Source organism: Chionomys nivalis, chromosome 23 (genome assembly GCF_950005125.1).
Source record: "Chionomys nivalis chromosome 23, mChiNiv1.1, whole genome shotgun sequence".
NCBI lineage: Eukaryota > Metazoa > Chordata > Mammalia > Rodentia > Cricetidae > Chionomys > Chionomys nivalis.
The window spans coordinates 11,953,124-12,075,019 of NC_080108.1; the positions used below are offsets into that span (position 1 = coordinate 11,953,124).

The following is a 121,896-nucleotide window of genomic DNA, read 5'->3' on the forward strand; positions in this document are numbered from 1 at the left end:
CGTCAAAAAAGCCAAGACCTTTCTCCCTCAGGAGCCAAATGCATCCCAGAGCCTGACCAACCCGTGCAGAACCCATCCTCTGGTGGCTGCCAGGGAATCTGAGGGCAGATACAAGCTGTACTCCTGGTACTTAGAGCCTTGGCTCATGCTTCTCAGCCCAGCTCTTCCTCCTCTCTCTCACCACAAACGATGCCTTCAGGGGTCAGACTCCTTGGAGTCAGGCCCCAGACTGGGCAGACTCTGGCAGAAGATCAGAGTCCTGACTCAGGCAAGGTGTGGGCCTCAGCAAGCCAGAGGGTCCCCGCCACGGCAAGGAAGAGAGGAGGGCATCCCCAGCTCTGTCTTCTGTAAAGCTAGGGCCAAGGCCAACAAAATGTCCCTTGTCACACGTCTGTGGTCTGGATCCGTGGTCCGCCAGCAGCAGTGCACACACGTGAACTCTGCTGCTTCCCTGTTATCGCCGGGGTGGCACTTCTGGTGCCTCACAGGAGTTCCTAAAACCTTGTGTTCTTGGTTGCTGAGCCAGACAGTCCTCAGTTCTGTGTCCTTTTAAGAAAACAAAAAACCAAAAAACCCAATTCAAATAAAGAGGAAAAAAAAGTTCCTTAAGAAAAAAGATAGCCCACTGAAACATTTAAACATGAGCCTGCTATATAAATGAGATCGTTCCTTCCTAAAAATAGAACAAATTAGACTTAGGGTTGTTTTGTTTCCCCTTCACGCCTTGAAAGCCATTTAAATCCACCCTAAGCTCTCCTAGGCAGGCAGAGTGAACGCATAGTGTTCATGCCCTCCCTGCTGATGGACTGGTATTTTCTTTACACCACGACTGGGTAGGAGAGCTGCGTGCACAGGCATCTCTTGTGGTGCAAAGGTTATCCAGTTCTCCATCCTCCAGCAAGGGTCCTGGGGAGGGTTTCCAGCAAGTGGGGTATGGGGAAGACATAGAGGCCTGTCCTTAAGAGAGGCGTGGGGGGTTTCCTCTAAAACCACGCTGTCGGGTGTCTCCATCCCCCAGCAGGCAAGACAGAGTTCTTGTCCTACACCGACTTCTTCTAGGCTCCCATCTGGTTCTTTAACGCCTTGAAACTCTGACATGAGACTCTTGGTGGCCTTTGAGAGGGAGGCAGGATAAAGTGATCATATGGAAACATGCGTGTACAGCTGAGAACATTGATTAAGACTGGGTCCTCCTAGAGTCAGGGAATTTACTTCCCTAAATGCAGCACGGATAAATTCTGCTAGGAACACCTAGGATTCATGGCGCATTGAGTTTTGATGGCTATACCGTTGGACATGTTTGCTGTCGTCCACTTTTCTGTGAACCTCCCGGTTAGTTATATGATCTATATGGATGCTTAATTCACAGTTGAAGAAGCTGTGATATAGGATGAGGCATGCCTTATCGGGACCTGAGCCTCTGGAATTGAGCCAGATCACTTTAACTGGCTGTTGTCTCTGTTCTGGAAGCGAATCTGTTCAAGCAGGGTAGCAGGATGGGAGGGGCAAAGCGGGAGCAGGGCAGAGAGAGGTTGAGCTCTGGGGATCGTAGTAACAACGGGACTGGGCCTGAGCAGGGACCAGGGGGCACAGAAAAGCAGGGAACACTTCATTAGAGGCTGAAGATAAGGGGTGTGGGCTTTGTCACTCAACTGAGGCCCTCAGAGGTAAAGGTGGTGAGCATTTAAAGAGGAAGTGGCTGTGTAGACCCGAGGAGTCTTCAACACAGAGGTAACAGTGTTAGCAACTTCTGATACTAATGGAGCCCAAGCAGATCTCTCTTATCCGAGGCAGTGTCTTGTGCCAAATTCAGGAATCTCCAGTTATGAAGTCTCTTTGGGATGCAGGAAAGACTCCACCAGCGTCAGGAGGACAACAGCCAAGGTGGGGGAATTTTATGGGCTATTCTTCCAAACAGGAAGAGGAAGTGGGACTCTTGCTATCTCCTCTCAACGGAAAGGAAGAGCCAGAGAAGAATGGGCCAGAAAGACCCACCCTGGCTTTTCAGCCTAAGTCCTAGGATGTGTGTGGTTGGCGTGCAGAGGAGTCAGTGGGGGAAAGCTGTAATCGGGTTGGTTCCCCCCCACACAACATACACCGTGTTTAGGGATTAGATTCTGGGTTGCAGCTGCTTGGCATGGAGCCTTTGGCCTTTCTGTAGTGTAACCACCCAGAGCCTAGATAGAGACCGAGAGGTTGGAACAGAGAGAAGGGCCGTGTTAGAACCTCCTCAGTATGGAAGGGATCAGGAGAACCAGAGACCTGCCACAGCCAGGCAGAAGGTGATCCCGCCTGGAAGGCATCCATCAGAGAGCACGCTCACTGTGGTCAGGTAGAAAGCATGTAGGAACAAGGAACAGGGTGAGTTCAAAAGTATTTGGAGAACCTCAAGCCATGCCTTGTTGGTGGCCCCTGGAGCCCCTCAGCTTCCTTCTGCTCAGGTCAGGGAAGCGGAGGCTGATGGGGGCTGGGGGCCTGAACTTGGCTTATGACCTGTAGGAAACGCTGCTTATCACAAAGGGTACAGGTAATTTCCTCCTGGCAGTGCTGACTCATGAATCACTTGTAAGAGACGCATTGTCTGCCTGCACACCTTCCTGCTTTCCTTCTTTCTCCCTGGCACCCCGCATTCCACACGGAGTTCTGGTGCTGCTGCCTGAATGGTCCTGGTATCTCTGCACACAAATAGAATGGTCCCGCCACACTTCTTGCTTTTATAGCTCTCCTCAGTTCCCAGCAGGGCTTCCCCACAAAGGGTGTGGCTAGAACCCTGCTTTAGGAACGGAAGGTGGCTGGATGTGAATCTGAACCTTGCCAGTCACCAGGCAAAGCGTGGGGACAAGGCTTGCTTGTCTGGTCTTAGCAGTCATGCAGCCTGTAGCTCCTGCCTACCCATTTAGAATTTTAAGATTTCAGACGCCACCTCACAAGTCAGGACAGGCCAATGAATATCCGCCTAACTGTGCAAAGACGCGCTGCATTTGCTTATGCTACCTTTGTTGAATTATGTAATAAAGGTGTGTTGCTTTCACTTATTGTCTTGTTTAACTATGTAAAGATGTGTTGCTGTTTCACCTTGCCTGCCCAAGACACCTGATCGGTCTAATAAAAAGCTGAACGGCCAATAGGTAGGCAGGAGAGGGATAGGAGGGGCTGGCAGGCAGAAAGAAAAGGGGAGCCAGCCAGCTGATGGCCAGGGAGCAGCCAGGGGCCAGGCAGGCAGGCAGGCAGGGGCCAGCCAGACACAGAGGAAGCAAAAAGTAGGACATACAGAATAAAAGAAAGGTTTAAAAAAAAATCCTGATGCAAAACATAAATGAAGAGAAACAGGTTACTTAAGTTATAAGAGCTAGTGGGACAAGCATAAGATAAGGTGAGCGTTCATAACTGGTAATAAGTCTCCGTGTCATGATTTGGAGGCTGTCAGCTGAGAAAGCCTGCTGTACAACCGAGACAGATGCTCAGAGGGGTCTTCTTCCCTAGAACAGAAAGAGGGGAGGACAAGCTGAACACGTTGTCCCAACAGTCTGTCTTGGGATCTTTTATCTAGTAGCAGAGTCTGTCTGGGGAGTGGTGATGTTTAACAGGCAGGTCCTGGAGAGAGCTTACAGTGATGTCTAGGACACGGTAGGAACACAAAATAATATTTGTTATGGGCATGACTTGCATTATATGGAAGGAGTGGAGGAGTAAATGAGTTTGACCTGAGTGTGTTCCTGCCCCTGAAGGGGTCTCCAGGATGCTGAACAGCACCAGGGTGCCCTCATCAGCTCTGCTGCCAACACCCTGTGAGAGAATCTCTCTCCTCTATGATCTGTGATCCCCAAAACCCAGCAGGAAAGTGAGCAACCCTCAGTGTATTTGCTGAGTTAATTGGAAGGGTGTGCAGTTTGGGAAGTGCACCTATCACACGGGAGAGGAGCGCCACAGGACACACCCCACTGGAAAGTGGCACCTGTCCCATTGACTCAGCTTGGACATCTAGACCTCTAAAGAAGAAGGGAAAGCTATCCCGAAAAAATTACCAAGCAAAGAAAAATGACCTAATGTACCAATATTCTCTGCAGGGAAAAATCTCACTACTTAAATACCTATATCTCTTTATTTCTCAGAAAAGTTGTAGTCCCAACTCAATTAAAAATCAAAGCTGGCTTTGGAGCTGAAGCATGGCTCTCTCCTTCTCAAAATCCAAACATGTTGTGAGAAGAAAAATTCAGAGTTTCTGTCTTATATCAAAAGAGGCACCTGATGTAGGACAGAAGAAACCCAGAAATCTAGGGACTATTGTTGTCAAAACTCCCCAAAATTCTATTTCTCCCCTTACTTATTTTTGACTCTTTAGTACCTTTCTTTGACTAAATAATATTAATAATGTTTAAGTTTTCCACAGTAAACAAAAAATTTTCCTAACAGCAACCTCTGTAGTCTCTAGAAGGAAGATGGGGCCCCACAGTATCGATTCTACCTGGTTCATAATGATGTTGTGAAGCTGATAGACATCACTCATAGACCCTAGGCTGGGAATATAGCCTAGAAAACAAAAGCCTGGATTGTTACTCATACATATGTGTACAAGGCAGCATTATTTTTCATCACCAAGAGGTAGAAGCAAATTAAGTATGTGATAGACTGACAGGTAAAATAAATCGATGTTAGACAGATGTGACATATACAGTCAGTAGAATATCATTACATTTTAATGTATTTATCTTATTTGTAATTATTTGTAAGTATGTGTATATCTATGTGTCTGCATGTATGACTCTGCCTATGCCTCTCAACAATAACTTTCTGGGGTCCATACCACTGACATCCCCTGCAAGCCATAGGGACAAGCCACTGTGGTGGCCAGGACTATTTTGCCAGAGACTAGGAGAGATCCTCATCTGACCTTAACAGAAGTCCTTTTCCGTATGAACCTTCTCAGTTTTGATGACAAGGGTTTTAGTCTGACCTATAAGCACTGGGCATCTCTGCCAAGGAACACACCCCTGCTCCTGGTGAAATAGAGAGATCTATCTCTCTCTAATGGCAGCTGTCAGCCCCCTGCTACCCTGTGGGTCAGGGTATGCTTGTGTTTTTCCTCAGACTGCTATGACGCCAATATGGGTCCCAGGAAGAGATGTATGCCCAGCCATGGATCAGCCTGCTTTCACCAAGGAGGAATAACCCAGGATGGGTAATGTATATACTTCCTTTTCTTGCTTTCATTGCCCCCGCCCCAAACAAGTTGACTTATTAAGGGCAGAGGTTATGGCCTTTGACTCTTCATTGTTTGAACAAGTTTGGCATACTATAAAAAGGCTAATGATCCCTCCAGGGTGCGTACATATGCATTAATTGGTAGGGTGGTATTGTTAATTCTTATTCTCTTTAAAAGTCTCCTGAAGCAGATCTGACAGCAGCTGGCAGCAACTAAGGCAGCTCTTCAGGTGCTAAAGGCTCTTAGGCACCCTTCTTGCAGTCCTCTGCAGGAGATTATGCATGCCTGGTTATCTGAAATTCAAAAGGCTACTGCCTAGTCCCCCCCCCCCCCCCCCACCAAGGCAGCTCTCCAGCAATGAACACTCTCCAAGTACTGGTAGTCAATGACAGGTTAGAGCTTGTTTGACAGGCCAATCTAAGATAGGCAGAGTCCACTGGCTGAGCCCTCCTGAGGTGAGGGAAACCAAGCCTGAGCAAAGAACTCTGGCTTCTGCAGAGAGTCCATGTAATAAATAAAATAGGGTGGCTGTGTAGGAAGTTAAGGCCTGCCAGGCCAGGAGACCAGCCAACCTGGAGTCTGCCTGGTACTGACAGAGGTCCTGATCGTGCCTAGCCAATGAGGGGTAACCACGCAATGTCAACAGATTGTGATGCCCGGGTGCAGGGAGGGTATATAAAGTTCCGCTGATTCCCTATCCCCCGCTCTTCCCAGGGAGCCATTAGGACCCAGCAACAGGGATGATAGAGTCAAAGGAGTCTTAGGGGACCTTCTCATCACAATGTCAGCTGTCGGATTTCTGATGTGCTCCAGACCCTTAGGGGTCATCCAGTCTCTGCCCAGAGCTCCCGCCTATCCTGGGGCGGGATTTGAGGTTCCTTACTCTCCCCTCTGGCCTCAGCAACATTTTCTTCTACATTAGTCTTTGTAAAGAAAACCTGGGGTGGCTAAAAGCTTGCCTGAGACTATCAGGATGAAGCTAACCATGCTCCCCCATTTCAGAACAAGAAGCGACCCTTTAAGTTTCCATATTACCTGATGGAGATGGCCTATACAGAGACCAGAAAGAAGGATGACAGGTTCTAAGTCCAAGGGTCAAACCCTCTGGGAATCATGGAAAGAAGGAGCTACAGGACATCAGGACAGGTTCCTGGGCGGTTGAACCAAAAATGCGCTTAGGTAGAGGAGGCTGGAAGCCCTGCAGCCGATGTTGAACCCTTCAGGCCAGTGATGCCACAGTTCTTTCTGCAGGTCTCAGTCTAGCGTGCAGGTATAGTCAGTGGATAGACCTTACTAAGCAGCCAGCACTGTCCAGAAACAGTGCTTCAGGACCGTTTCATTATTTCAATTTTATATGATGATTTTTGTCGATTCTCAAAGTAATATACCTTCAGCGTGCAAAAAGGAACACTTCTCAGCAACACCATATAAAAAAGGACAGTGATCCCTTAAGCTTACAGAGCTGGGAACTTCAACAGATTCTTGATGCCTTCAGACGTTCTTAGCATTGCTTACAATGTATACATAAGAATATAACCAAGACAAATTCAACAAAACAGTTGTGTGGCCTGGTTTTTCTATCTGCACACATCTTGGAATTCTGTATAAGCAAACATCTCCAGGTTCTTAAAGGAGCATTGGTGATTTACTACACTGACTGGATGCTCCACCAGTAGACACTAGGACTCTTTCCTTTGGGGCAACTATGTGTAGCCTCGTTGTTGGGGGCTGTGAACCCCCAGACCCTGAATTTCTTGTAAACAACTTGTTATGCTTGCAGCTGCTCTGAGCAAAACAACTTGTTTTCCTGTGTTTGCAGCTGCTCTGAGCACGAGACCTTCAGGAGTCCCTGATGGCAGGAGAGTGGTTTCTGGTGGGTTTGGCTGGGGCATGGCTATCAGTTAAGGATCCCTATATAAGCTACCCCTGAACACAATAAGGGGGGCATTCTTGTTTCAAGGATGACCCATGTCTCCATGTCTGTCTCTGTCTGTCTCTCTGTATCTGTGTGTTTAAATCTCCAAGGCCCCTTTCCCAGCTAGCGAATGGTCCCGTAGTGCATGCACTGCACTACAGGCATAGGACCATAGTACGCGCAATAGTGAGTATGCTACACCTTGTTAGGGCACCTTTGACCCTCCTGTGACCATTTCTGTAGTAGGGAGTGCTAGACAGATTGCTAGGCCAAAGTGTACGGTCATTTTACACTTCCGTACATATTGCTGAACTAGATAGGGCCACAGGCACCTGCACTTCAATGTACATGCCTGCCCACCCATCCTCCTAACCATATATTTATAATTTAAAAATAAAACATTCAAAAAATTAGCAAACCTAAGCACAGAGATCATGGATAAGGCAGTCCATAGGAGACAGAGGGAATCCAGGCCTGTGATGGCTGCAGTCTTCTCGGTAGGGGACAGGCTCCCCCAGTAGGTTCTCTGTTTTGTTCTGCTGTTGCTTTTAGTTCTTGTGGCTGGGTCTGGCCTCCAACTTGTAGGATCCTTCTGTCTCAGCCTCCTAAGTGCTGCGATTACAGGCATGCACCACCACCAGGCCAGGCTTCTCGAAGCTTCTTTCCTGGCCTTTGTCACGTGTAGCACAAATGCATCTATTCCACCACTCACAGGCTGCAGAGCCTGTGGAGAACACACGGTATTTGGACAGGAGCTGACTAGGTGGCTGTCATCACTAAGGGTGCATGTGCACAGGGCAGTGGCTGTCCACCTGGACTGCAATCACCTAGGGACCTTTTACTCTCTTGATGTCCAAGCCACATCTCAAGCTCCTTAAGTCAGAAATTGTAGAGGACTGAAATTGTAGGGACTGAGGAATCGAGGGGATCTAGGATCTAGATCTACATCTGGGTGACTTTCAAAGATGGCAGCAAAATCTCAGGTGTTGGCAGTGCTGTGGCTTAAATGAACAGTGGTAGCTGATGAGGCGCTGAGGTGCAGCTGAGGGTGAAGCAAACAGAAGAGTTGGTACAGTGGGGTTGGTTCTGAGTCTCTTCAGGATTCCCTGAGAGCCCCTGAACACTTGGCTGCAGCAGGAAGCTACTGGACAGGCAGAACTGCTCCACTGGCTCTGAGAAGGCACCTCACATTGACTGCTGCCTGCAGGTCCACATTTTCTGAAGAAGGGAGTAAGTTCTAAAACTGAAACTGGGCCCGTCTGCAGTCTTAGTACTTTTGCCATTTCCTAAAAACCATTTGATCAGGGAGCACATTTTTTTTTTTTTCTGCAGCGAACACCATCCCAGATACCAAATTCAACTGATTTTGAAAGACTGACAGTGGAAAAGCTAAAAGGCCACAGCTTCTGGAAGCAGTGTAATGAATTCACCTGGAACCTGTGTTCTCTGCAGGGAAGTCGCATTCAGAACCACCATCTCGGGTAAGGGCAGCTTATGAAATGCATGCATTCCCAATGACCTCATGGAATACACATAACAGAAAGTCTGAATGCTTTCTGGGTGAAGAAAATGGGGTGTGAGAAGAGCTGGGGGAACGGGGGGGGGGGCGATGGACACAACCAGACACTTCGGAAGGTCATATCTTTTTTGAATTAGGGCAAATAAAAAAGGAAGCATCTAAATCTGACGTTCAAACAACCTTTTCAGTTTGATCCTGTCTTTTTTTAAAAAAAAAAAAAACTACATTTCTAAGTGGCCCAGATCTGTGAGCGAGCTGTGGACACTCCGTTCCTCCCTTTGCTTCTACTGGGCTTGAAAGGCAGGTGAACTCTTTATCCATCTGCCCACACTTTATCCAGAAATTTCTATGGGCGCTCCTTTTCAAATTAATTTTTTTATTGTTGTTGCTTTTGTCCCTTTCACCTTTCATCTGGGAATCCCAATCCTGGAACAACAGCACATATCTGGAAGGCCTAAGAATTTCTGAATCAAGTGTAAAGGGGAAAAACGCCCAAATCGAGTCTAGCTAGATCACTGTCAAGATGTCTGCAGCATGAGGAACGTGTACTTTCCTCTGCAAACCCCGAGGTAGACACCAAATTCAAAATGCATAATGCATGTAGTTTTAAACACACGTGAACTGAAGTCTTCAGTACAATGTCTCTCCAACCTGGGTGTCAGCATTTCCAGGGCCACTTCTTACACAGCTGGCCGGGCTGGCTCTAATTGGGAATTCCAGGAAGGGCTGAAGATCTGCTGCCTTCTTGACCAGCTTTCAGCAGACACCGATGCTGCTGGCCCAGGGCAACTGCTTGAGGACCACTGCCTTGCAATATGTCATGTATCTTCATCTACCGATCTCTGCCTTTCGAGGCAGGGGCCCTCACTAAACTGGATGCCATCCATTTGGCTAGACTAGCTAGCCAGTGAGCTCTCTAGATGGACTTATCTTGGTCTTTCCCCCATGCTGGGGTTGTAGGCCTGGTTAGCCATTCCCAGCTTTTTTCCCCTTCTGTATGTGGTTGCTGGGGATTCAAACTCAGGTCCTTAATCTTGCAGAGCACATGTTTTCACCCACCATGCCACCTCTTAGCTACAGATGCTGGAGAAGAGATAAGGGGGGTGGGGATCAGGGGGAACCGCTGGGCATTTATTGTGCAAGATGACCTCAGGTGTTGGGACTGGTCAGGGTGCTTCGGTGTCTGAAGGAATCTGCCCTAGCCTATGAGATGAGGAGAGGAGAGTCAAAGGCTAGCCCTCCCAGACCAACTCAACAGCCATCTGTGATGTGTCTGTCTTCTCCAAGTGTCCAAAACAGGCCAGGCAGCATCAGCCTAGCTACTGTGCCTTAAGGGTCACCACTATGCCACGTTCCTAGGAGGGTCCAGTCCCTCCCCATCCCTGGGGTACTTGTATGAGATCAATGACCAGACCAGAGTCTTGCTGTGCCTATCCCTGCTGGGCCACCGTAGCTTCAGTTTATTACCTTGGTGTGGACTGCATTCTCCAAGGCCCTCTTGCTCTTACAAAGAGGAGGCAGACCATGGTGGTAGAGTGTTCACAGCTGTCATGGAGGTGTTGGCTGAGCGCTTCCTTGGCTCCTCATCAGGTCCCAATGCTTTCTATCCCTATTTTAATAGCTATGAGGGACAACTGATTATATGCGCCAACACACGAAAGGATCATAGAAGCTTCCTTCCCAGCCCTTTCCTCTTCAGTGTCAAGCACCACCCCCTCAGGGTCCCAGAAGAAGGGCACGCCCCTCTGCTCTGCAGAGGCTATCCCGAAGGAGCAGGCCTTTTCTAGTCTCCCAAGAAGAGCAGAGCTGGGGCTGTGTGCTACTCACTAGTCCTTTCCCAGTGAGTACTAGAGCCCGGTCCCTCCTGCCCCGCTCCTTGTGATCATGACTGGCAGAGAAAATGCAGTGAATTTGGCCCTATGTCTGTCCTGAACAGAGGCAGAGCTGCCTATGACCCATGCCTCCTCGCTGGAACTGTCTCAAAGGTCCTCTTGCAATTTGAAAGGGGAGGCAGGTTCTGCAGCAGCCATGGCAGGCAGGTGAAAGCAGACCTGGTGTTGGGACTGCTCCAGCTAGTTTTCCTTGCTGCTGCTCAGGCCTCTTCAGACATGATGCTGAGAAAGTGGCGCTAACAGAACTACCACATGCACACATGCTAAGAGAACTACCACATGCACACATGCTAAGAGAACTACCACATGCACACATGCTAAGAGAACTACCACATGCATGCATGCTAACAGAACTACCACATGCACACATGCTAAGAGAACTACCACATGCACGCATGCTAACAGAACTACCACATGCACGCATGCTAATAGAACTACCACATGCACGCATGCTAAGAGAACTACCACATGCACGCATGCTAACAGAACCACCACATGCACGCATGCTAAGAGAACTACCACATGCACGCATGCTAACAGAACCACCACATGCACGCATGCTAAGAGAACTACCACATGCACGCATGCTAACAGAACTACCACATGCATACATGCTAAGAGAACTACCACACGCACGCATGCTAACAGAACTACCACATGCATGCATGCTAACAGAACTACCACATGCATGCAAGCTTCTTGCTTTGCTTCCAGTATATTTAACAGGTGGAGACTAGAACCTTGGGATAGCCTGGGATGCACAGTAAGACAGTCTTGTTCTGCAGTCACAAGTGGAGGCCCTACGCATGTTACTACAGCTGGGGAGGTTAGGTGGCAGCTTAACCTTACGCCTGATCAGATCTCTCTGTGGCACTGTCTTGCTCATTAGCGCGTTCCCTAGGTATGGGGAAGGAGAGTGGCCTTTTATCATCCTGACGAAAGTCCCACTCCTGTGCTCAAAGGAACTGCAGAGAGAGCCCCAAATCGCTCTGAGTTAGTCCCTCTCTCATATAGAGATCAAGTGCAGACGTTAAGGAAACACCACGGCACTACCGAATGATGCTATCTACGAATGCTGTCAGTCAGTGAGCTAGCTCTTCTTATCATCAGCGTGTTTAAACACACCAGCATGTGACACTGTGTTCTTCTACATTAATTCAGATACCATTATCTATTAAAGTTAAACAGACAGTGAGCTATCTCCAAATACTTGCTCTAAAGTCTGGGTCAATTAGACATGACCAGCTCTATGCCAAGGCTCCGAAGATTAAAGATAAAATGTTCACAGCCATTATTAAGAGTGACATAGGTTATTAAGAATACCATTAAGGATATTTCAATAACGAAGTTAGACGTGCTAATTTTATGATAAGGAATCCTTCATGTTGCTATAAAACTATTATGCAATATCAGAGTAAGAGAATTGATTTTTGATCAGACTGCATTTGTTCCTTCAAGTGGGGACCATCCTAAATAAGGCAAATGAGACTAAGGAAACAAATTTAAAATAATGGCAGTGACCTCATGCACATTAGCTTCTAGCCCTTTGATGTGCTTAAGAAGGAACAGCAATTACAGACATCCCTTTCCCTTTTTAACAGAAAGGTCAGGGCACAAAGCTCAGGAGCATTAATTCAGGCGGGAGCGGCACACTCTGCTAAGGGGCGTGAGACACAGGCTGGAGTGGAGCTGGCTTTGCTAGCTAGCATGCAGCTGACTGGCAAAAAGGCAGCTGCTCCCTGAGGAAGTGGTCTCTCCGGTGAGGTGATTAAGAACGAACTCAGGAGCTCAGGTGAAATCCACAGGAGGACATCCTCAGATCACGGCACATGACGGAAGTCTGGCCAATGTGAGCTGAGTAGCTGCTCAGGGTGCGGGGTGCAGCCCTCCCCCCTCCCCGCCCATGGGGTCTGCCCAACAGTGCTAGCACCTAGGGCCACCCTGCTCTCAGCACACCTCTCACGGCTGAGGGTGGTGGTAATAACTCTTCACAATGAAGTCACCTTTAACCCTGAACCAGCATCAATTAAAGAAACACTTTTAAAAGTAGTTCTCTGATGCCTTTAAAATATATAGACCAGGTTTATTATTGAAAGTGAACCCACACAGATAATTTATCAAAATGAGATTTTCCCAAATTATACCCTTGATAATACCTGTTAGTTCATTAAAAAGAAAAGGCCCCACCACCAGCCATAGCTACTTCTTTTCAGCTACTTGTTCTTGCTGAGCGTTCTCTGCTTTTCCGCGTGCTCCACAATCTTTTCTTCCACATAGAGGCCCTTCCGCTTCCGCACTGCGTTCATGTACTTCCGGGCCTGGTTCTCAGAATCCGCCTTCTCCCCAAAGTGCAGGTACTCCTCCTCAGTGGTTGGCACCCAGAAGGGGTCACTGGGAATGACCTTAAAGAGAGGAGGAGACAGGATAGGCCAGGTGAGGCAGATGTTAAATTCTGTCAGTCTCTGGCTAAGGAAACAACTTCAGCAAAGGGCATTTCATCTTCCTAGGAATGGAAGCTTAAAAATATGAAGAATCACGGGGGCTGTGAGAGAATGGGGCAGATTCAATAAACTTCTAACATGTTATTCTGACTTCTCACGGAGCCATTTCACAAGACAGAAACGGCTTCATCTTTAATGAAGACGAAGCATTATCCTGACTAGGATGTATCCAAATATGTCTTTATTAATTTTGCCTTTGTCTCTAATGATCATCTTATGTGAACACGGTCTTGCTTTATGTTCCTGGAGCCCGTCATATAGCCCATGATGGATCAGAAATCACTAAGAAGCTGAAGATGACCTCGGATCCCCCTAAGCCCTGTCATGGCGTCTGGATTATGTGGCGTTGAGGACTGGGCCCAGGACTTTATGTATAATGGGTTCCATTTAGCTGGAAGCTCCACCGAAGACACCTGAGGTTGGCTGTTTGTTCCCTAGAGGCTCCTGGGGCTGCTGTCTGTATGCACAGATATCTTCCCTTGGGGACCCCTTTAGGGTCCTGGCTGCAACGCTCCCATGCTGTGTGCTGAGGTCTGACCTGCTCTGGGTCCCTCACATCCATCACTCTTGCACCTGTGAGGACATCCTGACGCTACCGGCATCAAGCTCAACAGAACTCAAACCTAGGAGAGATGGAGTAAGAGCGGTCCAGTCCACTATGGCTGTCCAGTTTGGGACTACAGAAAGACCTCTCTGGACCACAGAGCAGAGACTGAATCAGACTGGGGGGAAGGGTGCTTCTCCCCCACTGGTTCCCAGAGAATCTGACTGCCCAGAGCTCAATCCTCAGATCAATTTTTCCAACTCAACAGAGGTGTTTATTACCTTCTAACAGGAAGGACCCAAGTGAGAGTTATTGCCCAGTCATGACACAGATACAGACACCTAAGTGTGCATGGACATACACACCTATAAGCACACACACACACATGCACACGTGACACACACTCATGAAGATATACATGTAGACACACATATGTGTACACATACATACACACTCACACACACCCCTAGAGGGGAAAGCTTTAGGGGCTATATTTCATTGGGGTTCAGCAGGTGAGAATCAACACATCCAACAGAACCTCATGGGAGCCTTCCTCACCAGCCTGGCCTGGGGTCACCTGGGGATTAAGCGGTGGATCTCGGGGTCAAGCTGACACATGTGTAGTGCGCTGTACATGCCGAGAGCACTTTCCCTGTGTCTGCTATTAGCTCCTTTTCTTCCCCTTCCGCGGAAGGCTAAAACTTAGAAAGAAACTATGAGACTGCTGACTTCAAAGGCTTCCTTGCGGAAAACGCCTGCAATTTATTTTCTGAAGCACTTTCTCTCAAAAGCTCTTGATTGGAAATTATATGGTGTGCTAGAACACAAATGAAAAAAAAAATCCTTGGAGTGAGATCTCAACAGCCATGCTATTTTAAACCGAAATGTGTGTGTGTGTGTGTGTGGGGGGGGGGGGGTTACTAATGTGTGTGTGTGGGGGGGGGTACCAGATCAGTGACATTTAATTACGATGCAGTTTTAAAGACTTGCAGAGATGTGAAGCTTTGGGAAATAGGGCCATGGCAGGTGGTAAGATAAGAACAGAAGGAAGGGATTACAACCACTACGAAAGTTTCCTTGACAAAATTTCTCTAAAATTATTTATTAGGAGCCTTGTTTTTAATAACTGTCTGCAGCTGAGCCAGACACTAGTGCTCTCAAACATTACAAAGAGCCTAAGTTTAATTCACACTCAAAAAGGGAAACCCTCTGAGACGCAAAGATAGTGAGAGTCACCGTGGCTCCTGTGTAAGGAATCTCACCTACTGGTAAACCTTGTTCTTATATGGTGTCCATCCTCTTTCTAGAGTGACAGATAGGGTACATGGCCACATGGGCTTTGGGGGTGCAGGGATACTTTTTTTGTAAGAACTAGACACACCTCAAAATATATTTTATCTTAACTATTTAACTCTTTTTGAAAGCAGCTACAGAAAATACCTGGGTGAGCGGGTTAGGCTATATTCTAATACAATTGTACTTACTCCAACAGACAATGGGCAGCATTTTATGGACTCCTGACCTAGTCAAAGACATTTCCCAGCTTCCTTAGAAGTGGTTATATGGTTGGTTCTGGTGATGGGACTTAGATAAAGTAATACGAGCAAATTCCAATGTGTATTATAGGAAGAGAAGTGGGCCCCTTCCTCAGCCCCAGCCCTATTGGCTGGGATGCAGCTGCGACCATCAAGGAAAGACAGGATGAGCCTGGGCTGTCACTCTGAGCCATATGCCAGCTCTGCACTGCCTTCTCAGACAGGGGGGAGAAATACCCTCTGCCTGCGTGGTCACTGTATTTTGGGATGCTCCTCTGTTAGAGCAGTCTTTTCCCTTTTCTCCACGACATACTTGCCAATGAAAAAAAGAAGGAAAACTTTCTGTGCGTGTGTGTGTTTATGTGTGTGTGTGTGTGCGTGCTTGTGCACATGTGCTGTATGCATTTGGATGTGCAGAGGCATGGCTATGAATGTGCACACAGAAGCCAGAGGAAGATACCTGGTGTCTTCGCTAGGCTGGATGGCCACGAGCCAGACTTTGCCTGTCTTCTCCTCCTAGTCCAGGATTATAGACATTTACAGGCACAAGTGCTTTTTCACACTGGAGCTGGAGGTTTGAGTTCAAGTTCTCATGTTTGCTCAGCAAGCTTTTTTTACCCTGGGAACCTTCTGCCCAGACCCAGTCATAACAATTTAGAGATTCCAAAAAAATCACTTTCAAAGAAAGACTCAGCCGCCCCCGCCCCCAAAAAAGAAAGACTCAGTATGATATTTGGGGGGGGGCAGGCATGGTGGTATAAACAGTAAGTTTATTAACAGAGCAGAGGCGTGGTGCAGGAGGATCAAGGATTCAAGTTAGCTATAGCTACAGAATGAGTTCAAGGCCAACCTGAGAAACTTACTTTGTGTCTCCCTCCTTCCACAAGCTTTTAGAACAAAAATAGAATACATGATGTATCACTCACCTGATGGCAAAGTCAGTGTAACAGCTCCAAACGCTTACTTCAAGCTCTGTTTATAGACAGTCCCAGGCACTATGTGCCTAACATGCTGTGCTCAGATCAGAGACAATAAAAACCCAGTTTTCTGTGCCAGTGTTGGCCAAGGCCACCCTTGTGAGGGTGACAACTGTCGCCTGTGATGTCAGAAGCTTGAGTTACCATCTCACTCCGTTAAAAACAACATTTACCTGTGCTGCCCCGTCTTCACTGCCTGGCCAGCAGGACCCCAGAAACACTGCAGAGGGTTCCCAAGTTTCAGGCACTGACACTTTAAATCAACTTCTTTCTTATTGCTTTGTGTTTTATGTAAAAACTGAGTGTCAAAACCCAAACTGAAAAAGTTAGATTTTGGGTAAATGGGAAATGACTATCTAGAAGCTGAGAGTTAACACTGACTTAAATATTTTAGGGCTGTTTTCTCCATAATGAGATACAGCGATGAAGGTTATCTGGTAAAAAGGCAATGAAGGAAACCATCAAAACATCATTTAGTATTCAAAAATGCAAAAATTCAAGAGAAATGTCATAGGAAAGTCACTGCTAAAACACAGTCTGTACTAAGTAAAGAACGCAGCTAAGTCAGAACATCCAGCTTGTTTCTATCAAGTGTTCAGATCTTATGTTTTCTAGGGGAAAGCAGACAGCCCAGGGCTTTGGACTGGAGACTGCATCCACACCAATCCAGGTGTCAGGGACTGCTGGATTAAAATCACGTGTGCCCTGTCCAAAAGCCAGCTTCTCCAGGGTCATCACTGAAGACATCTTCAGTGTCTTTACTTTGCTGGCTTACATGACTATAAATCTCACTTTAAAAAGGGAGGTTTTACTCAATTATTTTTATTCTAAGTATCTAAATTTAAGCTGTTTCAAGGGTCCTAGAGACCCTTTGAAGTCATCACGCCAGAGAAAGTGAGAGAGAGGATGGTAAAAAGGAAATCTTCCCAGCAGTGAGGCCTGCAACAGGGAGCTTGAGCTGAGGTTTCGACATGAATTATCTTAGAAGTGAAGTCTTTGCACTTTGTCCAAATAAGTGGCAGAATCAATATCCACAAGTAAGCCCAGCTGACAGAAGCATCGCTTCCTCCCAAGTTACAAACCACCATGGAAGAAGTGAACTGGGGCTACTGGGTCTCCCCCAGACACGAGAATACGGCTTTTTTCAAACAACCTTTCTTCAGCTTTCATTTAAAAGATTTCTGTTTGTGATTTATTTATATATATATTTTTTCTTTTCAAGACAGGGTTTCTCTGTGTAGCCCTGACCATCCCGGAACTAGCTGTGCAGACCAGGCTGGTCTCGAACTCACAGAGATCTGCCTGTCTTTGCCGCAGGAGTGCTGGAGTCAAAGGCGTGCACCCCACTGCCCAGCATGACTTTTTTTCTTTCAGTTTTTCTTAGCTGGCCTATGTTCTCTCTGCTGATGAATTGCTAATTTCCTCTAAACACCTCATTGGGAAGACTTACCTGACCCCTCCCACACACTCTGCATTCACAACCCCACAACCCTCTTCCCTTACCCACAGTGATTACAGACGGATTTGCTGCTCACTTGACTCCACGTCTGTGGGCGGGGAAGGGCCGTGATGAGCTACGCCACTCCTCCCAGGGAAGCCACAGAACCCCAGAATGATAGAAGACTAGAGACAAACTGCAGATGCCCCCCAAAGAGTGCTCCCCTCCAAATGCTGGAAGAGTCTCTCCCCATCTTCCTCCTCTCTAGGGAGGAGTCCTTCAGGATTCACTTTCAAAAAAGTTGTCATTTTTCTTTAGCAGCAAAGAAATGGACTCACTGTTCTGTCTCTTCAACTTCACATTACAGAAAAAATGAAGCTGGTGCTGTCAGCCAGCTTTCACCTGCCCTTGCCTGGGCTGCCACCCCAGGGACCGCCTCTCACCTCCCAGTGGCTGAACACCAGCTGCGGGCTGGCCAGCCCACTGGTCCTCTTCCTGATTTCATCGGCAAAGCCGAAGCTTTCGGCCACAGGCAGCACGGCCTTGATGATGAACATGTCCGTCCCTTCCTTCATTTCCTCCTGTAGCACTCGACCCTCTCGCTTCGACAGCACGGCGTAGACTCGGCCTGCGAAACCGAAACACAAGCTCATCGGCTGATCGTGCTGGACCCAAAGCCACAGTGATTCACACACCCAGGAAGCATACAGTAGTGGATTGGAACGTTCTGTTCTCAACAACCCCGACTGACAAAACCATGAACACTTAAGTGCTAATTAAAAGGGCAACACTAGAAAAAAATTACATATAAAAAATAACAAGAGTCCCAACAATCCCCTGCCACCCCGTGACAACTCCCACAATGACATCTAAGAAGAATCACCTCTGGAATTGTAAGCAGAGTTATTGCTGGGTAAGATATCCAATGAGAAGAATGCTACTGGAATCTTACAAACATTAAAATATCTTAGTAATTATGAATATTCTTAATATGATGATCAAAATGGTGGCAAGAGACCATTTGAATAAGCAACCAAGCGACTAGCAATGGCAGTTTTACACCAATCAAAGCGCACATCTATGTAAACATCTACTCAACAATATTGAAGTGGCGTTGAGCTCGGGTATTTTATTCCTGAGATGGATCATGCTTGGAATCTTTACTATCTGGTGACAGTCTCTAGTGTCACATACCAAGAGTCTTAGCAACTTCTCTGCCTGACAGTTACAATTTGCCCAAGGTGAGATTCGGCCTTACACTCAGGAGGGACACACCTGCCCCTGGGAGGGGCACCTGTACTGGTGTCTATGGGTGCTCAGGGCATCCTTTCCACTAGCAGAGTGGACCGGGAGAAACAGAGACAAATGAAGCTGGCAGGTATGCCCACCTTTTACCTGCGGCTGAAAAGGCCTTTTCATTGTGGGTAATCCGCGCATGTGTAGGCGGGCAGAGTAAAAGCCTACCCAGACACCACACAGAGGTCTGACCTTCTGTCAGTACAAAGGGTGTTTATTTACCCAACTCTGTTTAACCCAGGAGCCAAGGGCTCCTCACACCCGCCCCTGCGGACACCCTCGGATGCCAGTGATCAGGAAGGGGCAATGGAGACAAACGGCCTTGAGGCCCCAGACGGCAACCCTTCTATTGGCTGCAGAAGGCACTATCTCTCCACTCACTGCTCACTCCGCCTACTCCCGCTACTCCTTCCCCACATTTCTAAAGCCAGGGCTTCCAACTCAAATGCTCTGGGCTCTATTAAACCGCTTCCTGGAGTTGGATGCTAATGTTCGTGCTAACCAGTGTGCTTCTCAACCTTGCTCTCATGACCACTCCAGGGCACAGGAGGCCTCTGCTGGGTGTGCCTCTGCCAAGCTCTCCTTCCACACCTGGTTCCTGGGCTACCACTGGTTAGTTCTGTAATTCCCGCAGGTGCGACTTCCCTGTGAGCACTCTGTGAGGCCTCATCCGCCAAGAGAAGCAATTTCCACGTCATTGGTGTAGTGAGCTTATCTCAGGGAGGTTTCTAAGACTCTACCTACCTACGCTAGACCTCTGCCGTGCCCCCATCCCAGCTTTGCTACACCCACTGCACATCACTGTGGAGCCAACTTCCTTCTAAACTCAAGCCCAAGTGCTAGAGGCAAACCAATCTCTAGGGACAATCCCTGCTCTGCCATTATGACTGGGAATGTCGGTCACAGAATCATTCACGCTGGTATGCATGTGCCACAGCATTCACATGGTGGTCAGGGGACAATTTTCAAGAGTAGGTCCTCCCCTTCTGCCTTGTTAAAGACAGGGTCTCTTTCTTGTTTTTCTGCTGGGTACACCAGGCTAGCTGGCCCATGAGATTTTGGGGTTCTAGTGTCTCCACCTCCACTCCCTCCCAGGAGTGCTGGGATTATAGATGCTCACAATACCCATCTGGCTCTTGCATTTGTTCCAGGGACTGGAATTCAGATCCTTGGGCCTGTGGGTCAAGCTCTTATCTATCCACTGGGCTATCTTCCTGCCCCATGTTCTCAGAAAAACTAAGGTGGTCTATGAAAGTGAACAGTTAGCATTAGGTGTAAGAAGGGGTAAGGAAATTGGGGCAAATGAGCCGTGTAAGGGCTAGTGATAAACTGTTGACTGCTGCTGCCCAGGCTGGCAATTCCTCCCCTCCAGGGGCTGAGACGACAGTTCGGATCAATACTAGTAATTGAAACTGAATGTAATTAATCATGTTCTTCTGAGCCACTCAATTCTAATTCTACTAGAACTCCATCCTAAAACTGAGGCGCAGTAATGGATCACCAAAGAGAGGAAAACACTATAATAAAAATTTCCCTGGTCACTGGGCTCACGTGACAGGTGTGCCCAAAGCTTGGAAGCCTTCAGACTCCTTCTAACCCTGCTACCGCTCTCCCGGGGATGTTGTCAAGGCTTTCTGCCCAGGCTGCTATGCGTAAACATTTCGCTATCCCTTCCCTGGGACGGGACAGCAGACCAGTCAGCCTTCTTCTTTTTATGTGCATCCACAGCCCATGCTCTGCAGACAGCTCCACAAGAAGACAGGAAAAGCAAAGCAGCAGCAACAACAAAACAGCTGGAAGGGCTGTGATCACGACTCCACTGCATATCTGAGCTCCAGTCTGCACCCGGCATGGTGGCTCATGGGACTTCAGCTCCTGCGATCGAGCACAAGCTGTGTGCCTTCCCAGCCCAAATGAACCAGTCAGCACAGCTCACATTGGAGGACCTCTACTCAGGGTCACAGCCCCCTCACCTAGAATGTCATCTCAGTTCAACCCTGTACACACTCTTTTCAGATTCAGGACACTCGCGAACAACTTGTACTGCCTCAGATACTGAAAGGTAAAGTCTCCTTCCATGCAGCTCCATGGAGCACTGTCTTTACAGCATTATAGAGTAACACGTGTGTTCTTCTAATGTAACAACTATGATTAGTCTAGAAACTCTGGAGATGGGAGGCAAACAGAAAAGAAAGCTGTTCACAGCCTATTTCTCCTACAATAAACAGGCAAATTTCCAACTGGAGGACGACAGGTCAGTCAGTTACAGCACATCAAGTCCACAGATACTATGCAGAGGTTAAAATGAAAATTATCAGTAAGTGGCCAAAGAGAGGCATGCTTTAAAAAGAACATAAGGTAAAAATACTGAACTGGTTGTACCACAAGGTCATACCTATGCACGATGCTCCAAGGAAAGTGAAGACAATAACCAAATGAGTAACAAGTCAGACAGAAAACAAAAGGCTGGTTTCCAAGGACGATTGTGTCTTTCGCCATTTCTGTAATTGTTGGTAGCACACATGGATGACTTTCAGACACACACACACACAGACATATAGATACTGTGGGTATTTTTTATGTCTTACAAGCAAGGTCACATAAAAGCTGTCTTCTGTCACTGAGCTACCAGAATGTGAAATCAAGCAAATGCAGCTAATGGGATGGATGCGGTCAAGTTGAGCTGAAGCAAGCTGCAGACACCCTGGGCTTGTGGGCGGCTTGCTCCTGCAAACACATTCAGCTGCAGGCTTAGTGGAAGCTGGCATGGCAAGCTGACCTAGTCCTGGAAGGTTGAGGGACTCCCCATGCAGAGCTTCACATTTGTACTGTCACCGTCAACTACCTACAGAAGCAGAAGGCACAATCAAGACTAGAGGTGACGTGGAACTGGCAGAGGAACGCTCCGAGAGAACCTGCTAAGGACCCCAGTTCGACGGCACAGTTAACACGGTGTCACTTTGAAGGGGTCTAACTGGCAGTGTCTGGGCTCAGAGAGAGAGCGCGCACTGAACAGTTCCTAAAGCCAGTCGGGAGTGAGCACCAGCTCAGCAGCAGTCTTCTGTGAGCTACATAGTGCAGCAGATGCTGGCATGCCTGGAATGGCCCATTTCAACATCCTATCCCTTCGGAAAGACCCGCCCTGTTTCCCATTCCACTAAACAACTGGGTTTTATTCTATTCACTTAGTATTATTAAACTTTGTCTCCTGTACTTCTCTGTTGAGGCAAGAACCATGCTTGACCTAAGGATTAACACACGCAGCTCAACATGACTAGAAATGACGAGATGCTGGTCAAACTTACAAAGAACTTCAAATGGAGAGAAAAAGGGGTTTTACTAGCACAATGGTAGTCAGGATGTTTCCAGTTTGTGCAAGTGCATATGTTCTAACAATGCCACCTGTGAACAGATTAGTGGCTACCCCAGTTGTCAACAGAAAACTTTCATCCAGTACCTGATGGAAACACATGCAGAGAGCCACCACCAAACATTAGGCTGAGCTCGGGGAATTCTGCTGAAGACAGGAAGGATTGTAAGGGCCAGAGGGGTCAAGGACATCACAAGAAAAACCACAGAAACAACTAACCTGACTCTTAGGAACTCAGTTGTACAGCTTGGTCTATTTGTGGGGCTCCTGACAATGGGAGCAAAGGTTGTTCCTAGTGCTTTGGCTGGCTCTTGGGAACCCATTCCTCATGCTGGACTGCCTTAGCCAGACTTAATAAAGTGGAGGTGCTTAGTCTTATTGCAACTTGATACGCCATGCTTTGTTGATACCCATAGGAAGCCAGCCCCTTTCTGAACAGAAACAGAGGAGAAGTGTATTGAGGTGGGACAGAGTGGAGTTGGGGAGAGGGAATGGGAGGAGAGGAGGGAAACTGTGGTCAGGATATAAAACAAATAACATCACTAAATTTAAAAAGATTATTAAGTACAGACTTTGTGTTACTCAGGACACCTCTGTCTCCATCCTTCCCTCCTTACCAAGGACATCACTAGTGGCCATGATGTCACATGTGTACATAGCTGCCATCAGGCGCTGAGGCTTCACCTGCAGAGCATAGCGACATGCTTCTTTCATGGTGGCAATTAGCTGCCCTGAGAAGGGTCCATAGCAGTCAGTGACTGGGGATTCTCCTTTTGCGGAAGTCACTTCAGAGTGGCCATCTTGTTGCTCTTGGTTTTCACCCCCACCAGGGCAGGTTTTACCTTCTTCCTGCCCCTCTCCTGTCAGATCACATTCTTCTTGGTTCTGTTTATCACTTGATCCTTGTTCTGCACATTTATTTAGTTCCCACTTCTCTAGAACAAAACAGACACCCATGAGGGGCTCCTCACACATGGGGCCAGAGAGGGTTGCTAGCTGGAAGCCACTCACAATACTGTTGCCAAAGTCTCGGAATCTACCGGCTTCTTTCGAGTCTCTGCCAGCTGGGCCGGACCATATTGAGTTCTGGAAATCTTCACTTCTACTGACAAGTATGTTGGGCCCACATTTTCTTGGGCCAAATGACCAGATTTGGTCAACAGTGTTCCTCCATTTTCTACCTGTTAGGTGGTGCTCTAGTTTGACTTTGAACTCCCAAATCTTCTCTTGGATCTTCTGGTGAAGCGCCTGGGTATTTCTGCCCTCATTCAAGGAGGAGGTCAAAAGTTCCATGGAACGAATCAAGTCGCTGTTTTCCTCTAGGATCTGAGTGACCTCTTCAGGAAGGGGTACAGCCCGAACACTGAGAGTGGCTAGTTTATTGGGCGTCGTTATGGTGATCAGCCCGTCAGAGTCAACATGGATGCCCTCTGGAATTTTGCTTTGCTCTTCTTTTGTTTGGTGTATGACAGCCACTTTTTGCTGTCTGCCTATCTCTTCATTGACCATGTCAACTTTGGGAGGCTTTGTGATTGTCTCTCTGAACGGAATAATGGGTTCGGATACACTGATGTGAATCTTTGCAAACCTATTAAATCAAAGAGAAATAGCAGGTGGTTAGAATCAGAGCCTTGCATCACACACGAAGACAGTGGAAAAACACAGAAAAAATAAAAATCATTTTGTATGCGAGGTCTATGATTTACATTCTATTTCAATTCCCAAAGTGCTTTGACTTCAGACTGAGAGACGAGATGACCTCTGATGGGAACGTACCTCTGGGGAGCTCTCTGCTTGTTCTAGGAAGGTGCTTCGTTCATTCTCAAGACAAATAGGCCATCTATTTAGATACGATCATTTTGAATGGAAAATAAATACGGCAACAGGCTCTGACAAACAACTACTTTAAAACCAAATTTGCCAGACCTGAGTCTGGAGGAGAAGAGCCCAGTGATTACAACTCTGAGCAGACAATCAGAGACTCGTGACAGTCGGAGCCAAGCTGCACAAGACATTCCAAATTGACAAGGAGGCTCGCACAAAGCCGGAACAGCCCAGGAGTTTGTCTGGACTAGCATGTCACCATCAACATCCTGCAGTGACAGAAAGCTGACTGTCTTTTCTGTGAGGACTGAACACTAGAAACGTGGTTAGTACAACAGAAGAAAGAGATGTCTATTTTTATTTAAATGTGAACAGTCACACTATGGCCGAGCATTGGGAATGTAAGTAGTACCGCTGAGCAGCTGAATTTCCAATTTCACTGCGTTTTAACCAGCATTATTTACACAGCTTCACACAGTCCCATAGCTTCACATAGGTAGGGTCTGCAGTACTGAATAGAACAGGGCTCAAATCCTAGCTTGGCGCAGAGTTCAGAAAGCACCCTTTCCATACAGAATTGGGCTTAGTGTCTTCTTGTCAGCTCTAAGATCACCCAGGGCAGAGCCTTGAAACCGGCATGGACCGACCGTTCTGCCGCTGCAGAAACGGGCAATCTTTCTTTTGGTCTCATTTTCTGTTTTTGCTATTGTCAGTTCACATTACAGCTTCGGGACAGTCTCCCTCTGCATGTGTGTGCACACATGCGCATATGTACAAATACATTACATTGCTGGTTTTGCATCTCAGAATGACGTCTTCTCTGGGAAATTTATTCCATAAGGAAACTGAATGCTGGCAATTCATCCTAAATTTCTTTCTTCTTTAACATTTTATAAATATGACCCAAGTACTTTATTTTTTGCTTTTTGATAAATTTGAAAACTCAATAAACATATTGTTTAAATAAAATGAAATAAAATAGATTTCAGCACATATATAACCAGAAACAGACTATAATGCATAGAAGAAGAAAAAAAGGCATGAGAAAATGTTATTTTTACTAAGGGCTCTTACTCTATTAGTAAGGGCTTTCTCTTTCAAGGATTAGCTTACTTCAAGCCGACATGTCTGCTCCAGGGTACTCAAGACAGGTGCCTACCAGACATCATACCAGAGCATATACAAATGAAACTATAGTTCAACCTCACAAATAATTAAGATGGAAAAGAGATAAAATAACAATGAAAAGTATTAAGAAATTCATGTACATTTTATTTTGTGATGCTATTTACTACACTGAGCTATTATGCCAAGTGCTGTAGGAAGGTGTTATTCCCTAATACACACTAATAAAATCCTCATTGTGCAGAAGAGAAAACCAGGTAAGTGTGTGTGTGTGTGTGTGTGTGTGTATTATTCAAGTGGATGGAGAGTGGAGAATCTAGGATCTGAATCTTGGTCTGACTTTGGAGTTCACAATCACCACAATCATAGTGCAGTAAAAAGTTGAGTCTCAAAGCATGTTAAAGCAAAAATTCATAACGGCAGATGATTTTGACTATAGGTTATGTAAATAGTTTGTATGTGGTAAATATTATTAAAATTATATAATACAATATATGCTAAATGTCAACATAATCTATATAATCATTATTTAAAATGATGAGCATTCAATACTTATTCTTTGTTTAAAAAATATTTAGGAATTTTAGAAATAATAAATGAACTTTAAAAAATAAATCTTAGAAACAATAAATGGCCATTGTCTGGCTCCAAATAGCCAATTTAGTCTTTCCTTAAGCGTGTGGTTCTCCCCACTTCCCACTCTGGATCAGTTCTAGCCAGTCCGTCTCGCTGTGAGCAGCTGGGGCAGAACAGTGGGACACACGGGCTGAGCAGCCTATACCACCAGTGTAGGCGCCTGCCCAGAGCAAACTTCATTCCTTTCCATGCAGGCTCAGGAGCTACTGAAATAGTACTTTGAAAACCCAAACCACTCGTTGTTTCATGTTATTAGATTAAAAAAAAAAAAAAAAAGGCAAATTCATGTCAGAGCTCCCCGACTACTCATGAAAAGCATTTACATTTTCATGTGGCTAGGTAACTATTAGCTGACACTTTGGCCAAAACAAAACACAAACAAGCAAACAAAAAAATCCCAAACAACGTCATGATAAAACTCCTTGTTTTAAGGATTCTTACAGGCGTTTTAGACGTTTTAATAAACACGTTATGCAAGGATGCAGGCCAGGCACATGCTTTGTAGCAGAGAAAACTTCAAATTCCTTGGTTAACTGTTGGAGGGTGGGTGGGCACAAAGAGGATGGAATTACTGTTGATGTTTCTTTTCTTAAGGAAAAACCCTGTGAGCTCCAGCCATATTTGCAGGAAGTCTGTAAGGCTATGATCGACAGAGATCATGACACTGTTTTAAATTTTGCAGGTTTAAAAAAAGGTTTATTTTTTATTTATGCGGATGTGTGCGTGTGCATGTGTGAGTTTATGAGCATTATGTGTGTGCAGGTGATCAGGAAGGCCAGTGGGCATCAGATTCCTGGAACTAGGAGCTGCCTGAAGATGGGTCCTCTGAAGATCAGTTGGTGTCAGCATAGGATCTGAGTTCGATACCCACCACCCACGTGAAAAAAGAAAGCCATTACGGTGGTTTATGCTTGTAATCTCAGTGCTGAGGAGGAAGGCAGCTGGACACCTTGACGGACAGTCAAGTTCAGCTGGGAGGCTCAGTATCTGAGGAAAAACACGCAAGGCCTCTGCATGCTCACATGTACACATGAACGCACCTCCCCACACAGATGGACATGCTCACATGTACACATGAATGCACCTCCCCACACAGATGGACATGCTCACATGTACACATGAATGCACCTCCCCACACAGATGGACATGCTCACATGTATACATGAATGCACCTCCCCACACAGATGGACATGCTCACATGTATACATGAATGCACCTCCCCACACAGATGGACATGCTCACATGTATACATGAATGCACCTCCCCACACAGATGGACATGCTCACATGTACACATGAACGCACCTCCCCACACAGATGGACATGCTCACATGTACACATGAATGCACCTCCCCACACAGATGGACATGCTCACATGTACACATGAACGCACCTCCCCACACAGATGGACATGCTCACATGTACACATGAATGCACCTCCCCACACAGATGGACATGCTCACATGTACACATGAACGCACCTCCCCACACAGATGGACATACAAAACAATACAATGGAAGCACAGATATTAAACAAATAGAAAAATCACAGGAATGGAAAGATAAGTTTTAAAACTACTACAGAATATATGCTTATATACTTCAAGAAAGCCAATTGCAAAGCTATTGAAACAGAATACATCAATAAGATTATAATGCTACCTTTTATTATAAAGTAACACAGAAGCTAAGAACTACTTTGGATTTCTGAGGGAGTCTGCTATAGAAAGGCTCATATGATTAAAGACATTCCAGGCTGTGGAGGAAGTGTGCAGCAGCCAAACCCAAGACACCAGGAGCAGAGGATCGGTAAATCCTGGCAATGCAGAACCTGATGTTACTTATAGTAGATAGACAGACAGACAGATAGAAAGGTAGTTAGGTAGATAGACAAACAGACAGGTAGATAGATAGATAGACAGATAGATGATAGGTAGGTAGATAGACGATAGATAGACAGACAGACAGACGGACAGATAAAAAGGTACAGTAGGCTTCTACTATATCTGTGACTGTGCTTCCAGTGGGTTCCTGCTCCATCTGCTTTGTACTTAAGATCTGGATGCTAAGAACTGACAGTTCCTCTGGCGTAGGGCCAATAGCTGACACTTCACCACCACCCCCCCCCCCCCCCCGCTCTCCTGTATACAAACCATGGATTGGTAAAAAAGTTGAATTAAGATGCACGCCCCATGAAAACTAAATCCTAGAAGGCTATTAATGTTCTTAATAAAATTGTGAAATGTACTAGTCACAAAGACCAGCATACAAAGAATCTACTGATCTGTAATCATCTGGCTCAAAGTGAACGCCCATGCAAACAACTGCCCAGGCTAACAGAGTTTCTGGAGCCATGAGAAGGACCCTCCGCATCTCTTCCAAATCCCTCCCAGGCAGCCATAACCTTTCACTGTAACCTGCCCCGCTCTTCTGCTTTTACAAGTTAAATCCAAACACTTATACTCTACAGTTTAATTATATGCACACAATGTACATGTGTGCATGTGTGTGCACGTGGACACCAAAGATCAACAATGGGTGTCTTCCTCGATCAATTTTCACTTTAACTAGTGACATCTAGGAAGGTGGCACAAGCGTAGAGTTCCATATGCTGAGGATGCCGAGGGAGGAAGACTGACGGAGCCTGAGTTTCAGGCCATCCCAGCCATGCAACGAGACCCTATCCTAGTACAAAAATGTCATCAAGAGCACCCATTCTTGAAAAACATTTGCCCAACTTTGGGCAAATTTACAGATAGCTATAAATACCTACAGACCGAGTGAGTTTATGAACCTGAATGCTTATAATAGATATTTCTGCACATAGCCCAATAATCTGCATTCATCTATATTGTCCTTACTTTTCCAATAAATATACATTATCAACAAAACAAAGAAGAAAACATGTTTTTTTTTAATAAAAAGTGATTTGGTATGTTCACATAATGACTTACATATGACCTTCATAGAGAAATTTCTATCAGATTTGCATTGCAGAATTCACAAGCAGTCTATCCTAGTCACCTATGTATTTATAAAATAAGATTTTTGTTGCTTTGATATGTGCTTAAAATAAAATATATATAAAAATGTTTTATGACTTAAGCTAAATGAAAAATTATTCAATTTTATTTGTATGAATTCATGTCAGTTTCCAGCTTTTAAATTTAAATTTATGATTCAATAGCAGTTTTATGTCTGAATTGAGAGCACTGTGCTTCTCTTCCAAAATGAAGCACTGTCTTAGTTTGACCTGTTTGGGAAACATTAACACATCTCACTGGTTTTAGAACAATCATTTCTACGTCTCTAGCACTTGAATCTGACCTTTCTCTTAAGTCATCCAAACAGCGCTGAAGGTGGACCTCCCCCGCTGTGACCAAAACATGCTCTCCTGTTTCCTGAATTAAAACCTGGACACAGGGATCAGCTTGATTTAGCAGCTTCATTCCTTTCACAAGCTGAGGCATTTCACCTAGATGACAAGATGAAACAAATTAACAGCGACATAAGAACCAATGTGATCTAGAGACAATGGCAGTGGCCACTGACAGGAGCAGTACAATGAAACCATCTTGTAATTGACTTGTACAGACAGGCAGCTAGGACAAGACCCCATGGGCTTAACATTAAGACGCCAAAGGTAACTTACATGGCTTACATCTCTCCATTCAATTCTTAGCAGACACAAACTATCATCACCACGCCAGTGGATGCATGTCTGCCTTATTAGTAACACATACATTACAGATCTAGAAACACAGCAATATCCCTCAACAGTACATACAAAATTAAGACAGATACACAAAACGTTTACAATGACATTTGAGAACTACTAGAACTTCATATTAAATGAACAATTTGTAAGTCAGGGTTGATGACACAGACCTACAATCCCAGTTACTCAGGGGGCGAAGGCAGGAGAATCTCGGCTTCAAGGTTTGCTGTGCTACAGAATAAATTCAAGGACAACCTTTAGTGAGACCGTCCCAAAATAAAAACAGTAAGTAACAGGGTGGATTAGAGGTGTATTTCAGGGGCAGCGTGCTTGTCTACTGTGCACAAGGTCCAGAGTTTAACTCCGAGCACTAAGAGAAACAAAAGAAAGCAAGACAAACCTATTTCTAAAAACATTTGCTAGAAGCGTGGGGTTCAGGATCTGCAGTAACTAGCTGCTACACCCTTCTGCATTCCGTTCAGTGTGTGCCTGGGACATAACTGCTTCCACTCATTAGCACATGGAGCTGAGTTGAGGGCACAGATGGGGACTGAGATCTGTATTTGGGGTTTGCTTTTCCACTCCTACATACTCAGCTGTCACTTTGCCTTCAAGGCAGGCCAGCACAAGTCTCTTTATGCTGTGCAAAACATCTTAGGGCATTCTTATACAGCACTGCTTTGATTCAGCATTTTGCTTCACAGCTCTTCGGTGCTCAACTTTCTACATACAAAAGCACAGCATTCTGCAAGGCAGAAAAGCCTTACAGAAGTTTGTTAATTAAAAGGACAGGGAGAGACTATAAGACCTTCAATGCTGATTCATTTTTGAACTAAAGTTCTAAAAATAACTACCACTATTTATAGTGTTAAGATGCCAGACAAGCATTTCAGAATCGGGCATCATAGAAGGAGACAGATTAATGTTCTCATTGTGAAGATGAGGAAACAGCTGGAGAAAGTGAAAGAATGTGTGTCCAAGGTCACCAGCAACGATGTGCCAGAAGCTGGTTCTGACACTGGCTGGAGAGCCTTCGAGCACAGGCTCTGTCCATAGACATCACAGCCCAGGACCAGCTGGTTATAAGCCACCCCGGAGTATGGGGAATCCCAGTAGGTATTATGCCTCTTTCACTATTTTGTGGCTTCCCTTTGCTTATATAGCTAGGTTTGATAGTGTTGGCTTTACTGTCAGAGAATTTGAAACCTAGCTTAGAGAATTGCTACACAGACACTAGTAACACTCACAACACAGGAAAGCAGCAATAACAGGGAGACAAAGCTTGTCGTTAGCTCTCCATCCACTGAATGACAAAGTCCAACCTAAAAACACTGTCTCTGTTCCTGCACCCTTAAATCCATTCCTAAGTCAAAGGCAATGGTTTAAGAATAAGGAAAGAAAACAGTTTAATAAAATTTGAGACTTGGCAACAACATTGAAATCAGGGATTTGAAAATGTTTCTGGTAGTCATTCTGTGGCCAAAACCAACACAAACACTCCATACATTAACCTTTTAAAATCTGGAGGATAATTTTCTTCTCTTAATTTAAAAATCTTATAAATGGACAGTTCACTCACGACACAGAAACAGACACTAAGGACTGTATGAGAAAGTCACACCGGGAAATGTAAATGTGTATTTTCTGTATTTCATCAAGAACTTGGTGTAACGGATAAACGCTCTAAAACACCAGGATTCAGTACAGCTGTGAGCGAGGCACTTCTTCCTCAGCAACACTGCCAACAGCCATTCAAGTCAAGCGTCGCAATAACGGAGCCCAGGAGACACCTTTCAACAGTGACAGCACAATGTGCCAAGTCAAGTGCTCAGAAATCAGGAAGCTCTGTCCAGTAGACGCTCACTTGTCCAAGGTTGAACAATTAGTAAGTGCTGCATTCAGGACTCAAACCTCTGCTCAGAGATGATGTGGGAGTGTCATATATCAATCTGTTGATTTCATTGGTTAATTAATAAAGAAACTGCTTGGCCTGATAGGTTAGAACATAGGTGGGTGGAGTAAACAGAACAGAATACTGGGAAGAAGGGAAGTTAGGCAGACGCCATGCTGCTCCTCTCCAGGGCAGACGCAATGAAGCTACAGCCCAAGATGGACGTACACTAGAATCTTCCTGGCAAGCCACCAGCTCATGGTGCTACACAGATTATTAGAAATGGGTTAGTCAAAATGTGAGAGTTAGCCAAGAAGAGGCTAAATATAATGGGCCAAACAGTGTTTAAATGAATTCAGTTTGTGTGTTGTTATTTCGGGGCATAAGCTAGCCAGGTGGCTGGGAGCCGTGCTGCAGGAACGCAGCCCGCAGCTCCTTCAACACAGAGACAATCCTAAATATTTACTTTGAGGAGATATTTAAGAAATCCTCCTTAGCTGAATAGGATTTCCCAGATGTATTAGGTTTTCTGTTCGTGTTTGTGTATATCATAAAACACGAAAAATGGAAATTATTTTTTTTAAATTGAGAAATAAAGTAACTACACTTTTTTTTTTTTTTATTTATTGAGACAGGGTTTCTCCGTAGCTTTTGGTTCCTGTCCTGGAACTAACTCTTGTAGACCAGACTGGCCTCGAACTCACAGAGAGCCGCCTGCCTCTGCCTCCTGAGTGCTGGGATTAAAGGTGTGTGCCACCACCGCCTGGCAAGTAACTACACTTTATGGGAGATTTTTGTACATATACCGACTGGGTAACATGTAAACTATGATCAGCTAAGTCTACGCCTTATAACTTGAAGGGAGAAAAGGTTTTCAGGTTTTAGATCTAGGGAGAAGAAGGATGCACAGGTCCAGATGTCATGAGGCGATCACACAATTCCTATAGCAGAAAACTGCCTTTCACAGACTTGCTCTACCGTCTCTTAAGGAGGGTCTGCAGCTTCTTCACTGACCATTACTTGGTGCCAGGAACAGCTAGGTCACAGAGGACAAATAAATACACACATTAAAAAGGTGAAGCAAGCTGGGTGTGGAGGTGTACACTCTAATCCTAGCACGCAGGAGACAAAGGCAGGGCAGACCTCTGAGTCTGAGGCCAGTCTGGTTTCATAGCAAGTTCCAGGCCAGCCAGAGCTACGTAGAGAGCTCCTGTGTCAAAAACAAAACAGCAAACAAAACAAACAAACAAAATCCACGGCAGCATTAGTTATATGTTTCTAAAAACAGGGTCATCTTACTTGGGTGTTTTGGTTCAATAGCAACTCTCACAATAGGGGTGGCTTCAAAGTTGAGTGGAATAAACGGAGGGCAGGAAGGCAGGCTGCACAAAGTCGCAGACTTCAGAACAAAGTCCTGGAGGCCTCCAATACCTGCAGAGAGAAAAAGACCCATGGGATCAATACAGAATGACCGATTCTGAACGTAAATCAGGGAAATAGCAGCACAGACCTAGTGTGCACCTAGCATACTACCAAAGTGATAGGGAATGAAGTAGGCAGGCATTGTTCATTCATTTTTAACCAAAAATCCAGAAATTCTGGATGGGTGTGGTGGCATATACCTTCAGTTCCAGCACACTGGAAGCAGAGGCAGGCCATCCTGGTCTACACAGTGACTTCCAGACTAGACAGGGCTATATAGTAAGACCAAAAAGCAAACCAAAAATATTGAAATTTGCTAGATTTTCTTTTTCACATAGACAAATCAAGTTACATCAGGTTTAGTGAAAGCTTATCTACATTGATAAAAGAAATGATCACTTTGAAGTTTTTTGTGTGTGTGTGTAGTAGGAGGCCGCTTGTTTGTTACCAACTGCTCAGGCCCAAAATAATCACACAGAAACTGTATTAATTAAAACATGGACGGGTCCATTAGCTCTAGCTTCTTATTGGCTAACTCTTCTATCTTAACTTAACCCATTTCTATTAGTCTGTGTATCTCCACGTGGCTGTTTCTGGCATGTCTGTTCCTGACTCCACTTCTTCTTCTTTTTTTTTTTTTTTTTGGTTTTTCGAGACAGGGTTTCTCTGTGGTTTTGGAGCCTGTCCTGGAACTAGCTCATGTAGACCAGGCTGGTCTCGAACTCACAGAGATCCGCCTGCCTCTGCCTCCCAAGTGCTGGGATTAAAGGCATGGGCCACCACCGCCCGGCCTGACTCCACTTCTTTCTCAAAGCATTCAGTATAGTTTTCCCCACCCAGCTCCCAAGGCAGTTTTTTTTTTTTTTTTGACTAATTAACCAATAAAAGCGACATAGATATAGAAGGGCCTCCGACACCATGTGTGTATGTTTCGTATGTACATGCTCGCGTGGCTATGGGTATATGTGGTTGGGGGGTAAATGCACACACGTGGACGCCAGAGGTGGACATCAAGTGTCTCCTTCAACTGCTTTCTGCCTTATTTTATGAGACAGGGTCTTCTGTTGAACTCCAAGTCCACCAGCTGGCTAGACTGGCTGGTCAGTGAGCCCAGGGATAGGTCTGGGCTCACGCTGGGGTTCTTATGTGGATGATGGGACCCGAACTCAGTTCTTCAAGCTTTTACAGCAGGTACTTGCCAGGCCCCACTTTTAGAAATTTTGTCTGAAAACAACGATTATTTCAAGTTCTAATTTGTAGTTTCTTTTTAAAATACATATTAATTTAATGATTATGAATCTCTGCAAAAGTAATAATTTTGCTAAATGTATATATGGGCAAAGGGAATTCAGAAATCTATAGTGTGGCACAGCTACTGAGTACTTAGGCCCCTAGCTATTCTGAATTCTACTCCAGTTTTAAAGAAAATCTTCCCTCTCCAGGCTCCTGGTGGTTGCATGAGACTCTGAAGGGTACATATGGCCGCTGGATAGATTTGAGTAAAGAGTATCTTACAGAGAGAGATGGAAGAACACTCTGCTCTCACATCCAGAGTCAGAGTGGACAGTGTTTTAGAACACAGGAAGAAACAAACGTGAGCAAGGACTTGGAAGTCACTGTGTTGAAATAAGAGACTGAGAAGGCTAAGTGGGAAGGAGGTCATCCAGTCCAGTCAGTCAGCGAGTCTGGGGGAGGAAAGCCCAGGCAAGGGCTTTGAAGATATGCTGGAATGGTAGCTCACGGGCTCTCCTTGTCGGACCACACTGGTAGAAACTGCTTTGATGTGCCAACAGGAGTTCTTTCTGGTTCACCATCTTGTGAAGCCAGTTCCCCGTGCAAGGGAGAAAGCGTCCATTCTCTCATCACCAAGCCTGCTGCTCCACCTGGGCACGTGTACACGCTTCAGCACACCCCGCAACGAAAGTCTAAACTCCTTAAGACTACACGCACTGGCCCAGCACCCACAAGTGCCTGGCTGCAGCTTCCTGTTTCTCTCCCCGGTATCAGGATCTAACCAATTCTGGAGCTGGCAGACTCCAACAGCGCTACTAGAAATAGCCTCATCTCCAGGGAGGCCAGGCCTCAGGAAAACCCCGTAGTAAATATTCCCGTTCAGACCTCATTCATCCGCTTCTGACCTCTGACAGCGGCACTTCCTTCCTGCACACAGAGCACATGGTTTCACTGGAGGAGCAAATGCTGCTCTTTCCTCTCCACCACAAGGGATGGAGCTGCAGAAGCCAGTGAACCTGATCACTAGCTCACTGACTTCTGCTTTACATTCTGCTCTTCCAGCAACCAAACCTGCTCTTTAGATCTGCTCAGATTTGCTGACATGACAAGGGTTCCCCACAACAGGAAAGAGTCAATGCCACAGAATTCAGAGCATAGGAAATGATCCAAAGAGCATGAGACCTTTGTCAGCTGTATAACAGGTTACCAATTTCATTTATTTTAAAATGTAATTTAGAGACACAGAAAAGGGACCATTCAAGGTTATCTGGGTAAATCACAGCAGAATGACTAAAAATCTTTTTGAGAATTTCTTCATAGGACACAGGGCAACTTGTCTGTGCAGCTTGGTTTTTACACCAAACACAATTTGAAACATTTTTTTTTTGCCTTAAAAATAATGTCATCAAATTTAGTTCTAAAAAAGAAAGAAAAACAGCATACATATTATCTAATATCCTCACACCCTCACACTGTCACTATCCCCCCGTCTTCTCCTCTCAGACACATACCTTCACACTATAACATTTAATAATTCTCCCCCTTAAATCATTTTTTTCACTTCAGTCATTTCAGTCAATATTATAATTAGCCAGGCATGGAGTCGTGTTCTCCACCCCCCCCCCCCCCCCCCCCCCCCGCTCAGGAGGCTGAAGCAGAATGATAAGGAACTAGAGTCAGATTCTGCTACACAGATCTTTTCTCAACACAAACCCCAACCCTTACTATTCCCATCAGCTAGGACTTGTAGGGGCGGGGCCCACGCCCAAGGCGCCTTTTCAGAACCTCCAAAATAGAGACTGGGTCCATGTGAAAAATCCCAAATGATGGTGCGTATCGTTTTTTAGCCCCTATACTTATTTTCAAGTTTTAAGGGGAAAAAAAAAAAAAGACCAAACCAACAGCAGAAAAAGCCAGATTAAAGTATATGGCGATAAAAGCAGTTTATGGAGCAGAAAAATTTCAGCTTGTTTATTTTCCCTTGTAACTGACTGTGAAGGTAAATGAGTCTGCACGCTAGCTGTACCTCAGACAGGATGACAGTTGCCAGAACCAAGTAAGTGCTGAGTTCTTCAATGGGGCACAGAGTCCCTGGCTAGGCTCTATACCATTCATTTGATTCTTTTAAGTCAAATATTAATATTTTGTAATGTTAGCAGGCCATTTTTTTTCCAGACTGTCCCTAATGCCTGCTTTAAAAAGTAGATCAGGCATAAACAATACATAAAAGATATATAAAAAGACCTGTCAGTAATACTTCACAGAGACTGAGAAGTGGGTTGGCTTTCTGTTACGTGGGTTGAGTCCATCCTGCATGAGGCTGTCCTGCCGGCAGGAAGATGGTGAAGCACTAATATTGCTTTCTGGAGACAAGCCAGTCAGCTGTCTGCACAGAAAACAGCATTGCCGTGTTATGGAAAATGTAGGTTGGTAAAGCTCTACTCCCTGACTAACAGGGTTGCTGGGATTAAAATTTGTTGGGAAATACACAGTTAACACTTTAGCTAGCAGATGCTCCCGAAGGTTTAGCATTATCACAGCTAACCCCCCCAGCCTGCCCTTCCTTCCCATGCTGGCTGGGCTGGAATCAATGGATTCCATAAATTCTGGGGCAGCAGATTTGCACATAGCCTCAGGTCTGTTCAAGTACTTGGAGCCACTTTGGAAGGGACACAGGCACTTTCCTATTTTTAAGTACAGGTGCCTTAAAATTCAGATGTGTCCTTGGTTGTGCCCTATGCCCGATGTCATCAGGTACCCGAGGACTCAATCATCTGTCCCCAGCTTATGCTCCAGTTCTTCCTGTCACCCAGACCCAGCAGTTGGACTCAACTGCAATGTGTTAGAGAACCCCACTTTCCAACCCTCATCATGAATGTGGGGAGGCCGTGGAGGGAACCTAGAAACATCAGCGTGCTGTTTCCAAGCCCACTTTGCCAGCACTGCCAAGGCTGATGGGTCTAGACTAGCTAAGGTGTTCAGAAGATTGCTTGGCTGTCAGGCGTGCTGAGCAGGCCCATGAAACCAGCAGCAGTCTGTCAGCCTCCTGCTAGCCCTCCTGCAACAATGGCATCATGGCATTTCTTTTCTTCTCACAGGAACAATTAAGCTAAAATTAGTGCTTAAGCAGGTTACACTAAGCAGGACACCCCTTCCTCAGAAGAGAAAACCAACACCTTAAAGAATTATAAATTTTTAATTCTGGTGTATTTAAGAATAGGGAGCAAACTGTCCATTGAGGTAAGAGTTATAACCATATCACCACAGAGTTTCAATTTATGCCCAAGATGTGGTCACAAGGAGCCAGCTGAGTCCACTCTGTGGAAAACATACTGACCCAATGGAGTCTGGCCAACACGACAGTTATGGGAGACCAGGCCTTAGGGGAAGAGCCTGAAGTGGATGGCACCTGAGTGTGGCCTGGTAATGTGCCAAAGGCAAACGAGAGAGCACCCGAAAGAAGCCGTTCACCTTCTCCGCGACACTGGGACAGGTAAGAGCTGCACAAGCTAGCCCAGGGAAACAGGGTGGCATGACCTCAGTAGGGCATCTGAAGCGATGCTCTCTACCAAATCACAAAGAGCAGAGAATGGTTGGTAAGCTGGCTGTGTAAGATGAGAAAGGGGTTCTAGCCCCAGTGACAACAGAGAGAAGCCCTAGTCCTAACAGTCCCCGCACTCAGGCAGGGTACGGCAGAGAACACAGACTGGAGGTTCTACAGACAGGTGACCAAGGGGCTGAACTTCAAGTATGGGCACTAGTCTTTTGTGTGAAGGCCAGATGTGGTAGACTATAGCTGGAATAGGGACCTAGGGACCGAGGCAGGGCTATCCCTGGATTAGGGACAGAGTTGGTGTCCCTGGATTAAGGACAAAGTTGGAGATGTCCCTGGATTAGGGACCCAGGCGGGGCTGTCCCTTGTGGTTTGTGAGAGACTGGAAGGATGAAGGGGAGGAAAGAAGGACAGAGTGCAGATTCTGTCATGGTGGAAAAGGGACACATTACAGTCCAAAGCTCTTCTTCTAGGTGTGTGATTTCTTACTACTGTTTACATTATTCATTGTGCAATGAACATTTTAGCTTTATCTTTTTTTCTCCCTCTAAATATTTTTTTCTATAGTATGTTTTCGAGGTTTTTCTATTCGGTGTTCAAACTTCAAAGCTTAGAAAGCTGTGTTCAAAGAACTGATCGATAAGCATTCAAATTCCCCAGCCTTCCAATACTGTGAGTGTTGAGGGCAAGGATGCAAACAGGCGCTGTGTAATGATTCTCAGGGGACTGAACAAATGTGAGTACTTCCTGTCCTCAGGGAGCCTAAGAACCGATGGGACAAATGCACAGAAAAAAATAATTTACAGCACGATACGACCAGTGTTATAACAAGGCAAGTGCATTCTGTTTACAGAAAAGAGAATTCAAAAGGTTCCAGGCCTCCCTGAGACACTGAAATAGAGGAGGAGACAGCCATGCAGAGTGTGTGGGAGGGTGTTCTCAAGAGCTGAAACGGCACCATTGTAGGCCCAAGGGAGAATACAAGGTCCTTATTGACAGATGCAGTGTGGAGCTTAAAGCAGGACTGGAGACATTTCACCCCTGCGGTCCCACTCTCTGGGACCTTGCAAATGCTACCAGTTCTTTTCTCCAGTCCCCACGTGCGCTTGTTATGTTTGCTTTGGAACCAAGGGATCTGACTCTAATCACAGCTCTAACCCTGTGCAATAAATGAAGCAGTGGCAGCAATAATTATAAAGGTCACAGTGGCAGCTGCCAGGCTAACAGACAAGCTCATCAGATTTTGAACTTACATTTGGTCTACAATATAAACTGTATTAATCAATCACATGTATACACCAAAGAGTTAACTACAAAGAATAACAGATTTGCATTCACAATCCCACCCACCGATGGGCTCTGTGCCCTGTCCCACTGACCTAAACTTAGACTCTGCATGTAACACACTGGTTTAGACAACAGTCTTCAAATGGAGCAGTTTAAGTAAATGGAGGAACATGCGAAGGTCAGCACGCAAGAAGCATAAAGTGCTCAGAGTAGATTAATAATAATACTGTACAATTATCTAAAGGGAAAACTTCAGCGAAAGGAAGAAGGAGGGAAAGAGAGGCGGGGGAAGGAAAGAAGAGAGAAGAGGAAGGAGAAAAGACAAAGTGCTTTTTAAGTCAGAAAAACATAGCCTGACTCCTTCTGCCTCTAAAACTCAAATATTTCAGAATGGAAAGAGGAAATGAGTTCCTTCAGGATGAAACGGCAACTCCAGCTCAGGTACAAAACGATCTTGACCAAAATAATCAAAGAAACAGAAAGCCAGGGAAAAGCTGAATGAATAGGTGAAGCCAGAGAAGGGCACCTCCAACGGAGAGCTATTTCTGCTCACTGCGGACCAGATGAAAGGGACTGAAGGGCCAGCTCCCGACCCTGTCCATGAGAAAGTAGCACAACTCCAGGGGGCAGACGCACAGACAGCACATAGCAATGCTAGCCTGTTAGATGCAAGGTCAGTGGAAGCGAACAGAGGGGCAGGCACAGACCACCAAGTACAAGCACGTGCAGAGCAAGTCCAAGGGGGCAGACAGGAGGCCTACTCAGCAAGTGGCAGTGAGACAATAAGCTGATGGAACAAAAAAATTACCGCTGTCATAAACTCTTAAAAAATATGGATCAAAGATGAAATGTGAAATAAGAAAAACCAGAACACTTAAATCCCAAAGACTCCCAAACCTCAGTACATTGTGAGAAACACACTTTGTAACGAAGACACAAAAACAAAGCACAAAAATGGCTAGGGTACCAAGGAGTTGGAACAACACAAGCACTGAGTGTGAACCAAGGAGTCCTGAAAAGCGGCAGGAACAGATGAAGATGAACAGCATAGCTATCGAAGATTCTGAGAGAAGAAGAGACCTCCATGTTAAAAATCAAAAAAGCAAAGAATTCCAAATCTTAATCTCATTAAACAATAACACAAATATAAGTTAAGATAATATAAATATAAAACATTTCACACTTACACAAGTGATACAGAACCAGGTTTTGGTGGCTGTGTGTATTAAAAGTAGGTTCTGTGTACTACAGATGGGACTAAAGGTTGTTACAATTGTTACTAGTATTTAGTAGGCTGGGGCACGACCTCATAATGTGTACAGACGTCTTATACATAGGAGTCAGCTCCTTTATATGCACGATTTGTGGGGTCTATCTATGCTAGATAACCAGCCAATGGTAATCTGAGCTTAAATCTACTTCCATCTTAATATTAATAGCAAAGGTGGTTGTTTTTTTCTTTTTATAGGTAAATATATACTAAGAATTTAAAAATGGAATTACTACATAAATCAGAGGAAGAACAAACCTGTGGTGAAAACAAGATATTCACCATTTTACCAACAGCCACTGAGGGCACAGTTGTCAACTCCATACTCTCTATCAAACCGAATCTCTGTGACCTGAACACCATGTGTAACTGGCACAGTCACGAACAATCTTTACATTCCAAAGGGCATTGTACTTTACTGCAGATTACTTCCTATTTGTCCTTATAACTAAATTATAACACCGTTGTGTTGAAATCAGGGAGGCAGGCAGATTATTTTATCTCTGAATTGTGTTTCCAGAAAGAAAGGTGATGTTAAATTAGCTATGTGGATTGATGGGAGTTAAAAAAACCATTGGCACCAGGGAGCAGGTATCCTGTCCCTTTAAAAGACAAGCTCTGCCTACCCCAATCTCCCCTGCTTCCCACCCAGGCAAGCTGATCTCTCACCTCCTCTCCACCTCTTCTCTCTCTGTCCATCCTTCTTCTGAAGAGGTATCCATTGCCTCTCCCTTCCCCTGCTTCTTGCCCTCTCTCTCTTTATCTCTTTCCTCCATAATCTCCTTACCCTTATACCCTATCCAACACCCACTAGGAAACCTCTATACCCAAGCTCTCTCTGCATGGTGTATCTGTCTGTCTCCCACCCGCTAGGGCACTTACAAGAGTCACACCACCATGAATCCTTCAGGAGGAATATGAAGACTTCGGACTAGCACAGTGGCTGCCACTTCAAGCAGGGCATAGTTGGTTATTCCAGCAGGAAGACAGTGCTGAAGGTGCTCTGGACTGGGGGTCCAGCTCGAGAGGTTTCAGAGGGGAGAAATAGTAGTAAGTGTCTTAGACCATTCTTGTGATATTTTGGCAAAGAACTGACTGCGTTTTGTCCTTGTACTAAAAATCTGCCTGAGGCTAAATTGAAGAGTTTTGGATTAAGAACACTGGCAGAGGAGATTTCAAGACAGCCTGGAATTGACTCTGCCATGTTATTATAACAACTCTTATTCAGATCTGTACTGAAAAGGAGAAAGCAAGACAAAGAGAATACAAAAATGTATAACGTGAGGAGAAAAGGAGCATTGGGAAGTGTAACGGAGCTAAATCTGGTGCTCAAAGGAGTTCAAAAGTTAAGGAAAAACTTGATGCTAACTGGAATAAAGAGAGTGGTGATCTCAGGGCAAGCCCCCACCCAGCTAAGCTTCCAACTTGTGAAAAGGAAGAAAGAAAAGCTTACCATCAACAGCAGAAAGCTGACGCAAACACAATAGAAGGAGGAGGCCAAGTTCCAACCTCCACGGAGCAGAACTTGGCAGCTTTGGCCACATGGCTCTGGCTTTAAAGTCAAGGATACAGAAATGGGTTGTAGAATTTCCCTCCACAGCTAAGGAAATAAGGAAGGACAGCGAGTGAGGCAGGGGATTGTGTTGGGTGTTTCTGCATGGAGGTTCAGAGAGGCCAGTGCAGGAAGCTATGAAGGTGAAGCCTAGACTGCCCTGGAAACCCCAGGATGTTGAAGATGTCAAGAGTCATGGGATACATGCCCAGGACAGCTGCTAACAGGATGTGGAACCGGCCCAATAGAGAAGTACGGTTCAGTCAACAAAGCTGAAAGGAGCTGGAGATCTGAAGAGCACTATTTCCTCACTACGCTCCCTTCTCTCCCTTTTGGAATGGTAATGTATATTCTGAGCCATTGCATTTTGGAACTACGTGATTCGCTTTTTGCTTTTGATTTTATAGGGCTTAAGTTGAGAGACTGCCATGAGTCTCAGAAGAGACTCTGGACTTTTAAAAAGTATTGATCAAGATGGTGAAAGACTAGGGGAACTTTTGAAGTTGGACTGAATGCATTTTGCATCATGATTTGGCTATAAGCCTTTGAAGGCCAGGGAATGGAATGTGGGGGTTTGAATAAGAATGGCCCCTAGGGGCTCATATTGTTTGACTGCTTAGTCACCAGGGAGTGACACTCAATGAAAAGGATTAGAAGGTGTGGCCTTGTTGGAGTAGGCGTGGCCTTGTTGGAAGAAGAGTGTAACTGGGGGAGGACTTCAGGTTTCAAAAGTCTACACCAAAGGCAGTCTGTCTGTTTCCCTCACACTGCTTGTGGATCAGAATTAGCTCTCAGCTACTTCTCCAGCACCATACCTACTACCTGCTGCCATGTTCTCTGCCAGGATGCTAATGGACTAACGGACTAACCTCTGAAACTGTCAGGGAGCCACCAATTAAACGCTTTCTTTTATAAGAGCTGCTTTGCTCATGGTGTCTCTTCGCAGCAACAGAACACTGGCTAAGACCCCTGTGACCAAATAAAATCTTAAGTAAGCCAAAAGATTAGCCATCTGGGGCCAGGCGGTGGTGGTGCATGTCTTTAACCCCAGCTCTTGGGAGGTTGATGTAGGTGGATCTCTCCAAGTTTGAAGCCAGTCTGGTCTACGAAGTAAGTTCCAGGACAGGCTCCAAAAGCTACAAGGAGAAAACAAAAACAAACAAAAAAGACTAGAGAGTTAGCTTGGGGGAGTGTAACTACTCAGCCACAGATAAGGCTGCACTTCCAGGTTCTAAAGGCGGGCACATGCAGACAGGCCCTCAGGCACAGAGGGCCCGTGTGACCCACGAAGGCACTCATGGTTACATCCACGTTGACTTAGCGCGTCTGCAAGAGTCGCCCATTATCATCCGCCCTGCAAAACCCAGGTGCGCGCATGTGTGGTTACATCCACATATGACTCAGCTAAACCCTTGCACACATGCGTGAGTCGCCCGTCATCTGCGTCATCAGTGTGACATAGTCACACCAAACCCCTGTGCGCATGTGCTAGGCAGCTTTTGAAAGCTGCACCACGAGCCATTTCTCTCCCTCTCTGCACATCGATCCCCAGGCCTGTACGCACCCCCCTCTAATAAACTCCTAAGCGGGTTTGTTGGTGTTCCGTATCTCCTCACTTGTGCCAGGTAATTTCATGAAGAGCACTTGCCTGACACATGCCAGTCTTCTATTGCATTCCTAGTGCTGGGGAAAAACAACAAACCCGAAAGCCGTTCTCAGTAACTGGTAATGGAAGACCAGAATTACTTCACGATGAGTTCAGACAACGGAATCAACACAGGCAGGAAAAGATCGCTGAAGATGAGAATGGTACACACCTATAATCCCCCAATGCTGCAGAGTTAGAGGCAGACAGAGGACCATGAACTATGCATAAACAGCTGAGGTTACAGAGAGAGACCCTATCTCAGAAAGTCAAATTAACTTCCCTCACATCTACCAAGCTAAAACAACACGAAACAGCATAAGAAAATGCTGCACAAGTCACAAACAACATGATGCTACTGTTCAAAGCTTAAAAATTCAGTATGTATGCATGTACACATGCTATCTTATAGACACCTCTGAGGTTGTAATCGGGTTGCAAGGACCTTCTAAAGCAGGGGAAGTGGAAAACACACAGCAGCCTCAAAAGAGTGACAGCACTGGTGCAGGGGAGCTTTTACTGAGACCAGGGAAAGGCACAAAGGCTCCTTAGGTGACCACTCAATACTAAAAAAAGAATGGATACAATTACAGGGAAACTTCCCAATCAGTTAAACCTGGACGAATATGTGGGCGTTCACCGGACTATTCAGCACTCAGAGAGCCGCAAATTTTAACATGCTGATAATGGTCTCAACTGCCTTTCTACAGCTTTTGTATTTCTGTAACCTATAAAAGTTTTTTTTTTTTCCTGAGCTCATTAAGAAGTGTATCTCCTGGGAGCTGAGGCGGTATCTTAGCATGTAAAGCACTTGCCTTACAAGCACGAGGACTTGAGTGCAATCCCCAGAAATTATGTAAAATTGCTGGATGTAGAAGCATGTTCTGTAATCCCACTGTTAGGGGAGTGGAGACAGGATTCCTGGGCTCACTGGCCATCGAGTCTAGCCTAATTAATGGCCTCTGGGCCAATGAAAGCGTCTGTCTCAAAGGAGGTGAACAGCAATTCCGAGAAAGAGACTCGTGTGGTTCTCTTCTGCCCTCCACATGGTACATATGCATATGCTTCCCCAACACATGCACAGCAGCATACACGAGATAGAGCTTTCGTTTTTTAAAATACTGCAGCCTTAAGTGTGTGCACAGTGAAATATAAACACATGCATAGGAAAACGTGTGCTCAGAACATCAAGAGTGACATCACGTTTGTCCTCACACATTTAAACAAACCATCTCAGCAAAATTCCTACTTTTATTACGATAACATTTATTTAAAAACAGAAGCTAAAAACAACAACAAAACAGCCTTCTATTGCTCCTGGGGCTGGAATGAATGCTCCCATTGTTTGAGTGATCAGAGTAATAAACCCTGGGATTATGCTCTGAATGGATGCATTAGTGTATTAATCAACTTGAGCCCAGAAACTGAAACTGGTCTCTGACTCCCAGACTTAGATCTCCCTGTGCCTGTGAGCCTGGTGTCCAGAGGGAGGTTTGGGTTCCTATCTGATGGGGAACAGCCTGCTCCTTAGGTTAGTCAAGGTCCTTCTGGAAGGCTGTGCTCACTCACTGCCTCACCACAGGCACTCACCTCCAGACTGTGCCGAACTTGCAGGCTGCCACACTACTACTGGGCTTGCACACTCGGTGACCCTCCTGTACCCGGCACCACTAGTACTGAGTGCTTTTCTAATGGTCACTATTTTACTTCGAAGTTCATTCAGGAGGCACGGAATTGGAGTGGCTTCTGGAATCTCATTGGTTAATACGGTGATTTGAGGCTGAGCCCAACTCTGTTGCTGAAGGAGCATTTCATACAATTTCTGTACTCGTAGAGATTTATCTCACTAAATACTTCACTGGTCACTCACGCTTCCAGCTGTGTTGAGGACCACAGAAGGCAGATGAAGACAAGATCATTTCTTGGGTTTTGTTAGCAGGACTGTTCCTACAGCATTTTTAAAATTCACATTTTAACTTGTACGTAAAATCATAAGCATTTTACGTTAATGGGGGACTCTGCAATATTTTAACACGTTTACATTGTGTAAACATTAAACCAGATTAAACCCATCTACCTCCCTAAGCACTCACCATTTCTCTTCTACCCTTTGTTTGTTTGTTTGATTTGCTGATATTTTAAACTCTCAATAGAGGTTTTCCACCACGATCGGACCTGTTGCAAAATGGTCTGTCCTAGTCACACCTAACATCTGGGGAGGGCAAAACATCTGCCAAGCCCAAAGGTCAGATAAGTTTACGAAAGTTGACAGTTTCAGAAATTAGTATTTCTGAAAATAAGCCCAGCATATCACATGTACTCAACTCGGCCTTCAATGAAACAAGTTGTTTTTATACAAGGAAAACTTTCAAAGTCTCTGCTGGTTTCCAGAAAGCACTACACATCAGCAGCGGCTCTGTCACCCTCCCGCGTAAGGGACATGGGGGACAGAAAGCTTAGTCCCTGCTGGCGACCACTGGAGCCGTGTTAGCCCATTACTGCTTGCTTACTGAACCCGTAGCCCCGAGTGTAGAGCTGATGCTCTACCAAGTGTCTGTATCTTGATGAGGTACGGGTGCCACTGAGCTACGTTCCCAGCCTGCTAACTAAATTTTATGCAAAATGCATCAGTTCAATTCAAGCTAATATCCGTTTCCAGAGCCTGCATTACTTTCCCAGTAAGAAGCAGCAGCCTGCAAGACAGCTCTGTTACTGTGGCCTAAATATAAAAGGAAATCATCACATTTTCTCTCTTATCAGAACTTCAGGCCGAGGGGAGGTGAGATGGCATGGGTTTGGTTCCCAGGATCCCCAGGACAGAAGAACTGACTCCTAAGTTGTCCTCCAGCCTCCACACAGGAAGGAGGATAGCTGCCCACCGGCTGAGGAAATAAATAAATTTAAAAGTTTTTAACTGTAAAAAACACTTGAAGTTCAGTTTTTCATATTAATATTAGCTTAAATATTAGGAAAAGTTTTACTACAGTGGTTCTGGGTTTTAATTATGTACTTTAAGAATACAATGGCTGATAATGGTGTGAAAAAGCAATCAAACTATAAAAAACAAAAAGATTGGTACTATAAGAGATGGATTAATGTTGATTCAAGTGAAGAAAACTAGTGATAGGGGCTCAAAGTTGACATGGCCATTCTATTTGTTCCCCTTAGTACAATACACTTCCGCCAGACAGCAGTACTTCCTAAGTAGACAAGACCAACCTAATCGTCTGGAGACTGGGCAAATACGTATACCTGTCAGAATACTCTAAGTCACTAAATAAACTAAATTTAGATGACCACTTAGATAAAGCAGAACATACGATTTTATATAAACAGGATTATATACATAAATAGAAGAAAAACAATTATAAGATAAACTGAAATAGAATTAATATCGTAATCTTTTAAAGATGAAAAAATGCTGTCAATTTTATACTAAAAGCTTGCTCACAAGCTGTAAGAACTTTTAAACATCCACTGGAAGACAACCAAAGATAAAAAATGTAGAAGTCTACACTATAGTTTTGGAAAAAAACAACGTTTTAGCAAACACACTTATATCTCTACTGCTAACATCTAACATGCCACCAAAGAACTGCTGTGTGCTTGCATCTATATTACTATCACCACTGTTAAGATGCAGCCACGACGAGATTAAAACCTTAGCCTACATCACAGGGAACATCCCGGCAGAACACAGATCAGCAGGACAATGTGAACATCATCTCAAATGGAAAACCTCCACAGATGTTACACAACAGCCTTCTGTATGTGATTTTTTTTAAGGTAAAGACCCCCAGCATCCTGTGGGGTGGGATGGTCATTTCTAAATGATCTAACTAATCTAACTGATACAAACCCAGGGACTCCTAAGACGGGAATGTCCTCCCAAGAGGGAGGCCCCTTTACTCCATCAGGAACTCTGGGATGTGTTTGCTCAAACTAGAGGACTTCTGTCTTAGTAGTAAACTGTCCCTAGTGCAATCTGCGGCAAACTAGGGAATCCACAGTAGTGCAAATCAGAAATGCTGGTGTAGCGTCTGCAAAGAAGCCCCCGCTAGACAGACTAGTACAAAATATTTCTCAAGGCTGCCATGCCTGTCTACTGCACCATCATTGGATCAACAATCACCAAAGCCCACCAGGTTATAGGGATTCTTATCTGGAATGTGTTCATCAGCTACCCCGGGAATTCCTATGGGCTGATGAGCTCACAGGTGCCAAAAATTCTTGGACACTCTCTGTGGGTATAGGGGACATTGCTGTGACCCGATGTCTTCCAGAGGACAGCTCTTACAGATGTTTTTCCTACCTCCCAAAGGGCTCAGCCATGGGATGAACAGGACTGGGCCGAAAGGCACATAAAGGAACAGACCTCTTGAGACCAATGTTCAGATGTAGGTTTGCCTTGCCATGCCTGCTCTCTTCTTCCTTGGCACCTCAGTTACTTTCCCAGGTCCCTCTACCAATTCGCTGTACCTGCTACTCCGCTCAACTCCAGAAGATAATGCAACCTGCGCTGAAATCACCCTTGGGGCCTCACTTCTCATATTACTAGCACACATTAAGAAAATGGCCTATGGAATTTGCTCAGGCAGCAGAAGAGGCTGCGGCAATACTATTGAGTCTCCTCGGAAAGTGGGAAAAGCCTCCAGGGAGCCCTGGAAGCAGCCAGGATTCCACATCTAGTATCATAGCAGGGAAACAGAATCCCCTCTCACTCTTTTGTTTAGTTAAGGCATTTCTTTAAAGTTCTGAAAACAACCTTTATCTGGCTTGTAAAACAGATGTCCCCAAGCTAAATAAGAACCATATATGATAAACCCATAGGTCCTCAGAGTAAGTCCATCTGACAGAGGAGGAATCTGAGGGAGGGTGGGCAGAGGCTGCCCTCACTTCACAGTCCCTGATGGGTCTGGAAACTCCTTACTGCCAGGCCAGGGCTGGTCCCCTCTGCTGTTTTCTCAAGCCTTTTGTTAAGGGAGCCATGTTTTTGAGGGACAAGGCAGTCATAATATTGCTCCACCAGAATCCACGTGCCTTCTCTCCACCGGAAGGTGGTTACTCCTGCTTCCGTAGGCACACACCAATCGTACTCCTCACGGCCAATCGTACTCCTCACGGCACCCCGCCTCTAGTTTTAGCTAGCTTTTAAACACTTAGAAGCTATTTTCCTGACAATCCCATTCTTAGACCCATCGCAATCCAATTCCCTCCCTGACTCAGGTAGAAATTGAACAAAATATGTTTAGGTTAAAAAGGAGCTCGGTTGCACCCAGGTGCATCTCTAGTAGCTATTTGTGTAAATGGGTCCTCAGCCTCTGCTTGGCAGCAGGTTTGCTGTGAGCTCACAGTCTGAGGCAGCTGCTAACTTGGTCTGAGGTTTGCTTTCTTGAAGCGAAGTGAGGTTCCCACAGTGGTCACCTGAACCTGCAGCATTACTCCATCAGGAAGGACAAGCTTGGCAGAAGGGGACGGCAAGCTGCTTGTAAACGGTATTTTATAGTATGAAGGACATGGAACTGAATGCGGCATGAAGTCAGGATTAATCACCGGAACAGCTGGCCAGAGAAAGCAACGGCAGACGGGCAACCGCAAGGGAAAACCGCAGCCAGCCTGAGGCCAAAGTCAGAGGGTTTGGATCCTGCATTGTTAGCAGGTAGCCTGGAGAAAGCAAACAAGACGAGCACTGGTGAAAGGACCAGCTAGCAGGGCAGGGGGCTGCAGCGACTGACACTCACTGCCAAGACTGTGCGGGAAGGGAAACAGCAACACCAAGCAAGGCCATGTCCAGAGAATGTTCTGTCAGGAGCCCTTGAGATGTATAGTGAGTAGCAAAAAGTATGAATCCCAAATGCAGGGAAAAGGAAAAGTTGCTATTCATGCACACGGGATAAAAATAAACTTGGCAGTACTTTATTTTTTTAAGCAGGCAGCTTTCACTTGCTTTTTTGGAAAGCCAGTCTTATTTTGGGGGAAATACTTGTCTTCTTAGCAGGCGGTGTCATGACACCACTTTGGGTAGCTTTCATCACTAATAGTTACCAGCTCTTTTGTCCCTGCTCTACAGACAGTCGCTGAGGCTGGCTGAGAGGAGGTTTGGTGACACCCTCCCTACATCTGATGGAAGGAGCTGGAAGAACGGTACTAGGTAACAAAGGCTGTGGGATGAGCAGAGAGCGGCCGGAGCCGGCAGAGCTGAATGGCAAGCCCTTCTGAGAATCCTCTCTGGGTTTACAATAGGCCCTTGTGTTCTGTTTGTGCACAGGGTCAGCTGGCAGCTGCTACGTTTCTTGGGGAGTTATTGCAGCCAGCACTGAAACAAAACCAAGCACAGGATTCCCTAAAAAGTACAAAGTGCTGGGAAGTCTGCCCAGCAGAACCCTGCCAGGTTATCTAGCAAGACCTAGGACAAAACACCTGAGCAGCACGCATCGGTGTGTGTGTGGGGGGGGGGGGCTCACTGAGCCCATGCGGCCATTCCCATCTACACGGAAAGCACATTAAAACAGTGTGAGGCAAGCTGACCCACTCGGACGATACTGCGTTATAGCCAGAGTTCATGAATCTTTTCTGTCCAAGTATTTTATCACTTTTGAAGATCATAAAAGTTCTAAGTGTCTTATCTCAGACAGATTTTCAGCAAACAGTACTCAGGCACCCACAGGGAGCCGCAGAAGCACAGTGGAGGTTGACCAAACCAGACTGTGGCACGGGCTTATCCTCAGTGACTTCTAACTAACCAGCTTCAGGAGCATCGCCGCCCATGGGAAAACAAAGCCTGGGCTTACGTCATATTTCACTGTCAATCAGAGTCCAGCTCTGCCCTGGTGAAGGGGCAAAAAACCACAGAAGCAGATTAAAGCCACATTTCCAAGTAGACGAGCAGACCGGCCTCGCCAGCACAGGCAGACTTGACTGCTGTTCTAGTGCCCTGGCCTTAGGCCATTCTGGGGATTCCATCTGACACTGGGAAGCTCAGTGGAAGCTAACTAAACTGTAAGAAAGAGGAGGAGCTCCCCCCTGCTGACGTGTGGGCTGCAGGCTGAGTGGCAGGAAACCATCCATCTACAGCCAAAGCTTGTGACATCGTAACACAAGAATCAGCCTTATCTTCTAATCTCAACACTCAGAGAAAAGAGCTTAGAGAGTGGAATCAGATGTTTATTGTTTACCTAATAAATAAGGAGACTTTCTTTTCCTCGACCGTGTTACCAGGAAGAGCAGGAAATCTGCCTGTTATGTCTACTATGCTGGGCCTTTCCTGCCAGGACGGACTTGCTGTGCACATGAACTCACAGCAGGTCAATGCCATGAGGTATGCCCCACTTCTCAGGTCATTGGGCAGAGCCCATTTGCAAAAACACAAAATTGGCCCTGGACACTGAGCCGGCTGAGCAGTACCAGCACACATGCAGCTCTTCAACATGACTGGGACGTTATCTTCCTAAGAGAAACACGGCAAAAAGAGAAAGGCTACAGAAAATTCCCGAGCTTGTAAATCTTTAAAAGAATGAAAGCTGACTTTACTTGGAACTTCTCCCATGCTCCCTCCTCTCCTATGCAGTGGACCATACCCATAGACCCTGAATTCTTGACAAGGCTCCCCCATACAATTCTCTCTCCAGCTCTATCCATTAACTTTTTTCACTTCTCTGGCAAAGCTACAAAACATAAAAAGATGAGTAAAAAATTGATTAACAAAAACTGGATAGCTTCAATATATAAATAAGCTTTTTATCAGTAAATGAGAAAACTAAAGAATACAGGCCATGCTGGGTATGACGGCGCACGCCTTTAATCCCAGCACTTGGGAGGCAGAAGTGGATAGATCTCTGAGATCGAGGGCAGCCTGGTCTACACAGTGAGTTCCAGGACAGCCAGGGTTTCATGGGGAGGCACTGTCCTACGGAAAGACCATGCATCAGCATGTCTGCTGGGTTAGTTGCTGTGTACACTGTAGTTGCAGACTTGGCCTTTACTGCTTTTCCATTTCCAGGGGAACAGACAGTTGACAGCTCTGCCTTCCTCCACAGCAGCCTATAGGCTCCATGGTTCTTGAGAACATCAGTATCAGGAAGCTTTGATATGCATGATTCCACTTTTGCCCATTTTTAAATTCCTCTAGGCAGTCTCCTTCCCACTTTTAACTAACATCTAAAGAAACAGAAAAATAGGGTCAGAGGTCAAAGGCAAGAGGGAGAAAGGTCACTGAGCCTAAAGCCCACCTCCGCAGCCTACTTGCACACGCACAGGCACGCGCCTTCACTGCACAAGACAGCAGAGCAAATGCTACCCAGGCTCAAGCCCCTCTCGCCAGGCACTCTCCAGATTCTGGGTGCTCTGGTGTCACGGAGTTTTGCTATGATCAGAAGCAGCCACCTATGTCTGATCCACTTAGCGCACTTGTTTTTAATAGAATTTAATGAGTTTAATATAATTTTGCAGTATTTCCAGCACTCGAAGGCCGAGGAAGTTAGACTGCTTTAAGTTTAGACCAGCCTGGGCCTGAGACAGACTGTGTTTCAGAAAAATAAATAAATGTGTATAATTTAGTCTTTAAAAATAGCCGAGTTTAAAACTGGTTGGCAAATTTTGTGAAATTTAACGACTGGCTCTTGGGAACTGACAGCCCCCCTCTTGTCCTGCAGGGCCAATTCGCATTTTTCCAGAGTGCACTTGGTGGCTCCAGCTGTTTGGGGGCCGCAGTCTGTGGTTTGCTTCTGCTCCTCTTTCAGTGCCCACTTCTGATCTACACCTCCTCGCCTCCTTTTGCATGACTGAGGCAATCTTTGCTACAAACTGCCATGGTCCTTTGAATGCCTCACGATGCCGGGCAACCACTGGCATTCCTTGGCAATGTGTACATTCTGAGACGTGGATCTCATGGGGCGTCTGGCACTGTGTGAACACCATGGAGGGAATTACACAGATCAGGAGCCCTGACCTCCTGGTAGGCTTGAGAGGAGGCAATGAAGACACAGGATGTCCCCACTGTCACCACACCACACGGTCACAGTTAACTTCTAACTAAGAAGGTGTACATGCTAAGATGGCAACTGAAAGCGTGCTACTCAGGTAAGCGGGAGGCACAGGCACTAACCTCTAAGCACCATGAAACGCACAGAACTGAGTGTGCTTCATCTTTATGTGTTTGGGGGGCACGCTGGGCTTCACACCAGCATCCCCACAAGCATGTGAGAGCCATGTTACAGCTGTTCGAGATGGCTACAATATCCACAGGTTGGAATGATTTGTCAGCTCCATTATAATCCCATGGGACCACATCTTCCATAAGAGAAATGCCTCAAGGAAGCCTCGGCTGTATCTCAGCTAGTCAGCAGCTCGGAAAGTGGACTCTGAGTATCCCTTCTCTAAAATCTCAGCCTCAAAGTTAATTCCTTGATGTCTGCTGCTTAGAATCCTTGAACTCTAAATAGGAACAATCGTGCTCCCTGAAGACTTCTGCGGGTAGCAACTGCTGCTGTTCTCAGGGCAATGGTGCAAATGTCCTATTTCAACCTTCCTGCAAGGGCTGCTGGCAGGAGGGGAGCGTGAGCATGGCAACAGCGCTTGCAGCCTCCTTACTGGCTCTCTTCCTGATGGACCTGTTTCCCTCTCTATCCACGCAGACTTTAACCCACGCAATGCCCTCTGAAACTGCCCGAAGATCTCTTTCCATGCTTTCTCTCATTCCCACAGGCCTGGCTCACGTGGGCTTCTTTGCTTGGGCTGATGAAGTTGGTTCTCTTCCTCAAGTGTCCATGCTTGTTCTGGGAGTGGTAAGGAGCTTGTGTCCAGTACTATGTGACTGTTCAAGTTTTATTTTCTACCAAAAAAGGAGAGAAGACTTCAGATTTCCTATAAACTCGCTGCCATTTATCAGATGATCTTGTGGTCATCTGTATGGTATAAAGAAGAGAGGCTTGGCAAGCAGGATCAGAACAGAGTTCTACTCTTGTCCAAATGTTTCCCCCTATGTCTTCAGTAAGCAACAATGGGCATATCTATTTCGTATGTATGCATGAATTGTTATACATATATAGTACACATACAATATATTGTATGCATGTACACGGATTACTGTATTTTCTATGCCCATGAAATATTTAACACTGGATAAGGTTTGGGTGTAGCTCAGTGGTAGAGCTTGCATTGTATAAAGCTTTAGGTTTAATGCCTAGCAACAAAAACTAAGGTAAATCTAAAGTCCAAGTGCTCTTTGTAAAATCCTTGTATCAGTTTTGAATACAAACAACGGAAGTATTATTTTATGCTCCAATTCCCTTGTTCTTCCATTGTAGTTTGTAGCCCAAACTGAGGAACGGACTGTCTCTCCTTGGCTACTTAAGGAGTTTTTCTTTACTTCTTCTTCCTCAGTAACGTACTCAGGTTTCCCTACACATATTACACATCGTCCACACTGCGGTAAGTTAAGGCTGATCACTAAAAATAGAAAAGGGTGAACAATAACAAACCCTGAGCTCTCAAGGGCTGCTCACGTCTAGGACAACTCAAGCAGCAGGCTTTCTTTACAGGAGACAAAGTCTGCAGTTCCACGCTCAGATGCAGCCTGTCGGAAACACCTGGAAATGATTTCAAAGTCACTACCCTAATAGGTATCACTTCCAACCTAACCATTACTGGCCTTTGAAATATAGACACTAAAAGCAGACTGGACAGATCAAATACTACAGATAAAAGCATTTTGAAAAGCATACGGTCCTATGAAAACATAAGGTGGGGGTGTTAAAAATGGATTTGGACACAAGATCTCCCAAGCTGACCCATTTCAACAGTTCCCCAGTGCTTGGAGGGAAACAGAAAGCAGGCAGACTTTAATCCAGATCCAGCTCAGCATCGTCCAGAGATCATTCTGGGCCAGCCGACTTTAATCAAGCCCCTCTCCATCCACACAGGACTGGAAACACGCCGAGGTTTGGCCACCACGTGCCACTGCTGCTCACTCAAGGCCACCGGACTCACTTCCTCAGAGGCCAGTTGGAAATGATGCGATCAAATCTGAGTACAACTTTTTGAGAACTGTGTGTGGTCTTTCTAACAAAGTGGAGCTTTATATTTGTGGCTGACTTCACATCTCTTGCCTGTAACCAATCAATTGATAAAACAGCCGCAATAATAAAAAGGCACATAAAGCAAAAGAAATGTTAATGTGTTAACTGAAGGCGATTTATAGTTATTCTCATTGATCAGATACAGGCAAGAATATGGAAAAAAGAGGTGTCGCTTTTCTTTAATCAACTAATGAGCACTGGAGCTCTCCTCCTAAACCCCGAGCTATATCCCCAATTCATCAAAACCTCTCAAAACCGAGGCTGTGCAGGCAAAGAGCTTTAGGTTATGGCCCATCCAAAAGAAACAAATACAGAAAGAGAAGCCAGGTGTTTTAAAGATCTATAAAAACCCACTGAAATAATGCAAACCTAGGCAAACCTTTCTACAAAATTGACAAAAATTAGGTTCATAGATATCAGCTGGTAGCAACCACTGGCTACGATCTCAGCGTCTTGTGCTAAGTGCTTGAACAAACAGTACCTTATTTGGGCTTTGCAACATCATGAACTAGAAAGCCCTGGCATACTGATAAGGGGATTAGCTACAGTAATGAACTGGAATATGTGTCAGAACAGAATGTGACAAATCGTCCAAGGGCAGAGATTATACACTAAGTGCTTCGTGCCTCTTGACACTGTGTGAGCAAGAGCTCAACACAAATCTATTGAGCCGAAGCAAGCGGACAGTGCATCCAACGCCACTTTCATAAAACACAGGAGAAGAGGACGCATGTGTTGGCTCGTTGCTAACTTTATGTCAGAAAAGTGGCCGCAGAGACGATGAGACTTGGTTGTACTTCTGATTTAAAAAGGATTCTTTGTGTGTGAGAGTGTAGACACATGCGTGCCATAGTGTGTGTGTAGTCAGAGAACAAACTCCAGAGTCTCTCCTTGCTCTTCATCTTGTTTGAGACGGTCTCGTGTTTGCCACTGTGTATGGTGTGTGAGGGCAGGCTGCCTGCAAGCGTCCAGACATCCTCCCATCTCCAGTCTGCACCCACCATTGGCTGGCGGGGGACTACGATCAAACTAGTGCACCCCGCTTGAGGTGGGTTCTCAGTCTGAACTCAAGTCCTCAGGTTTCCTTCAAGTACCTGACCCGTGGAGACGTCACCCCAGACCTACTTCAGTATTTCCACTGTTGGGATCTATTGACAAAAAAGTGCTATTTCTAAAATTCGTCGGGGAAATAAAAACAAAAGTGTATTAGCTAAACTTGTCAACGAAGAACGGATACTAATTTAAAAACAAGATTCCCCCCCCACCCAAAACACATATTTTTGGTGGGAAACGAAAGAGAAGACACTGGGGATTGTGCTGTGATTGGATCATGCTTGACCCCAAATTACTGTATCCCAGAAAGGAAGCATAGTGAACTCAATAATAACATACACTGGACTCAACCCACACTTATGGTGCTGCCAGAAGACAGTGCCCTAGTGGTTTAAGATTTACAGAATATCTGAATCTAGTTTGCCTGAAGAATTACTGCCATATACACCGCAATAGCAATCTCATACTAACAAACAAAACGACGTTTTCTCATCATCAATGGAGTTTACCGCTGAGAGTCTGGAGCTGTAGTACATTTAGCAAACAGTCAGCTTGTCCTCATTTCCCCTCACCTGGAGGCACTTGGCTGGCGTTAAATCTGGCCAAGCAAAAAGATTCATTTTATCAGGGGTTGCAAATGGCCTATCAGAGTACAGAGCAGATTCTGTAACTCAAATTCTACAGAAGATCATTCTTCCCTCCTTGGGTTCATACCTGACTGAAGGTTACAGTATACACCTGGCTGTCTGTAATTACACTACTTTAAATAAAGGGAACAGACGTCTATGAGAAACACTACGCGGTCAGCTAAGTGTGCTCATGAGGTCTTCCACTGCAAGAGGTCGTCACATAGCTCTCAAATTGTCTAGTTTGTTCTGTCCCACACAATTCAAGGGCTTCTCTTTCTAGCTCTGGGACACACTGCTGGCACCAGCACTGCTGGTGGCCACAGCAGACATTTGGCAGTTGCATGGCCTTAGAGAAGAAACCTGAGGGGCCCTACAAGCCCAGGTGGTGTTGTCAGGAAAGTAAACACTGAAAGGATTCTTTTCCAAAAGCAGGCTCAGTCAATAGTAGTGGAAAGACTGATATCCTCAGTCCAAGCTCAATCCACGCCCTTCCCTGGGAGGTTCCTACTTCATAGACAAGATCAAAGTTCAATACTAGAAAGCCAAAATACTTCCTAAGACCCATTCTACAAGTTCTTGATCAGTAACTTTCTGCTTAGACACAAAAAAGAATTAAATTCAGTCTCTAAGAACTTATGGAAATACAAAGGATAACATTTTAATAATGACTGATACCTAAAGGATGATTTGAAATATGTAAAAGGCAGCTATAAATAAAAATGTTTTCTACGAGCTAAGACAATTGGTATGGCCAAAATGTGCTTGAGGCATCAAGACCAAAAAGAGTCGCAGCTCAGTGGGTAAGGGTATGTGCTACTAAGTCTGATGCCCTGTCCCTGGCCCCCATAGCAGAAGGAGAGATCTGACTCCAATAAATTGCCCTCTGGAGACCACAGATGCACGGTGGGACACACAACAAGCAATTAAAAAAAAGGTTGGTTTATATACAAGTCCAAAATACATCAGTCCTAACAAGTGTGATCACACAGAATTTGTCATCAAAGCAGATTTTTCAGAGTGAAAGTACACTATTAATAGCTTCTCCAGGACAGCAGGCACTCTAGGGACATGAACCAGGTACTCTACGCAAGACTCCATCATGAGGCCTTTGGCTTTGTAAAAAAAGAGCAAGGAGTGAATGGGTCCGAATGCACGTTCTCACACCTGATTTCAGAATCTAAAACCCAACAGGACACTGGAGAGAGATACACAAAATGCCTACATACATGTAAAGATGAGCGCTACATGGAGCTCCTACATGCCAATGTTTTAATTTGGCAATGATTATGTGGGTCTTAGAGCAATTTTTATATAATTTAGAATTCCACATCTGGAACTTCACAGTATTTCTGAGTTTACTACAAACAAACAACACCTTCTACCTTTTGGGTTTTTTGTTTGTTTTCTTTTCTTTTGTGAGACAGGATCCCATGATGTTGGCCTGACCTGCCTGATCAGAATGGCCTCAGATTTGTGGTGGTCCTCTGACCTGTGCCCCCATGTACTGGGATGACAGGCATGTGCCACTATACCTTGCTGCTTGGTTGTGTTATACACTTTTATATTATGGAGTGAAGTTAATATACTTCATGCCAGCTCTGATTAGTGTAAGGACTGCATTTCCAAACCTGGAGATATATTAAAAATTACACACAAATATGACTTTAAAACACCAAACTCAAAACTAGAGAACACAATTTCTCTATAGAATAATTTTGAAAGATCTGAGGAAGTCCAAGCTATATTACTTGCAAACAAAAATGTTTCAGGCTGGTAACAGTGCTGCAGTACCTTGTGCCTAGTTGGAGTGTGTGTGTGTGTACAAAACACACCTATAAGCACATATGCAAACACACATCTAGCATAGGTGCTCACAGGAAGCTCAGCACTGTATTCCTGATGGCAGCTGATAAAGGATGGACAAAATAGTTCAATTGTTGGGAAAGCAAATTTTTCTGTCTCATTTTGTTCTTCTGTGAGTGACAATAAATGAATCGATAAATTTTATTGTGAAGCTTAAAAAAATAACCAGTGGCTCACTGAAAATCCAACATAAAATAATTACTAAACAAATGATGGTTAGAAAGGGTTAAGGCAGCGCTGAAGCACAAGTCTGACATCAGTTAACAAAAGATATATAAATATGAGACTAATTATATCAATTACTGGAAAGTGAAAAGTTAGCAGTTATGTTTGAAAAGCTGAAGGCTTATGGCTTTGAAAAAAGACAACTATCATGCAATAAACCTACTAATTGCTGCTTCTGGGAGCCTAAACGAAGCGGTTCCTATTTCCACCTCAGCCTAGCCCTAGGGGAGAGTGAATTCACCTTTGATTTCAGAGCATATCTGATTTCTTCTAGCCATTACAGAGTCCAATAACCAAGAGGACTTGATACAGCAGTGGAGGAGAATTCTGACTTCAGCCCGTGCTTGAATCAACAGACCCAAACTCTCTGAAATCTGTCACCAGTGCAGTTCCGTACTGGACTACTGCACAGCAACAAACGGTCGTCTGGAAAGCATAAAGCCAGGGGCAACGTGCTTCTGACTGCACAGGAGGCCGGGTATCCGCAGTGTTTTATACTCTGCCCACTGAGCAGCATGCATTTTTATAAAGCTTTTTCCAACCAGAACAACTAAGGAGTCATAACTCATTTTCCAAGATGAAGCGGAAACCAAGAGGGAAGGAAACAGAGCACTGAAACCATTCCTTCAAGAGTGGGGTGGAGGGAAGGCGCAAAACAGACTTAAGGGGCTGCTTTGAAATCATTCCTCCGCTTCAGACAGCAAACTACACCTAATCTCAGCTTTTCTACATGGACACAGCTGTTTCTTTTCTCCTTTTGAAATTGAACTTTATTTTTTCGCCTGTCACCTATGCCTCTAACAATAAAATGTCTGTCTTCCACATACTGCTGTGGGTTCCGTGCGGAAAGTGTTCACAACAATGATACTGAGGATTCTGGAGTGTGCTCACAGAACTGCAGTCTGGCAGAGCCAGACTCTATCAGCACTTAATGTCCCTGGCAACAACAGTTCAGCACGCTAGGGAACAAGGACCTCTCCTCCTCCTGCTGGGTACCAGAGAGCACAGGCTCCAGCCAACCAAGCTCTTTGTTCCTTTTTCTGGTTTGATGAAAATCTGGAGGAGGCCGCCCCCTTGTGTTCATCTTGGCGCAGGTGCACTTTAGGGGCCACCACTAGTGCCTGTATCATCCAGAGGTCTTGGAGCACAGAACTTGGTCCCAATCAGAGACAGACAGACACTTTTGTACCTAATCAGGATATGAACTGCCTTCTTAAAACTCCCGATGGAGGGATTCCTGTCCATCAAACGTCTGTAGGAAAGGGATCCAAGACAGTCCACACACATAGGAGAGGGCAAAGAAGGTACAGAAAGCAGCAGACAAAATAACGAGAGGATGGCCTAAGACGTGAGCAAAGGACCTGGTGGGAGGGTCCCGGAGAACCCAAGCTAAGAGAGACACTTCTAAAAGATTACCCGATCCAACCTTATCTTGAATGGCTGTCCTGAATCTGGGTACTCCATCAAGGTGAGCTTGCGGAGGCCCACAGCTGGGACAAGCAGCACTGCTTCCGCTGCCAGCAGCTAATTTCCCCTTTGGATGGTATCAGAAGTAGGAAGGGCCTATAAATAATTTGGAGGACTAAGACACAGACTGAAAGATCTACTCTGGTGAGCAAGACAGAGCCAGACAGGGCAGTGAGCATCAAGTGAGCGTAGATGAGCAAAGGATTAGGGCAGGAAACCAAGTCAAAAAAGGTTGTCTTTGCAGAACAGGCAGAATTTAATGTAGAAGAGAAGCTGTCTTTTTTTTTTAATTTTCTTTTTTAAATGACTAAATGTCAAGAGTATTTAAGGCTGAGAGATGGCTCAGCAGGCATGCATAGAAAAGCTGGTGCCATGTGTACCTGTAACCCAGCACTGTGTGGGGTAGACAGGTGGGTTGGGGCTTGCTGGCCACCAGTTCAATTCCAGGTTCAGGGAGAGACTCAGTGTCAAAGGCATAATAGGGGCAGAGAATGAAAGAGCAGGACATATAGCCTCTGGCCTCTACATATGTGCATTGGCACACAGACTCACACGTGTGCATCTATCACCCCCCACCCCCCACACACACACATGAAAGATGGTTTATAGCCTTTCTCTCTTCCTCCAAATCTCTCCACCCCGAATCTCAAGTCTACAGAAAGGTACAGACTAGGGAAAGGCTGTGTCAACACAAGAAAAGGTCTCAGGCAAATGCCAGACTCTGAGAAATGGAACTACATTAAAGGCCACCAGGTGCTTGAGAGTGAATTCCTGCCACTAAAACAGCAGGTGGTCTCTCTAGAAGTTAAAAATAAGAGGCCCTGGGCTACACAAAGAGGAAGGAAGAAAGACCAGGGCAGAAATCACACCTCAGGGAAGAACCCAGGAAAGGAGTTTAGGCTGCTGCCTGGTGGCTCAAGTTGAGACAGTTGGCCCTGGAGCCACAAAAGGCAGGGGTGGGGGTGGGGCAGGGGCTTACATGACAATAGGAGAGACATCTGCATGTGTTAACAGCATAATGTATAATCCGTAGACTTTTAGATAAGCACATTAATGTCTAGATATGTATATATAGTAGATAATAATTTTATGGGTGACATTGTAATTTGACAGGGAGCTGGACAAAGGTGTGCAACAGGTCCTGCCTGTGTGATTCTGGTCTCCTAAGTCTAGGCAGTAATCTTAAACAGGTAACAGTGCCCCACTGCTAGTCTTTGGGGGTGGGGGAGAAGCCTCTGGTGTATTTTGCCAGTCTTATTGTTTAATTTCAGTTATTTTTGTGTCCCAGTTAGGTTTCGGCTGCTGTGAAAAAGATACCATGACCAAATCCAAAAAGACTGGCAAAACATACCAGAATAGAAAATATAGCCAGGGAGGAGCACCTGTATGGAGGGATCTTTCCCTCCCTGCCACCACCCACCTCCCTCTTTCTCTTTTATTTTTTTTTTTCAGTTGCAGTGCTGGATGATGTTGGATTTCCCTCTGTACGCTGTGAATACCACTGATTAATAAAGGACTTCTTTGGACCTATAATAGGGCAGAACTTAGGTAGGTGGGGAAAACTAAACTGAATGCTGGGAGAAAGGAGGCAGAGGCAGAGAGAACCATGTAGCCTCACTGGAGAAGGATGCCGGAACTTTAGCCGGTAAGCCACAGCCATGTGGTGATACACAGATTAATAGAAATGGGTTAAATTAATATGGAAGTTAGCCAATAAGCTAGAGCTAATGAGCCAAGCAGTGATTTAATTAATACAGTTTCTGTGTGATTATTTTGGGGTTGAGCAGCGGGGACAAACAAGCAGCCTCCTCCAACAGCTGAATAATGAGCCAAGGGTCAGCATAAGCAATTCTGAAAATTTATTAATAACCAAGTGGTAGTAAACATCAGGGAAGGATCAGTAAGACGGCTCAGATGTACGATGCATCTGGAAAACTGTTGATCTGACTGAGTTTATGTGTTACCTTGCCCACATTCTAGAGAAATGGAGAGAAGCATGTCAATTACACAGCACAAAATGTCAGAAGAGCAATATAAGAAAGAACACAACTCCCAGATGCATGGTAGAGAGCTAGAGAACTTAAAGAAAAATACCCTGAACCTCACGGCCCTTTGAGGTTACAGTACAAATTAATCACCCTGGGTCAACCACCACTCCAGACTGTGACACCCCAGCTCTCCTTAACCCAGGAGCTTTTAGTCCAGACACGGGGGTGGAGGGGCATTATAATTTGACAGGGAGCTGGACAAAGGTGTGCAACAGGTCCTGCCTGTGTGATTCTGGTCTCCCAAGTCTAGGCAGTAATCTTAAACAGGTAACAGTGCCCTACTGCTAGTCTTTGGGGGTGGGGGGAGAAGCCTCTGGTGTTTCAGTGTCCAATTGGAGAATTCCCATTAAGCTCACCATGGCTCTGGGGATTAGATAATGTCACTTTATCAAAACATAACTAGCCAGGCATAATGGTGGAGGTCCAGAATCTCAGCACTTGTAAGGTGGAGGCAGGAAAATGAGTTCAAAGCTACTCCCAGCTACATAGCAAGTCTGAAGTCAGCATTGGCTACCCAATACTCTATCTTAATATAAGGGAAAAAAATACAAAAAGCAAAACAAAGCTACGTATCCATTTAAATCTTCTTCAAAAAGAAATGTTCAGATTAAGGAAAGACTTTGCTCTTACCCACCAACTTCTAGTATTTATTTTCATGTGTGTGGTGCACATGTATGTGCTCATGTGTCCAGGTGCACACGTATGTATGTGGTTTTGGACTGGTCGTCCAAGAACACCCTAGAATGTCCTCTCTACTTCCTGAAGCAAGCTAGTGTTAACTAGCCAGCTTGATTTGCTGATCCCACCCCTGTCTCCCGAGGGCTGGATTACAGGGGACTGCATGCCCACCTGGCTTTTATGTGGCTTCCCGGATCTGACTCTGGTCCTCAGCTGGCGCAGCAAGCCCTCTCTCAGCCCAGCTCTAGTGTCTTTATAATAGAGGGCTAAGCCTTCACGTTTTCTGTGTTTTTATGTGCCTAACTACACTGTCAGCTTTGAAAAAGCAGATGATGAGCAGTAAGCTGCTTCTGGCCGCCCATGTTTCCTCCTGCCTCAGCCCAGTGACCAAATCAATTAACGCACCCACTCAATAACACACATGGAATGCACAACAGCAATTGGGCATCGAGACTTGCAAGGCCCAGTCCCTAAGGAGTCTGCACTAGCCCTCCCGCTGAACCAGCACAAGTGCCGTGTTTGTATATATGTGTGTGTGTGTGTGTGTGTACATGCTCTCACATAGGAAACATGTTATCTAAGAAGTAAAAGGAACAATGAAAGACACGACATAAACCCACTGAAGACACAGACATCTGTTTACCCCATCAGCTCATCTCTCAAGTGAACTACCTTGACCTTGTTGTCAATCTGTCAATCTTTTTAACTACAGACACACTTGTTTCTAAGCAATCTACAGCATTTACATACTTTTAACCTTTCTATGGAAATTCTGCAATTTGTTCATTTTCAATCCACTGTACTTGTGAGACTGCCTTGAACTGATAATATCATTAATTTTGCTCACGTATATCCCATTTCATAACATCAATATAATTTGCACTCATGGTCATTTGATTTGCTCTTTGCTCATGAGCACCGGCACTATTAACAGCCTTGTGTGTGCTCTTTCAGCATCTGGCTGTCATGCTTCCTTCAAAGCACACCAACAATCCCGTAAACACAACACGAGGCCCTGCCAGATTTTAATATTTCTGCCCTTCTCATGATTATGAAAGAACACTCTATTATTATTTTACAATGTATTTCTGAGTCATTTCATATCTGTCTGTCATATATACTCACATTTAAGATCATGAATGAAACATGATTTTTCATCCAACATCAAGTGTCTCTAAGCCACACATTCTACCTTTTCTGAAAGACCAAGCTGTGCAAAGCTCTCCTAAAAATACCACCATTCAAAACTCATCCTTACTGTGGTCACTCTCCCACCAGCCAGCCTCTGGATCTTAAAATACCCCTCCCTCAGGAAACATTAAAACAATTATTTAACATATTTATACCTTCCCATAAAGCCTATCTTTAAAATCCTTAAGACAATGTCAAACTGTACTCCAAATGAATGCATCAATTTATGCATGTGAAATTGTTGAAAGAAATATCTGTTTTTAGCAAAAGACTATATGGTATGAACCATCAATGGTATCTCGTCAATATTTACAAGCCATTTACAAATGTCAAATTATTTCCCCACTTAGAAATGAGCTATAAGTACTAAGAACCAAGATCAACTGTCTCACCACCAGTCTCCTCAACTTGACTTTTACTTGGTCCATAACTGTCCCGTCTCCTGCTTCCTCATAGTGACACTTGACCTGCTGGTGTCTTGGTAATTTAGCTAAATCCCACAGCAATTATGCCAACTATTAATTATCAATCTCACAAGTATGCATCTAACAAATCTTTGGAATGGAGCAGACTTGAAGTCTAACCATTCTGTTTATGTTCTAAGTACAATTACTTACTTCTTTAATTATTACATCCAAAATTGGACCAAAATTACAGCTGCAGCTCAAGAAACAGCAAGAAGCACTGCCAGTTGAGTTTGCAGGAGGCTGCTCAAGGCATGGGAGTCGGTCCCCATACTTGAAGGTGTCAGGATAATTTCTTCCAAATTCACCCCACGAGAGCTTTTAGCTGTCTAGGACCAGCCTCTAGGCTCTCCCCACCCCGACTGGCACTATGCTCAGGCCAACCTTACATTTCCGTGTCTCTCCCATGCTGGCTCGGTTTCATTCTGCTTCTTCTGGGAGCCCAGTGCTGCTCCAACTTAGTCTAAGTACGATGTGATGATCTGCTGACAAGGGCTCGCTGTATTTCTCCCTCCCTACCATGCTGCTCCCTTCCTTCCTCTCTCACAAGATGCTCCTGTCTTCCACACTGCTAAGAGAGATTAACCCTTTCCATCACCGATCCCTTACCCACCCTCTCCCATGTCTCACCTATTTTTGACACATTAGTTTGCTTGGCTCCTTTAAACAACTCCAGCTACTATTTGCTCATCTTCCCTCACGAGTCCCTCTGCTCTTCAGGCTTCATTGAAGAGTAAAAGAGGAAGTTGGGTGTGGTAGTGCATGCCTGTGATCCCAGAAATGGGAGACTGAGGTCACCCTGGGCTACACATCGTGATATTCTCAAAAAGAGAGAGAGAGAGAGAGAGAGAGAGAGAGAGAGAGAGAGAGAGAGAGAGAGAGAGAGGAATATATATATACACTTCGTAGATGTAGCAGGGCTCTACGTCCTCAAATAAGGTCTGTGGCAATTCTTAGATTAGAAAGCTGTGCCCATCTAACTTTTCAAAGGATACATGTTCAGTATCCATGTACTTCAGCCAGTGAACATGAAAACCATAACTTAGTCTACATAAGTTATCAAACACAGTGCAACAATCAAAGTTGAAGTGACCGAGAAGGAGATGTCCCCTTCCTAGAACCTGCTCAGTGGTTTCCAGGGCTGAAGGGGCTGAGCATGTCCCAGTGCCACCTGCAACTGTAGCCCACGGATTGTGAAGGCTAAATTAGGGTACACAGAACAATATACTGGGAAGACTAGGTGTCGTAGCTACTGCTTTAATCCCAGCACTTAGGAGGTGGAGGCAGGCAGATCTCTTGTGAGTTTGAGGCCAGCCTGGTCTACATAGCTACAAAACAAAACCCTGTCTCAAAAGAAAAAGAAAGAAAGCTACATGTAAAACTAAAGGCATTCAGCCAAAGTCATTTTAAGATTGATGACATATATACTTTAGTTTCAAATACTATAAATGAAACAACTCCTAAAGAAAAATAAAGGAAGATTTAATAAAAATGATCCAATTCATTTAAAAAGTCACATATAAAGACTTTTTTTTTTTTGAAACAGTCTTACTTTGTACTAACTGACCAGAGCACTGGGATTAAAAGAATGTATCACCACGCCCAGTGAGGACTCATCCTTTAACGGTAGATAGGGGAATGTAATGTCAAAAACGAACAACCAGTAAGTCCACTTGGAGCAAAGGAAGAAACCTAAATGATACAGAAACAAAGAGCCACAGACACAATGAGGGCTAAACACTCCAGCTTTCACAGAGCTCATGCTGTATTATAGATCAGGGAGCTAGTTACTAGTGTTCCTAAGTTCCAGTGCCCACTACATGAAATAGCCCCGTCTCACCGGCAAGGGGAAATATTTAGTACAGTTTCTAGCACGCGGTAAGCCTGGACAGACAACAGTTGTTAGTGCCATCGTCACAGTCAATGTTAACACAGGTCTATATCTAGGACAGCATGGGCACTGACAGAGGACCGGAAGAAACAACCCAGGTGGCACACAACCGGCCGACATTACGTCATCACAAACCTGCTAACCGGCCAGGACAGAAGGTCCCATGGACACCAGTACCACAAACTTTAAGAACCAGGAGAGTCTCGTGACACTTGAACTGTCTCCCAGAACATGAAGGAAAGGCGCCGTAACTGATTCGTCTCCCACACCTACTCCACATACTGCGAGGGATTACTCTATTTAGCTTGCCTGATGCTCACAGTTGCCATGCAGAGTTTGTGCTGTCCTGTAAACTATTTTTAATGTATTATGGCACTGGGCTTTCTTTAGCCCAAGACCTAGCACATAGCAAGCAAGCATTCTATTACTGAGCTACATCTGCAGTTAGGAAAGTTATTTCTTTTTAGAATTAACCATATTTAAGAGGTATGATATTAAAATTTAGGAGAAAGTTTTATAATCGAGAACTCAGGTAAGAAGACACAAGCAGAATCGGGGCTGAGGCAGACACGTGATGCCCCAGACACAGCTGGCTTTACTGGTAAGAGCTTCTGCAGGCTTGCAGGACAATCTACACATTACACGCACATTCACCCCAGTCTCACTTCTACAGCAGGGCTGCGGGATCAAGAGTATCGCCAGCACAACTGATGATGTGCATTTTATTGTCACTTGTTTTCAAACAATTTCAATGTAAATGCCTGGCCGTAGTTAGTGGCCACCAACCAGACAGTGCAATTCAGGAAGGGGAGAAAGACGGAAGTTTCTTCTTTGGTGCTTTTATGATACTTAGGAAACACTGGTCAGCTGTCTTCACGATAGGATAAAAATTTAAATAAAACACCTATGTTAATCTACCACTCTACTAGAAGAATGTCCAGTAATCAATGGCTGGGGCTTGTCTCTAGGATTGCAAAGGCAACACAATACACAGAAGATCAAACCGAGCTCACGACCTTGTCAAAACAGGACAGCCTCCCACTCTGTTGTCGCAGTCTGAGGATTCATTAGGACATTCTGTCATTCCTAGGCTGATGAGAGTTGCTGAGGCTCAAACACCAGGACATGATGTCACCACTAAAGCCAGGAGCAGCAGACATACCCACTGATATTTGTGCCCTTTATAAGTAATATGAAAGTATGAAGAAATAAGATATAACCATAAAATAAAAGGAAAATTTGCAAATCGTTATCATCTGTAAATGAGAAATTATAAAAATCAGGTTACGTTATTAAACGTAAGAGACTACTAAAGCTGTTAATTTGTTGTTGATTAAAATATAACTCTCTCCAATCAAAAATGCTGATAATAATATACATTCTATAAAATTCTCAAAAAGCCAATTTAAAGTATTATAATAGTATCCTAAGACTTAAGACTGAAGCCACATAGTGTTGAGCCTTCCTTTGAAATAAAGCAAGTCAAGCTGGTTAGTAAAATCCTTCCAGTGTTTCTTGTTTCTAGGTTTCTTCACATAAACCAAATATATTCTCTCCACCCCCACACTCTCCATTCAAACCATGCTGATCCCTGATGCTGATTTCCTATTGGCTCAGAAACCAACCATGGCAGAACTAGATCTGTTCAGAGAAAGGCTAATTAATATTTATTATTTTCTTTATGCTGTAAGAAGAGGAATATCATGTTTCCTCTCAGAATATGTCCCTGAACTTTTAAAGGCTGAACCATATGGAAGAGATCTACAAGAGTATATGAAAAGGCCAAGGATTTGGAATTCTAATTCAATTTCCCCTCAGATTTTAGTACAAGCCTGTAGCAAGCATTTCTTTTGAGAGGTATTTTCAGTGGGGAATTTAACAAAGGACGATTGTGTGCTTGACACAGTTGGGTCGCTTTGGTCCTATCTATACCAACTACACAAACATCAGGTTGGAATTAGATGACTTTAAACTTAAAATCAACTTATTTCCAGACTACAAACCCTACTCCGTACTTATCAGCACATGTGAGTTCTGAAGTGAGTTATGGCTGAGTTCAAATGTGCAATCTACATTTTCAAGGGTCTCCCGAAAAAAACTTCCCCGTGGAGCCTGGCTACCTGATATTGATTGTCCAAGAACGCTGTATAACGTTTTCATTTCCTCTTCCAACAAAACAATTTCGTCCGCACTGAAGGAACCCACCGCTACACGGTTTCGGGTGAAAAGCAGATGGCCGTAGGCCATGTCATTTACCACCATTTTCTTATTAAATAGGTCTGACATTTTCTCTAAGTGAACAAGTCACAGGGAGCTAGCTCTCAGGCCTCTGCCATCACCACGGACATCTCCAGCTTCATTTGTGATGTCTACAGATGGGTCTATAAAATGCAAGAGCAAACAGGAAATTACCTGTGCACAGTAGTGTGGTTTGAAAGTACTGTCCACAGGTCCTAGAGAGACCACCTCATGAAAAGTGAGGGCTAAAAACCCCACTAAAAACAGATGGATAGCTCTCTTTCTTAGAATGTGGGTCATGACTCACGTCACAAACAGGATGTGGTGGCAGCCATCCACAAAGGTGACAGAGCTCTCCGAGTCTGGGGCGCACTCACAGAAACAAGTTAAGGAGAGGAACGACGTACTTTAGCACAGTTCTAGAGACCACACTCCACAGCCGTCGCCTACACTGACTCCAGGCCTGTGCTGAGGCAGAAGATCACAGGGGGGCACAGGTAGGGGGCGGCTGCTCACCTAACGGTCTGGAGGAAGGGGGAAGGCAGCAGTCAAGACAGACCCTTTAAGGACACATCCTCGTGACCCAGTCTCCAGTGTGACCATCTCTGAGAGGGTCTACTAAGTCCCTAACTCGCACTACCAACGGGAGAAACACTTCAGGATTGGGGCTGCGGGGGTAATTCATATTCAAAGTGGAACAACTCAGTCACCTGTAAAGCCTAGTTACCCTAGCAAGGCCGCAGCCCAGAGGTGGCATCAGCCTCCTGCGCTTGGACTGAAAGGCTCTTCCTACAACTCTAGCCCCTAGGCTGTGCGCTTCCACAGCAGACACCCAGGGAACACACACCACCCACACCAGGCAATGCACAAACTGCAGATGCACCGAAAAACAGCCACCTTTATTTTAAGCCTCTAGGCTTCAAGGTTTCTAATGCAGCGACGGGAAACTGGAACATGTGGACTATTCTACCCAATTCAGCTAGCCTAATTTTTGATTTCAAACCATAAACAATGAAAAACAGGGTGGATACACCTGGTTTTGGTCAATGTACCCTAGCAACACTTCACTGTTCCTAGCTACCAGCTGGCCTTCCTCCTACTGTAGGATGAAAGTGCTCACCTCCTCCTCCGTCCCCCTTGCAAGCTCTCAACAGCTGCTTTTATTAAACACCCTGGCTTATGAACTTACGGCTGCTAACATACGCTGTCTGGGTTTAAATTAATGAACGAATGGAATTGGCCTGAAGAGGTTGTTCTAGGTTCTGAACTGCGAATCAGTTCACGGCATTCTGATGTCATTCGAATGGGTCATCAACTGGCCATGTCCAAACAGTGCCTGCTCCTTCCAATGAATACTGGAAGTGAAAACAGCCTAATCACTGAAAAGAAGTTCACCTTTAAGAACCCGGATATAGTATTGTTCTTTTCCAGCCATGGAGATACTGACAATCCAGGTAAAAAGGCAGAGGCAGGCGGATCTCTTTGAGTTCAAGACAAGCCTGGTCTACAGAGTGAGCTGCAGGACAGCCAGGGCTACACAGTGAGTCCTTGTTTAGGAAGACCAAAATAAACCAAGAAATAAATAAAAAATTCCTATAAACTTCCATGATATAAATATGAAGAAGTTTAAACTGATGCATTATGACTTGGGGTATCAGCCTGCTACAATACAACAGGAATGTCACATTCAATTTTATAGGGATTTTATAGTTTGGTTACTATTTTACGGTTGCAACAACAAAATGTACTCCATATATTGTTATTTAATGTTCTGTCCTTCACGTTTTAGCTAAATGATAAATATAATAAATGAATCCACAGGACTCCATAGATAACAACCTTGGAAAACAAGCGGAGCTGTTCTGTTTCTACCAGAGGAGAGAGAATTGTCAGTACCGTTAGTGACTAAGGCAGGCAGTTCAAATCATTTGTAAATCCTTAGGCCAGCAAGCCTGCATGACTGGCTAGAAGCCAATATAACCAGTTGATGGGAACGATGGGCAGAATCTTTGTTCTTGCTAGTTATGCAGGGAACGCAGTTAGACTGGGAAACAATTCCTGCCTGTCTCAACTCAGAGGGCAAATCAAAGAGGCCAGCCTGGCTCTGATATTCCTTCAGTGCTACATTCACAATCCTTTTGGGGGATGATCTTGCTTGTCGATGTGAAGAAACACAACTTTAACAAAGGGGATTCAGGAATTGCTAGGCAACAAGAGATGAGGGGTGAGGGTGGGCTTGGCAGCCAGTATAAACCAGACCTCTGAAAAACACTCACAGCCCCAATATCCGTATACTTAATCCTGGGTCTCCCTTGCAGTTAGTTGGGCATGTGACAAAATCAGAGAAACAAGACTACACATGGAGGTCACCGGGAAAGCCCTTTTACCCCCAAATAAAACTATGAGTCCCGTAGATGGCTGTGATGATGAACTACTTAACTGGATGAGACATGCCTAGGTGGTTTAATAAACCACACCCTAGGCTGTGTTTCTGAGACAATCAGATCGTGAGGGTTCTGATCTGTTTGACTCCTGGGAAGAATTCTGGAATGGGGGGAGGGTGGCTGGAGATGGGCCACTAGGGTAGTGCCCGCCAGTGGAGTTACATCTCATCCTTCCTATGGTGGCTTCACTTTCCTCTTCCCACCCAGGCACTCTGCTCTGCTTCCTAGTTACCATGACGTCACACCACATGCTCCTGCCACATGCCCTGCCTCACCAAAGGACCAAGTCAGACAGCAAGGACTACGGACTGAGCGAGATTTACGCAGCTAAATAAGGTCCTAAGGCAAACAGGAAAGACACCTGGCTTTTCCCACTCAATCTACTTCACTTCAAAGTTATGTGTCCCTTTGGCATATCCTTAAATATGTAAATGACAGTGTTGAGTCACTTTTACCCATCTCCTACCACCACTACCCAATCTTTGGAAAATAAGAGGGATATATGTATATGTACATGTATGTATATATTCTACAAGAAGAAATGAACAGTTTAGCCTACCATAGGTCTCCCTACATCAGAGGGCAGAACCATGGCTGCCTTGAAAGATGGATGAGAAAGCAATGATTTCAGTCCTTCTACTAACACTGAACCACACTGTGGACAGCACCTAGAACCCAGAGGAAGCTAGACTCCACTGCCTGCCATGCCTAACACTAACCACACTGTGGACAGCACCTAGAACCCAGAGGAAGCTAGACTCCACTGCCTGCCAAGCCTAACACTAACCACACTGTGGACAGCACCTAGAACCCAGAGGAAGCTAGACTCCACTGCCTGCCATGCCCTATCACTTCCACTGGAGAAGAAACACCGGGCCAGAGGCAGAGGCGCCATCATGAAGGCCCTCGTGCTGTCCATACCACTGAGCATCTTCCTTTCCACAGACACCAGGCTGAGTTCTAGGTTATGTGGCCATTTAAGAAATAAGGGGGGGGGGGGGGATCTAAGCCACAGTAATCCCAAAGAGGGCTTAGGACCAGAGGTGGGGTGTTCCCCTTCTCCCAAAGTTCTGATGAAGTTGGCTATGGTCCCTTACAGAGCTAGATCAATCATCAGCTACATCAGGACGTCACTGGCATTTTCCAAAGTAGAAACAAAAGAGGGACTAGGGAGAAGCCAGGAATTCTACTAATTCCATGTCAAAAAAAAAAAAAAAAAAGAATAAATTTTTTTAAAAAAAATACATCTCAGCAGGAGCATGACAACATATTTTGGCAAATTTCTTAGATGAAAGCCCACAAAATCCAGACAAACCAGTAGCTGCTCTAGATAGATCCTTAACTTCACAATTCTAGATTTCACAAGAACTTCCCATTTCACAGTCATTGGACAACAGTGGCCCTGCGGCTGGCAAGGCCCACGTGTTTCAGGGCCCAAGTGTTTCAGAACCCACGTGCACAACAGAACACAGCACTCCATGTCCCGGGTCTGACAAAGAACTCGCCTCAGTGGATTCTGCAGGAAGGGCAGGAATTAAGCAAGAGACAGAAACAATATTTACAGGAAAGTTAATACCAACCAGTTACTTTCAGAGGCATCTCACTGGTAAGAAGCATTGGGGGGGGGGAGGGTAAGGAAGAAAGAAATGAGTTTAAACAGACCATGATAAGAAAAACGGCTTCCAAAGATTTAGATTCAAACCTGCAGACCCAGAAATGTTTGGTCATCTATACTGACTTCATATGAGTAACAATTCTGTTTTAAGCTTCCAAACAAAAGGCACCCACTTTAGATAGAGCGTCACCATTTACTTAAGCAGCACATATGTCTGAACTAGACATCCAAATTCCTGACTCATAGGCTGGGGACTCAATTATACTAAGTTAAAGACTCCAGAAAAAGTGATGAACTATGGAAAAAGACAGGCTATTCTCTTTGGAAATGTCACTGAACGCCTCGTGACGTGTTGGACAGCCTTCAAGGCTGGAGGGACAGGGGAGCCAGCAGCACCCTACCTAGCACGTTTCCTGGGGGCACTTCCTCCAGATCTTCCAGCTCTCTTCCCATCAGAAGATACAGGCTCTCCAGCGTGCAGCATGCCATGTGGGGGACAGGAGGCAGGTCCTCCAGCGGAGCCGAGAAGCCTAGTGGGACCTGTCAGAGAAAACGATGAAATCCAAGTGAGGAGAGGAGTAGGCTATCACGGGGCCCTCACAGTTTTAGTCAGTCACCTTTGTCTACCCAAAACACACAAAGCTGAAATTTTTTTTTTATGTTTTCTGTGGGCTATGATAGAAAACAAGTCATATTTGATGAGTAAATCCTGAAAGACTTAAACCTCTCATATATTTAAAATGTGCCTAAGTTCCCAACTTTAAGTTCCGAGGTTAAAATTTCTCTGTGGCCTGGCAGCTGGCTGGCCCAGAGCCCCTGTCACTATGTATGAGTGTTATACCATGTAATAGTTTTCAGGACTATGCCGTGTCACTATGTATGAGCGTTATGCCATGCAACAGTTCTCCTGATTATACCATGCTTGTTTCAATATCAATATTACCATTATTCTTTAAAGTTGTTGGGATCTTCATCAGATCCCCACGTTGTGAAAAGCACTCAACAAGAACTCTGCTAGTGTCCTGAGACGCCAGCACGAAAACAGCTGATAAAAACGTCATGAAAAGCCAAGCGCCTGTTAGGTACGTATGCCATGGGCTTAATCTGAAAGGGAGTATATGTTGAAATACTAGAACAATGAAGGAAAGACAAAACACACATGCATAAGAACACACACAAGAATAGTGGGTTTATGGGCCGGGCGATGGTGTCACACGCCTTTAATCCCAGCACTCGGGAGGCAGAGGCAGGCGGATCTCTGTGAGTTCGAGACCAGCCTGGTCTACAAGAGCTAGTTCCAAGACAGGCTCCAAAGCCACAGAGAAACCCTGTCTCGAAAAACCAAAAAAAAAAAAAAAAAAAAAAACCAAAAACAAAACAAAAAAAAAAAACAAGAATAGTGGGTTTATGAGCCCCCTACTTCTTGTCATGATTCAAGGTGTGAGTTTCATATATGTTCAGAAATACATCCACTATATCGAAGGACCCCGGAAGTATATCAATCAACAAATGCATGTTTGGTGTCCACAGGCCCAGAGCTAGCACTAAGATGGAATAAAATGTCTTATTAGATCCTACATATGATGTTAAGACAACTGATATTACAAACAGAGGCACTGATGGAAAAGGAGCAAAGCAACACAACTCATGGAGGCGCAGAAGAAAGGAAGACTCACGACCTTCAGCAAAGAGATGTCTTTTTTACATGATACATCTCAGTGCCCATGTATGACTGCAACTCTCAAGAGCAGCTCTAAAGGCAACACAGCAGCAAATCTAAAATGTAAGGAACACCCCAAGCCTGATGGCCTAGAGTCCAGGGACTTGGGGAGGCTGAGGCAGAAGGATCATAGCTCAAGGCCTGCGTAGGCTACAGAATGAGCTCAGGCTTTCCTAGGTAACTCAGTGAGACCCTGCCTCAAAACCAAAGTAAAACAGCCTATGGCTGTAGCTCAGTGCCTCCCATGCACAAGGCCATGGTTCAATCTCTAGGAGCACGTGCACACACAGCACATGCGCACATACTGTATATGTGTGCTCACTCTCCCCCCGCCCCCCGACATCCTACCCTAGTTGATCCTGCAAAGGAGACCAGCCCAGCAACACCCTGATGACAGCAGTGTAAAATCCCCACGACACCCGGCTAAGTGAGAGCGAGCCCCTAAGTCTTAGGAAGTAGGAGCTGATAAGCTGCAGGATATGTTATAACCTGTAACACCCCGCAAGAGAAAAATAACAGGGGCTAACTTCACAGCGGGTCTGAGATATTTCACATATCCTTAGGAGTCCCATGGCACTGACTCCATGGAGTCAACTGTCTTTGTGTTGCTGAGCTGTAGACACATAAGAACCAGTCCCAACCTACAGTCTCAGCGACAGATGACACACAGGTGGTCAACAGACATGCTCACGGGGTTTGTAACAGCCAGTAAGTCAGTGCTTCACAGAACGATCCAGTCCACTGGGGCAGTTCAGAGTGCGTGATTCTCAGCGACAAGCTAAGATCTACTAAGCTCGCTGCAGATGTTCAGTTTCTTCACACACCAAGTACTGTGCTCGGTCCACAGCCCAGCAAGGCCTGCCTGCCCATCATGTAGCACTGGAGAATAAGCTGCTAACAGTAGAGACTGGGGGCCAAACTCTTACGGTGTTGGCTCAGGCATCTGTCCATGCTGTCTGTCTGTCTGCTCTCAGATAGGCCTGAACAGACTTTGGGCTATGCGGGAGGCACCTCCCACCTGCTTGCTTCCTATATCTTCTGCCAGAGGCACTAAGACTTTGGCTCTGCAAACTTCTTGAAGACTGACCACTGTTATTTTGGCTCCAAATTAACATCGACTTCTTCTCTCCATCCCAAAGTGACTCTTACCTTGCTTGATAAGCAAAGAAGGCCCGAAAAGCTGTTCACTGGCTCATATGGTTCCCAAATGCTACTATGGGAGCCATTTACACAAAATGTTACCAAGGCAACACAATAGATAACATAGGAATTGGAGTGCCTTTTTCCTATTCGCCCATTCTCCACCACACCCAGCCAGTCTGGAAGTTACCAGACCCCTGAAATAACAAGGCTTACCCGCTGTAAAAACTCAGCAGGGCTGTACTTGGGTCCCAGGACAAAAATTTTCTGTCCTCTTCGAGCTATGCCACTGAACACACGAGCAAACGCAATGAAGGCCTCTTGGCTGCTTTCCTCGTGGGGCACAGGTTGAGGGCTAACACTCGCCACATCTGGCTCGTCACCTGCCAGGCACAAAAAGATATTCAGTGCCATGAGTGCTCACTTCAACCCAGGAACCGTTTGCACATACAGAAGACATGGTGAATACGAGTATTTGGTTCAAGGATAGAAACAATATTAATAAAAACTAAGATGAAGGTCAAAAGATAAAGGACAATGTACCAAGTTAAGCGAATATTTTACATCCAAGCCCGTTTAGTAATGCTGTACCTCTTGGCTCATCTCCCTGGGGACTTGCTAGAAGGGCACCGCCATCCTTGGTGGAACCCTGTGGTGCCTGTCCCTGTGCTCCTGCCAGCTTCTCCGCATGTCTCTGCCGTGCACGTTCACGTCTCTGGGCCATTTCTTCTTGAGTGAGAGGCCTACAGGATGTCACAAATAGGTTATGATCTGGCGGCACCAAGTACCTCTCAGCTTGTCAAGCAGCAACAAGTACTCATGTGGCCACAGAGGTGACGATCAGTCCCACGTCCCCCAAGCAGAGGCTTCCCAAGTTCCCTCCCGCAAAAGCAGTAAGGAGAGCAGGCTCTCTGGCCTGCTACATCCCGGCAGCTCTGAGCTTATGAACGGGTGCATGAGTGCCCAATGCCCCAAGCAGTACCAAGTGCAGTCACACAAAACCTTCCAGAGACCCTCAATCGTTCTGCTGGTAGCAGCCAACCAGGAGAAAGAAAAGAACGGCTAACGGGCAGTGACACTTGGAAGCATGCAAAAGGTCACTATAAGGAATGGGGCTTTCTTTTGAAGTTCCAAAGTGTGTCTTCAGGGAGAACAACCGACTGCTCACGAGGAAGGCTGCGATGTCAGGCTGGAAACTCACGATTCGGCGACACTAAAAGGTCAACCTAAAGCTCTGAGTCACTATCAGACACAGGAGATGCTCAGAGAGAAAAGGCAGTGTGTGAGAGGGATGGCTGTTCGCCAGGGTCAGGCTGAGTAGAGCCATTAGCAATAACGGAATAATGGAAATTCTTCATGAAAAGTGACTCTCGTTTCTATCAGGATAGAGAAGGTACTGGGAGCTTTTTTTTTTATTAATTTTTTTTATTTATTTTATATATCAACCACAGTTTTCTCTCCCCCTTCTTTTGTCATTCTCTCCCCCACCCACTCCTACTTGGAGTTTTAATACTACAAAAAGCCTTATAAAAGGTAAGGTGGAGGCTGGGGATTTAGTTTAGGAATTTGGGTTTGGAAGGGAGAAACCAGGCAAGTGAAGGGTCCCCGGGACTGGCTCCCTTTCAAGCATGCATTCTCAAGACCACCCCTGCATGTCCAATCCCCACACAGAGCAGGACACTCCTGGCCTTGAGCTGTTAGAATCTGGCGTATTTACCAAGTACTGGAGCTGGGCATCCAGACTGACGGAACAACCCTTGAACATCGGCTTAAAGAACTGCAGCAGCTGGGCTACTCTGCCTCCCTCCCAAGCTGCCCCTCGCCTCTGCCATCACCATTTCTCTTTCACTGTAATGGACACCGTGAAACCAGCCTCAGTCTCTTCTTCCACCCTGCCTTGTCTCTTTCCTTTCCTTTCTCTTTCAGCACCAGAGGCTGTACAGATAGGCACTGTGCACACAGACAGGTTCTGTGCACATGACAGGCACAGGGCACACAGATAAGCACTGTGCACACAGTGGGCACAGGGCACACAGATAGGAACTGTGCACACGATAGGCACAGGGCACACAGATAGGCAGTGTGCACACGATAGATAGGCACAGGGCACACAGATAGGCATTGTGTACACAGATAAGCACTGTGCACACAGATAGGCACAGAGCACAGGCAGTTGCTCCTTACCTTCTAAGGAGACACATGGCTAGCTACTAAAAGAAGAGGCATCTGTCTGATGGAGTGGCTAGCTATTAAAAGCTGCTTCTCAAGGAAGAAGCAGAGCCACAGAAAACCAGGGACAATAGGGCAGGTCTGCCCGGAAAACTCCAGTTTCTTACGAACCACAGAACAGCAAAGGCACAGAGTGTACTAAGGGCCAGAAGGCTGGCTGCCTGCTTATAGTCAGGGTGGGTACTAAGTGCTGACACGCCATGGGACGCTGGGCTGCAGGTTCTACAGAGTGCTGTGGAAGACACAGGCTGCATTCAAACTCTTCTGCAATTCCTCTGTGTGACCTGGAACACATTATACTTTTTTTCCTACGGCTCTTTAATTTCTTCACAAGTCAAACTGAAACAAGAGCTGTTGTGAGACCCAAGTGGCACAGTCAGTGGTGTTGCAGGCATACCATAACAGCTTAATGAACTGAAACCAAGTGCTGGTTCCACAACTGCGGAGTTAAAGCTTGACCTGCGACGTGGCTACCATACTTGGACCTCAGAGACAAACAGACCAGAAGAACAGAAGAGAAAGCCCGGCACAATCCCATACACAGAGAGAGTGCAGAAACTTCAAGAACAACTGAGCTGGGGTAGCTGAGAATGGGGGCAAAGCCTGGTTGTATTCTGCAGGTAACCAGTGATCTTTTTCTGTCTCCTCCCCATTATATAGCATTACTTAGTGTACTCCAGTTCACACTACAGGGAAAAGAATACTCTGCCCTGGCTTAGCACATCGACCAGAGCAGAGGCGAGAATGAGAGCAGGTCGCCCCCAGTGGCCGATGTCCTTAACTCAAAGGAGTATAACTTATATGAAAAACATCAACCAGAAGACAGAAAGGATCAAGGTGGGGATGATGACTGTACTCAGCTATATCTGGAAACAATGTATGGTATAAAGTAAGTGTTAAAACAAAACAGGTAAAACAATCTTATGGAATACAATTGATTGCTCCACCAAAACACACTAAGATATGAAAGACTATTAAAGACAAAGACTCACAGGAGACATAACAAAGTAGTAAAGGAAGAGCTACCCTTGCGTATGTTCTAGGAAAAGACAAAGGATGCATCACAGAGGAATTGTACGTGGTAAAAACATGCACTGGAAGCCTCAGGAGTACGTTCTTCTGTTCTTCAGTATTCTCTCGTGTCTGAGACATTCTTAGCGCCACACATATAATCTCCAGGATATTTGAACACTGCGCTATATGGAACATTGACTGCTTATGTGGGGCAGTGAAAATACCCAGCTACACACTCATCTTCAACTCTTCGCTTACTGGGCTACCAACTCCTTCCTTGCCCACTCTCTGGCTCACACACTTCCTCCTCAGGCAGTACCCTTCATCCACACATGCATTCACTCATCGATTCTTTCATTTCTCTTCAGAATTAAAATTCTAGAAGAGTCTTAAGCTCAAACCACTATTTTAAAAAAAGCTAACAAACAAACAAACAACAAAAACCTCTCTTACACAACCTTTCTCTTAAAGAATAAGCAGACTTGGATTTGAAGAGAAGAGACTCCCTAGGATGAGGTGCAGCAGGAAGGAGGACAGTACCTTATTGACAAGGCAACACAAGTACCAGAGAAGGAGAGAAAGATCTACCAAAACACACTGCTGGGGTCGGGGATGACAGGACAGACTCATTCAATAGATTCCCCCAAATCCAGACACTTTATGATCTCCACTCTATCTCTATATTATTTATGGAATACTTATCTAAATGGAAAAATATTTTTCTTCAGACTTAAAATCTCATTGTATAAAAAGGAAAGCTCTGCCACGACATAAAAAGCAATAAGCATAAATACACATTGAAATAAGTATGCTGATGACAGGGGCCACTGCCCTCCAACAGCGCACTTTGTATTTTAGAAAAAACTAGGCGTTAAGACTCAGTGACGGTTTTTAAGCAGGAGACCTAATCTTCAGGGGGAAGTCTTTGCAAAGATTATTCTGAAGGGGAGGGAGCGAGATGGTTCAGAGGGTAAGGGTGCTTGCCACCAAGCCTGAAGACCTGAGTTCGATCACCAGGACTCCCATTGTGTAGGAAAGAACTGACAACTGACTCCCATACACTGTCCTGATCTCCACAAAATAAGTAAACAAGCAAGTAAATAAACGTAAGATCTAAAAAAAAAACCCAAAAAAACAAACAAAACAAAAATAAACCAAAAAAAACCCCCCAAAACAAAAACACGTTTAAAAAAGGGTTTGAGAAAGATCACTGTGGAGCAGGGTGAGAAATACACTGGAGAGTCTCAGACAGGGGAACCAGCTTAGAAGTTGCTTCGATTATTTCCAGAGATGACCAGGATCTCTAAGAAGGTATGCTGGGATCCAGGCTCTGCCTCTGCCAAGCCTCTTCTAGAACTGGACTGAGATATCTGAGCCCAAGCCAGCATCCTTGCTGATGCTAACACATCTCATCTGGAAAGTGAATTTATACCAAGGAATGCTACCTCCTCCTCTTCTCCTTCTCCTGCCTGGCCTTGAGCTCTGGCAGTGAACTGCCTGCTCCTCAGACGGTGTAAGAAGAGCACCCACCATGCCATACTTTCTGTCCCTGGTCCTAGGGCCTGAACACTCCTCAGCTCAGATCCCTGCCATGGAATTAGAACTCTTCTTTTTTTTTTTTTTTTTTTGGTTTTTCGAGACAGGGTTTCTCTAGCTTTGGAGCCTGTCCTGGAACTCCCTTTGTAGCCCAAGCTGGCCTCGAACTCCCAGAGATCCGCCTGCCTCTGCCTCCCGAGTGCTGGGATTAAAGGCGTGCGCCACCACCGCCCGGCGAATTAGAACTCTTCTAATAAAAACTCCTCATTCCCCAGTATCCTCCTTAGTGTGCTCTTGAACCACCAACCCCATCCAAAACCTAACAGGATCTACCGAGTTGCGGGGGCAAGAGCTATGGAGAGAACACGTGGGGAGCAGACAATGGAGATGGATGGGTTCCCCAAGACTCTGAACTTAACAATCCTCTCCAGAACCTGCCACCCCTGCAGACACGATCTATAGAGAACTGCTGATCTGACATCCAGTCTGCACTGACGGAGACATACCTAGAGACAGGGCAGGCCAACTGCATCGTACCCGACATGTTCAATGAAAGGCTGACTGTTGTTAATACAGCTATTACTAGCCTTTAATTTATATCAGTTCAAGTCAATGCTCCAAAGTTAATTTCAACAGCTTTCTCCTACAGATGTGACAAAAGGACAGATGAGCAACAGATTCTAAGTGACTCCAGGCAGGGGTGATGAAGAGTGGCAGCATCTGTGTCCTCCACCCGCACCCCAGCTACATGCCTACCAGTCAATCACAGGCCTTTGCCCTAGTCCAGCCCCACGGCCCCTTTTGCTTACCTTGGCTTGTTCTGAGGCAAGGCTTTCGCATCAACTGCAAACATTTTGGAAACAAAGATGATAACTGGAGCAGTGTCTTCACTTCCACATTTCATAAAAGCTAAATAAACAGGGAGCAAAATGTCACTGCTTTCCCCAAGATTAAAAACTTAACAGTTGTGTGGACAGCAATTCATTTAGAATGCAGCATCGTCTACACACATTAGCTCTTTACAGCTGTGATAAAGCAAGAGTTGGAAGAAGCAGAAGAAGAAGCAAAGCTGAAGGGAGGAGCTGGCAGGCTCTTCCCAGAGGCACTGCTGAAGACGGGGCTTGGCCACCTTCAGCAAACTCTAATCAAGGTTCCTCCGCATCCAAGGGAGAAGGTACAGAACAGAGTCCTGCTACCAGGATCAAAAGCCAACAACGGAGTTCCTTAAATGTTTTTCTAATCCCTTATAAAGGCAAGTTAAAGTAAGAAATAGACAAAAGTGATGTGTCATCAGGGCTGGAGAGATGGCTCATCAGTTAAAGAGCTGGCTGCTCTTCTAGGGGACCCAGGTTCGGTTCCTAGCACCCACATGGCAGTTCACAACCGTCTGTAACTCCAGCTCCCACTTCCGGCTTCCGTGGGCATTAAGCAAGCATGTGGTACACAGGCATGCACACAGACAAAACGCTTGTATGCAAATAATGATAATATTACTAAAGCTTAAAATTAGTTATCAGGATGGTAACATAGTAACAAAACTCAGAAACATAGATTCAGTGCCATAAGAAGTCAGCTCTAAGCATCTAACATTTAACACAATTCCATGTCAGAACCTCTGAGTTTTTCCAGAACCTAAACACAGGCATAAAACCACTGATTATCAGCTTTTAGAAAACTCATTACCTCTTATGAAAATAATAAAACATTACAAAAAGAATACAAACAATAAAAAAGTTTTTAATTTTTTTTTTACAAAGAATAAAACATTAAAAAAAAAAATCAAACAAACCAAGTGGTATGCCTTTAATCACAGCAGTAGGGAGGCAGAGGCAGAGAGATCTCTGTGAGCTCAAGGCTAGCCTGATCCAGAGTGAGTTCCGGGAAAGCTAGGAAACCCTGTCTCAAAAAACAAAGATAAATAAATAGATAAATAGACAGACAGAAGAAAATAATAAAATATAACAAGAAAACCACAGGAAGCAAGGGTGAACAGTTTTGAGCATGTTAATAGCATCAGTCGAACTGCAGCTAGAGAACACGCAATTGAGCTGCTTGGCCCAGAGAAGCAGGTGGAAATGTTGGGCGGCAGCTGGACTCTGGATATACTTTAAATGAAGAATCCCTAGTTCCAATAGAGTGGGTCCAGTGTGAGGTCAGTGTAAGAACCACAGAGGACTCCAGGGCCTTTAGACTCAGCAGATGAAAGGTTGGGTGCAGCTCTAATTGCAGCAGGAATACCTGGAAGAAGCAGGTTTGGGAGACTGGGGTATGTCAAGTCTGCAATGCTTCTGAAGCAGAGCAGAAGGAAGGCGGGGCTGGAGGTGGGGGTGACAAGCTATGCAAGGCTGCTGCGTCTGGAGTCCACAGAGCTCCTGTGCATGCACACAGACGGGGAAACTCTGAGTACATAGCTGTCACAGACAGTCGGAAGGAAAGGTGAGCTCACCAAGACTGCAGATACAATGAGGTGTAAGGAAGGGATGCTGTGTGTGACATCCAAAGGGAAAATGCTGGCGACCAAGCAACATAGGAAGCAGCAGAGTGTGGAAGTCGGAAGGCCAGGTTCAGAGGAGGAAGCAGCAGTCAACTATGTGAAATGCCAGCGACAGATGAGGCAGATGAGGACAGGAAACTGGTCTGAGTAACCAAGAGAGTCAACAGTGGGCCCAACTACAGCAGCTTGTGGACTGGGGCTGCAGGGGTTACAAATTTCAGGATGAGAAGAACTGGAGAGAATGAACACAGAGGAGTTCCAGGGTGCCCAGAGCCTGGAATGCTGGTGGCCCTCATGAGGAGTGTGGACCAGGAACCACTCCTTCAGTCCCTAAGAAGCAGTCACAGCAGTGACTTCGTAGCTCAGGGAACGCACGCTGGGCTGTTTAGGAAGAGGAGCAAAGTGGGAGCAGCAATGAGATCAGAACAGCAAGCAGGAAGGAGGCTGGGTCACGGCTACTACCCAGAGGGCTTAGCAATATGCTACAGTAAAAGGAAAGCTTTGGAGAGGAGACACGGTCAGTTTTAGCAGTGGTTATTAGTGGGGGTGATGTGTGACAAACTGGCCTTCCTGTAAACTAACATGCAGCCTGGACTGTGGGCAGTCAACAGTGTAGTACACCTCAATGTGCTCATCGTTCCTCACCTGCTTTCAGGGCTTGGGTTTCCAGTGGAAGAGACTCAAATGTCTGTGATCCTGTGCACAGCAGTTTTTCCACACGCTCCGATGTCATGTCAAGAGGACTGGGCAGTTTCTGACACACCATAGCTGAGGCCTGTCGTCAAGGATTCTACACTTTCAGAGTGATAGGCACGTTTATACAGAGATGCCCGGGCAGCAAGGAACATTGCTTTCTGACCCTGCTCTCAAAACCTGGACCTGCTTCCAGGATGGCCACTGACTCTAAATATATACTTCATGAGTCTTGTGAAAAGTTTTATTTTATCATATCAGCTATTTTATTGTTATTGCATTTTTTAGAGGACATATATTGTTTTAAGAAGAATACTTTTTAAAATTAATATTAACTCATGTTATGTTAATTTTTCTAGTATTTCATATTGGTTCAAGACAGAACAAGAAGTAAACAGAAAAGACTAACATTGGATTAGAATGGGTTATTTCTAGAGGGTTATCTGATTGGCAATGAAAAACTGTTTTTATCTTATTTTATAAAATCTATCTCGTTCCAAACCACTAAAATAAAGGATACCGAGAACAGCGTGGGATATAGGGAGCCACTGGCTACAAATGGCATTGATCTGGACTTTAGGGTCTGAATGGCGTGCCTCCCGGGCTCCAATTCTTAATCCTAAAGACGTCACAATTTTATCAATTTTTTCTTTGTCCCTATGGGAAAGATGAGAGAGAGAAGACATAAACAGATATGAATGCGTAGCAAGGAAAATTAGCTTAATTTTGACACCCTTTATTTTTTGTATGTTACTTTTTCAGAGGTGGCTAAAAATAAGTAAAGGGGCCCTGACAAGCAGGCAACTGCCCAAGCTCTAGGCTATCACTTTCAGACTCCTTAGAGCCGTGCACAGAGAGAGCACTGCTGTACGATTTACTGAAACAAGCGATGCCTACTGGCGCGGCTTTACCAACAAACGCTAGCATTCTGATTCTGTACATGGGGTGATAAGTTTATATGAAGCCAGCTTTCTTTTGCACTTGTCCCAGGTTCTTCCCTAGTACCCAATCTTAACTCTCCCATCACAATTACCGTTTAAACTGTGCTTACATAAAGCAAGGCCCAGCTCTTCTTTTCGGCCTCTGCTCTCAACAGCCTAGCAAGTGGCAACACACAGCTGCTCTAGTCCTTCGTCTCCCTTACTTGAGCTATACTCCTCCAATTGTTTCCAAGCCCTATAACTAACTCAGCCGTGAAGCTCTGTTCACTGTCCCAGTCAAGCTCAGCTGTCTAAGAGCAAATGACCCCGCCCAAAAAGAAACAATTTTACAAGAGCCTTACTTTTTCAAGACCGCATCATACAAACTCCAAATATTTTCCAGGATCAACTGTACAAATAAAGGCTTCTTTCCTTTAGCCTGCACAGAAGAACATGTCAGCTTCAGTGCCTGAACATTGACACAGCCGCGTTCTCACCCCAGCGCTGTTGTATTTATGCTAGAGGACTTACTCAATGGTAAAGACAAAAGTCACGCTCTACACAGCTAATAACTCATTACCAGTAAGCCACCAATTCTCTTCCTCTAGGAACCAGAGGGGTGCTGAAATAATGTGAGCATCTGGGGGACATACCTCAGCAGCTGCCCCACAACTACCATCGAAAAAGCCCACAGCCAAGCTTCGAGCTGACTTCACTCAGAGCATGGGGCTCTCTTCACAGGCTTCCATTTCCTACGCTTAGGTTTCTTACGTTCTTAAACATGGGAAACCGTTCATAAGAACAGGACATTCCTTTCATTGCAGACTTTATTTTTTATTCATGGATATAGACACATACAGTATTTAAAACTGGAACTCCACAGAAATAGTGCTTGAGCACAAGACTTGTGCACCTTTTCCACTTCTGTGTCACATGAAGTCCTCTGTGAACTCCTCTGCACAAGCTAAGGCCGAGATGCTTCTATAAAGCTGTGCAAGTTTTCTACAGCCAACAATCTAAGCAACACAGACTACACTACCTGATCAACTTTCATAATCTTCTTAGCCTTCATGTTTATATAATAATCTCCCCACAGGGTCTTCAAAAGAACTTCCTTCTTGATGCCAATTTTTTGACTATAGATTCTGGCGAAGTGCTCAATTCTGAAAGAGAACCAACAGTGCATGTTATAGCAATAACAATGAATATAGCTAACAATTCACTCTTTCTTTGCCATATACTATTCAAAATACTTTGTACGTACTACTAACCCTAATATTTTCAACTGTCCTACAAAGTTTGCTCATTTTCTAGAAAGGGATAATGATACAAAGATATTCCATAGGTAGTGAGATTGGGGTTCAAACACAAGCAGGATGACATTGAGGTCAGTGTCACTGTCCAACATTCCACACACTGGCACAAATCAGAATGTAGACTGCAGCTCCCATGTGAAATTTGACAAAAAGTAAGGAGGCCAAGGAAGCAAAGGTGCCAGCCACCAACCATAACTCTACTAATTACAGAAATTATGTTTGGTCTCCACTGCCATAAGCACTGTTATTCACAAGGGAAATGAATCTAGAGCCCCAATCTGCCAAAACTGGAGAGGTAGCATCCTGGAGTAATGAGTGACAAATGCACATTTACTCAATTCTCATCAACCCCCACAGAGAAACCAGTTAGCACCAGTTTCCACCCACTAGAGAGGAGTCAACCAGCTGGGAGGTAAAGGGCTGATTAAGGGCTCAGGAAATAGTGCGCATTATCAAAAGCTTGTCTAGAGTTCTCAAAGTCCTAGCATCTTAGAAGATGCAGCTCAGGAACAAGATGAAAAGGCCTCTACACAGCTCTTCAATACGACGTCCAGAGCTACAACTGCAATGATCAGAAAGGTAAATGATCCTTGGTTGAAGGTGATATGGTCATCCATATGGAAAAAGAACCAACAGAACTGTTGGTGGAGCTACTAACCAACTAAATCAAGATTACAACAAAGCTAGCATAAATAGTCAGGGCTTCCCTACAAGCCAGCAGGCTCAGCAAAGAAGAGAGGCAGCGAAATAAGTCTATAATCTTACTCCACATCCTGCCATCAGGAAAATGTATACTGCTATGTGTGTATCAGCGTGGCCCGATTCCCGAACAGCGACACCATGAAAGGCTAACACGGGTGTAGAACAACAGTACTCCACTATTACTGGTAGGAATGTAATAGTACCGTCTCTTGGGAAGACAGTATGGTGGCTTCTTAGATGGCTAAACATGCTAACTTGGGATGTAGCAGTCGTATTTAAGTATTCACATAAACTGAAAACATATGGATGTTTATAGCAGTTCAGTTCACAATATCCAAAATTTGAAGCAAGCAAGCAAGCAAGCAAGCAAGCAAGCAAGCAAGCAAGCAAGCAAAGTGTCCTTTAAACAAGTCAACAGACAAACTGTGGTACAACCAGGGACGTTGACTCAGCACTAAGCAAACACATGGAGGCATCCTAAGTGTTCACTGCTGAATGAATGAGGCCAATGAGCAAAATCCACAGCCGACTTGACTATGCAGCATTTTAGGAAAGTCTCAACTATGTGAGAGTTAAAACACCAGGGGTTGCCACTGGTTACAGGGAGGTAGGAATGGATAGACAGAGCTACAATGTAAACTTCATTGTTTTTATTGTTTTATATTTTTCTTCACTCCCCTCCCTTTCTCTCTCCTCCCCTTCAGCCCTCTCCCATGATCCCCACACTCCCAATTTACTCAGGAGATTTTGTCTTTTTCTATTTACCATGTAGATTAGATCCATGTATATCCATCTCTCTTAGGATCCTCATTGTTTTCTAGGTTCTCTGGGATTGTGATTTTTTAGGCTGGTTTTTCTTTGCTTTATATCTGAAAGCCACTTATGAGTACACATTATATTTGTCTTTCTGGGTCTGGGTTACCTCATTCAATATGGTGTTTCCTAGATCCATTCATTTGCATGCAAATTTCAAGATGGCATTATTTTTTTCTGCTGAGTAGTACTCCACTGTGTATATGTACCACATTTTCCTTATACATTCTTCAGTCGAGGGGCATTTAAGTTGTTTCCAGGTTCTGTATATGACGAACAATGCCGCTATGAACATAGCTGAGTACATGTCCTTGTGGTATGGTTGAGCATCCTTTGGGTATATGCCCAAAAGTGGTATTACAGGGACTTGAGGTAGATTGATTCCTAATTTTCTGAGAACTCACCCATACTGATTTCCAAAGTAGCTGTACCAGCTTGCACTCCCACCAGCAATGCAGAAGTGTTCCCTTTACCCCACATCCTCTCCAGCGTAAGTTGTCATCAGTGTTTTTTATCTTGGCCATTCTGACAGGTGTAAGATGGAATCTCAGAGTTGTTTTGATTTGCTTTTCTCTGAGGGCTAAGCATGTTGAACATTTCCTTAAGTGTCTTCCAGTCACTTTAGATTCATGTGTTGAAAGTTCTCTGTTTAGGTCTGTTCCCCATTTTTTTTTATTGGATTATTTCTTTTGATGACCAATTTCTTGAGATTTTTGTATATCTTGGAGATCAGCCCTCTGTCTGATGTAGGGTTGATGAAGATCTTTTCCCATTCTGTAGGCTGCCATTTTATCTTGTTGGTCATGTCCTTTGCTTTACAGAAGTTTCTCAGGTAAACTTTTTCTATTTGATTCAACAGTTACTTACTGAGCAGGTTTTTTTTTTGGGGGGGGGGGGCGTTTAAAAACACTTTCAAAAAGATATATTTCTCCAAAATCTGTATTAATATTTACTGCTAATTTCTGGAGAAGTCAAACTATTCTATATGGATGATAATGCAGGGTACAGGGCCGCCCACAGGTGAACTCCAAGGGGTCTCTGAGGGCTGAAGACATGTCAGTGCGTGTTTACCAATGACAATGAATGAACTACATTGGTGCAGAATCATGGTCACAGAAAATCTATGTATGGATGAGAGTGTCTGTGAAATTTGTACAATTTTGTTGTGACTCCAAATCTGCAGGTTTATTTTTAAATTCATTTTTAAAAAAGAAAGAAGAGGAGAAATCAGAAACCAGTCATTCTCCTCACTGAGGAAGGAATCCAAAGTTAGCATACTGAAGAATTTTTGTTGTTGTTTTTTGGGTTTTTGTTTTGTTTTGTTTTTCTGTGTAGCCCAGGCTGTCCTGGAACTCACAAACACACAATCACCTGTGGACCATTCTTCCCGTGTCAGAGGTTAATGTGAGATGAATTAAGTGATGTTATTGAGAAGCTGCAGGAGCTGCAGGCAACAATCAGGGAGGAAGGAGAAATGCTGAGGTCATCAGGCAATGGCTCAGAAAAGTGCCAACAGGACAGACCGCTGAAAATAAATAACAACTGACCCTCTTGCTGAGAACAAAGGCAGAGAAAAATACTCAGAGGCCAAAATCCAAATTACATCTTTAGCGGCGGAGGTTCGGAAGGCTCAAGAGTCTCTTACTTTCTCTGTAATTTGCTATGGTGTAAACTTCACTTTCAAAATGATCAAGTAGTTACTCATTTAGGAGAAGTTTTCCTCTTAATTTCTCAAAACTTTAGTTTCTATAAAACCCATATTACTAGTTACTATTGTTTTGCCTTTTTGAAATAGGAAACTCTTCTTCGCTCTGTAAGTTCTTATCTCATTCCAGAGACCTGGAGCCATCTGCAGCTTTCCCTTAGAGAACCGTGGACAGAGTACTACTCTCTCTCCCCAACGAGGAATGGCAGCCCTGGCTCTCCTGAAACTCAGAAAGCAGGTCAGCCCTGCACCTGCTGACGGATAGGCCGCTCTTCAGCACCTCCTTTTTCTGTGCACATTTGATTGACAGCTCCCAGTCAAACCTTCAGTATCTGGACTCTGTTCGCTGTGTTTTTGCATCATTATCTTTCATGTGGCAAGTTTCTAGATGGCCTTTTCCTTCCTAAATTTAATAAAGAATATTAAGTTTTTGCCACAACTGTTTAGATGAGGAGGATTTCTAGTTTGAATTTTTTTTTTTTTTACTTTCATCTGTACTTATTTTTTCCTGTTTTTGTTTCTTCGGTGGCTTTGGAACAACTTGGTTCTTTGCACTGAGTATGGATTAATCCGGGTATGAGCTCTGTAAGTCGTCGGCCATGTTAGGTCTTTGGTCACTGGAGATGCTCATGACTAGAGACTACATTAAACTCATAAGCTGAGCAATTATTCTCTGCATTTTTAAGCACATTCAGCAAAACTTCAGCAATCTTTTTGGTTACCAGTCCTGTGTCAGCTGGGCACACCTACTGATGCCACCATTATGCCACCAGCACAGCACACATGGCTTCTTTAAAGTGACATCATTCAGAGGCTTGGTGACATTTGGACATGCATACCCTTGGGGGTGGGTGGCTTCATGGGTGTTCTTAAAGTGAGCATGGAGATCTGAACCTCTTGATTTGCATGATTTTGTAGGGTTTTCTGGGTTAAGAGAATAGCGAACCATCTCTATAGGTCACCTCAGACCACTGACAGAGGAAGTACAGTGTGGTTTTGATTTCTTGTCTCCAGAATTCTAAAATATGCTAATTTGTGTTACCTAAATCAAATTATATTTCCTTTTATATTTTAGAATACAGTCACATAAATGCCCCATCTTAAATTCTAAAAGTGGCGAAGACTCTATCAGCAATACTCCCTGTGAGAACTACGGATCATAAGACATTTGCCCTGCTGCTCAGGCCACCATCCTGAACACTTCCCGAGCCCAGTATTACTGCATGCAGACAGTGTAAAGTCTTCAGATCTTCCTCTGGACACTCTTCGTTCAGTTTTTATTGCATAGCAAGCACAAAATCCTCTCATTCACACTGACCCATCCCCCACTGTCACTCAGCACTTCCATCTGTTCTTTGTCACTATGGATAGAACAGTCAAACACTTAAAATACTGATGTTCCGAACACAGTTTCTCCATACTTGAGTTCTAATTAACTTTCTCTACAGAACAATTTCAAACTAGCTCCCACGAATGCCTTCTGAACGTATTCCGAAATTCTATAACCCCCTGCCTCACTGACTGACAACTGCATTGTGGGACGTGATCAAGACACGTTCTTTGCCCTCTGAGACCCCAATGCATTAACACTCACTGCAGGAAGCTTGGGTTTGGCGCACAGAGACTAGCAAAACTACTAGGAAGGGTGTTTCCACTGTCTCTTCTTCTCTGTTTCTATTCTACAGGCGGTGGTCTCCATGTTGTAACCTAAAATAGCAACTCAAGGTTCCCAAGTATTCTCCCCCAGTGCAGAGTCTCCGGATTAAGTCCCCTGATTAAAAGGTCGCACTTAGGCAGCAGACCTAGGTCCACCCTCTAGCCATACTTACCAGTGTTGCACCATTCAACACAGAACCATCCTCTAACCTCTCTACTGTGCTCATCTCTACCTCTGCCGACACCTGTAGCTGTCAACGTTCCCACCCACTGAGTACAGAAGACAACTGGGAGGAGAAAGTCTGCGTTCTCTCATTTCCAACAGCGTTTTCTCCTCAGTTAACTTAACCCTGCTGAGAACAGGCGTGAGTCCGTCCATCGATCCATCCCACCTTGTCTAGCACAGAGAGTGACGACTAGTAATACCTGAGACTGGAGAAATTACCCTTTTTCTCTCCATTCAGGACTCCACTCCTTCTCCACTCACAGAGAGCTTCCTCCAGTTCGTCTGAGTCAAATGAGGATAAACCATGAAATTATGACAATCACTACTGTGGACGAGCCCTCCACCTTGTGGCTCACCAGCAGAACGCTCACAACTAGTGCACTATCAGGGCTGGGCTTGTAACAGAACGGAGTGAATCACTTTCTTTTCTTTGTATAAGAGTTTGGCTGTAGTTTATGCTGATCTAGAACTCTCTATGCAGCCAGCTCATATTCCCCTCAAACTTGTGATCCTTCTGCCTCACCTTGCAGAAGTGACACATTATAAGTATGAGCCTCCATGCCTAGCTATGGTAAATTCATTAGAAATCATTATAGGCCAATCTTCTTATTTTTCAGAATGAGCCCCCACCAAGCTATGGCACAGGCAGGGAAGAGTTCCTAATCCCCATCCTCTCCTTACACTCAGGCCTACATTTATTTAGGTTTGCCACAGCCTTTCAGGCACAAGGACTAAGGTTAACTATAATCTATAATTTGTTAAAAAGAGCCCCAGCATGCACAAGTCAGGGTTAGGTCTCTAATCTATAGGGAAGATCTAAGAGAAGTACCATGGTTTTAAAAAAATAAACCTAAGGTTGACTTTAATGTTAATATCAACTCTGGCCCTTAGTAGCTGAGCAAAGCTGAACAAATCTTCAGTGCTTCTAAACCTTAGATGACAGGATGGGTTTCAAAGATTATTATGATAATTGAATCAAATAATTCAAATCAAATGCTTACCATATGTACATACTTAATATAGCTTTTTCCCATATTAACCTCTGTTAGCATTGGAATAAGTGTACTTGCTCATCGATGAACAGAAGCTTTATAATCACAAAAGGTTAGGGTAGGAGAACAGACTAAGTAACTCTGGCAAAGGCACAACAAAAACTCAACAAGGGACAGCCTTTTCAACAACAACACGAGAAAAGTCAACTTCAATCCAAGCCACATATGTTACGCAAAGTTACTAACTCAAAATGAACCAGACTTAGATGTAAACACGAACACCACAAGAGACATGAACGTGGAAGAGAGGCTGGTGAGAAAGGGGAATAACGGGGGACAAGAGACGGTAAATATGATAAAAATACAGTATTTACATGAGTGAATAAAAACATTTAAAAAGGAAAGAAATCTTCAGGGTCTTCAGGGAGGCAGTTATTCAACTTGATTCAAAGTATAAAACTCAGAAAGTGGTAAGCTGATTGTGGTAGCATGAATGTAATTGGCCCCAATAATCTCATAAGGTGGTGGCACTGTTAGTGTGGCTTTGTTGGAGTGGGTATGGCCTTGGAGGAAGTGTGTCACTGTGGGGCAGGCTCTGAGTTTCCTATGCTCAGGATACTTCCCAGGGAGTCAGTGGACCTCCTGATCCCTTTTGGTCACGAAGTAGCCTGCACCACATCTGCCTGCATGTTGCCATACTCCCTGCCATGATAATGAACTGAATCCCTGAACTGTAAGCGAGTCACTCCGACTAGATGTTTCCTTTATGAGAGTTGCTGTGGTTATGGTGTCTCTTCAGAGCAATAAAAACCCAAACTAAGACACCAATTCACCTAAATTGAAATCTTTGTTCTGTAAAAGACACAGCCAAGAGGATGCAAAACCAAACCACAGACCAGGAGAAATACTTTCAAGGCACACCTAAGACAAAGGCCCAACACCTACAGTTCACACAGAGCTTTCAAAGCTCAGCTGCAGAAACACTAGACAAAATGGACAGGAAGAGAGATAAGACCACAGAGGTGGAATATCAGCACAGAGAAAGATTGGCCAGTACTGGCTGTCGGGATAAGTGGATTCAAACCACACTTATCAGCACACTTCCCAGAGAAGGACCAGAATGACAACAGTGATGTCAAATCATGAAGCAGGCCACACAGGCACTGCTGCAGGAATGAAGGCGCAGAGGCCCTTCGGAGAGCTGCTTGGTAATTTCTTTACAAACTAAATTTCCTGGCTGGGGATGGAGCTTAGCTGGTAGAGTGCTTGCCTGGCATAGCCACACACTTATAACGGCCCCAAGAGGAAAGCATCCAAATGTTCCTTAGTGGCTGAAGAGATAATCTGGTAAATCTATACTGCTGAATACCACTGGGGAGATAAAAAAGAACCAACTATTACAGGCTGAGCACACCTAATCCAAAATCTAAAATCTAAAACTTTTTAAGTACTAACACAGCACCATAGGCAGAAAATTTCCGAAGACCTTTTACATTCAGCTCCAGTCAAAACTTAAAATGCTGGGCAACGTTACGTCCGACCATGTGCGCATAATGCAAGTGAATACTGGATCCCAGCTTCTGTCCCATCCCCAAGACACTTTGTGTACACGTAAATATTAAAAAAAAAATCTAACTATAAAACACTTCTGGTTCTAAGCATTTCAGAAAAGGATGACTCAAGCTTTAATATGTGCAACAATTTGTATCAGTATCAAGAAAATTATGCCGAAGCCGGGCGGTGGTGGCGCACGCCTTTAATCCCAGCACTCGGGAGGCAGAGGCAGGCGGATCTCTGGGAGTTCGAGGCCAGCCTGGTCTACAAGAGCTAGCTCCGGGAGAGGCACCAAAGCTACAGAGAAACCCTGTCTCGAAAAAATCAAAAAAAAAAAAAAAAAAAAAGAAAATTATGCCGAGTAAAAAGGAAACTTAAAAAAGCTACAAATTATTTGGCTCTACTATAGCATACTGTTTTGATTTAATTTCCCTAACATTCTTAAAATAGCAAATTACAGAAAGGAAGGCCATCAATGGTGTCATTTAGGGTTATGCAGGGCTTGGGGGGAAGCAGATGGAGCTGCATGGGACACAGTGTGGTGTGGAAGCTCCATGAGGATGAAAAGAGGTCTCTAGCTGGCCTGTGTCCATGCTACCGCTCGGTAAGTGACTCTGTCTTACCATTTTCACGGCATAAGCATGGGGCAAGGCAGGAGGACACTGAGCAGAGGGTACAACATAACTCTATTACTTCCCGTGATATGAAGTTATGGCTATACAAGAACAGAGTTAAAACACCAAGAGACAGAGATGCAGAAGGGCTCACCCGAAGCCCCAGCCATCTATTGCACTGGTGAACACCACATTGCCTTGCTCCGGGGAGAAGTACAGCTGAGAGTCATCGGCGTCCTCCAAGCCAGTGCTCCAGTCGTACACTTGATCGCCTTGTTCGGAATGGGTCTTCACCTGGGATTCTGTCTCTCTCTCTGCTCTTTCTTCTAGGACTTTAGAAGTAAAAAGAGTTCCTGTAAGTGCGTTAATCTAGGAGAGATGGCGAAATGGCAAAGTGTCAATCATATGCTTGGGACACGTGTGGATGGGAACACACTGCCTAACGGTGACTAAGGCTAGAGCCAGTGTCAGAGCTTGGGTCACTGCAGCTGACATTACAATCAACAAATAACTTACACACATTAACCTGTTCTTTCAAATTCCAACAAACTGAAGGCTTCTAATAAGGCTTCTGAAGGGCCATCTGTGGGGATTATTTTAGTCCTGGGAGGTTTCACTAAGAACCCATCCCATTCAAATCCCCAGACTTCAATCAACCCTTCTAGTTCCCGTACCAGCTGTCTGCAGTTCCCAGCGCTCTTCATCCCGCTTTCTAGTGTCTAGTCTCAAGTGAGTGATCTTACTTCCTACCTCAGAGTGAAAGATGAAGCCCGCTACTCAGAATCCCGACCAGTCCCCATCTCCTAACTTACGCTCTGCTTACATCTACAAAGGCTGTCGACTCTTCTCTTGCCACTCACTGTGGCGAGCAGGTTTCACAGTGTTTCTGCCAGGCAGGCAACGCCTACAGCTCTTCCTATTGTGCGGGGAGCCAGACTGGGCACCCAGTCCCCCTCCATGCCCTACACTTGTCTTTCCTCCCTTTAGCAAAGAAATGTATCCATGCTGCTCTGCAAGACGCTCCAATTCCTCTGCATGACACAGGCGTCACATTTTTACAATGCAAGGCTTACATTGTTTTTGGTTTTTTTTATCCTTTTATTTCTGCCAGGTCCCATTTTGTATCAATTTGTGTCATGCGCTCTTAAATCTTAAGCTATAGCACACAATCTCCTTGATGGAAACACTGCCCATGCTCTCTCTGGCTTCATGACTGTGCACTTTTGTTTTGTCTCCTGTAAATGCTCTTCCTCTAACCTTCAACTCAGCAAACATTCATGGTTCCTCCATCTCAGTCTCACTGTGAGACTGTCTTCTCCTTTCTCGCTCAGACTGGGTTGAGCATCTGTCTTCTGTGCTCTGAAATCACATGGGGGCACCTGTTTGCTCTCAAATGTCTCAATTGTCTGTCTCCCTCGCTATACTGGGAGTGCTTTGAAAACAGGGACTCTGGTGTGCCCATCCGATACATCCCTATACACTGATATCATCCCTCAGATACCATGGACATTTGGTACTGCATACATCTACACAGATGTTTGCTAAATAAACAAATCAATGCCTAAACAAACTTTCATCTAAAAACAAAAATACCATAAAAATATAACACTTCACTTAAAAAACAAAAACAAAACAAAAAACCAAAAAACAGAAATTTTCAACATGAGAGCCTACCGTCCACGTCTGACACTGATGGGTTCTGGGAAACAAAAGCAACTCCCCAAAGCAGACCAGTGATGTGGGAAGGTCATTTGTCAATCTGTTGTTTCATTGGTTAATCAATAAAGAAAACTGCTTGGTCTGATAGGTCAGAAAATTAGGTAGGCGGAGTAGACAGAACAGAATGCTGGGAAGAAGGGAAGTGAGCCAGACACTATGCCTCTTCTCTCTGGTCAGACATGATGAAGCTCCAGCCCAAGATGGACGTACGCTAGAATCTTCCTGGTAAGACACTACCTCGTGGTGCTACACACATTATTAGAAATGGGTTAGTCAAAATGTGAGAGTTAGCCAGTAAGAGGCTAGAGCTGATGGGCCAAGCAGTGTTTAAATGAATACAATTTGTGTGTTGTTATTTCGGGCATAAGCTAGCCGGGCGGCCGGGAGCTGGCGGCAGGAACGGCAGCCCACAGCTCCCAAGAACAGACCAGTTCTGCCCTCTGCACAGCTGGTGACTCCAACAGATAGGAATCTTAAGTAATAAACTTTCAAATAAATGTATTTCTCCTAATACCCCCTCATATTGCACACTCCTTATAGCCTTTCAGCCCAATTTTAAAGTACTAAAGAATACTATACCTGTTCTAAAATATTCTTGAGGTGAGAGTAGGCCTCTTGGGGGGTGAACTTTAGCTCCACGATCAGGCGATCTAGCTTATTAATCACTAAGACAGGACGGATGTTCTCAAGCCAGGCTTGTCGCAGGACTGCTTGTGTCTGATAAAAACAAAGCAAAAAAACACCTCATGATCTAAGACTAAGGCACATAAGAAAATCTCAATTAATAACACGTTCTCAGGCTGCATTATAACCACCCAGACTAACTACACACACATACATGTTTGCCAGGCGCTCTGCAAGTACACACACACACACACACACACACACACACACACACACACATTCCAAGAATCATAGAGCAAATGCCTAGCACAGCATATAGATAGGTCACAAGTACAACAGTCCCAGAAGGAACCCCCCCTCCCCCGCCCTGCTCCCCACCCTACAGCCTTCCACGTGACCACTATTCTACTATCCTATTCGGTTGTCTTCACATCACCCACCCTGAGAGGCCACTAACACTGCACAAGATAAGGCTGTACTTCTCAAGCTGAGCCCCCTGTGGCCTCAGGGGAACATGCACAGAGGCTGTATAATTAGAGCACATCTTCCTAGAATATTAAACTTCCTCCATTAAAAAAATTAAACCTTTTAATATGTTTTTAAAGCATTAAAACAAAACATATATACTAAGGAAAATTCAAAACTGACTTTAGATTTTGGGTTTCTGTTTGCTTGTTTGTTTTGTAAGATGACATGCAAGTTTAAAAAAACTGTTATGAGAAATGAATTAGCTTTTCTGAATTTTACTTGCCACAGTTACTTGTTGACTCTGGCCTTAGTGGCAAATTCTTGCAACTTTGCTAAGAATAGAAACACTAGATTAAGGATGTAGAAAAACAGTAGAAAAATGTCTGAAGTAGGAAGGATGTGTGCGCACATTCGTGCACATGTTCCGAGACTCCAGCAGAAGATAACTGTCCTGTCTAGGGAGAACTAGCTCCATACCATGCCACCATCAGCCTTCTATGACTTGAAAACTTTTCCCATTGGAGCAGAGCCTCCAGGTCCCTCTCAAACCTAACATTTTCCCACTTTTGCTTTTAGATATCCCAGACACACCTATCAAAGAGTGGTCACTATCTCTTATGACCTCGTTAAGATTCTGGGGATAAACTTCATCAGAGATTGGAACATTGTCAGATGTGAGACATAAAGCCCACTGTCTGCTGATGCCACAGGCAGTCAGCAGGGCCTCCTCCTCTCCACCCTCCTCGGCCAAACAGAAGACCATTCGGTCCATAGGCCTCACCTGCGGACAGACTCCCTCCACAGCGTCCACCACAATGATGCACCCATCACAGATGCGAACCGCTGTTGACACTTCAGAGGAGAAATCCACGTGGCCCGGGGAGTCTATCAGATTTATCAGGTACTCCTCATTACCTGAAATAAAATTTGAAGACACATTTTCAGCTGTGTGGGCAAGCAAGCCTCTTCCTGCAAGCTTGGGAAGATGTTTCTAAGACTAAACAAAGCTCCAGAAGCCAAAGCTTCAGTAGGTCGCTATCCTTCCAACTTTACCACTGCACACATGGAATCAAAGAGCCTCTCCAGCGAACACTAAAGAACTCCATCAAGAGCTTAGTGTATACCTACCACTGCGCTAGAGACGTTTAACACACCCAACACATGTTGGATTATCTATGACATAACTAACTCTACTATTTTATACATTAGTTAGTGGAGATGGAAAGAAACAAATGCTTAAGGGCTCAGAGGTCAAAGCTCTTCAAAGGAGCCTCAGATACCTATTTAAAACAGGAAGTGGTTACCGAATTCAAACTCCTCATATGCTTTCTCAAGGAGCCATATTTGGAACTGTGAGAACAGCAGTGAGACTCAAATCTAAACCGCAGAAAATGGTGAGGAGCAGGTACTACATGCCAGGTGGTGCAGGCTCTACCTCCTTTAGTATCCCCAACAAATGTACACTCAGTGTGGGGACACCTCGACTGTATCTGTCTGGTTTGAGCACTAAATTCACACAGCCCACCAAAGCGCCAGGCACACCAGGACAACTGGTCATCAACACATACAGAGATTTAACGGTGGCACACAAGCCATGTGAATAATAACCGTACTGCAGTTATATAATATAATATAATAACCGCACTTAACCCCCATTACGGCCAGATCTGATACAATTTTAAAGTCAAATCAATTGCTCAAATGCTCTGATGTAAATACTTTACCTTTGCTCCTCCCCTTCACTTTGTGCTCATCAACTGCAACCTTAGAGAATTACTACAAGGCCAAATGGTACAATCTACGGACCACATAAAGACTTTCTCTGGGATATAATCCCAACAACTTAATGTGGGATGACAAGATAAAGTACCACAGCCAGAGCTAACATCTGTGGCTCGCTTATTTGTGCCTGTCATTGTTCTAAGCCCTCCACAGTAGAAGCCCCTTGTCACAGAGCTGGATACAAGAGCACATACAAATACCGATCTCTAGGACATCCAGCTAGAACCTCACTCTGAGCCTCACAGTCAAAACGGCCTAGGCAGCCATGTGGCTTATATCTTGGGCAGTGACCAAGGACAACAGGCATGTGGGCAATGCTGGCCACAAGATGTCCAAAAGTAATCCCAGAAAATCTGTGGTGGAAAGAAGCGAAGCTTCAGGAAGAATTAGTAGGGGCCTAGCCTAGCTCCCAATAGTCTCCCGATCTAAGCGAGTAGACTGGAAATGTAATTACTTGGTTCCTAGGCTTGCTACTGTTTTCTAGAAACTATTGTCCTCCATAAACTCTCTCGATGTCTGAAGTCCAGTTTGAGCATAAGTGAAATAAGAATAGCCATCTCAGCGGGATGCTCTGGGGATAAGCAAAGCCACGCATGAGACATCTAGCTCAGAGTTCAGCAGTCACCAGTTTTGTCTTAATCTTGGCATCAGTTACATGCTTCAGAGAATGAAGAAAAGCCATTGTCACAAGAGGGGAGATAAAATCTGATCTTTCAGTTAAGTGAGGGACAGGAAATCCTTCCCTCCTAGACTAACATGTGGACTGGAGGAAAGGGACGCCTGTGCCACCAAACACTTTCTGGTACTCTCTGGCCTTGGGTAGCCTGGCGGGGAACAGACGGAGTCAGTGCCCTGTGGCTCAGTCTCTGGAGAGTTAAGGCAGAGCCACAGGGCAGAAGCCACTGTGAGTGTGAATCCTGAACCTGCTCACCACACTCACCCAAAGAGAAGACCCTGCACCTGTGCTCCCATCTCCCCAGGCAAAGTAAATCCTGGTACAAGTGACTGCCACTTGGGTGAACCCCAAATGCCCACTTAAAAAAGTTATGAGGTAGCTATATGAAAAGTATCTCTAGTTATTTTTAACTTACATTCAATAAATCATTCCACCCCAACTCAAGGCAGTTTGTATCTCTGTTTCTGTGCAACCTCCAAAGAATCATGTATCTAGAACATTCTAAGATCAAGCTTCCCAAAGCCAGAGTTTAACAAAAACATGTTAGGTCACTCAGTCCCCAGGGTTCTCTATCAGAAAGACAGTGAGGATGTGGATTGCTGAATTTCACGGTATGCAAGTAAAACCTGAATAAAGTAGGCAAGGGCAGCGAGAGCAGATTCGGACTTGGGGCACAACAATTAAAACCAACACTAGAGGAACCCTGAAGTTAAAAAGGCAATAACAGATTACAATCTCTTCAAGTCTATAAAGTAGTATGGTTAGATCTGTGACCCCATTCTCTGAGTCAAGAACAGGAATAGAGCCCTTAAAACATGCGAGGCAGTACTAAACAAAAAAGAGCATACTTGAAATACTAACACTGGGGATTGGCGTGCTTAAAAGTTCCAAAACTAGTTTGATATAAAATGGCCACATTCTGCACAGTGCCTCCCTTGGTTCCAGAAGATTCCACACTGTGAAAGATGAACCACAGGTCACTCCATTAGGGAAATAAGTATTTATTATTTTCTTCAAAATATCAAAATATACAAATTGTATAAAGTGTTCTAACAGTACAAAAATATGTATTTTGAAAAGCACGAATTTTATCATTATGTAGTTTCTGGGAGTATTTACTCTGGCGGTGTAAAATGTATCCTTCCAGAAGCACATACACGTTCATACCTCACAAAAAGACTGCAATTGACTTTTCTGTCTCTTAACATACCATTTTCATATAACTACAAATAACCTATATAATTATAATTCTATATAATTAAGCATTCAAGCAGCATGGATGTAATAATTCATTTAGTTATTCTCTTCTTAACATTTAAGTTACTGGCATGTTTTCACCAATACAAACCTTTTGTGGCCATACAGTTCATGGCTTTTGTTTGTAATTTCTGTCAGAGAATTCCAAGAATGACAAGATAGTACTGATCAGAGCAACAGTGGCAGTGGTCGGAGCAAGCCACAGCTATGTAACTAGGACTCAAGTCCCATATGGCGGCCATGGAGCAGAAGCGGAATCCAGTCAGGAAAAGGAAGGCTGAGGAAGAGGCAGCCAAGTCCTAGCTCCTGACCTTCCTTGTGAAGAAATCAACACAGTCACCTGGTGGAGGGGGGCAGCTGTGAACTGCCAGTTCTTCTGCCCTCACGCCAGCGAGAGGTCCCCATCCGCATCCAGGCCTGGACAGGCTGACTCTGACAACACATCATTTGGAGTAGCCAGAATGAAATGCATGGAACACAAAGCAAAGAAACCGAGGCATCTGATTAATTCAGAAGGAGAAGGGGAGGGGCGTGAAAGATGAAAACCGAGTTTTCTAAAACAAAGATGGGTTTACCTTCTGCATAGTGTAGTGAAATGGCACTGGATTTCATGGTGATCCCTCTGACCTGTTCATCTTCTCTGCTGTCCATATACCTTAACTAGAAAAGCACAACATATTTTGTTACTTTGTTACAGTGATGAAAATGCAACATGAAAATGGAGTTAGCTTTCAATTCAAATATATAAGCTATATCCGGCCCCTGTGGGTTTTGGGGTGGTAGGAGCTGGAGAAGCGAGGTCAGCTGAGGGAATGCACAGACGGACTGAGAGGAGCTGCCACAAATGCATTCACACAGCTTCCTAGGGCACTGCTCAGCTACCTCTCAGCCAGGAAGGATTAAAGGGTTCAAAACATCCACAAAGGCATATGGGGTTCTTTCTGCTCATCACAATGCAGCCTTCTTTCCTAACCTGAGGCACTTGATGAGGCCTAAAAGAAGCAGAAGGTCTCCAGAGAAAGAGGAGATTTTCTCTTTTCCAAAGTAACAAATTTTAAATACATGTGCACGTTCTCCTTTTCACAAAAATGAAACAGTAGAAAATAATTACAGTATCAAAACTTATCCCATAGCTTTCCCAAGGCTTTCCTGCTTACTAGAAAGTCCTACTTAGCAGTACACCAACATTTCTCCCCATTATAAATTCTTAACTTTATATATATTCACATCTTCCAACTGAAACCCTTGAGGATAACACACTAATACAGGATTGCCACACTTTCTCATCCTACAAATTCCTTAGTTTTCAAAAATACTTCCATCTCCACAGCTCTGGAAAAAGGTCATTTTGAATTTCAAGCTTTAAGTCTTATATAAATAAAAGAATTGTATATATAATCACATTTTTGTTCTTCAATATTATTTAGCTGTTCAATGTTGCCCAAGTCAACCATTTGGATGGTCATAGCTATGAGTCACTCATTATTCTAAGATTCTCTTCACAAACCCACACTTACTCATTCATCTCCCAGGGACGGACATATGTGAAGTCACTGTTTTTCAGTGACTAACTGAGCTGTTAAGAAGTTTGCGTTGGTACTGGAGAGATGGCTTAGTGGTTAAGAGCACTGGCTGCTCTTCCAAAGCACCCTGGTTCGATTCTCAGCACATACATGGTGGCTCACCACTGTTCACTAACTCCAGTTTCAGGAGACCTGTGCTGCCTTCTGGTTTCCACCAGCACTGCACATCCACAGGACAAAGACATGCACGCAGCAAAACATCCACATACATAGAGTTAAACAAGTCTAAAAATATTATTTTTAAAAGAAGGTGGGCTCATGTCTCTTAGACATTATCTAGAATAGAGATGTCTGAATCACTAAATTCTCACATCTTCAGTGCTACCAGATGGTCCCCGTGTTTCCCACTAGTTAGACCAGCCCACACTCAACAGTGAAATGCTGTTTCGGTTTCTTCACGATTTCAACAATTTCTAAATCAGATGAGTAATACACAGGATTTCATTCCCAGCTGATGGGACTGATATTAGTGAGCATGCCCCACTGTTGGGCTTCTCTCCTCTGTAGTTTTGACTGTTTCAGGTAGAACTAAAACAATTTGTTCGTGAGGCTGGAGAGATGGCTCAGCGGTTAAGGGCACTGACTACTGTTCCAGAGGACCCAGGTTCAATTCCCAGCACCCACATGGCAGCTCACACCTGTCTGTAACCCCAGTTCCAGGGGATTTGACATCTTCCCATAGACATACATGCAGGCAAAACATCAATGAATATAAAATAAAAAAATTACATTTTTATTAAAAATTATTTGTTCTTCTACCACCATATACACAGTTAAACTAGAGACAGGCATGTTTAATTAAGTATTTAAGCCATTGGGGTTTTCAGTGAAAGATTTTTCCCAAACAAAACAATTTCTTAAATGATCATAGTATTAGGTTTATCGACATGAAGCTGTCTGTTATAATTTATTACTTAAATCTCTACTGCATTTTTTCTTAGTATCATCCATTTCTCATTCTTTACCAGTCTTGCCGATAATGTCAGTTCTACTAATCTTAAGTCATTCATTGAAAAAAATCTCTCTTTATATTTGCTGCACTTCACACATTTCCCAAGCACAGTGAGCCACAGAAAGTGGCATTAGCTGCTCAAAGAGCCAAATGTGCTTCAACAATGAAAACTAAAAATGTAAAAGCAAAATAAGGCTTTAGTCACAGGGATCACAAATTTCTACACTGCTGTAATTTTAATTAGTCCATAGTTTAGGACAAGTTATATCTACAGAAAACGCAGCAAGCATGGCAGCTCTCACAAACCTCCTCCTGACGGCTTTTCTTACTATTTACATCTTCATTACTGTGCGGTGTGCTGCACTCTCGCAAGGGAGGGGTGAGGGAAGTCGCGTTAGAGCCGAGTAGGTATCTTAAGTGTGGCTATCATTTTTACATTTGTTAGTTGTCTCTGGCTTCCCTGGTGTTTTCTACCTCAATTCCTTACACTTCTCCTTCTTTCATCTTACTTTGGGTACTGTCCCTCTACCTCCTCACGCTGGGAGAACATGAGTTCTTCATCACCAAACACAACCTGCTGGCTCCCATACAAATGGCCTCAAATTTCCAATAATCTTCTAAGTCTCCTGGGACTATTTTGCTGACTTGATTTTGTTTCTCTATTTTCCCATCTCATTATTCCTCATCAATTCTGTTGATTACGTACTAGGTCCACTTCAGAGAGAAACATTTCTTTAAGAGTACAAATCTTAAACCCTTTGAACATAAAGCTAGAACAAACTCTCTTTTAAAAATTATATTACTTGTGTGTGTGTGCGTGCGTGTATGCGTGCGTGTGTGTGTGTGTGTTCATGCCCACACACCCTGCACAAAGGTCAGAGGAGAATCTGTAAGAGTATGTTCTCCCTTTCTATCAGGTGGATCCCAAGAATCTCATGCAGGACATCAGGCCCCACAGCAAGCACTTCTGCCTACATAGCCATCTCATTAACCCCTAAAGCAGTGTCTGCAACACGATCCTCCAGTCTTCCTTGGGTTCTTGCATTCCTTGGGCTAATCTTCAAGGTCTTATGCAATCTGACGCATTCTGTTGTTCTCTAAGTATAAGTTCCACTCAAATCAAGCACAACACCCAGAAACTGGTCTTTATTCTATTTTCCAGCACATAAGGGCTTTTCTGCCTTTCTCTCACACCAGCCAACATATCACCTGTGAAATCTTGAGATCATGTAACTGCTGATTTGCCACAAATCACTTCTACCCTTATATAATATGTGATTAATACAATGTAACAAAAAGCAACATACAAGTGAACTTTTCTCAATACCTATTTTATCTTAACTTAATGGGTTGCCAGTTCCTTCGACATGTTTAGATCACTGAAGAACAAAGCAAAGGGATCGTGACATTAGAGATAGCTAATACTCATTAAAGTGCAACAAGTATTTACCAATTCTAACAACATACCTTGCCTGCCAGGCGGCTGGAGATGATTCCATTACTAGATATAAGACAATCAGCAAGGGTAGTTTTTCCTGTTAAAATAACATTAGTTACAATACATTCGTTTAAAGGGGCTAGCATTCTATAGTGCTATATTTTCTACCTGGGGACCTCACCAATTTCACTCGAAAAGCTGTCAGGTTAATTTTAAGCCCAGACATTTTCTTAAATTGAGGCAGACTTTACAGAGAGAAACGTGACTTTGGTGAGGCAAATCACTACGAGACAGACCATCTTCTCCAGTGTTTATACTAGTTACTGTAACTTACCAACCGTCCCGCACAACTGAACACACTGATAAACTTAGGCTCTCGGGACTCAAAGTGACAAGGACAACAACAGCAGTTACCTCAGGAAGGTAAGCTGGGCAGGTGGCCGCCTCAGAGATGTCTATCTAGCTCCTCATAAATCTAACACAACGCCACAAACTTAGCAGATGCTCACGCAGTAGGCAATGAATTAAATATGATTCCTAGGAGATACCCTCTCCCATGACCACAGATGTTTTAATATTTCAAAAACTTTTCCATGATGTAACAAAAATTCAAGTTCAAATTGAAAAGCATTAGGTGAACGAAATCCTATGCAAAAGAATGCTAATCACCAATTAACCCGATTACACAAACGTTTTACAGATGCTTCTCTGACATGACATACACACACAACATCTTGGCAAGCATGACTTTCATCACTTCAATGAAACATAGGGAGACATGTCTCCTTCGTTAGTAAAAAGTCATTTTAAAAGCGTCTCACCATGGTCAACGTGAGCCAAGACACAGATATTCCTGATGTTGGCAGTGTTTTTCTGAAGCTGACTCATCTTATCAACGCCATTGAGCACCATGGTTGCTTACTTCCTGGGACTAAAAAGTACACGCAAATTACAAGTGATACAAAGTTAGGGTCAGGGAAAGACAACCACAACAGCCACAAAAATGGACAAACTGGGAAACAGATGCTGGTGTTTACCAGCCACCTCAGACTTCTCAGCTGAGAACCCAAGGAATGTTTAGCCACATCGAATTCCCTTTGCCCCCGACGGGATACGGCAGTACTGGCCCAAGTTCCACTACAAAGTCCACACACCCTTAAGGTACCTGTGGAGTACGCTGGGAGTTTCCGGATCGGCCGCGGCGCGATGAATCACGCAGCTGGGAGTTGGGTGCAGAGACGCCCAGCTAGGTGACAGCACGCCCTCGGGCACTCTGACCCAAGACGACCACGGGAAAAGTGGACATCTCCCCCTTCCCCACTTTAGCCCCTCCGAAAGTCTGTCGCTCTTGTCAAGCTGGCTGACTTTCACCAGACTAGAGGACCTCGGCCCCGCGACTGCACCGAGTGTCCTTAAAAGTTTCGGATCACGTGCTTAGGGACACAGCAGGTGCGTGACACATCGCCCACCCCACATGCCATAAAAAAAAAAAAAAAGAAAAAGAAAAAAGAAAAGAAAAGGCAAACCGAGGTCTGCAAGCCCTTCCTCCTTTCGGGCTCCGGGAGTCGCTGCCGGCGAGGGTCCCTCCCAGGCTCCGAAGAGGTGCGGCTGCTCGTGCCCTGCTCGCCTAGCCCTACCGACACGACACCCCCTCCCCGGAGGGTCCCCACCACCGTCCGGTCGCCGGCCTCCCTAGCAAGTCGCCACTCACCGGCTCCACGCCGCACTCGACTCACGCTTCTAAGGCTCCAGGAGTAACTCAAGCCGGAAGTCGCCGGCGCCGGGAGGCGGGGCCTGCAGGCCGGCGACCTGTGACCCGCACGCGCCTTGGTCGCCGCCGGAAGTCGCGTCGCTCCTCCCCGCCCCCCCCACGGAATCCCTGGGTTGCCTTGACGACCGCGGACGCTGTGGCTGCGCTGAAGTGCCCGCTGAAGCCCTGAGGAGAAGGACGCTGGAGCCAAGGGCATGAGGAACTGGTGTCTGTGTCAGATTTGCACCTGCGGGTAAGAAAGGGCTGGCGGCTGCGGCGACGGCGGGGCCATAAGCACCGCTAACTCCTCACTGCGCGCGTACACACACAACACACTCTCTTCCCCCCCCCTTTCTCTCTCTCTCTCTCTCTCTCTCTCTCTCTCTCTCTCTCTCTCTCTCTCTCTCACACACACACACACACACACACACACACACACACACACACACACACATTTACTCTCTTGCCTGAGGGGCGAGTGCCCCGCAACGCCCCCACTTAACCCTCTATGAAGTGCGCTCTTTTTCTCTACTTGGCTGGCTCCTGGGACCAAACTTTTTCTTCTTTGCAATCACGGAGGCTTCCTATCCAGAGATTTAAACTGAAATACAGCCCGGTCCTGGTAAGTAGTATGAGCAAATATGGAATCTGGTCAGGGGAGGGTTCGTGCTCCCACCCATCAATTCTGTTGGTTAATTTAAAAGGAAAGATAGCCAAGGTCTTCGGTTTGCAAGCTGGGGTCTTCCATCCTCCAAACTTTATTGTTATTCCTGTCCAGGCAGCGTTCTCTTGGGGGTCCCTCTGACAAACAAAAATGGCAGTAGTCCCCACCCTAAACCTCAGACTTGATCTGTAAGATCTGCCTAACAACCTTCCACCACCAGTAAACACTTTCTTCTCTTTCCTCAGCCTTAGCGTTGACCCAGGGATTAGATCACCTTTGCTAAGTAAATATGAATAATGTCAAGCCCTTTGTATTTCTAATCGCCTTCCAAGGGCAACCATCTACAATACATGTTGGTTGAAAGCAATTTTTCTGCCTCTTTCATAATAACCATTGTATATAAGTATAGGTGGGAACATAACTTTTAAGGTGTAAATCTGGTGTGTAAGAAAAAAAATATTTTATTCTTTATTTACAGCATAAGTTCTTTTCCCATCCAGTCATTAAGAAATTTATTATACTGGGGACTCCGCATTCTTCAAATAATACCACTATCCAAGGAAGTGGGGCACTGCCCATGTAAGAAGAAATCCCTTTAAACTCTGAAGCATGGCTAGTAACATCTACTGAAATGTCACTTGACGAAACGTAGTTCCTTCGCGAGCAATGCCCCTGCTGCTCTCATTTTTATAAACGAGGCATGAGAACCTCTTGACAAAATGAAAAGTTACTATGACTTGCGTAGTTCTACTCAGACAGTGGCTTTAAAATGTGGCTGCCTCCATGGGACACTGTCTCAGAATGGGACAAAGATTCTTCACACCATCCCTCCCCACCCCATCTTTTCTTCCTGTCCTATTGGAAGGGAAGAGGGACAATTTTCCCTGTTATTTTTGTTGTTGAAGTCCATCTGTTAGGTACATTTGCATCACCAAGCAGGAACAAGGGAGAAGAGTCTGTGTGAGCATACAGTCCCAGAGGGTACATACAGTCAGGCATGGTGGAACATGAAGCAAGGCTTCTTACATGCTGGCGGACCAAGAAGTAGAAAAACCTTTGGAATCAGGGGCTATGCTGCCATGTCTCAAGGGCTGTCATCAGTCACCAACTTCTACCAGGTAGGTGCCAGCTTCCAAAAGCATTCCAGAGTGGTTCCATCAGCTGGGAAGCAAGGATTCACATTATGAACCTCAAATTCAGTTCTTTTGAGATCCCATTAGGGACCTCTGATATCACCTCTTTTTTTTTTTTTTTTTCTTCTTTTTTTTCCATGAGAAGAGTTTCTCTGTGTAACAGCTCTAGCTGTCCCGTAACTCACAGAGACCCACCTGCCTCTCTCTCCTGAGTGCTGGGATTATAGGTGTGCGCTTCCACGCCTGGACAATTTCATCATTTCTATGAGCTGCCTCTTCAAAAAAGCAGGAAGATTTAACAACTGTAAACAGCTATAACTAACAGCGAAACTATAAAGCAGAAGGAAGAAAATTTCCTTTTAAGGATTGCAGATGCTCTACTAGGAAGCTTCTGTTTTCTGTATAATTTGTCTGCACTTTTTTTGTCTCGTGTTCACCCACAGTCTATGGTATGTTGCAGCGTGAAGGCAGCACTTTGATGGACAGTGAAAACAATTTCCAGAGCTCTGACGGGTGTCTTGCTAATCAATGCAGCTCTATCAGAACTTTTACGTGTACCTGACCTATGTACTCTGCTCCTGGATTTTCCTAGTCCCTGCGTGGGACAAAGTCACTCAGCAGTTCACAGCAGCCTCCTTTTCAGTGGGCCTTGGCGAGTCTCTGTACTCTCCTGACTTTAAAGCGTCTTAGACACGTGGAAGAAAGATGTGTAATCAGGATGCTGCCTAACATCTCCCGGCTCTAATCTCTCAGACTCTTCTATATCCCACGCCCGCCCCAACCACTACCAAAAGTGAATGCTGTTCTCTGCCTCCTTCCTTTCGTAGCTATGTTCTGAATCAGAGCCGCCTCTAAGTGTCTGTCGTAGGTGAAACCGAAACAGAAAGCTTGTCTGCCAGGCATCTAGGAAATTCCCTTGTTTGCTTTTCTACTTCAGTAGCGTAAAAAGTCACTACAGTATTATGAGCAAAGACAGTTTATGCTACATAAGGCTACACTGTAATTTGCTTATTATTTTTACAAGCTTCTATGTAGAGGGGTAAGCTGTGCTAAAGTTCAAAGAGGTGAGGTCACTGGGATCAGGTTAACGTGCAATAACCACACAAGATGCTTGTAAAGCAAAATAAAGTTTCTGTTGATTTGTTTGTACAGACGGCATCGTTGTCCACATGGAGCCACAAGGGTTTATGAACATTCTGGCATATCTTGCCCCACAACGGAGTATCTGGAAAGATATCCAAAACATGGCAACATTCTTCCACCTCAGAGTCTTAAACCCAAGCAAGAATTTCAAGCATATCGTGGTAAAATGGAAGGAGTAACTACATTTAAGTAAATATTGAGAAATTGTTTCCTTATTTTTTGATCAACTTTTCTGGCCTTAATAAAGTCTTCTTACTATTTTAATTTAACTATCTAGTTGAATGAAGTTGAACTAATTTGAGAAGCAAAAAGTGAATCACAACTTGAGAAAAACAGGTAGAAATTAAGTTACTTTGGCAAAGAGAAGGAAAGGGAAAATGAGGTTTAATTGATTTTAATTGCCTAAAATATCCCATATTTATGCAGTTCACACTGTTACCACCATCTAGAGGAATGCCTCTTCTTCCTAATGTGTATGTGTGTATGTGTGTGTGTGTGTGTTTGCCCTCATACATGTGCGTGTATGTGTGGGTGTGTCTATGTATATGTTCTAGTTTTTGCATCTCTGATTGATATCTAATATATTAACCTGCAAAGGCAATTTTTTAAGCATGAAAATTTAATCTTATCATGATCCTGCTTGAAATACTTTAAACATCTCTGTTGTTTAGCGCAGACTCAGTCCCTTCTGTAACTACTACGTGGATTGTCAAACCCTGCCTGCTTCTCTAGTTTGTTCTTCCTGTTTGGAATTCTCCCTCATCCAATTTGGAAATAGTAGCTCAGTTTTCCTTTGTAAATATCATCTCTGCCATCCTACCTTTTTAATTCAGCCTTTGAGGCCAAGTAAATATCCCTCTTGTAACATCTCATAATATCTTCCTAATTGTTATTAGATTTATTTCAGTGTTCCGAACCAGCAGGACGTACATCTGTTGTTTTTTCAGCATTTCATCCTCAGGAACCTAGTACAATACCCGTTATGTAGAGTAGGTTCCCAACATTCCTCGAAACAGGGCTTAGAACTCTCACAGGATTCGCTCACGTTGATCATATTGACTAGAAAACTGAAGGGTGATTTATCTCTACAAACAATAAGTGTCATTCTATACCATATGTTTCTATAATATAGAAAGAGACTGTGTGAACATGTGTGAGATTTTTGATCTTGACAGCATAACTGTAGCTCAGTTAGGTGACTCTCAGAATTGACAGTGTGTATCTTTAAAACAACTATGATGGACATGATAATATTAATATTGTCCAACTTTATTTATAAGAACGTAAAGCATAGCCGGGCGGTGGTGGCGCACGCCTTTAATCCCAGCACTTGGGAGGCAGAGGCAGGTGGATCTCTGTGAGTTCGAGACCAGCCTGGTCTACAGAGCTAGTTCCAGGACAGGCTCCAAAACCACAGAGAAACCCTGTCTCGAAAAACCAAAAAAAAAAATAAATAAATAAAAATAAATAAAAAAATAAAAAAAAATAAAAAAAAAAGAACGTAAGGCATAGACAGGTTAAATAACTAAGTTATCCAAGGTTATGACGCTATTGAATGACAGAACTAGGATGTGGATTCAGGCAGTCTGTTAGCCTTGACTCTCTGGTTTTCTCCGTTCCGTTGGACTGTCTCAGCCCTGCAGTACCACCTCTGTCACAATAGTGTTAGATAATGCACAGCGGGGCCGGATTCCCATTTCATCCCCATCCATGCCAGGGCTTCTGAGAGATCAAGAATCTGAGTAAGACTCATATCTGTGCTATGAGCCAGAGTTAGTGTTCATTCTAACAATGTACAGGAAGATATTGTAGCTTCCCTAGGAAGTCACTGTGCCTAAGTAAAGTCTGTGTTGGTGAAAGTGGTTTTTAACAAATTGGGTACAGAGTTAGTCTTAACAAATCTATCAGCTCATCAAATCTTTCTCTTCTACATTAGATAAAAAAATAAAATGAAGTTACTTGAGAATTTTACTCACAAGATCAAATTGAGATGTTTCAGTTTTTAAAAACTAGGATTTTTTTGTGTCTTTTCTTGTCATTGGATAGAGTCTTATAAAACAATTTAATTGCTTCTTTCGAATAATCAACTATTACCATTTTAATATCTCCTTAAATTATTCCAGTAAAACAAAATTGAAGATTTCAGTACTGTAATAATCAAACAAAAGAACCAGGGAAGCTATGTTTCACACACACATGTGTGTGTATATTTCAGGTCAGATTATCGGCCTTACGAAGTAGTCAAACCACCTCGCCACATACCGGAAGAATATAAACCCAAACAGGGGAAAATTGATCTTGGTACTACCTACCAGCGAGATTTTAATCCTTTCAAAGTGCAGCCTGTGCTAAAAGTCCGGCCTGTGGAAAGACAGCCAACTAAAAAGGGAAAGCTGGACACTGTCCCAACTTACAAAGGTAACTTGTCATTGTGAAAAAAAGAGGTGCCACACACCTAAAACTGCCAGCTTTGACCCTCACAGTCACCTCATCATTTTCTTGTACTATTGTACTTAGACACCAGCTACAAAAAGGCATTCTTCGCTCTGACCAAAATAGTTTTGTTAGCAAAACCCAGTCACAAGTGAACACACTGTCTCCTGGGGAGTCAGGAGTCCTGGACTCTCCTCCACATTTCTGCCCTATGTGGTCTGTGTCTCAGAGCATCTTAAAAGCAAAGGACTGCACTGGCCAAGGGTCTAGGCTGCACTTGTCCCTTTGTCCCACTTAGTGCTGTCTTTTGTATCCTTTCCTATCCGACAATGAGCCGAGACTCAGCAGAGAAAGTTGGAGTTGTTGAAAAGACAAAATAGCAACTGTCCTTTTGACACAAATCCCAGAACAACTTGTAAAACTAATGAATCAGTAGATTAACAAGCAGAATATACTTTTATACAGCATTGCTTTTATACTCTAAAGGCTAGATTAGAGGATGAAGCTTTGATCTAGGAGCAGATGATTCTAGGTTCTGTCATTTGGAACAAGATAAGCATCTCCACCTCGTGACAGACAGTGCTAGGTGACAGTAGATAGGGCCGACCCCTCTAAGTCTTGCTTGCAGCAAGAAAGAAGTGTGAGTATGCTTTCCCATTGTTCGCAGTTCATTACAAGAGTAGGCGCCTGTATGACCACCCGCCCCGTAAAATCCTACAGGATGTTAAAATACTCTGTTACTCTTGGAAGTCTTCATTTAAAAACAGAGCTTCTTGATATGAACGATTCTAGTTTTTTTTATTAGTAACACAGTTGCACATGCAGGCTTATATTCTTTCTGTTGGTTATGTGCAGTAGCTGAATGGGTGTGCTCCAATATGAAACTTTTGCGAGAGTGTTGGCATAGATAGTTAAGTAGGTAATAGCAATGAATACTTTAAAGACTCTTAGCATTAAGTGGGTAAGTAAAATTCAAGATAGCAATATATTATGATCTGTTGGGGAAGTTAGGAATAATGGCCTTTCTGATTTTGAAAAACTGAGTATATACACTGTTATAGAAAGGGCAGTTATAAACACTACGGATGGTGAGTATAATCATACATCACAAGCAATTTACTGAGATACTGATATGCATGAAAGATATTCTCAACATAAAAGATAATCTTTTTTTAAAGATTTATTTATTTAGTATGTGTACAATGTTTTGTCTGCATGTAGGCCTGCATGCCAGAAGAAGGCACCAGATCCCATTATAGATGGCTGTGAGCCACCATGTGGTTGCTGGGAATTGAACTCAGGACCTCTGGAAGAGCAGTCAGTGCTCTTAACCTCTGAGCCATCTCTCCAGCCCAAAAGATAATCTTTGGCATCTATGAAACCATAGTAATTTTCTTCTATGAAATATATTTTGAAAACAGTAATAGTGTTTTCCTGGATGCTGTGTGCATATATGTAACACAGACACATAGGGTTTCAGGTTTTCAGGCATGACACAGCAACCTCAACTGTACTTAATTATGTGTGTGTAATTCTGAATACCTTCGTTAGAGCAGGTATCTATTACAGTCTAAGAGTAGAGGGCAGAGGGAAGACAGAAATAGATGATTGTAGAGAGGAAAACACCCGGCAGTGCAGTAAGTGGATTTCTATTTGTGAACACGAGGTTTTATGAAACAGAAATATGTCTGTCCTCAGCTTAGAAATTCATTCATATTAAAATGTAGATACTAAAAATAGATTGTTGTGATTTGATAAAGGTCTTGGAACTCACTCTACCCTGTGCTTATTGTAGAGAATACAGAGATATAGACTGGAGAGTTATTACTGACAATCAGAAATTTTATTGCCAATATAAGGAAGTAAAAATCTGTACATTAAAAACCATAAAACACAAATTGAAAGAAGTGGAAAGCTATTTTGTATCCATGGATTGTGATGAATAGAATTGAAATGTCTGTGATACCAAAACAGTCTGCAGATTGAATGCAATCACTATCAAAATTCCAGTGACATTTTCTCAGAAATAGCAAAAACAATTCTAAAATTTATATGATACCACAGAAAACTAATAGACAAAACAGTTTGGAGAAAGAGCAAAGTCTGCAGTATAATATTTCCTGATTTCTAATTATTACAAGGCTTCCATAATTAGTATGCTAATAACAAGAAAATGAACACACAGACCCATGGAACAGAATCAAGGGCTCAAGAATTTATATTAACATATATAGCTAATTAATCTTCAACAAGGGAGTTATAGATACACAATGTAGAAAAAAATTGGAAAAATTGGATAAGCCCCATACAAAAATAATAAAATGGGTCTTTGTACTACACACAAAAGTTAAAGCAGAGGAAAGAAACAAAATAAGACCTAAAATTGTAAATCTCCAAGTAGAAATACTGACTTTGGGATTTGTTTCAGATAGGATGCCAAAAGCACAGACAAGAAAAGCAAAAACACATAACTGGGATTACATAAAACTAAAAACTGCAACAAGAAGTGAAATGGCAACCTATGTATTTGCAAACCATATTTCAGATAAGGGGCTAATATCCAAAATATATAAGGAACTCAGGAGTTTAGTACAAAACAAATCTTTTTTAAGAATGATCTTTGAATCTGAATAAACATTCTTCCAAAGAAGACACAAATGATCAATGAGTACATGAAAAAGAAAAGATTCTCAGAATCACTAAGATAGGGAGATGCAAATGAAAAACAAAGATCTGCTCACATCTGTTCTGTTGGATATTATCAAAAGATAAAAGAGAACCCTTGTTGGTAAGAAAAAATAACTTTGTACTCCTCTGCATAGGAGTATAAAATAAGCATTGTTATAAAATACATAAAGGATTAGCAGAATTCTAATAAAGATGGGATAACAAAAACCTATACTAATTCAAAAGAATGTAGGGAATAAGTTATGTGGGATGGGGAACATATGAGGGAAAGCTAATAGTGACATGTTCAAGCCTAGCTGAATCATTCTTTGCTTTACATTTAAATACTTAAGAGTGGTTCATCATACAAGAGATTTAAAATCTGATGTCAAGAATTTCTATTTACGTAATCTGTGGAAATTCTTTGAAAAAGATAATTCACCAAATTAAGAAATAAAGTTCAAATAGATATCTGTTACAGAAACTGAATTTAAAGAATTGCAAGTGTAATTTGAAATGATAAAGAATTATCCGGGATTTCCAACTTCTGAGTAAGATGCAGAAAACTGAAGAGAGTGTTCGCAACCAAACACGGAAAACCTAAGTAGGTAATGTATAGAATCATAACTGTTCGTGAATCCCTCAGGAAGCTGAGATCGCAAGTCTACTAACAGAGCAAAAAACAGAAGAGTCATCAATGCAAAGTGAATGTTACAGCTTGGAGACAAGAGAAAGAAAACAAGTCAAACAAAAAATATTAATTCTCCCATTTATTACATCCCAACCATAGTACCCTCCTCTCCTCCCAGTCCCTTCTCTCCCCACTCTGTCCCAGATCCACTTCTTTGTTTCCCTTCAGAAAAGAGCAGGGCCTCCCAGAGATATCAACCAAATAAGCAAAAGAAGCTTCTTAACATGTAAGAAGAGCTGTCCCCGGAACTAACCACTGAGATCTACTATAAAGGACAGGAGCATGGCAACGCTCTGCCTCTGCGGGGCAGGGTAAGACTGAGCTGGAGAAGAACAACAGATACCCTCCATGTACACACAGAAACCCAGTCACTGTTGGGAAAGGCCAGGATATGGAGAGATACATTTTCTGAAGTGTAGAAAGCTAAAAGATGGAACAGATGGATGAAAAACCTCCCCGCAAACCAGCCTCCAACCTGAACGCAGGAGTTATACCAAAGACACTCTGCTGGTCCACTGAAGGTAAGCCAAACTCAATTGTGGATTGAACCAAACTGCACTCAATAAAGCTCTGGCAAATGGACATGGATTCATTTATGATGTCGGTTTTTTCAAATTGTAAAAGTGGGGAGGTAAAGAGGAGGGAAAGGAAGACATTGTCATGAGACTAAAGGAAAACTCAGCGCAGGAAGGAGTCAGATAGTGGATCTACCAGGGAATAAAAAAATTGTGACTGATGGTCAGAAACAAGTGGAAAAATTAGCCAAGATATGGAAACTACAAAAAGGATAAAAAATGAATAGAGATGACAATGGCTTCCATAGGACGTCAGTAGATACGAGTACAGCCAGGGAGGAGAGGAGCAGTGGACTTCAGGTAAATCAATATAAGCAAACTGTAAGGAGGGAAAACAACATGAAGTGCCCAAAACTGTAGAGCACTTTGAAGTAGGCCTGACATACATCACTTAGAACACCAGAAGATGGAAAAGAAAATGAATTATCTTAAGATTTAAGAGAATATTTTTCCAGCAATAATGAGTAACATCAAAATATTGACCAAGAAAGTTTTAAAACCTCCAAGAAGGTTACATTTATAATTTAAAACATCACGTAGAAACATACAGACTGATTAATATGGAGACACTTTATTAATCCAGGCATAGTGGCACACACCTGTAACCCTGGTACTTGGTGAGTAGAGGCACAAAGATCAGAAGGTAAAGACATCCTTGGCCACACAGAGAGTTGAAGACCAGCCTGAGCTACATGAAACTTTGTCTCAAAAACAACGAAAAAGAAGAGTGAGAACTAGGACCATGGAAACCAAAAGATAGTGTAGTCGCATCTTGAAAATGCCTAAGGCTAGGACACAGAGGGAGTCCGCCAACATATCAGCCCTTAGTGAAAATATCTTTCATAAAGTCTTTTTTTTTCAGACAAGCAAAGAATTATCAGTAAATGTCATGTGCATTTTAAGAGAAATTCTTCAGGTAAATGGAATACAAAGCAACAGAAACTTGGTCTTCATAAAAAGAAAAAAGTTCCTAGAAATAGGTGCAATGACAATATCATGTTTTTCTGGAACAAAAATGCTATCAATTTTGACTTTTTTTTTTTTTTACCAATTATAGAAGTACAAAGTAAAAGAGGTAAGAATTGGAAGTGTGCTGTACCTTAGTTGTCACGTGATGTATAACAATGCAGTCAACAGAAGACTGCTTTTACAACTGTAGCCTACTAAGATGATGTCATAGGAAGAAATAGACACCATGGAATGCCAATATTCCCACAGCAAAATAACTGCAAAGATGCGGCTCTCTATGTCCCCATCAGTAAGGTGCACAACTGCATATGTAAATCAGAACCATATCACTCAAAAGAACTTGGATTTGTGAAAAATTTGTATTGTACATTTTAAAGCAAGGGAAAACAAACTGGCCTGTGGGGCAAGTGCAGCCCACTTGTTTTCTTTTTGTAAATAAAACTCAATTGACACACCAGTTCCTTTCCATACTACGTATTGCTGCATTCTGGACATTGACAGGATTGTGCATTAGCAGTAGGCACTCCACATTTAGAGACTTGTGTTTAAGCCTAAGACATGTCTTCGTGGCTATTACATCAAAACGCTTGCCAACACCTGCTCTGTGGTGATCCTGTCCCTGAGATTGGAAACTTAAAACGAAGTCGGCCTTAGCCTGCTTCATACTATCAAGACTTGTCTCTCACCCTCTAGGTTCCTCTTTCCTTTTTGAAAGCCCAAGTTGCTCTGGTATGATACTTTCTTTGACTCGTTTACACAGCCATTGTTTCTTTCTCGTAGTCACTTTGGCAGTAACTGTGAAACTGTGGATCTTCACTAAAACCTCCGACTTTCCTTTAGTTACTGCAAAATAGTGCTATAGTTTTATACTGTGGTTTCTAAAGAACAGAGTAGCTCAGGAACAAAGATCCCTAGTAAGGCTTCCTGTGGACTGGAAATGGGAAGCTGTCAGGTCCAGAGGGAGCTGGGGAGAAGCGCACTGGCGAAGGTGTCCATGATCTCACCCAGAGCATCCTGCTTCATTCATCCCCCTTCTCTTGTTGCCATCCTCCCGACCGGTTTCTCTGGCTGCCTGTGTCGTGTTTCTGTACGAGTCTTTCAGTATATGGCTCCCGTCTGCCATCAGTCTGCAGCACCACCTCATGCCATTCTTTTATGTTCTTCCACCTGGTTCTTGATTTTCAACTTTAGGCTCACAACACTGGTCTAGTTCATTTGGCTTCTTTGAATCTGGTAACTTAAAGATTGTCTGCTCTTTGACTGGGCTTTCACTCACTAAACATCAGTAGCTTAAATATTTAGTTTAAAACTTAGCAGGAATGCCTATGAATGAGGGCTTTTTTCTTCCCAATTGATAGCCACATAGTAAGCATTCGAGGCTGAACTATTTCAGTTGTTATTCCCTAGACTCTGGTTCATACTCTATTCTCTTACTTTATGTATAAAATACTTGCCTTTTATAAATTAACTTTTGATATTTAAAAATGTTCTGGATGCAGTAAATTTTATATTTCTTAGCTTACTGCATTATCTAGTATGTAAAATACTTGTCACTTAGAAATTAATGCTCGGTGTTCTAAAAGACTGTGTGGTGAAGGAAATTTTACCACATTGCTCAGCTTACTCCTTTTCCGTCTAGAGACAGATTACATAGAGAAGCCCTCATGGAAATATAAGCACTTCCACTTTCCATCTATTCTTTAAGCAAGCTGTAGGTTTTGGACTTCTAACTCTCAGCCCTAATGTTCACTTCTAAATTGCACATACAGTTTCAAACATACTCAGTTTGGGCTCCTGATCTCTAGATGGTCCTGTATCTCTTGGGACTGTCTTAAAGCCCAATAATCCATGCGTCTTTGATCAGAATCAAATTGAAATTTTTCCTTCTTCATAGGATTTTTAATGTTCATTAATAGGATCCTGGAGGTCATCGGTGAGCTTTAAGATACTTAAAAAGTTGATCAATTGTCTTGTAAATGTTTTGGTCTTGCAAACTTGTCTGTCTCATGAGATGCATAATCAAGACATTGACTTCTTCCTCTTTGAGGCTTCTCAAGCCCTGAATCTTATAGTTGACCTTAGTATTTTGTGAGCTGTAGTGAAAATGCTTGCCAGTACATTTTTATACTGGCTTCACCCACAACACAGTCTACTTAACTTTCTGTCCACACTCAGGGTCATGCGTACCATATGCCCTTCTGGGTAATCAGACATCTACTGGAAGTAGAAAATTAACTGTCCTCAAGAGGGAGATGCATAGAAAAAGACAGAAAAGAAACAAAAAGAACAAACATGGGGGAAACATCATAGCTTGTGCCAGTCTTTATGTTTCTAAAAGAAATCAGAGGATGGTTGGCAGTGAGAGAAACGAGTCAGGATTCCTTGAAGAAAGATCTTTTCCTCGGTACTTAAAATATGTTTTGTTTGTTCTAATTTTCAAGATGATTATAGATCTTGGGAGATTCAGAAATGTGAACTGTGTAAACCAGAGCAAACTTACCATCCCCCAGACGTGAAATTCGGAAACTCAACTACATTTCAGGATGACTATGTTCCCCGGGAGATAAAGCCAAGGCAAAGCTTTAAGCCCTGCTCTGCGGTCAAGTGTTCTGTAGGCCCCTTTGATGGCAATACAAGTCATCGCCGAGATTACGTACCTCATCAGCTTGAAGTCAAGCTCGAAAGACCAAAAGAAGTTTATAAGCCTACTGAGCAGCCTTTTGAGGATCTCACCACGCACCGGAATGACTTTCAGGGCTTTCCTGGAGAAACTGCAAAAATCTGCAGACCTGCCTACAACAGAGTAACCCAAAACGCTCCGTTCAGGGGGAGCACTGAATTCCGTGACAGTTTCCAACCATGGGAAATCCCACCACCCAAAGTCAAGGAAGTAGCCGAGTATGTGCCCCCTCAAGGAAGCATGCAGCTAGACAGCACCAGCCATCTGGACTATGTTCCCTATCAGGCCAGCCGTGTTGCTGCCATCAGGCCGGTTTCTCACAGAAGAAAAAGCAATTTTCCTTTCCAAGGAAAAAGCACCATGAAGGAAGATTTCCAAGCATGGGAAAGTTGTCGTCAAGGGCTTATTAAGCAGCAGCAACAGATTCCCAACCCATCCGGGAAATTTGATGGTTTGAGCACTTTCCGATCTCACTTTGTGCCCCATGAGTTGATCCCAGTGGAGAGCTGCAAACCTTTAAATGCCGCTGTGAAGAGCTCGGTTCCACTTGACGATGTCACCATGTATTCCATACAGTACACACCGAAGAAACAGGAAATCTGCCCTGCTAGCTATCCTTCTCCTCCAGGTTATGTATTTGAAAATACAAATTCCCAAGGACATAAGTTCTTTCGCAAGATCATTCCTGCAGTGAAAGCCTTTTAGGATTTATAAGAATGCTAATGAGAGTTCAGTTTTTAAGTGAAAACCTAAATTTTATAGTGAAAAATATTTTAAGAGATATATTATTTTTAGCTTTTTAAACAAGTTGGGACATATAGATCAGAATTCCCACATCCATTTTGTACTAATCGTTAAACCAAGAATGCTCATTGTCGCTCTTGTGTTTTTTGTTTTGAGCTGTGGCCTCCCTAGTCTCTCCAGGCTAGCCTGGGACTTGCAGGCTCCCTCTGTCAGGCTCCTGATCCAAGATCATTCTTTAGTGAACGTTTCTGAAGGTTCAGTGATGCGCATGCTCACCTCCACATGCTGGTGTGTAGCTTGTCCTCCGTCTGTTGTCATTTTTACCTTTTTCTATAGTTATACAATGCTACAGCTACTCTCTTTGTCATGTATCAGGTACATTGGGACTGTCTAGAACAAAATTGAAGATGAGATATGGATTGCACTTCCAAAAAAGTCTAGGATTTACTCATTCATTCATTCATTCATTCATTTTTTTTTTTTTCATTTTAACTTCAACCTACTTACAGAGCCTAGACCAAGTCAAGTTTTGGTTGGTAATGTCAGAGACTTCTGCTCTGCTCCTTGCCTATTCAACATAGCTAGAGGCATTGTTCTTTGAAAAGGAAAGGCCCTCTGGACTGGAAATCAGAGGACCAGAGTTCAAGTACTAAGAATATCAGTTTCTATTTGTGTCACTGTAAGCAAGCTGATGCCTCTCCTCTGTGATTCATATGTAAAGAATATGGGTTCTGCCTACCTCACAGAGGTCCGTTGGGAACATTGAGTCATGCCATACATTTGAATGCATAAGGCACAAATGTGAAGGGGTGATCTCTAACCCTCAGCTACCTTTTGTACTTACTTTTTCCTTTTCAAATAAGGAGAGTTATAGACTTAATGCTCATTACCTGGTCTACAGCAAGGATTGTAAAACAACCTTTGAGTTTATGAGTAATAGTATTTGTGAGAAGCATCTGCCCACTGTAGAGTCACAAGAACCCTGTAAATAATGGCAGAGGATAGAGAACTTAGATTAAATGCTTTGTTGTGAATGGCTGTATTTTCAAAGAGAAAACTATTTGCTAGAGCAGTTTTGGGGAAGCCTTCCAGCTCTGAGAAAAATTTCAGGAGAAACCTAGGTACCTGTGCACCCAGTGGCCACACCAAGAATCACTGGTCACTGGCACAAGCTGTAACTACCTTGTTCACCACTGAAGTATACAGATAAGTGCGAAGAAGGAAGGGGAAGAGATGCCACTAAGGGACATGGAAATAGCATACTACAGTTATAAATGCTGAAAGGTTCCAGTGAACTAAGATCAAGTGATTATTTTAATAAATGATTGTATATGGAAGAACAAGATTGACTCTAAAATGAATTTTAATGTCTTCATGGTTGTTTAAGAATATATACTGAGGATAAATTCATAGTATTTTATTCAATATTTCTAATTAATTGAAAGGCATGCCAATATTTGCATTTATTTTAAATGTATGTCTGAAAAACTTTTATGTGTAATTAATAAAATGGATTTTCATTAAGTCATTTCTGTATTATTTTATTTGAGATACAACTTCCAAATAAATTCCTATCTAGATAAACCTATACATAAGTAGATACCCACTATTTTAAAATAGAAAATATTACTATAATAATCAAAATTTAAAATTGGATAATGCACACCATTCTCTTCATTCTAGCTCCTATGTTTAATATTCAGATCCCTCTGTAATTTGATGGGGTTGGTCTCCTCTCTGAACAAAGGTCATCCTTAAGAAGTATCTACTGGAGTTTTCTGAAGCAGTCTTCCTTAGGCTAAGGACACAATGACATACTGTTTTGTCACACTGTAACCTAATATAATAGATGTGAAAATAGAAATTGGGACAGATGATAACCTAAGACATTCAACTGGGAGTCAGGCACATCTTCCTTAACGAGTGCCAGCTGAGTTGAAGAAATGAGGATGAAGAAAAGTGGCAGGGACCATATCCTAATTTGCTTTCTATTGCTGCGATAAAGACCATGACCAAAAGCAACTTGGGAAGCACTGAAAGCAACTCCCAGAGAGGACAGACTATACCACTTACAGTCGGTCATGAAGGGAATTCATCTGAGGGACGCACCCAAAGCAGCAACTAGCAGGCAGAAACGGAAGGAGAAGCACAGAGGAGCATTACTTACTGGCTCTCCATGGCTTGCTCGCCTACTTTCCTATGCAGCCCTCAACCATAGGCTCAGGGCAGCACTACCATAGTAGACTAGACCCTGCCTCATCAATCTTTAATTAAGACAATGCTCACAGATGTGCCTAGAGGCCAATCTGATGGGAGCATTTCCTCCACTGAGATCCCCTCTCCCTCTATGTCTCTAGTCTGTGCTATGCTGATAAAAAACTAACCACACATTTTTTGT

At 44.1% G+C, this 121,896-nt stretch overlaps 2 protein-coding genes across 4 annotated transcripts; one reads left to right on the forward strand and one right to left on the reverse strand.

The window, feature by feature from the left end:
• Positions 1-12,596: 12,596 nt before the first annotated feature.
• Positions 12,597-105,825, reverse strand: Efl1 (elongation factor like GTPase 1). 2 transcript variants are annotated; one of them, XM_057756561.1, is made up of 20 exons: positions 105,761-105,825; positions 104,871-104,980; positions 104,079-104,146; positions 100,652-100,736; positions 97,143-97,276; positions 95,849-95,986; positions 93,705-93,919; positions 85,012-85,135; positions 84,335-84,411; positions 83,573-83,709; positions 83,005-83,127; positions 80,675-80,774; positions 75,678-75,829; positions 75,303-75,469; positions 72,628-72,766; positions 32,683-32,814; positions 29,102-29,249; positions 22,808-23,778; positions 17,968-18,152; positions 12,597-12,931 (listed from the first exon to the last, which is right to left on the reverse strand). In XM_057756561.1, the coding sequence occupies exons 2-20, from the start codon at positions 104,959-104,961 to the stop codon at positions 12,743-12,745; spliced, it is 3,375 nt and encodes a 1,124-aa protein (XP_057612544.1). In that variant the 5' UTR covers positions 104,962-104,980; positions 105,761-105,825; the 3' UTR covers positions 12,597-12,742. The 2 variants fall into 2 exon arrangements, with proteins under 2 accessions (XP_057612544.1, XP_057612545.1); XM_057756562.1 differs by lacking the exons at positions 100,652-100,736; positions 104,079-104,146; positions 104,871-104,980; positions 105,761-105,825 and adding an exon at positions 100,168-100,409.
• Positions 105,826-105,918: 93 nt separating this feature from the next.
• On the forward strand, positions 105,919-120,943 carry Saxo2 (stabilizer of axonemal microtubules 2). Of its 2 annotated transcripts, XM_057756625.1 has the most exons (4): positions 105,919-106,052; positions 108,749-108,928; positions 110,955-111,157; positions 118,516-120,943. In XM_057756625.1, the coding sequence occupies exons 1-4, from the start codon at positions 106,015-106,017 to the stop codon at positions 119,457-119,459; spliced, it is 1,365 nt and encodes a 454-aa protein (XP_057612608.1). In that variant the 5' UTR covers positions 105,919-106,014; the 3' UTR covers positions 119,460-120,943. The 2 variants fall into 2 exon arrangements, with proteins under 2 accessions (XP_057612608.1, XP_057612609.1); XM_057756626.1 differs by lacking the exons at positions 105,919-106,052; positions 108,749-108,928; positions 110,955-111,157 and adding an exon at positions 114,503-115,051.
• The last annotated feature ends 953 nt before the right edge of the window (positions 120,944-121,896 follow it).

What these genes read in the sequence shown, in the direction of transcription:
- Efl1 (XM_057756561.1), bottom strand. Translation starts at nt 104,961, where the DNA reads ATGGTGCTCAATGGCGTTGATAAGATGAGTCAGCTTCAGAAAAACACT. An exon ending in TATTGAACCAAAACACCCAA is followed by an intron (nt 29,250 to 32,682) that starts GTAAGATGACCC and finishes CTTGTCATCTAG; the next exon opens with GTGAAATGCCTCAGCTTGTG. An exon ending in TGGTGTTCAGCCACTGGGAG is followed by an intron (nt 12,932 to 17,967) that starts GTGAGAGGCGGT and finishes CCTCTCTTTAAG; the next exon opens with GTCATTCCCAGTGACCCCTT.
- Saxo2 (XM_057756625.1), top strand. Translation starts at nt 106,015, where the DNA reads ATGAGGAACTGGTGTCTGTGTCAGATTTGCACCTGCGG. An exon ending in TGTCAGATTTGCACCTGCGG is followed by an intron (nt 106,053 to 108,748) that starts GTAAGAAAGGGC and finishes TTGTTTGTACAG; the next exon opens with ACGGCATCGTTGTCCACATG. An exon ending in GAAGGAGTAACTACATTTAA is followed by an intron (nt 108,929 to 110,954) that starts GTAAATATTGAG and finishes TGTATATTTCAG; the next exon opens with GTCAGATTATCGGCCTTACG.